The sequence below is a fragment of the Pan paniscus genome, chromosome 15, assembly GCF_029289425.2.
Source record: "Pan paniscus chromosome 15, NHGRI_mPanPan1-v2.0_pri, whole genome shotgun sequence".
Lineage (NCBI taxonomy): Eukaryota > Metazoa > Chordata > Mammalia > Primates > Hominidae > Pan > Pan paniscus.
In genome coordinates this window covers 97,660,298-97,804,476 of record NC_073264.2, presented here as the reverse complement: position 1 = coordinate 97,804,476, position 144,179 = coordinate 97,660,298, and the positions used below count along the sequence as shown (strand labels likewise).

At 43.9% G+C, this 144,179-nt stretch overlaps 1 protein-coding gene across 3 annotated transcripts; it reads right to left on the bottom strand.

Annotated features, from left to right (window-relative positions):
• Nucleotides 1–74,878: 74,878 nt before the first annotated feature.
• On the bottom strand, nucleotides 74,879–143,898 carry PAPOLA (poly(A) polymerase alpha). 3 transcript variants are annotated; one of them, XM_014347685.4, is made up of 22 exons: nucleotides 142,006–143,898; nucleotides 124,686–124,859; nucleotides 123,838–123,904; nucleotides 119,501–119,582; nucleotides 117,352–117,461; nucleotides 116,885–116,938; nucleotides 113,307–113,418; nucleotides 112,445–112,534; nucleotides 112,216–112,354; nucleotides 110,305–110,377; nucleotides 108,873–108,993; nucleotides 107,813–107,897; nucleotides 102,575–102,628; nucleotides 101,978–102,097; nucleotides 100,610–100,719; nucleotides 96,950–97,071; nucleotides 92,233–92,375; nucleotides 86,011–86,111; nucleotides 85,545–85,783; nucleotides 81,276–81,338; nucleotides 79,103–79,177; nucleotides 74,879–77,037 (listed from the first exon to the last, which is right to left on the bottom strand). In XM_014347685.4, the coding sequence occupies exons 1-22, from the start codon at nucleotides 142,011–142,013 to the stop codon at nucleotides 76,942–76,944; spliced, it is 2,238 nt and encodes a 745-aa protein (XP_014203171.1). In that variant the 5' UTR covers nucleotides 142,014–143,898; the 3' UTR covers nucleotides 74,879–76,941. The 3 variants fall into 3 exon arrangements, with proteins under 3 accessions (XP_014203171.1, XP_034793983.1, XP_014203172.1); XM_034938092.3 differs by lacking the exon at nucleotides 81,276–81,338; XM_014347686.4 differs by lacking the exons at nucleotides 79,103–79,177; nucleotides 81,276–81,338.
• Between the last annotated feature and the right edge of the window lie 281 nt (nucleotides 143,899–144,179).

Genomic DNA, 144,179 nt, shown 5'->3' with positions numbered 1-144,179 from the left:
ATAAAAATGTACAAATATTATGTATCAATAAAAAATGTTTTTAAACCACTGTGAGATACCATTATATAGCCACTAGAATTAGCTGTAATTAAAAAGACAATAACATATATGGTAAGGATGTGGAAACTAGAACCCTCACACATTGCTGGGGAGAATGTAAAATGATACAGTCATTTTGAAAAACAGTGTGGCAGTTTCTTGAAAAGTTAAACATAAACTTACTCTACAATTCAGCAGCTCCATGGCTAGGTATCCATTCAAGAGAAATGAAAACATTTCTCCACACAAAGACATGTACATGAATGCTCATAGCAACATACTCATAGTAACCAAAAAACTTGAAACAAGTCAAATGCCCATCAGTTAATGAATGGTTGAACAAAATGGGCTGTATCCTTACAATAAAATTACATTGAGCAGTAGAAAGGCATGAACTAGTCAAACATGCTACAACTTAGATGAACCTCGAAAACATCATACGAAGAGAAAGAAGCCAGCCACAAAAAAACCACATATTGTCTGATTCCATTTATATGATATGTCTAGAAAAGGCAAATTCATAGAAACAGCAGATCAGCGGTTGTCAGGTGCTGGGGGGAGCAGGAACTGACTGCATATTGGCAGGAGGAAACATATGAGGATGGAAGGTTCTAAAACTGGACTGTGGTGATGATCGTACAACTCTATAAATTTAGTAAACATTGAATTGTAGACTTAAAATAAGTACATTTTAGTATTTATAGTTTACTTGGAAAACGCTGTTTAAAAATAAAAAACAACTCAGGCCGGGTGTGGTGGCTCATGCCTGTAATCCCAGCACTTTGGGAGGCCGAGGCGGGTGGATCACTTGAGGTCAGGAGTTCGAGACCAGCTTGGCCAACATGGTAAAACCCCATCTCTACTAAAAGTACAAAAATTAGCTGGGCGTGGTGGCATGTGCCTGTAATCCCAGCTACTCCGAAAGGCTGAGGCAAGAGAATCACTTGAACCTGGGAGGTGGAGGTTGCAGTGAGCCAAGATCATACCACTGACTGCACTCCAGCCCGGGCGACAAGCACGACTCCACCTCAATAAACAAACAAATAAATAAACAGTAAAATTTAAAAGAGAAAAATCATTGCCCTAGGAGAGGACTGAATGTATTAATAATAGGACCCACCTCCACCCTTGTCAATCTGACCTTCAACTTCCACAAGATCTGCACACCAGAAAAACGCATGGTTTCTTTACCGAAAGGTTAGAGTCAGGGCAGTTTCAGAATGGGAACTGTAAGGCTGAAGAGGGAAAGGTTAAGATGGCAAGATTTGGGCACTGCCTTGAATCTCACAAGACATTGACACCCACATCCTCTGAGCAACCCCTACTCCCAAACACTGTTTATTCCTTGGTGCTTTTGCATTCTTCAGCAGTCACCAGGACTCATCCAGTGACTTATTACAACTCTGGGGTAGAGCCATGACTCTGGGCCCATGGGTAGGGCCCATGCACCTTCCATTTCGGGGCCTCTGATCTCTCCTGAGAGCTGGGCCATGGCTTACTTTACCAATTGCCCATTTCAGTAGGCCCACCTCCCAAAGCAGGATTTCTCTTGAAGACAGGCAGAGAGTCCATAAGTAGAAAATTCCATTGTTCCTGTTCAAGATGCAAGCTGGCCCTCAGAGCCTTTGAGACCCCATTCCAAACCTGAGAAGAGTTTAGGTTCTTTCCTGCTCCTCCTGGAGCCCAAGGGTCTCTCAAAAGAGCCGCTGCCTTGATTATATTCAGATTCTAGAATGTCAATCCCCTCTGAAAGGCAGGTGGGTGGGTAGCTTGATTCCTCCCCATGTGCTTGAATGAAGGTTTTCTATACCAGGACCTAGAGAAGAGGGCATGATGGGTCCCAGAGCAGCCAGTCTGGATTTGGACTTGGCCAGGACCAAGGTCACCAGCGCAGGACCACAGGGGTGGGGCAGACAGGCAGTCACAGCAGAAGTGGAACCAGCTGAGCAGAGCCTGAGCAAACAGAAGAGCAGCTGTTGGTGTCAGCGTGCCATGTCCTAGACGGGGACAGTGCATCCCTAGGTGGGGCCCTCCTAGGACTGGTGAGGGTGGGCAGCCGATCACGCACAGCTGGCTGGATCAGGAGAGCAAGGCAAAAGGGCAGGAGACAGATCCTAGATATCTACCTGAGCCCAGAGACCACCTGGGCCGGGGTGGCAGACACTCATTTGGTTTATACGATAGCCTGGCTTCTACTTTTGCCCCATTCTTGGCACCCAGCCACAGTGATTCTGATAAAGCCCAGTTCAGATGGCGGAACTTCTGTGCTGCGCATCCTCAGCCACAGCGGCCGAGCTCCAAAGAGGGTGACACGGCCAAGCGAGGCCAGCCTGCCACACCAAGGCCAGGGCCCTGATACACGATGACAGTGTTTACGTTCATACCCCCAAATTCTTGAATCATCAGACTCCCTGCCCCCTTGGTGGCCCACCCTTCCCTATTGAAAACTGGCTCTCCCCCAGGAGAATCACTTGAACCTAGGAGGCGGAGCTTGCAGTGAGCCGAGATCGCGCCACTGCACTCCAGCCTGGCGACAGAGCGAGACTCCATCTCAAAAACAAAAACAACAACAACAACAACAAAAAAACTAGCTCTCCCCGTTGCTTGGAGACAATGCAGAGACCCTCCCCTACAAGTCAGCATGTGCCCCTCAGAGTCGATTCCCATTTCCCCTTTAGACTGCTAGGCCTGGAATTAGGATTAAATCTCAACATAACCCAGTTGGGAATGTGTACACCAGAGAACCTCCAGGATGCAGTAAGCATGACCAGCAGGAGCCTGCCAAAGTGTGTTCATGGCACTGGAGTCTGAGGGTGCCTGACCAAGGGGGTCTAAGTTAAGACTGGAAAAGGGAATGCCAGGCGCGGTGGCTCACTCCTGTAATCCCAGCACTTTGGGAAGCCAAGGTGGGCGGATCACTAGGTCAGGAGTTCAAGACCAGCCTGGTTAACACGGTGAAACCCCGTCTCTACTAAAAATACAAAAAATTAGCCGGGCGTGGTGGCGGGCACCTGTAGTGCCAGCTACTCCAGAGGCTGAGGCAGGAGAATCGCTTGAACCAGCAGGCAGAGGTTGCAGTGAGCCGAGATGCACCACTGCACTCCAGCCTGGCGACAGAGTGAGACTCCCCCTCAAAAAAAAAAAAAAAAAAAGACTGGAAAAGGGAGACTCCATCAATGTGAGTACACTCCCGGGATTTCACCTCCTGATGAGGATGCCCAGTGATGGTGCAAACTCTACAAGGATGTCTGCGGGAAGTATGGATCAAATCAGGCCCACATTCGATAAGGCTGGCATGCCAGGATTGCCACGGCAGACAGCTCCACAGGAGACTGAAAGGCTCAGAGATGTGGGTATGTTGGGGTGGATATGCTGTGTAAGGTCAGAAGACACACCAGATGAATATGTTCCATGGAAAATGTGTCGTTTACTAACGCCATAATAAATAGGCTGGTGAGGGGGCGCCAGCATCATTACAAAGTTCACTGGGGGATGTGAAGGCGATCTGGCTGTGACATCTGTCACCCCAGCGATCACCCGGGTTGATTTGGCTGATCTTGCTGACAAGTCGGGTGTCCCCTTCCCCATCACCACTCCATGTGTGACCTCCTGAAGCTGTGCCAAAGCTTCCCCGATAGAGGAGGACCGGTCTTCGGTCACAGATATATGAATAGCTGCACTCCCCTGCTAGAACCTCCAAAAAAGCTCTCAGACTTCACCGGGACTCCTCTCTGCAGGGGTCTTTCCTGTCTGCAAGGCCTCAGCCACCACCACTATCCTCTCTGCAGGCCAAGGCCGATGGCAGAGAAGACACCATTGCAGGACAAAGTTCACTGATCACAAGGGAGATGATGCCATCAGAAACCAGATGGCCACAGGTGCTGTACTGAAAACAGGGTCACAGTGGCAGCACGGGACTTAGAATGTGGGGGCAAGCTGAAGTCCACTTTTGTGACCTAAGGTTGGAATATAGGTAGCCTCACAATCAAAGGCAATTATCTTGGCAAGCTGGTCAGCAGCTTGTAGGGAGGAAAAGCCGATGATCTGGGACAAGGAGGTCCGGGAGGGAGACATGGATGGACGCCTGGAAGTGGGCATCAAGGGTGAAGACCCTCTTCTCACGCAGCTCACCAGAACACATCCAGCACAGAAGCACTAAACAACAAAACGACTTGGCCAGCTGGCACCAGCCAGCCCTGCCATCGGCCACCCGACTGCTGGCATGAGGGCACCTGAGCAAAGTGGAGGCCCCAACAGCATGAGCTCCCACTCACCAAGGCTGGTCCAGCTACTGCCACCTTCAGACATCCAACCTGACAGAAGCAGGGACTAATGTTGAGCCCCCAATATGGCACCATGTGGCGCTTCGTAGCAAATGGACTATGTTGGACCCCTTCCACCCTGAAAAAGCCAGACAAATATTCCAGATATGCTTTTGCCTTTCCTGCCTGCGGGGCCTCAGCCAACACCACTATCCAAGGGCATGTAGAGCATTTAATCCCCTGGCACAAGATCTCCCATGACCTTCATGAGACGAGAGAACCTGCTTTATGGCAAAGAAGGTGCAGGGAGTAGTCCATGATCAGGTAACCCAGGGGTCATACCTATATCCAGAAGTGTGGGCATGATAGTGTTGGAATTGCCATTAAAGGTACAACTGAGGCCACATTTTGCAAAGATGAGGTGTCATCCTCCAGGATGCAATATGCAGTTTAAATCAAAGACCTATATATGCTGCTATGTCCCCAACAGAAAGAATACATGGGCAAGCTCAGAACTAAGAGAATGGAAGCAAGAGTCTCTTATGGGCTCAGTTGTGTCCCCCACAAAATTCATATGTTGAAGTCCTAACTCCAATTACTTCAAAATGCGACTGTAATTGGAGACAGAGCTTTTAAAGACAAAATGAAAATCAAATGAGGTCACGGGGTGGGCCTTAGCCCAATATGACTGGTATCCTCAAAAGAAGATGTCAGGACACAGACACACACAGAGGAGACATGGGGAAAAAAGTGGCCATCTACAAGCCAAGGAGAGAAGTCTTAGAAGAAATCAACCCTGCCAACACCTTCATCTTGGACTTCTAGCCTCCAGAACTGTGAGGAAATAAAGTTCCATAAATTCCATTGTCACCCAGACTATGGTTCTTTGTAATGGTGGCCCTAGTAGACTAATACAGAGACCCTTCACTTTCAGCGACTCACTTGGCGAATTTGTGCTTTCTGCACCCACAATTTGAGCTCTGTGTGTTAAGAGGTCCTGGTTCCCTAGAAGAACAATTCCACCAAGGGCTCAGCCAGAATCCCATTAAATGATAAGCTACAAGTGCTACCTGATGCTTCAGAATCCCAAGACCGAGGAATTGGCAAGTAAGAGTGGAGTCAGCATCCTGGTGGAGCTGACTGACCACAATCAACAAGAAAAGCAGGTCGGCTGTACACAGTGAAGGCAGGGAGGAAAACGTTTGGCATCTCTTGATATTTCCCTGCCCAACTGTGATGGGCTGAGGAAGGGCATGGTGGCTAGGAGTCAGACCCTCCAAGGATGAGGATCTGGGCCATGCAACCTGATAAGAGCAGCAAAGGCACTAGCTGAGGGTGAGGAGAACCCAAAGTGGCTACTGGAGGAGGGAGATGAGATGAGGGCTATCAACTCATGGCCCTGAGGCCAGCTGCAGCCTCAGAAGCAATAGTCTCCTCAACCTTCCCCTTCTAAGTTTCTCCCAGGAAAAGAGGTCCACCCAGGATGTGGAGGAGTGATGCTCAGAACATATAGGAAGAAGTAGGTCCTGGAGGTCCAAAGGGAGGATTACGGTGGACACTGTGATGCTCCGCCCAGATCCCCTTCGATGGGACTTTCGCCCCAACTTCTGGGAGTGCTGTAAGCAGACAGATTTCAGCTCTCAGCTCCTGCAGGGACCACATCCGCTGCAGTTAAGTCCCCTAACCCAAGGGCACATTCCTTCCGGTGCGGCCTACATGCAATGACTAATCCGTATGGGAGCACCAAAGCCTGGCCACGTCACCCAGCTCGGGACAACAGTGATGGCCATGCTAGTTCCAAAGCTCGCCATGGGCTCCACTGAGGCTGTCCTTGGGCCTGCCCATAGCTCAGCTTCTCCCTGTGCCCAGTCTTCTTCCTCGCCCTTCCATTGCTTGTGGTTTCTATATAAATAAATGTATTTAAGCACACTGTTCATATACCCAAGCATTGTTTTTTTGTTTTGTTTTGTTTTGAGATGGAGTTTCACTCTTGTTGCCTAGGCTGGAGTGCAACGGTGCGATCTCAGCTCACTGCAACCTCTGCCTCCTGGGTTCAAGCGATTCTCCGCCTCAGCCTCCCAAGTAGCTGGGATTGCAGGCACCTGCCACCTCGCCTGTCTAATTTTTGTATTTTAAGTAGAGATGGGGTTTTGCCATGTTGGTCAGGCTGGTCTTGAACTCCTGATGTCAGGTGATCCACCCGCCTTGGCCTCCCAAAGTGCTGGGATTACAGGCATGAGCCACCATGCCTGGCATCAAGCATTGTTTTATAATTACACTTAATATAATTCCCCTTCCATTTCAGAACCCACACTTTTGTCCAAGGTTCTGAGCTTTATCAATCTCCATGCTCACATCCACTCATTCCCCTGGCATAGTTTTCTAGGTCGCGTTGCCTGGTAACTTACAACAATATGGCTATGGTTGTTTTTAGTGCCTTCGTAACAGGCATTTCTCCTGCCTTCTCTCATTTGATCCTTTTAACACCACTCTGAGTCAGACACTACATTATTTCCATTTCCAGTGAAGAACCTGGGTCTCAGAAGGCTCAGTTACTCACACAAGGTCATATCGTGGGTCCACAGGGAGACCAGGAGGTGCTCAGGCAGCCCGACTCTGAGTCCACTGATTCTCAATCTGCTGCTGCAGCTCTGATGCAAAACGAGGACACCTGCTTGGTGGGCCCAGCTGCTGGGAGTTTAAGCAACGGCAGATACCACCTGAAGGGAATTCTAGGTCAACCAAAGGAGGAGCTCTAGCAGTGGGATGGGCTTCTTTGAGAGGTCATGAGACCCCTATCCCTGGGAATATCCAAACTTCCACCAGGCCTACAAGAAATGTTATGCTAGGCAAGCAGAAAGGTCCCAAACAACTCAAGGAAGAAAGGATTCTCTGATTCCATCCATGACATTCAAATCTCCCCGCACTGAGCTGACTCAAAGGTTCCAGCTGACAGTGATTTGAGGAGAGGCAGACTTGTGACCAGCACAGAAGCCCTGGGGCCGGGTGAAGCCTGACCTACCTCTGGAGCACTGCCAACCGCTGGTGGTGACTCTGACCGGCCTGAGAGCAGGAGGTCAGACTGCAATACCTCTGGGGTCCTTCCATGGTCTCAGTGCCCTTGACTGCAGCCCGCCAGGTGCCTAATGGATGCGGCAGCTGTGCATGGGAGTGAATGCCAATCAGCCCTGGAGGGCAAAGCCCGTGGAGATGCAGACGGAGGTTCACCAACCACAGCCCCTCTTCCCACGTTTCCTTTCCCTTACTGAAAATGTGGGTGGGTTCAACACCCTGGCAGGCATGTGTGTGTGTGCATGTGTGTGTGTGCATTACCTGTATACATCAGTGCCTGCTCCAAACGCCTCCTTGGCTCGTCATTAGGCATCCAGCTTCCCATAGGACCAAGGTAGCATGTGGCAGCAAGCCTGGATTTCTGAAGAGCTCAGAGTAGTTCCTCTCTGAGGCAAGCACAACTCTCAACTCAATTCACCTCTTCCTCATCTCCCCTTTCGACCAACGTGAAGCCAAGAGAATATCCGCTATCAACACAACAAATTGGATTATTCAGGGCTTCCTACTCTTACCTGAAACTCATTCACTCATTTAACTAACATATATTGAGCCAGGCCCTGTAATAGGCTCAAAGATAGAGTCAGCAAAGTTTTTCTATAAAGGGCCAGATAGTAAAATTTTGGGCTCTGTGGGCTCACCTGTCTTGGTCACAACTACTCAACCCTGCTATTGTAGCACAAAAACAGACACAGACAATATATAAACAAATGAGCATGGCTGTGTGCCAATAAAACTTTGCTTACAAAAATATGCCACAGGCCAGATTTAGCCGCATAGGCCTTAGTTTGCCAACCCCTGATCTAAGAACACAAAGAATAGATATATTCTGCCTATGGGGGATGGAGGATGGAGGTAGGGTCCTTCTTGTCTTCTGAAATTTTATAAAACTAGAAAAACAAGTCTTAGGCCAGGTGCAGTGGCTCATGCCTGTAATCCTAACACTTTGGGAGGCTGAGGCAGGAGGACCGCTTGAGCTCAGGAGTTCGAGACCAGCCTGGGCAACATAGTGAGACCTTGTCTCTACTAAAAAATAAAAAATAAAAAAATAGCCTGGCATGATGTCTAGTAGGTGGCCTGTAGTTCCAGGTACTTAGAAGGCTGAGGCAGGAAGATTGCTTGAGCCCAGGAGATCAAGGCTGCAGTGATCTATAATCATGACACTGTACTCCAGCCTGGGTGACAGAGAGAGACCCCACTGAAAGAAAAGAAGAAGGAAGGAAGGAAGGAAGAAGGACAGAAAGATTAAGAGAGAAGGAAGGAAGGAGAGAAAGAAAGATTAAGAGAGAGGGAGGGAAGGAAGGAAGACAAGGGAAGGAGAGAGAAGGAAAAAAGGAAAGAAGAAAGGAAGGAAGGAAAGAAAGAAAGAGCAAGAAAGAAGAAGGAAGGAACGAAGGTCTTTATCAAGGAGGGAAGGAAAAAAGGAAAGAAGGATGGAAAGAAAGAGAAAGAGAGAGAGAGAAAGGAAGAAAGAAAGAAAGAAAAGAAAAGAAAAAAAGAAAAAAGAAAAGAAAAGGAAGGAAGAAAGGAAGGAAGGGAAAAGGAAGGACGGTCTTAATCATAACTAACTTTAACATGCCACAGCAAAACCAAAGCATGGCCAGTGAATGACTTCTGACCCTAAACTCCTGACAGCACTGGGCAGCCCTGGGGTTTGGGTTTGAGCCCACTCTCTGCCATTTACCAGTGTATACACCACTTCCATGATGTTTGGTTTCTTCTGTAAAATGAGGCTATTTTATAGAATACAGTAGTTCACGCCTATAGGTTCACCTATTCAGAAGACCTGAGGCAGGAGGATTGCCTGAGCCCAGGAGTTCAAGGTTACAGTGAGCTATGATTTCGCCACTGAACCACAGCCTCGGTGACAGAGCAAGACCTTGTCTCAAAAATAAAATGAGAATATTAATGCATATATACATCATGGGATCACTATGAAGATAAAAATCACATAATGTGGAAGAGCTCCCTAAATTATAGAAAGCTACAGAAATGTAAGAGATCGTCATTGTCATCCTCCAACCTAATGCAAAACTTCAGATGTGGTCCCAGCCCTGCAACTGATTAACGGTGGGACTCTGGGCAGGTCACCTCTCCCCTCTTCACCTCGGTTTCCTCGACGCTGAGATGCTCGAAGGAGATAAGGGAAGTGCTTTGTACCGTGTAGAGTGTGCATTTTCTATGTTGTCTTGATGTCATCATTAGATAATAATTATTATTATCATCATTTTATATCATTATAATTGTCTGTGTTTCTAGCTAAAAGCTCCCTAGATATTTCCGTCTGCCAAAGCCACTGAGTAGTCTCCTTCCCTCTTTCGCTTTGCAGCAAGTCCTCCTCATTGCTCTTAGCCCAGGATGAGGCCTCTCCTTCTCTTCAAAACACTACAGTAACTGTCTCTCTGCCTGCCTGGTCTGTCTGTCTGTCTGTCTGTCTGTCTCTCCCACTGCCCTGTGAGCTCCTTGAATATGGGGCGGGGAACCAGGTCTGACTCATCTCTGTGTCCCCGCCCCTGCCCCAGTGCCTGGTGCATAGTGAGGTCTGCTGGGTCCGTCTGATGAGAATCCCTGGACCTCCCTGGCCTGATGTGCTACTCCATGTTACTGCTGGCCCTCCAGGAAGATTGCCCGGCACCAACCGCCTGCTTGAGGGCCACAGAGGGGAGATGTGGATCTTCCTTGCGGTTCACATAGCAGGGTCATGCTGCCAAGGTACTCCTGCCAGGCCTCCTGCTGTGGCCCTACCCAGTCTTTCAGGTCCTCAGGAGCCACCCCAACAGCACCTCACCTCTCACCTGCTGCAGGGTGCACTCAGAAGTGCCACACACCTGCATGGCTCGCCCACGGGGCCTGAGTCCATGGCATCGGGTTCACATGGTGGTTGCCGCTGCTGCTCTCTGGACACATGGCTTCCTCAGCAGACGCCAGTGGAGCCGGGTAGCACTCCATGTAAAAGCAGAAAGGTGATGGCTCACGGGGCAAGATGTCACCGTTGGGAAAGAGGCTTCAGTGGGGAGTCTTCTCTCTTCCTTTCCCAGGACAAACTGCTCAAAGTTGCAGTGGACAGGGCAGAAGACATTCTACCAGGAGAAGCAGCTGATTGTTCTTAGTTGAAGCTGAATAACATACTCCCTTCTATTTTCTGTCCTTCTTCCTTCCCTCTGCTTCCCTGGGCCTTCTCTCCCCAATAAAGTGTGAGCATCCAAGTTTTTGCCTCAGACTTGATTTTCTAGGTGACAAGGGCTGAGGCATGAGGGCCTAGGAAATGCCCACTTTGGTTTTCCCCATCTGCTCTCTGTCCTCTCAGAGCCTTCCAAAGCCTGAGCCGTCGTTCGCTGCCAGTCCTCAGCACCCCTCCCCCAGCCTCTCTTATCCTTCCCAGCCCAGCCTGGAGCCCACTATGCCCACCTGGGCTACATCCATCCTCAGACTGCAGACCCAAGGCCCTGGGCTCTGTCTCTCCTGGCCTCTCTGTTGCTCCCCGGATGCTGGCTGTGCAGATCACTGTCCGCATGAGTCTCCATTCACAGTGGACCTGTGTGGAGGCGTTAAAATATGTCCACACCTTCTCCGCTCAGACCGTGAAGCCTAATGCCCCCACCCCTTGAGTGTACACCAGACTTAGTAACCTGCTTCTAATAAATAGAATCGGCCGGGCGAGGTGGCTCATACCTGTAATCCTAGCACTTTGGGAGGCAGAGACAGGTATATCACTTGAGGTCAGGAGTTCGAAACCAGCCTGGCCAACATGGTGAAACCCTGTCTCTACTAAAAATACAAAAAAATTAGCTGGGCATGGTGGTGGGCACCTGTAATCCCAGCTACTTAGGAGGCTGAGGCAGGAGAATCACTTGAACCTGGGAGGTGGAGGTTGTAGTGAGCCGAGATTGCACCACTGCACTCCAGCCTCGGCAACAGAGCAAGACTCTGTCTCAAAATAATAATAATAATAATAATAATAATAATAATAATAAATAGAATCATGGCATACGATTTCCAAAATGAGGCCTGAAAAGGCACTGAGACCTCCTCCTCTCCTTCAGGTCACTTGCACCAGGGGAAGCCAGCTGCCATGGAGAGGAAACTCAAGCAGGGCCATGGAGAGGCCAACTCAGCAAAGAGCAGAAGCCTCCAGCCGGTCGCTGTGTGAGGAAATCAGCTCATGCCAGATCCTCCGGCCCCACTCAGGCCTTCAGATGAGTGCAGCCCCAACCAACATCTTGAATGAAATCTCATGACAGGTCTTGAGCCAGAACCACTCAGCAAAGCCACTCCCAGATTCCTGGTCCTCAGGAACTATGTGTGATGATAACTCTTTTCTGTTTTAAGCCTCTAAGTTTCAGGCTAATTTGTTCTCTATCAGTTGACACCATCCTATCCTTTTACTTGTCTCAGGGGCTCTCTTCCCATTCCCCTCAGCCAAACCTCCACATCCTCAAGCATCTACCCAACACTCAATTCTTTTGTTCTCAGTGAAGAAGCTTGTCTCCCACTTTATGGGGCAGGAAGAGGGGAGATGAGGCACTCAAATGTGACACCCCCAGCTCCCTGACCCACTCCCTCCACAAACGCCTGCACCTACCCCATCCTCACTGCCTTGCATCCAGTCCCAGGGGATGAGCTCCTCACTCCTGTTCAAGAGCAGCCCGTTCCCTGCTCCTGATCCCCATTGTTCTTCCTCACTCCTAGCCCTGCAGGTGCATTCTCTCCACAGCCTAGGGCTGAACCTCTCGTCTCTGTGAAGCCCCTTGACCAGAAGCCACTTCCTAATCCCATTCTCTCTCCTTCTCTAACAAGCACCTTGAAAGGGCTGGGCATGCCTGCCATGCGTCTGCTCATTCCTCAACCACTGAGCAGTAACTGCTGCCCCTCTTCCCCAGAGCTCCTCTTGCCCCCGCCTGGTCTCCAGTTATCCCCCAGCTGCCAAACCCAGAGGTGACTCCCCAGCCCATCTCCCAGGGGCCACTTTGCAGCATGTGACACTGTTGGCCACTCTTTCTGTCCTCCAGCCCTCCTCCTCATATCCATACCATGCTCCTTCCTGATGCCCCTCACTGGTCCTCACTGCTTTCTGTGCAGACCCTATTTCCTCCTCCTACAGCTCAGACACAGATGTTCTCTGGTTTCAGCCCGTGCTTCTCTTACTGTTCCTGTCCTCCTCAAGAGAAGTCCTGACTCCCTCTCATGACAACAACCACCACCCTGTATGGATGGCTGTCAAGTTCAAGACCTCTTCCCTGCATGTCAAGACGTCTTGACACGCCTCGCCCAGACCTCTTCCCTGAGTGTCAGATTGTATCCAGCTGCCTGCCATTTCCCAAAAGCGCTTCCAAGTCACCACGTTCAGAGGATGTAATGCTGCATGCTTCTGCAGTGTCTTTCCATCTCGGTGAATGGCACCTGCAGCCACCGGCTCATGGCCAAGACCTGGGTGTCACCCTGGAAGTCCTACTCCCACTTCCAAACACTCGGCAAGTCCAATTGAATCTTCTCCCAGGAGAGTTTTTCAATGGGGCCCCTCACACTCTCCTTAGGATGCACCGTCCTGCAGTAGACCTAGTTGTCTCTAACCTGGATCCTTGGGACAGGGTCCTGACTGGTCTCTTTCAGATCTATAGGTCTAAGGGGTAGAGATCATTGGCCCTACCCTGCAGCCACAGGGAACTTTCCAGAACTCTAATCATTTTGCCCCCTTCCTAAAACTCTTCAGTGACTCCCCTTCACCCTCTGTGACCTGTCCTCTGTTAGCCCAATCACCCTCAACTCCCACCACTCCCAGACTTACACTCGAAGACTTGCTAAAATCAGTGTCTTCTTTTTGCCCGCACATTCTCTGCACAGTCTGACCTCCAGCCTTGGCTTGTATTGGTCCTTCTGCCTTGTATGCCCTTTCCACCTTTCTTCCCCTGGCCAACTCTCTGCCATTTTCCAAAATACAGCTCCTGCATCATCTCCCACAAACCCCCATTGGCAACATCCTCCTCCATCTCTACTTCAACCTTCTGACCTTGGTGTGTGGGACGTTGGGCAGAGCGAGGGTAACAGCCACCTCACCACACTGTCACCAAGACCCACTGAAGGACAACAGGGTACTCTGCATGAGGCCTGGCCCATAGTCAACAATTCACAGCTTGTAGCAACCATGACTAGTAGTCTCTGTGCTCTCTCCAGTACCCACTGACCACCCTGTCCCCACCCTCACGGCTCTGGGCTGCGTCCTTGTCTAACTGGGAGCTTGCTGACAGAAAGAGTTGTGGCGTTGTTCCACCTCCAGAGCCTGCACAGTGCCTGGCATAGAGGAGGTGCTCAGTCAACACCTCTGAACTGGGCAAGAGCTGAGAGGTGAAAGGAAAGGTAAGAAGCACCTGTCCCCTTAAGCAAGTACAGCATAATGGTCAACTTGCTGGGCCCCTCCTGCTCTATCATCCGTGACCTGTCGGCCTTGGCCAGGTGACCCCAACTCTCTGAGCTTTGGTTCACTTACCTTTAAAACAGGGGCTCTAAGAGTGCACGCAAAGGTTGTACACAGGGACACCCATTTACCCAGGGTCAGCGTGAACCCACTGCACTTCACTAAGGCTCTGGACCGTCCTGTCCCAGCCCTGCATGGGTGCAATGGGTCCTTCACCCACTTCTTCCTGCTAGGCCTGTCAGGCAGTGTGGAGAGCCCAGGGGGCACACATATGTGCTGCAAACTTGTTCTCTTGGAAAGGAGGTATCATTTTGTCCTTGTGGTTGCCTGCAGGTGCCTGCAGACAGCCTGTCTCGCTGGGGGAGGTGTGTTGGCGGGAGTAGGGGGCTGGGGAGCTGCCCACCTGCACCCGGGGTGCCTGGCCCATGCCCACCTCACTGCCTCTCTCATCTCCTCTCCCCTCTCTCCTCTCCTTAGTCCCTCTCTCCTTTCCTCCCTTCTCTCTCTCTGCTTTCCCCTCCTCTCCCCTCTTTCTGGCTTTCTCCTTTCTGCTCTCTGCCTCTCATGTCTCCTCTCCTCTCTCCTCTCTGCCTCTGGTGTCTCCTCTCCTCCTTCCTCTCTGCCTCTCGTGTCTCCTCTCCTCCTTCCTCTCTGCTTCCTCTTGTCTCCTCTTGCTCCCCTGTCTGCCTCACCTCCTCTCTGGCACCACCTCTCTGCCTTTCATTCTCTGTCTTGTTTCTGTTTCTTTCCCTCTCTTTTCTTTATTTTTTTCTCTCCCTCTGATTGCTTTAGTCTTATTTATCACACCCTCCCTTTCTTTACTCTCCATCCTGTGCAAAGAATGTTTCCCCTGCTGCCTCCAGGCAAAGTTGGTGGAGAAGAATGAATTTTTCATTTGTTTTTCCATATTCTGCTCCTGTACCCAAGAAAGTGGAACTCAGGTCCCTCTGTATGTGTCTGGAGATATGACACACCTTGATCTCTGAGTTTTGCTTTGTCACTTCCCATAAAAGTAAAACCCGTTCAGAAAGTCAGGCGCCAGGCCCGGGGAATCAGAACGGCAAGCCCATTGGCACATCCAGCGAACCTCGCCCTGATGGCAGCCACGGGAGATGGGGAGCTTCCTTTGCCTTCTGTCCCACCGGAAGGGTAAGAACCTGTCAGAATGGCTGTGTGTTTCCAAGGATGCCAGAGCTGGAAGTTAGGCTTCTAGCCAAGGACGCCAGCTGAGTGCATATGTGCACGCGAGCACACATATCACGCGCACAACACACACACTCACGGGAGCTCCTGTGTGGCTGTCCCCCACCTCCTGACAAATATGTTTACCAGATAAGGGTCTTGAGACACTGGAGCCCATGGGACAGGGAGGATTGTGGGGAAAACAGTCTTCCCCTAATGAACTTTTCCTTCCTTTCTCTTACTTCAAAAGAGGAACGGAGTCAGGATCAGCTCAGCTGGACTCGTTTTCTGTTTACTTTGAGGATGTCCCATCCGTCCCTGCTCCTCCATTTCCCCCAATACGACTGGGTTCCATGAGACTGGATCAGTGTCAGAGGGGAGTGCCATGGGTTTGTTCAGTGCTGCCCGAAGGGACCGGGATTGTCCCCACCACTCCCCTGGCTCCACGTCACCCTCCAGGTCTCGGTGTAAATGACCTCTCCAGGGACGCATTCCTTGCCACCCTGGCCAAACACATGGGAGAACGATAGTGCTGCTCACAGTGCTCCCTCCCAGCCCCGTGCTTGCTCCCTTTTCAGTGCCTCTGTCAATCTGCAGTTGTCTGATTTGTTTGTGTGATACTTGTTGCTACACCTTCTCCACTAAAATGTAAGCCTCATGAGACAGGGACCGAGCTGCTATTGTTCACCAGAACGTCCCTGACACCTGGCACAGTGCCTGGCACACGGTAGGCCACCAGTAAATATCTGCTGAATGAGTGAGTGAATGAATGAATGAATGAATGAATGGGATCATCTTATCCAAGCCCCCAATGCTGGCGATGATGACGCTGAGAGGCCCCAGGGGAAAAAGCAATTGCCTGAGAGTGCACAGCCGGGGGTGCCTGGCCAGGATGAGGGTTCTGGTCCCTCCCAGCATCCTCACCCCACATCAGTTCCCCAGAGTCCCTTCCGAGCTGGGCTTCTCCCACTAACCAACAATCCTTCTATAAGAACTTCATACACCCGCCTGCTATCCTCTTAAGCCAGGCCCATATTTTCTTTGGAGTAATAATTAAAATAACATATTCACCAGCTGTTTTTTTTTTCTAGATTTAATCTGCTCAGGCTCTGATTTGCATATTAAAAGCACTAATTAGCCCCTCCGAGTGCTTGGGCACGGAGAGTGCAGTAACTGGTCACGTCGTCCCTGAAGACCCATCCCCAGCGCTCTGGGCGAGGATGCGGATGGCGGCGCGAGCCCTGGGCACGGAGCAGCAGCCTTTGTTTCCCAGCATTTGGGGACTGGAACGCTCCATTGCTCCATCCTTGTGGCTCTTCTTCTCTTTGAAGTGTCGTGTTTGATGTGTTAGCTTGTCTGTCAGTTTTTATTTTAACTCCTTTAGAGTGTGTGTTTTAACCCCTCTTGGTCACACCGGGGCAGAGAGTCCCCAGAGAGTGTGGGCAGCCTTCGACCAGGGGCTCCACGGTGAGCCCCAAGTCCACGGGCAGTGAGGCTGTCCTCCTTCCCAAGCTCGCTCCTACCCCTGCCTCCCAGCGAGGAGGAGAAGGGCGATTCCAGCAGGCCGGTCCCTTTAAATTATTCCCTTACTGGACCCGTACAAAGGAATAGCTAATTGCGTTGTTATATTTCCTTCAAAATAAAATTGGGGAATGTGTGTGAGGGGAGGATGAGGGGCCCCGTCCATCAAAGCTGTCGGCCGTGCAGCGGGATTCTGCTCGTGCTCCAGCACACTGGACCCCCGCGGCAGCATTCAGCGTGCCCCAAAGACAGCTCTGACTTTCTGCTCCCCCGGGGATGAGATCTCAGATGGGCACCTGCCTGCACTGTCCACGGCTATCAAAAGGAAACCGAGGCCTAAGTCTCGCAGGAGCTGGCAGAGGCCAGCCAGGGACCCGGCTAGGGAGACACTCCCAGAATTTCAGAAATTCCAGCCTGGCATCCCACAAGCTGCTTCCCCAGACCCCGGATCTTCACCGACGAACAGCCCCTCCAGGAAGGCCTGTGAGCTTGCGGGCCTGCGGGGGCTGGGCCACAGCAGAGAGCCAGATGGCGGCTGTGCCAGCACCAGGGGCAGGGCCAAAAACCGTAACTGGGAAGAAAGCGCTGGCAAGAGAGCCCCTTTATTTCTTCTGCCCAGGCTCGGGGTGGAATCCAGCTCCGACGGCTGGAGCCCGCTCAGCCTCCGGGCGACCGTGGCCCGTGTCGAGGCCTGCCCAGAGCACCTGTAAGAAGGCTGTTGGGCCCTCCACCCTCGAGGCAGCCCAGCCCCTCCCAGACGGATCCCCGGCCACTCTGTCTGTCCCCACCTGCTGCGCCCTCGCCTGTGCCTGAGCAGGAGCCAGAACACCCTACACCCCTTCTGGGCCCATCTGGAGTCATTTTGGTGGGCCTCCTTTGTCCATTTCTGCACTGGCCCCACAGGCGCTTGTTGGACATCTTGCCTGCTCCAGACCCTAGGGTTGAAGATTGAGAAGGTGTCTGGGAGGGAGAGAGTGGATCCTTGACTCTGCCTCCAGCCAGAGCCCTGTGTGGAGGAGGCAGCCTTGCTGGAGAGCCGGCTGACTTTGACAGGAACGCCAGCAGGAGGCTTAGAAGCCAAAGTGTGCGCCTCACAGTGAGCACGGAGCTGGGGTGAGAGAGGAAGGAGACGGGGTCAGGCTATGCTCCGGACAGAAGACCACCACTCAAGGCTCTCTTGACTTGGTGGGGAGAAGGGGACACCCACTAGGAACGCAAGAAAACATGGAGTCAGCTAAAAAGTTTTGCGGCCCAGACAGAAACTGTGGGAGAGAGAAGCAAGGCAAGTCTTGGGTTTAGGCGGCAGAAGAACAGCAAGAAGCAGGGGGTTCCCGAGCCAGCCATGGAGGGCGGGGACCTCAGGGAGAGGGAGCCAGGGCTGACGGCCTGAAAGAGAGTGACTGTGAGGGCCACTGGGGTGCCCTCGAGGTGCCGCAAGGGCAAGGGATGGAACGTATGCCAGGAAGGAGAAAGAGACTCCCGATGGGGGAGAAGTGCCGTGTGGTTCTCGCTGGGCCTCAGGAGAGCTCTCAGATCTTTCCAGCTTCCAAGAATGGGGTACAAGAGGGAGTGGAGGGAAGTAGCAACCCCGGCAGGCAGGAGCACAAGTGCATCCGCCACTCGCGCAGAGGGCAGAGCGCCAGGAGCGGCTTCGCCAGGCTGGGCCAGCCTGGGATCCCCGTGGGGGCTGGAGAGGAGCTGGCCCCGCAGCCACGCGGAGCTGCAGCAGTAGAGGAGGCGCATTTAGGTTTGCCCGGCGGCCTGACGTCACTGCTCCCTATTGCCAAGGAGCAACGGTAACCCTGCCTCCATCCGGGGTCCCTGGGTGGGGAAAATAGAAGACAAAGAAGAAGGGGCAGGTTGGAAAAGGCGATGGGGTGAGTGACGCCAGCAGTGGGGAAGACCTGGACCAGACCTGGAAACTCAGGGATTACAACCTACAGAATCCTACGTGCCCCAGGAGGTACAGGTATTCTGGGGCTACTTTTCAAGAATGGTGGGTTTTCCACTAGGGAACAGAATCTCTCCAAAGGGGGAGCAGGGAGCCCAGATCAATCTGTTGTTGAAACATCCCCCACAAGTGCATTCATGGCCCACAGAGAAGCAACCCCGGGGTGTCATGTAGAAGCTGGCAACACAGAGCTTGACCACACCATCTCCTCTCAACATGCTCAGCCCCTCTCAGATACACCAGCTGGAAAAATTTCTTCTCTGTGGCCAAAGATCTAGACTGCCACCCAAAAGCAGGTCACTATGGGGCTCTGAGAGAACAGCTTTGACTTGAGGAACATGAGACCAGCGGCCATCAGGGACAGTCAGCTGCCCCTGCCGTGGGCTGTCTTGGATGTAGGATCTGGGTGTCAGTCAGTGTGAGGCTGGCACGGTGCTGCAAAGAGGCCCAAAGACCCAGAAACAGTGCTGAGGTGGAACACAGGGATGATAGCGGGGGCATGGCATCGCCCTTCCGATTGGACTTGCAGTTGGAGAAAGCCAGGTTGAGAGGAAGCAGGTTCACACCTCGACTGACCCTCAGGGAGACTGCAGGTTCACCATTTCAGATAGAAACTGAAAGACCTAGATTTGGGCAGAGGCCCAGATGAGTGCATTTCAGCTAGAACTGGGTAGAAGATGAAGACAGTGTAGACAGGCGAAAGACTCTATCCATGTGTTATCATTTAATTTCTCCAAATCAGTCTCAAGAAGCAAGAGACTGATAGCCATGTCTAACTTTTCAACAGGAGAGAGTGCTAAGTGCCGTATTTGCAAGTTGGTCTGATACTTCGGTGCTTCCGGCCATGGATAATGTGCTTGGACCATCTTGTTGGCACAGTGAAGACAGAATCACCTGCTGCAGATGATGTGACTAAGGCTGATGGGTTGTTCTGGGGGACACCCCTGACAACCTTGGCAGATTAGGGGGCTGAGGTGGGGTCCTGAGCCTCATCTCCAGGAGACTTGGATAAATGCGTGGTAGACACAACTTGGCGTATTTCAGGGGCTTCTGGGGCAGCACAGACTAGATGCTCATGGCCCAGAGGGGCTGAATTTCACATTATCCTGGACCTAAGACGGTTTCCAGGAGCTGTAGAAAGGTTAGAAATTGAATTTCCAAAGTGCATCATCTCTAAGATGCCCTAATCTCTTCCCCAGGAGGTACATAGCCACATGCCTGGCTGACGCCAGGCCTGGAGGCGCAGCATCCATGGGAAGTTGGTTTCATCCTCTCCCCAGCCTTCCCAGGGAGCACCCTCAGGCATCAAGGACTCCTTTGCAGAGAGGGCTAAAGAACCCCCCAGAGAAGAAAGACCTAGAAATAGGTAGAACAGAGCCCCATTTCTTCTTCCTAAGACCTCTTCTCCTCTCCCCTCCCCTCCCTTCTCCTCCCCTGCCCTCCCCTCCCCTCCCCTCTCCTCTCCTCTCCCAGGAGACCTTTCCTTACCCAGAACATCCCAAGGAGGTGGGCAGGTGGGAAACAATCACAGGTTGTAGAAACTGTGCTCCCCTCTTTTGTCCTCTTTCTACCTTTCTCTCTGCTGGATGGTTAGTCCAGGAAGATGCTGTCGGGGCTGACAGCTGCTCTCTCTGGAAGGAAAGTCTGGTCCCAAAGAGAGCCTGGGTGAGAGCCAAGAGGGGAGGAATCAAGTTGCTGGTGGCTTGGGGTGAGCCAAGCTGGTGGCTTGCCTAAGGTCACACTAGTCGATGAGGCTCCTCTTATCTGTAGGTGGAGTCAATTTCCAAAAGGACAAAGATGGAAGCTGCAAGGTCTCTTGACACCTAGGCCCTGAAGTTGCACAGCATCACGTCTGCCACATTCTGTCGGTCAAAGAAAGTCACAAAGCCGGCTGAGATGCAAAAGGTGAGGAAACAGATGCCACCTCTTAACGAGAGAAGCTGAAAATATTGTGGCCATGTTTTACCGTCTACCACACACACAATCCACAATTCAGCAATTCTATTTCTAAATGTGTAGCCTAGACCCAGAGAGACTCTTATACAAACTGACAGGAACAAGAATGTTCATTACAGCATCCTGTGTTACGGCAAAATCGAAAACAAAAATGCCCACCACTGGGAGAATATATAGATGAAAAATGGCATGTTCATGCACTGGAAAACTATACAGCAATTGATAAAGGAACTAGATCTCTATTTGCAACTCGGATGAATCAAAGATTATGCTGATTGGGAAAAACAAGGTGTAGAATGAAATGTATGAAAAATTAGCCAGGCATGGTGGTGCACTCCTGTAATCCCAGCTACTTGGGAGGTTGAGACGGGAGAATCGTTTGAACCCAGCAGGTAGAGGTTGCAGTGAGCCAAGATTGCGCCACTGCACTGCAGCCTGGGTGACAGAGGAAGACTCTGTCTCAAAAAAAAAAAAAAAAAAGAAGAAGAAGAAGAAGAATTAAATGTATAGTATGATATAATTTTAAGGAAAAACTTTCAAATACAAAGACAATACTTTATATTATTTTCATATACATATGCATGTAAAAGGCTAGGAGGTAATTGAAGTGTTCAGCATTAATGAGATGAGATTCTGTACAATGGGGAGAAGTGGAATGGGCATGGAGTGAAGCCGGACTGGACTAATGAGGGCATGTCATCTCTAACAGAGGAGAAAGATGAGTAAATAGATTCGTCCAGTTTGTGCTCTTGAGATCCGCACATACAGAACAATTTCAAAATAAGAAGACAAACTTGAGAGGGAGCCACGAAGGAAGAAGATAAAGAGGGATAACTGGCCGAGGGAGATTTGTAGAAGGTTGAAGGAGGGTTAGCAACACATGTTGCGGTAGGAGCCACGTTCCTGTGGGAGAGCCAACACATACAGACAATTCATACTCAGTGCTTTCCTTTTAAAAAAGTGTTGCTTATGGCTGGGCACAGTGGCTCATGCCTGTAATCCCAGCACTTTGGGAGACTATGGTAGGGTGGATCACTTGAGGCCAGGAGTTCAAGACCAGCCTGGCCAACATGGTGAAACCCTGTCTCTACTAAAAATACAAAAATAAAAATAAAAATTAGCCAGACATGGTGGTACATGCCTGCAATCCCAGCTACTTGGGAGGCTGAGGCAGGAAGATCACTTGAACTGGGGAGGTGGAGGTTGCAGTGACCTGAAATCATGCCACTGCACTCCAGACTGGGCAATAGAGTGAGACTGTCTCAAAAAAAAAATTGTTGGTTATTTCTGTTTATTCTTTCAATGTATTCCCTTTGTCAGAAGGTCATGAAGTTGCCAATTCATTATCGGGATAAAGTTGGTATTGGCCATGGTTTTGACTTTGTGGGCAAAGCAGCTGCTGCTTTTACCTATAGAGGTGGCTATGGCTAAATTCATTCATTTACTCCTTCAACGAATATTTATGGAGTAACTTTCATGTGTCTGGTGCCTTAGTTTTGGGGTTACACCAGTGACCCCAACATGGAGCTTACACATGGAGCGCTCCCATCCAGCAAGATGTTTGTCTTGAAGTTTCCACTCCCTGTTGAATGATCCAATCTGCTAAGGTTTTATGGCTTCCTCTATCTTTCCTTCCTGGGCAGAGTTCATACCCACAGGCCTTAGGGTCCCCACTCATAGCAGATTGAAAGAAGTGTGGAGAGAGCAAACCGCCGCTGCCCTGCATCGGCCCCTCCTTTGTGGTCTCCTGCTGACCCTCTCTGGGTTCTTGACTATGAGCCTTACTTGCCAGGAGCCACCACAATGATCAGGCTCTGCCTCCTAATCTGAAGCCCAGAGTTTTCTATTTGTTGTTGTTGTCTTTGTTTTGTTTTGTTTTTTGTTTTATGAGACGGGGCTCCCTCGGTCACCCAGGTTGGAGTGCAATGGCACAATCTCAGCTCACTGCCGCCTCCACCCCCGCCTCCCAGGCTCAAGAGATTCTCCCACCTCAGCCCTCCAAGTAGCTGGGCCCACAGGTGCGCGCCACCACACCTGGCTGAATTTCTTGTATTTTTAGTAGAGATGGGGTTTCACCATGTTGCTCAGGCTGGTCTGGAACTCCTGAGCTCAAGTGGTCCACCGCCTCTGCCTCCCAAAGTGCTGGGATTACAAGCATGAGCCCCTGCACCCAGCCTGGAAGCCTGGGGTTCTGGATCCTCCTTTCCCCACTGTCTTTCTGCATCTCCATTGGACCAGACGGAGAGGGGAGTGGGAAGATGTTGTCAGCAATCTCTGAACAGACAGCAGTCCATAGAGGGCTTTCCAGGGGTCATGAATGTGACCCTTGCTCTGGGCTGCAGAGGTTGGGGTTTGATTGGACAAACAGGATAGAGGTCTAAAGAGGCGAGGCCTAGGGTCGACCCCTCCTGCTCTAACTGCTCTCCCCACTCTAAATACACCCCACTCACCTGCCCCTCCGTGTCCTCACTCACCTTGAGCAAATTGGGGGATGTGCCCCCACCTTGGGCATATGAGACTGAGTCCAAGTGTCACCTCCTCTGGAAAGCCTCCCATGACCTATGAGCTTTCCCAGGCTGAGCTGAGACCCTCTTCTGTGCCCCCAGCAGCTGGCACATACACCCACCTCCTGTGGCCCTCAGCATGCAACCACGTGATGGCAGGTGGGCCTGTGGGTCCCTCCCTCCCTCCAGGCCACTCTTCTAGGGTTGTCCCCCAGTGCCACCATATAGACAGGAGGAAGGAGGAAGGCAGTACTTAAGCGCTGGAAGAAGGGAAAGGGAACTGAAGGGAGACAGAAAGGTGAGGGAACACTGGCCACTCCCTGCAAAATGCCCAGTGGCTTTAGCTGGGCCCTCATATGTCTCAGAAAATGGGTAGGAGCCCCGAAGCTATGGTCACACTCAGAAGGTACCCACAGAACACAGCACACCGTGTGATTCTATTGCAGGACCAAAGGGTCCTGCCAAAGCCCAGGGGGACAAGGGTTTCTGTTTAAACTCTGTGGTTCATGCAACACTCCAGTTCTCCCTAGAGTAACATTATCTGATTATCTTCCTTCTTGCACATTTGCTGATTTAATATTCATCTATTAACAGCTGCAGGGCCAAGACCCTGTATGGGTTCTTTCACACAGTTCAGTGCTGAGCTCCGGAGTCAGGCTGCCTAGAATCAAATCCAGCTTCTTCCTGGCTGTGCGACTGTGGACCAGTTACTTAACCTCTCTGAGCCTCAGGTTTCCCATCTGGAAAGTAGAAGGAATGCTAGCACCCACCCCACTGGCTGTTCTGAGGATCAGTAAGAGACCCCGTCCATGGAGCGCTGACTGTCGCTTTGTGTACATTATCTCACTGATCGCTGTTGAATTCCCAGTTTGAAGGAAATTGAGGCTCAGAAAGGTTACATGGCACCACCAAGGACTCCAAGCAGGTAAAAGAGCCAGAATTGGGTCCCAGCTCTTCTGTCCAGCCCTGAGGGAAGCAGGGGTCCCAGGAAAAGCTACTCCCAGCCCTGCTCTCCTCTTCCCAGGTAGGTCCTGGAGCCCTCCTGCTGCAGTCACACCTCCAGACATGATTCAGATCAGTGGTTCTAAGTGGCAGCATGTTGGTAACCAAGAGGTCCCCTATGGTCTCCAGCCCACTGTCATCTGGCTGCACCACACCCTGACTCCACCCACAGGCTCATGCCCAGGCCACCAGGGACCCCCTTGTGGTCACACCCAAAGGCTCCTCTTCAGTCCCTGCATCCCCTGCTCCCTGATCCCCTACTGCACGCACCTGCCCTTCCCACAGCTCTCCAGTTTCACTTCCGGGGTTCCCTGCAGGCTCCTCCTCCCAAGCCTGAAATGCTGCCTTCCATCCTCACCCTCATCTGTTCTCAACTCTCAGCCTCTCCCTGGGCTCATCCAGGGCTCATCCACAGCTGATGACCCACAGGACTTCAACCCATGCTCCTCTTTGGGGGTCCTGACTCCTGGATCCAGTGGAAATTCTCCACCGGGATGTCCCACAGTCACCCCAGTGGTCTCAGTCCACCCAGACCTGAACTCCTCACTCCCGGATGCTCACTCCTCCCCTGGCTGTATTCCCACCATCTACCACCCAAAATGGAAATCCAGAATCTTCCTGGACACCTTCCTTCTTTTGCTTCACATTGAAAAAGTGACCAAATCCTACGAATTCAACTTCCTTAATATCTTTTTCTTTTGTCACCTCGTTTCCACGTCTTCTACTCAAAACTCAAGGCTCCTCATCTCTTACCTGGACCGTAGACATTTTATCCCAGGAGGTTTTGCTGATCCAGGTTCCCCGCCCTCAGCCCCTCCCCACCCTGGTCATATTTCTCCCATTGATGGTGACCAATTCCATGAACACGGCTGAGTGTCTAACATGCCTTCACAGTTCTGGGTATGAGGGAACTGATGACAAAACATGGTTCTTCTCTCAAGTAACTCCAAGTCACACAGTAATGGCAAATAAGGAATGAGTTGCCATGCAGATTACAAATCATAGTAGACATCAAGTGGCATACAGGAAGCCCGTGGGGCCATTTGGCAGTCTTAGGGGGCCATGAAAGGCTTTTTGGAGGGACCAATGGCAGAGATGAGTGAAGTCCCCCTCATTGTCACAGGCTAAAGTCCAAACAAAACCTCCAGTTGGCCTGAAAGACCCTTTGTGAGCTGGTCCCAGGCTACCCCATCCTCTTTCTGCTCGCGCCCCCACCCCCTTACACACACACTCATGCACAGCACTCCCCCGGCATGCCCCACTACCACATGGCCTGGGGCGGGGGTCCGTCTCGCTGCCATTCCAGCCCTGGTACAACATCTTGCATCAAGAATTGTGTCAATTTGTGAGCTTGCAAATCGGCACTTAGCTCGCATGCCAAAGTCCACAGTCCTAAGTTTCAATGGCAGAAAGATATTGCTGAAAATAATTGTGCCTGGCAGCGCTGGGGCTGATTCCAAAAGCCGTCCAGTGATCCAGCGCACGCCGAATCTTTGCTTGCTCTATGCGGCAGCCAGATGCCTCTATATCCTGCCCAATTAATCTGGAATGAGTTGGATTATGATAATGTACATTTTGCAACAACCTGCTACTGAAAGAAGGATCACAAAGCTACTTCCTGGTGCCTTCCCCTCCTCCTTGCCTCTCCCCGCTCTGTGGCTCACCCCAAGGGCCCTGCTGCTGCCAGCCCCTACAGGTAGACAGCACCAGGTTGTGGCAGAAAGCGACAGCCCCACCGGCGAGCTGGCAGCAGAGACCCCTGCACTGCCAGCCATTAGCCATTGACTACAGTCCTGCTGGCTCCAGCAGGCAACGCTTGCAAATTCCTGCTCTCCGGGAGAAGTCCGTGCACCGAGCCCTTCCCTGGAATGTGACATTGGCCCGTTTCACGTGGTGAAACTACAGAGGCATTCTTGAGGCAAGGCCTGGCCTCTGCAGGCAGGGAGCTGTTTCCCCACCTTAATGCTCCCCAAAGAACCAGGAAGATGCAAGGCAAAAATGTGTCCAGAAACCCCTTGGAGGGAAAGAGGGAGGGAAGGAATGGATGTGAGGACCTGCCAGGTGCTGTCACTGCGTCACCCTCCCAGAAGCCTTGCAAGGATTGCGCCTCTTTCTGTTCTAAAAATGAGCCAACTGGAGGCTCAGAGAGGATGAGTATGGCCCCCCACTAGTCAACGATCAGGGTCAAAGCCTCCTGACTCGCACCCCCTCTTTCCAGAGCACCGCCCCCATCGCTCCAACCCTTCACCAAGGGCGCAGTAGAGTAGAAGCCTGCAGGCCAGATGTCAGCATTCAGAGGCGGCATTCAGAGACCGCATTTAGAGGCTCAGTTACTTCTTCCTCTCCTTCCGCCTTTTCTTGCCCCTCTCCTCCAAACCCTCACATCCTCATCCCAGAGATCTCAAGGGGACTGTCCCGGTTCTCACTTCCCTCTTCTCATCCATTCCTTGGCTATTCTTGGAGCACAGAGAACGCCTGACTCCAGAAGGGTATCCAGGGCTGGCGGATGGCTAGAAATGCCCCGTGGCTGGCAGGGGAGTCGTTCTTAGGAAATAAATGACCCAAGAAACCGTTAATACTGTGTTCCTCTCGGGAACTTGGAAAGTTCAGTGAACTCTCAGACTCTTTGAGCTGGTTTGAGTTTGGGCTTTCTTCAGAAGATGTTCTCTTTCTCCGCCAGCATCCCCAGGATCTAAACACAGAGCAAACGGCCACACAGCATCCGGGCGGCTTCCTCCTCCTCCACTCCCACTGGATGCTGGAAGCCGTGAGCTTTTAGTCTGCTGCCCTTCTGCGCCCTCCATGCCACCCACCCCGCCGCTGTCACCACACTCCCACCCTCACCCCCACCTCACTTCTAAGACACTCTTAGCTCGCATGCCAAAGTCCGTCTGCTCACGTCTGCTCTGGTCTTTGGGCGCCGCCCTTGACCAAGAGGAATACCAAACGTTCCCCTCCCACCAGCACCCAGAGTTCCAGTTTGTTTCTGGACTGTGCACAAAGCTCAGAAACAGGGAAAGAGGCTGGAAGGTCGCAAAGGAGGAAGGGAAAATGATATTTAACTGCCTCCTCAAGAGAGTCACCATCAAAGTCAAGCAAGGTTCCAAGGTAGGGACGGACTATCAGCTGGGCTCCTGGCGGCCTCGCCAGCCATCCGAGAGCCCAAGGGTCTGGCCCGTTTCAGGCCGGTCTGGCACGAGTATCTCTCCAATCGTGCTGAAAGTCGCTCCAACAATTAAGCTTGGTCCTTTTGTCTCTCCTCCCCTTCCTCCCTCTCTCTCTCTGCTTCCTGCGAGTGTCCCACTGTGCGGGGCTCTGCAGCCACCCTCCCCATCAGGCCGTTTCGCAGTGGCACTGCGGCGCCGTGGAGAGGAGCTAATTGGATTTGTTGTCAGCTCCTGAAGCTGCCAGGAGCTCACGTCTGCTCTGGTTACAGATGAAGACATCACGGTGACAGGCTCAGAGACAGCTCAGCTGGCATCCCAAGGCCACTAATAGAGCCATGTTGATTTAATGTCCGAGTGGAGAGGTGCAGACAAGCTGTTCAAGTTTTCCCTTCCAAACAAAGCAGGGATATACCATCCGTCATCTGTGGATCAGTAAATAAGCATCCGCGTGCCTCTAGGAGCTCTTAACCATTGCCACAAAAGAATGACGAACTATTTTAAACAGGGAAACGGGACTTTGAAACAGAGAGTCTGTCTCTGGTGTATGCTGCCCTCAGGGAGCCCAGCTAATTCCACCAAACATAAATTTTCCTTAACTATGCAATTATGAATGAATCCCATTAGCCTTAAAATTGCTCGCTCGCTAAAGGTGTGCCCCTGTGTAAATGGGCTTCGGTGTGTGGGGGATGTGGAGAGGCGCCAGTGAAGATGAGAAGACCTGCCTACTGTCAATGAAGTCATTTAATGAGCACCTACTGTGTGCCAGGCACTGGGTGAATGAGGTTTGGCACCTGCATTCAGGAAGCTCATGGATGAGGCAGTTCCAGCCCAGGGCAATAGTGCTACAAGATAAAAATGGGACTATGGGGAGCATTGACGGGAGGCATCCCATTCCCTTTGAGGGTCTGGAATCGGTTCCCAGTGAGAAAAGCATCTAAGTCCAAGGTCTGCCCCAAGCCCCTTCAATCTGAGCAGGTGGTATCTGTAGCAGGGGGATCCCTGGGGTGACCATCCCCTCTGTTCCTAGACTGGTCCTTTGCCACCAACCCACTAACGACCCTGTGGTCCTCCCCAGGTTTGCAGAGGCCTGAAGTGTCCTCATAGGGTGGATGGTGGCGCCTGAGGTCCAAGAGCACCAGGAGGGGATGGAGCCAAGCACCCTGCAGGGGACTGGTCTTGGAACTCAGCCTGCCTGCCCAGCACATCAGGGGCCCATGGGCTGTGCTCTGTCCTCTGCTTCCCCACAGCTCCTGGACCTGTGTGAGAACTCTCCTCTCAGATCCTGCACATGCCAGGCTGCTGGCCACCCATGGCCACCTTGACTTCTCAGTGATAGGGCCCAAGCAAGAGTATATTTTTTAAAAAATTATATATATATATGATGAAGTTTTTGCTCTGTTGCCCATGCTGGAGTGCAATGGTGCCATCTCGGCTCACTGCAACCTCCACCTTCTGGGTTCAAGCAATTCTCCTGCCTCAGCCTCTCAAGTAGCTGGGATTACAGGCACCCGCCACCACACCTGGCTTATTTTTGTATTTTTAGTAGGGATGAGGTTTCACGATATTGGCCAGGCTGGTCTCGAACTCCTGAACTCAGGTGATCCACCCAACTTGGCCTCCCAAAGTGCTAGGATTACAGGCATGATCCACTGTGCCTGGCATATATTAAAAATATTTAACATCAGATCGGATGATGGTCACTGCTTCTTATCAGCTGCACATCACCCTGGGGCCCCAGCATCCAAGTGCCTGCTCCTGGGGCCCCCTCTTCCCATCCCTGCCAAGTCTCTCTTTAGACCCTCATCCGCCAAGACCACATATCACTGTCTCCTGCCCGGATCCCCGAGCCCACCTGAAACTCAGCAGGCCCACATACTGGCAGAAGGGAGATCTCAGGCCTACACCAGACTGGGGAGCCATCTGAAGCCCACCGTGAACCAAGGACACAAACTCTGGTAGAAGGCATTTAACATTCTCTCAGACGAAGCAGAGGAGCCCCTGAGCCTGACGAAGACCCCCTGCTCCCTCGCTGAACCGTCTCCCCTGAGCCATGGCCACCCACATGCCCACAGGCCTGTACCCAAGTCCATTCCAATGGGGCAACTTGAAAATAATCACGAATGCAGGCAGTCCTCAGGAATGAAAGGGGAGAGAGGGAGGGAGACACGGAGGAATAATCCTGATCTAACAGAAAGCTCAAGGGAGAGAGAGAATTCCTCTTTATTGAACAACGAATGAGAATGGTCATTCAACAAAACAGATGCACAAAGACAAGTTACTAAAACTACAGGAAAAGATGGAAAAGGACATTGCTCAGACCTAAGGGTGCAGATGGAAGCCAAAACGTGCTACGAGAGCAACAACAACCTTCTGAACCAGAAACAGGAGACATTCTTAGAAGTAAAGTTATTGGCATAGTGGAAAAGCTTGAGAAAACGTGAATGCAGATGAAATAAAGAAATTAAAGTAAGTAGAGATAAGATAACACAGAGAGGCTAGGTGCAGAGGCTCACGCCTGTAATCCCAGCACTTTGGGAGGCTGAAGTGGGCAGATCACTTGAGGTCGGGAGGTTCGAGCCTGGCCAACATGGCAAAATCCCATCTCTATTAAAAATGCAAAACTTAGCCAGGTGTGGTGGCATGACTGCAGTCCCAGCCACTTGGTAGGCTAAGGCAGGAGAATCGCTTGAACCCGGTAGGTGGAGTTTGCAGTGAGCCGAGATCGTGCCACTGAACTCCAGCCTGGGCAAAGAGTAAGACCCCGTCTCCAAAAAAAAAAAAAAAAAAAAAAAAAAGACATATAGAGAACTGGTAAGGATGGTACAATGTAAGAAACTTGGGGGCCGGGCACGGTGGCTCACGCCTGTAATCCCAAAACTTTGGGAGGCTGAGGTGGGCAGATCACAAGGTCAGGAGATCGAGACCATCCTGGCTAACACAGTGAAACCCCGTCTCTACTAAAAATACAAAAAAATTAGCCAGGCGTGGTGGCGGGCACCTATAGTCCCAGCTACTTGGGAGGCTGAGGCAGGAGAATGGCGTGAACCCAGGAGGCGGAGCTTGCAGTGAACCGAGATCGTGCCACTGCACTCCAGCCTGGGTGACAGAGCGAGACTCCATCTCAAAAAAAAAAAAAAGAAAGAAAGAAAAAAAGAAGTTTGGGTCCCTGAAGTAAAGAACCCAACGAATTGAACAGAAGATGTAAAGAAATGATACAAGACTATTTCTCTTAAATGTACAACTTTTTCAAAATATCAAAAATATACGCATACAGCGTTCCAGAAAATCTTAATGGAGAGCCATGAACACTGAAACATTGCCTGGTTAAACTATAGGACATCAAGGATAAAAATGAGTTCTTTGGAGGTCAAGACAGAAACAGCAAATCAATCACAAAGAGAAAAAGCTAACTGGCTAAAGACCTCTGCAGCCACATTCAATGCCGGGCACCTCCAGAGTAATAGCTGCAGGGTTCTAGAGTGACAAGGTGTGACCAGGAGATTATAACCCAAAAAGATGCTATTGGAATATAATGGTAACAGGAGATGTTCTCAAACATGAAAAACCCCGGGAATATAGCACCCATGAAAAAATGACTCTCATCAAATTCATCCAGTTCCCATAAAGACCCATGAAAGAAAGAAGTATGGTGAAAGCACAGGTGGCAGGGATTTGGTCCATTTAAATATAGAGGTAAAATTCAACAGCCATGGAATGATGGTTTTAGAAGAGTCTTAGTGTTATACAATACTCAGCACTGGGGAGTGGGGCTTGGAGGAAGGAGCAGCAAGTCTGGCTGATAGCGGCACAAATGGAAACACAGAAAGACTTGCAGTTAAGCTGGACAGATGAGACATATGCCTTCACCCTGGGTTTAGGAAGCCCACCCAAGGGATGGTAACAGAACGAAAGAGCTATCAAACCACAAGGACAAAGAACACATGAAAGATGAACCAGGAGATGGGAGATGTCGACAAAATTCTGGAAGATGGACAGTTGATAGATCAGTGGTAATTGACTCAGCAGACCAGAGAGCTAAAACTTAATTGATTTCAAGGGGTGGGTAGGAAGATGGGCAATAAGAAGCAAGCCTGTCTCCCACCCTCCATATCACTCCAAAAAGGCTGAGGAGCTAGAAGAATCAAAGACATCTGAAGGCTGGAGAGTGGGGTGGGGCTGAAGACAGGAGGATTAGTGGAAAGTTGACAAAAGAAGCAGCCGGATCACCAAATAGCACAACCAACTGTCTCAGTTTGCCTGGGACTTTGGGGAGATTGAGAGGATACAGGACTTTGGGTACTAAAACTAGGACAGCCCCAGGCAAACCAGATTAGTTGATAATCTTACCACCAGGTTTCCTCCCTGACCCCAACCCGGGGCACCTACAAAATTGCCCCTTCCACCCCAGTAGAAAACTAGAAAAAGCTTATTTTGTGATGAAAATGAACTAGATTGTATATTCAACAACCCCAGGCCCAGTGAAGACCCTGCTGAAAATAGAGGTGTTAAGAGAAAGCTGGAAGTGTGAACATGGGGGAAGCCTCAGGTCCCTTTCCTCACTTGATTCAGAATCTTGGCAGCCAGGTTTATATCTCACAATCTCCTACACACACTCCCACTTCTACAGATTTGGAGAGTGTCCTTTGAGGAACTAGTCCGAGAGAAAAGATCTACAGATACAGATAATTGAGGGACCCTCCCCACAAGAGAATGACCAGATTGCCACCAAACCATCCCATAATGAGAAACATTAGTCCACAAGCCCAGCCCTCAGACCCAGCGTTTCTGCTCAGCTTTTTAGTGCCTCACTCTTAAATATCTTTAGGGCAGCCAAGGATCGCCAGATGTGATCATCAGATTGGAGAAAAGCCTTTCACAGAAAAGTAGAAGACTGAAGAAAAAAACGTGGAAGGAAACAGCAACAGAAATAATAAAAGGTACTGCATTTGTTAAACAAAAATGGATGCTAATGAAACAACAACATAAGGAACAACCAGAGAGTAAGAAAGGGACTAACAAGTTAAAAGTATGACTAAAAAAATTTAAACTCAATAGATGGTTAAGAAGGCAAAGTTGAGGAAATCTCAAAAACAGAACCAGGCAAGGCAAAGAGATACATTCACAGCACAAATTCAGCCGCCAAAATTCAGCCACAAAATTTTCTTCTTTGTCATTTTGTGTGTTTTCCAAATTTTCCACCATGGACCCATATTAATTTTATAGTCAGAAGAAAAAAGTATATAAAGATGTCATTGTTAAAAGCCCATGACCACACAATGGGCAGCATGCTGGGGGCTCGGGAGTGAGGGCTGGGGTGGGCTGGGGAGGGAGGCTGCCAGCAGGGCCCCCATTTCCCATGGGGATGCAAATTCATGGGCAGCAGGGGCTTTGGGGACTCACTTGGCAGGGGGAGGGAGTTTCCAGAGTCCTCCCAGGACAGACTTTCAGAAGCTCAGGGCCTGAGGGGGACTGAGCCTATGGGAGGCTGGAGATGAGGGCAGCCAGTTGGGCAGGGGCTGCAAAGTGAGGAAGAGTCTGGATTTAGATGAGATGGGCCATTTTTCTCCAGGTCCACAGAAGACCAAACAGAAGGAGTGCCACACGAATGACTGGGAGCTGCCAACCAGGACGACTTGCTGGGGTCTTTCATGCAGCTGAGGAGCGTGGTCACAGCTCCCACCTCTCAAGAAGACTTCAGTTCAGGCTTTCATCCAGCAAGGCTCAAGCAAACGCCTTCTCTGTGCCAGGCTCTCGCTAGCACTGGACATACAGCAATGAATCAGGCCTCACCAGGCCCCAAAGCAGAGGGCTCGGCCAGACCCACTCTGAGCCTCCCAAACTCTACACCTCAGGGGTGGTGGGGGACTCAGGAAGGGAGAGGAGAGGCCCAGCTCTTCTGACAGCTCTCTTGAGGTGAGAAAGATTTTCGAAAGAGAACAAAGGCAGAGAACTGTGGTGATTATGGTCATGATAAGTCCATGAAGAAGAAGATGACAATGGTGAGGAGAGGCCCTCATGCTTGCTGAGACCGCTACAGGCCTGTCATCCTCTCCTCAGCTCTCCCAGCAGCTCCACAGGGCACACATGCCCACCTCCGTGGCCACAGTGAGGACACTGAGGCTCAGAAGTAGAGGCGTCTCCCCCAGGAGGCCAAGCTGCTGAGCGGCAAAGCCCAGCTCCAGCCCCAGCCCAGCCCCACTCCACGTTCTGGGCTCTAAGCTTCCCCCAGCCACACTGAGCTAGAGCACGGGATGATTTACTCACATGGCGATGGACACAGGGGGGCAGGAAAGGCCTGAAATGGTCTGAAAGTGTATGCCCACCATCCACCACCAAAATTCAGTGTTGAATCCTAACCCCCAAGGCGATGGTATGACTCCCACCTTTGGAGAGTGATTAGGTCATGAGGATGGGGCCCTTATCCATGGGATTAGTGCCTTTATAAAAGAGGCCCCAGAAAGGTCTCCAGCCCTCATTTCGCCATATGATGACACAGCAGGAGGTGGCCTTCTATGAATCAGCAAGTGGGCCCTCACCCAAAGCAGAACTTGCTGACTCCTTGATCTTGGGCCTCCCAGCCTCCAGAACCATGATAAATAAATGTCTGAGTTTATTATAAGCTCCCCAGTCTATGATGTTCTGTTATCGCAGCCACGCAGACTAAGACAGGGTCAGTCTAGGAACACACATCTGCTCATTCCAACTCTCCACTGCCCAGTGGCCGAGTGTCCTACCCAGACCTCACCATTCCCAGGCTCGGAGCACCACAGCCTTGGCAGGTCAGTCTGGAGCCCACCCGTCAGTCCCCAGCATCTCCAGGACAACCAAAGCAAGAATTGAAGAGACAGCACTGCCCCGATTTGGGGCTATTGACTCGATTTCTGCCAGGCCCCACTAAGGAATGTAAAACTTTCCACCTGCCTTGAGCAATCTGCCAGGTGGAAAAGAAGTCACAGGGACAAGTGCACATCTTTCTAGCAGAATCCAAATGTGCCCTTGATAAGTCCTGTATTAGTCCATTTTCATACTGCTATGAAGAAATACCCAAGACTGGGTAATTTATTAAAAAAAAGAGGTTTAATGGACTCACAGTTCCACATGGCTGGGGAGGCCTCACAATCATGGTGGAAGGCGACAGAAGAGAGAAGGCATGTCTTATATGGCCGCAGACAAGAGCGTGTGCAGGGGAACTGCCCTTTACAAAACCACCAGATCTCGTGAGACTCATTCACTATTATGAGAACAGCACAGGAAAAACCTGCCCCCATGATTTGATTACCTCCCACCAGGTCCCTCCCATGACATGTGGGGATTATGGGAGCTACAATTCAAAATGAGATTTGAGTGAGGACACCAACCATATCAGGTCCCCATTCTTTTTTGACATGGGCTGGAATGAGAGTGACCAGTGGGTCCCATCACAATTAATAGACAATCACTGCAGACCAACTGTGCCTCATCTTTCGGGTATGCAGATGTATACAAGTGACGCAGTCATCAAGTCCCTGGATGAGGCTCACCCTTGTCCAAACCCAGGTGGGCCAGATCCAGTGCCAGCCCCATCTCCTGCCCACACACCCTTGGGACCTGACCCCCCATATACCCCCCAAGCAGCTGCACTCTTTCACCTCCAGACTTTGCTCCTGCAGTTTCTCTGCCCAGAACCTCTTTCTCACCTCCTTCGATGTGGCTGCCTTCTACCCAGACTTTGAAACCAGTTCAGATGTTGCTGAGGCTCAGAGAGGTAGACTAATCTTGACTACCATGCCAAAGTCCATTGAGTCTGATTCACACAGCTGCCTCCTCCTCTGAGAAGCCTTCCTGGATGCCCACAGAGGGTTGGGGTCCCTGATCTCAGCCCCTGAGCATCCACTAATCACACTATAGGGTCTGTGTGTCTCCTGGACCAGACCAGCTCCACGTAGGCAGTGATGGTTCTTGTTTCCTGCTGGATTCCCAGAGCTGTCTGTCCTCCTCACTGGTATCACCGCTATGGAAACACTTGGACCTTAAGATCTTCCTCCACCTTACGCTACTGGCTCCAGCCGGGGAAGCAGAACGCATTCCCAAGGAGACCACATCCACATGGGAATCTGACTGCAGGGCAGAGTTGGGAGATGGCTGACCCCACCCTGACTAGGAGCCCCACACGTCCCTGCCCACCACAGTGCCCTCTTCCATGGCACCGTTCTTCTAGAATAAACACCCAAGAAGAAAGAGTCTACTAAGTCACTAGAGCAGAGGGGCTGGCCAAAACACTTCCTCACTGACAAGGCAGCTGAGAGGTTCACGGGGTCCAGGGCCTGCAGAGGAAGAGAAGGATCTAAATGGGCAGAAAGAGGGGGTGGGCCTCCTAGAGGAGCTGGACTTCACCCATAGGTGTCAACTTGCCATCAGGGTGGCCACAAATAAAAGAGCTGGCTTCTTGAAGCCTCAGTTTCTCTCATAAGAAAGGCATCCTATGTGCAGGTGGCCATGCATACAGTAAGAGCATGGGAAATGGCGCTCCTCTCCCCCAGCCCTCTCCCTCCCCTTCTCTCTCCTTCCTGAAGGCACCTTTATCTATGAGTCTCCTTCACCAACAGCTCCATGCAGTCAGCTGGGGCGGCTGGTCAGGGGCTGGAGAGGTCACTTCCCAGGCAACGCACTCTCATGCTGGCTTCGGCTGTGGTCAGAGACCTGCCTTCCTTTCCACACAGCCTGCTCGAGATTTCTCCTGGCAGGGGTCTGGGTTCCAGGAGTGCATCTCCCAAGACAGCCAGGAGGAAGTCATGTCACCTCTCATGATCTCACCTCAGGAGTGTCTTTTTCACCACAGTCACAAGCCCACCCACAATGAGGGGAGGGGACACAGAGCCCCCTCCATGGGAGGAGTGTCAGCATCACATTGTAAGAAGAGAATACAAATGTGGTCAGTTTTGGAAAATACAAGCTGCCCCACCCACTCCAGAATGAGTTTGGATTTTATTGTATACGTGTCAGTAGGATGGCAACAAGACTGGGTTTACATTTGAGAAGTGGCTGGGTGGAGGGTGGATTAGAAGGGAGCTGAGTGGAATCCTTCCAGTTAGGAGGCACTAGCCCTAGTCCAGCTAAGGGGTGATGTGGATTTGCGCCCTGGGCAGCAGTGGAGATGGGGTGGGCACCAGGACCTGCACACTTTGTGGCTCACTAGTACAATGCCCAGACTCAGACATGTCAGCAAGGCCATGCAGGCGGGACATGCTTGGGGGTCTAGACTTTATCCTGGGGCAGTGGGGACCTGCTGAGGGATTCTAAGCAAGAAAGTAATCTGATCAAACTGTGTCTTAAGGAAAACTCTCAAAGAAGGCTGAATCTAGGACAAGACTCGCAATCTGACCTTTGTAGTAATGGCCCAGAGAAACAGGTGTTGCTCTGCCTCAGCAAGCCCAGTAAGTTCACCAAAAACCAATATCCCCCAACCTCCTGCCTCTTGTTTCAAGCCTTAAGCCATGGGGTGTTTCTCTTTGAATTCACACAGCTTTTGGAGTCGGCCTCTCTGGGGCATATATATTGTTTCCACCCACCCAGCACCCAATTCCCTCTGTGTATCAGTCAGCTTCTGCTAGAGGCTGCAGTAACAAATGGTCCCCAGATCTCAGTGATTTCCAGTGGCAAACATTTGTCTCTTGCACTCAGTTCACACAGACTTCAGGTTAGCTGCAGCTCTGTTCCATGTGGCTTCTTCGCAGTTGGGTCCAGGCTGAAGGAGCAGTCTATTTCGGACAGCCCCTTCTAGAGGGAGAAGGAAAAGAGGAAGAGAGCTGGTGGAAATCTGTAATATTAAAGCTTCCGTTCAGACATGGTGCATATCACATCTGCTCACACGCCGTGAGCCACAGCAAGTCACATGCCACGTTCAAGGTTAGTGGAGAGGGGAGGTAGACTCCTCCCACAGGAGGCACTGCAAGGCATGAGGTATGGGAGGAGATGCATGGTCTTCTTACAGAAAAGGAGACTGAAGAGTTGAGAGCAAGAATACAATCTACACCCACTTCACCTGGTGACCCCTTTGCCATAGTTATTGGTTCAAGGACGGGCATGTGACCCAAGCCAGGCCAATTGAGTCAATGAGATTCATTGCTAAGCCTTTCATCTGGGCTGAAGGGAAAGAGAAGCATTCATTTCCGTTGTTGCTTCTGAGAAGGTGGCTGTGAGCCTGAAGCTTCAAGCAGTGGTCTTGGCACCACAGGCAACAGAGCCCTCCCAGAGACAGCAAGAACAAGACCAGACCCCAAGAATGTCACTTGGGGTCCTGAAGCCAGATGTGGTGGAAGCCAGCTACCCCTGGCCTATTTGATTATAAGAATCTGCTCAAGCCATTTGCATTGGGTTTCTGACACTTGCTACTCAGAGTCTGATTCAATACCACAATTGAAACAGATCCACTCTTTGGCTATCACAGCCTGACTTCCCTGAGGATGCGTTCTGCCTTCTCAATTAGACAGTCACACCTTCAGGATAGAAACCTATAGCACCAATTTTTAATGACCCTGAGTATCTTAACACACATTTTGGAAGAGAAGCACATATTTTGCATCTACTATGAGCCCGGCATTGTACTGCGTGTTTTGCCATGTACTATATCATCCCAATCTTTGAGAAACCCTGTAAGGTCAATGCTACTGTCAAGATTCAAAAAGATTAAACTCTCTGTCCAATGTAGCACCCGAATCAGTAACAGAACTGGGACTGGAGCCCACCTTGGTCATGATGTGGACAGTATTATCCCCTAGGGCTTCCACACCACCACCTAGTGTGCTATGCAAGGTTCCGAGTGTCTTCAGGGGGAAGGATGGACGCAACACAGCTCTGCTCTCAGGCTGACCTATTTGTGAGCAGGACTGATAAGAAGGCCGCCCGGGGCCAGGTCTGGAATGTGTGGTCAAAGGTGAGCCCAACTGGCTTTGGCTGAAAACCCCCATGCTCCACCCTGATGCCCAGTCTAGTTGGACCTCAAAAACAGGCACCAAAGCCTGTATTCATTCAATTCAACCCCCTCTAAAGACAACCTCATCTTTGTTCCAGGCTTTTGCACCTCTTCCCATAAGTCTTGCAGACTGAAGCCACCTCCTGCCCAGATGCTAAGCATGGGCCAAGCCTCCAGATTGCTGTGCCCAAGCTGCCCTGACCCAAGTCCTCTGCCTTCCTCTAACTCCCTGTCCCCAGCATGCAACCCTCCTACCCAGAGATTATTAAATATAACCCCCATTTGCAGGAAATATGCAAAACTGTTTATCTTTGGAAACTAAAATATATGAAACTGAGTCATCAGGCAAATTATATGCATCAGTAAGTGATAAATGTTCAGGGCCAGCAATCCTGAAATAGCACATGAAAGCCTTTTTGCTACTCCTCTTTCTGCCTACAGAGCACTTTTGAGCAAAGTTCATTGCCGGCAGTACAAAGTCAAGCCCCACAGAGCCTCTCACATTGGTCCTGCCTGCTCGAATGGGTGCCAGGAGGACTCCTGGAGCAGGGAAACCCCATGGACCCCTATCCTAGCCCACCCTCTCTCAACCTCAGGGCAAGGCTGTTGGGACATCTCTTTGCTCCAGATGCAACCTCTGGACTCCTAAGGTTCAGCAGCCTGGGATTAGAAGTCCAAAAAATGTTCCCTTCCCTGACCTACTCAGTACACCGGCCAGAGAGGCCAGACGCCGACAGCAACTCCCCATCCAATATGGCCTCTCTGTCAAGTTGGCCCAGAGAAGTGGCAAGGCAGAGCGCAGTAGCCGAAGGACCTCTTGCCCAGAGAGGGACAGCAGCTCCTGGCGGTGCCCCTCTCAGATGCAGTCCTCACTCAGTCTTCTGCATCCTTTCCCTCTCCCCTCCCCAGACACGCATACCCACCTCCTCCTTCCCCTCTCCACGTAGCTCCTGACCATGTGGTCTTTCCTACAAATAAAACATGAAGGTCCCCTGGCCTGGCCTGGACTGCATGTCAGGAGGCTCGTACTCTAGTCCTGACCCTTCCCCAACATACAGCATGATCTTAGACCTTCCCTGGGCTGTTTCTACATCTGCCATATGAAAGTCCCCTACCCAAGGGCCCATGGTGGATGTCTGGCCCACTGTGGCTGTTCACTTTCTAAACAACTGCTCTGGATAGTTCAGCCGCAAACACAGACACTTGTTCATTCATTCAACAAATACCAGGGGAGCACCGCCTGAGTCCCAGGCACTATGCTGGGTCTTGGGGTGCTGGTCCCACCCATGAGCTGTTCACTGCCCAGGGCCCAGGGTGCCACTTAAAGAAGGTGCCTGCTTAACTACATGCACTGGCTGTGCTTCAACCCAGGACGGGGCAGGAGCTCCACGCCATGCATGAGCTTTATGCGTTTGCCTCCTGGATGGAGAGGCCATAGTTTCCATTAAGCACCATGATGCAACATCTGACAGAACTGAGTCCCAGCTCAGAAGCCTCCATTTACTTTTCTCGACCGCAGTTTCCTCATCTAAGAATGTGAACTGTATAAGGACAGCCTTCTAAGAACTCTGTAGGAATTAAGTGAGAACATGCACAGGGTTTGGCCCAGAGCACACAGTTAATAAATGCTGTGGTTGTTATTATGAAAGAGAGTCATTTCTACCTCCCTGCATCAGTGCTGGGCCGTGCTGCACACACTGGTGCTGCACAAAGCCTGGTGTGTTTTTCTCCAGCTTCCGGGTGGCTTCACTTTTACTCTCAGCTATTAGGTAACAGGAAAACCTGGGGCTGTCCCCTGCAGCCCTCCAATCCCCCCTCCTGTGTTGAAGTTCTGGCCCTATCACCACGTTGCTCTCTGTCCTTAGCCTTAGTTGCCGTCATCTGAGACAGGGAGCCAATGCCACACTTCCCTCCCTTACGGGCTGCCATGGGATCAAAGGTGACAGCATCCATGGAAGCTGTTTGTAACCCATGCAGTATTCCATGCAGACAGCATGAATCTCCCACAAAACCAGAAAGTTACCCTTCATACATGGGGTCAACTGGAGTGCTTTGGGCTGCAAGTAACAGACACACCAACTCAAAGAGGTTTAAACATCTCATCAAAAAGTGGGCTAAGGACATGAATAGACAATTCTCAAAAGAAGATATACAAATGGCCAAGAAACATGAAAAAATGCTTAACATCACTAATGATCAGGGAAATGCAAATCAAAACCACAATATGATATCACCTTACTCCTGCAAGAATGGCCGTAATCATAAAATCCAAAAAACAGTAGATGTTGGCATGGATGCGGTGAGCAGGAAACACTTCTACACTGCTGGTGAGAATGTAAACTAGTACAGCCACCACGGAAAACAGTGTGGAGATTCCTTAAAGAACTAAAAGTAGAACTACCATTTCATCCAGCAATCCCACTACTGGGTATCTACCCAGAGGAAAAGAAGTCATTATGTGAAAAAGATACTTGCACACACATGTTTATAGCAGCACAATCCACAATTGCAAAATCGTGGAACCAACCCAAATGCTCATCAATCAACGAGTGGATAAAGAAACTGTGATATAGATATATATGATGGAATACTACTCAGCCACAAAAAGGAATGAAGTAACGGCATTCGCGGTGACCTGGGTGAGATTGGAGACTATTCTCCTAAGTGAAGTCACTCAGGAATGGAAAACCAAACATTGTATATTCTCACTGATATGTGGGAGCTAAGCTATAAGGATGCAAAGGCATAAGAATGATACAATGGACTTTGGGGACTTGGGGGGAAGGGTGGAAGGGGGTAAGAGACAAAAGACTGCAAATAGGGTGCAGTGTATACTGCTCGGGTGATGGGTGCACCAAAATCTCACAAATCACCACTAAAGAACTGACTTATGTAACCAAACACCACCTATACCCCAATAACCTATGGAAAAAGAAAAAAAGAGATTTAAGCACTGAGGATTTTCATGACCACACACAAAAGACCCTGAGGTGGCCAACCTCAGACCAGCTTCAATGTCGGGGGAATGGGAACCATAGACCAAACACAACTTACCTGAAGCCCAGCCAGGTGGAAGAGGGTGGAGCCTGAGAAAATCAGACTCCGCCAGCAGGGAAGTGGGGGAGTGAATTTGGAGTGAGCAACAAGAATGTCTGCCACACCTGCTTATGAAATAGCTTTGCAGGTGAATTTTCTCATGTACTTGCAAAGCATTCTTACTTGTTAGCATTTCCTAATGATGCTGAGAAAATAGGAATACCATTGGTAAAAGCTTGATCAGGAAAAATGAACAGTCTTGTCCTTGGTGCTTCACACCCAAGAGCCACTGGTTCCCAACCCCTCAGGCGGAAGCAGACTTTGGTGGCCTCATTGCCTGTGACCCCAGGCCTCCAGTCAAACGCATGGCCTGGCAAAATTCCTTTCTTGGAAAATGCCTGAGATGATCGCATGAATCCTCCTACACAGCCTAGGGATTACAACCAACTGGGAAAGGAGTGGAGGAGGGAGGTCACTGGCCCCAGGAGGGTGAGTCAGCTGTCCTACCAACCCACCCCCTCACTCCTGATCTCCTTCTGCTGTGATCCACCTCTCAACAAAGAGTTGGATCTCTCAAGATCCATCTCTTGGCCTCACGTTCCTGACTGTGGACCACACTCTGGCCCCTCTAAGACCAGCACTTGCACAGGCCCTGCTGGAAGTACAGCCTCAGCTCATGGGGCAGTTTCAGCATGGCTTGACTCTCACGCCCTGCTGCCTGGGAAGGGCCACACAGCCCAGACTCAGCCTCAGCCTCAGGAAAGCCAACCCCCATCCCTACTTGGCCACCATTAGCCGGCAGAGCGGGGGGAGGGGTAGGTGGGTCCTGATGCCACTGCCATGAGCCACAGCAACTGTCAGCTAAGACCCCAGTCCCGTAATTGGCACCTAGCAAACAATCTGGGAGGTGCTAGGGTTGGGCCCCCAGCATGCGTTAGCCATCGTGGTTACAGAAGCAGCAGCATCCTGAGGGCAAATGTGGACTGCAGTTGCAGTGTGCTTCCTAAAGCATTGGTCCCCAGCTCAAGCATGGCCCCAGGGTAAGTGGGGGCTGTGAGTGAGGCACAGATTCAGGAGTGCAGAGCCAGGCTAGGGCCTTGGTTATCCTGGCTTTGGACCCCAATGAGATAGGCACACCCATTTGTAGTTGCACGTCACGATGCTGCAGTATTCATATCGTGGCTGGCTGGCTCTCTGCAATTTCCCCCTCTTCCAGAAGTAGCACCCTGTGCAGTCCAGGTCCTGAGTATCCCCCACCCATGCACTGGAAAGACACCCAGGTGGATGGGCCAAAGAGTCTGCCCACCAGAGTTTGGGAATTGACACCTGGTGGTACCAAGACACAGGGCAGTGGGCACTGAAGTTGAGTCCTGTAAGGGCTGGGCCCCCAGAAGACGGCCACCGCCTCCTGCTGCCCCAGTCCCCACGGCTGCCTATTCTTCCTGGGCCAGTGCCTCCTCTAGTCCACAAAACACCCTCACTTCCTGCCAGGAGACTCTTTTTTTGTTTTTGTCAGATAAGACAGAGTCGGTTTCTGTTGCTTGAGTCCGAATGAACACACAGCCCTCAGCCACGCTCTCATTTTACAGGTGTGACCTGGGGCCCAGCAGGCGTGTGACTTGTAGAGGTTGCGCTGGCCGTGCATGCAGGTCTGAGAGAACCCCAGTTTCTAGGCACTCCCTCACTCCTCTTTCTGACAATCTGCTTGGTAAATGTGTGGACTCGGCCCCTTCCTGGGGCCCTCTTGGCTCTGCCTTCAGAGGTGTCCACATGCCCTGTGTTGGTGCTGCTGGAGAAGGCAAAGGCCCCAATCTGCTCAGACCAAGTGGTAAGCTTGGACCAAGCGGACCCAGACCTGTGGGGAGGCAAACCCACCCTCACCACCATCCCTCCCCAGGAGCGCATCCAAAGGCCTGGCGTCAGGGCTTTCCAAACTACCAGGAAAGGGCGCTCCACAGGTGAACACACTTCCAGCTCCAACAATTTCCCAGGGAAGAAAAAGTTGCCATGCCCCTAGATAAAGGATGTGCGGAGCAGCAGGGGAAAGTGGAGCAGCAGGGGAAACGGCTTCTGGTGTGCGCACTGCTCCCTTAGCTGCAGGAGTGTCCCTGATCTCAGTAGTAGATAAACTCTTGGCAAAGTTGGGTTTTCCATGGTTTGCTGAACTCCTGAACACAGATGTCCCATTTGTGTTTCATTAGTACATCAGCCGCTCTGCGGCTTTCGACCTCTGCACCAGGCAATAATTACCTGGCTCGGGCCCATCCCCTCACCAGCTGGCCGGGGACTTGCTCTGCCCGACCAGGGCTGTGTCTGCTGTCAGCCCTTTCCAGGCAACTGGACAGCTCCGTCATAACCAGAATGCCTCAGCTGGGCCTGTGTTAGCATGAGGGGGTGGGGGTGGCGGGTCCTGTAGACTCTAGCAGACAGCTCTAGAGAGAGAAGAGGTCTCCAGAGCCCATCTACCCCGGGGAGGCTGGAGAGAGGGAAGGGGAGGAGGTAGAGAAGGAGGTGAGGAGGAGGAGGAAGAAACCTAGAGGGGCAGGAGAAGGGGAGAGGAGGGGAGGAAGGGAGGAGGAGGAGGAAGAGGGAGGGAGGAGGAGGGAGAAGGGGGAATAGGAGGGGGAAGGAACCTAGAGGGGCAGGAGAAAGGGAGAGGAGGGGCAGAGGAGAGGAGGGGGAGGGGAGAGGAGAGGAGGGGGGAGAGGAGAGGAGAAGGAAGAGGGACAACGGGGAAAAGGAGGGGGAAGGAACCTAGAGGGGCAGGAGAAAGGGAGAGGAGGGGGAGAGGAGAGGAGGGGGAAGAGGAGAGGAGGAGGAAGAGGGAGAAGGGGGAAGAGGAGGGGGAAGGAACCTAGAGGGGCAGGAGAAGAGGGGAGGAGGGAGGAGAAGGGGGAAGATGGAGGAGGGGGAAGAGAGGAGGAAGGAGAAGAGGGGAGGAGGACCAGAAAGAGAAGGAGGCAGAGGTGGGTTGGGGCCCAGGCCTGGAGCTGGGAGCTGCATCTCTGAGCTGAACATGCTCGGGTGGGCCTGGCAGGCTCCAGGGACCCCTGCTCCATTGCCTTCTGGCTCCAGGGGAGGGGCCAGGGTGCCATCTCAGTCCCACAGCAGAGGACATGTAAGGGAGCCTTCTGATGGGATGTCGGCTGGGTTTCAAGAGCGGCCTTGGCAAAGTACAGGGCTTTCCCCACTCTCGTCCTGAACTGACGCACTTGGGCATGGGTGAGGGGGTCAGGGCATTGCCCTCCCTATGGGTCTCCCTTCCCCAGGCTCTGCTCTTGGGACTTCCAGAAAGCCCCCAAGGAGGTCTTTGTGGAGGAAAGCATTGCGTCTAGGCTGTGAGGCACACAAACAGAAAGGTCCCTAAGCCCCAGCTCACTTGTGTGGAATTTTTTAAGACACAGTCTTAAAATATGTAAATAGTTGTTATTCTGTATAGTTTTTTAAAATGTGTATTTCTTATTGTTGTATTTTTTGTTTGTTTGTTGTTGTTTTTGGAGACAAGGAGACAAGGTCTCACTCTGTCACCCAGGCTGGAGTACAGTGGCGTGATCTTGGCTTACTGCTACTTCTTCCTCCCAGGTTCAAGCCATTCTCCTGCCTCAGGCTCCTGAGTAGCTGGGATTACAGGCACCCGCCACCACGCCTGACTAATTTTTGTAATTTAGTAGAGATGGGGTTTCACTGTACTGGCCAGGTTGGTCTCAAACTCCTGACCTCAAGTGAGCTGCCCACCTCAGCCTCCCAAAGTGCTGGGATTACAGGTGTGAGCCACCGTGCCTGGCCTACTGCATGTGAAATTCTAACGTGGGTGGATCAAAGGGGATTTGCCGAGAAGCGAGTGAAACTTAAGCTCCAGGCCCCCTCACTTGCCCAGGTACCTTCCAAGACCCTGAGCTGAATTTAGAATTTATAGTTCTGTAAGAAGGCGCCCCAAATTGTATAGGTTCCAGGACCCCTAAAACCTGGATCTGACTCTGGTATAAATTTTCAGCTCCACCTTTTCATCTACATTGAGATGTGGGATATCTACATTCAAATCAAGAGTCACCATGGTGGGACTCAGAGAGGCCAAGTCTTAAATCAGAAATATATTGACTTTCGGAAGAAGGACCCCCACAGAGAAGGTAGCGAGGGAGTAAGTGTGGCAAGGGGAACAGAAAGGGTGGCCGGCATTCTTTAAGTGCGTCATGAGCATACATGCTAAGCATTCTGAATCATGATCTTGTTTAATCTTCCCAGCAACCTGAGGAAAAGTTGTTCTCCCATTTTGCAAATGAGAAGAATGGACCTCAAGGAAGTAACTGGTCCGCAGGAGTGGAGTTGGAATTGAAGCTTAGGTTGGTGGGCCCTGGGGGCCACACTCTTCCCACGGCATGTCATGCACCCAGATGTGTGCGGGAGCTGGTGGAAGGCACAGTGACTGGAAGCATTTTGGTGAAACTACAGTCCTCAGTATCTATGCTTCCCACGCGCACAGATTCAACCAACCGCAAGTCAAAAATGTTTGAAAAAAAATAAAAATACAACAATAATGGCCGGGCGTGGTGGCTCACATCTGTAATTTCAGCAGTTTGGGAGGCTGAGGCAGGAGGATTACTTGAGCCCAGGAGTTCAAGACCAGCCTGGGCAACATGGTGAAACCCTATCTCTACAAAAATACAAAAATTAGTCAGGCATGATGACAAGTGCCTGTATTCCCAGCTACTTGGGAGGTTGAAGTAGAAGGATCGCTTGGGCCCAGGATGTCAAGGCTGCAGTGAGCCGAGATGGTGCCACTGCACTCCAGCCTGGGTGACAGAGTGAGACCTTGTCTCCTTGTCTCCAAAAACAACAACAAAAAACAAACAAACAAAATACCATAAGAAATACACGTTTTTAAAAACTACACAGAATAACAACTATTTACATAGCATTTACAGTGTATTAGGTATTATAAGCAATCTACAGATGATTTAAAGTATATGGGAGATGTGTGTAGGTTACATTCAAATGCTATTATTTTATTTTTTAAGAGACAGGGACTTGCTTTGTCACTCAGGCTGGAGTGCAGTGGCAGTCACAGCTCACTGCAGCCTCAAACTCCTGGGCCCAAGTGATCTTTTCACCTCAACCTCATGAGAAGCTGGGACTACAGGTGCACACCGCTGCACTGGGCTAATTTTTTTTTTTTTTTTTTTTTTTTTTAGAGGTGGAGTCTTGCTATGTTGCACAGGCTGGTCTTGAACTGGCCTCAAGTGATTCTCGCAAAATGCTGGGATTACAGGTGTGAGCCACCGCACCTGACCCACATTTTATATTGTCTGATCATCCACGGAGTTGGTGTCCAAGAGGTTCCTGGAACTAATCCCCCACAAATACCATGGGAACACTGTGCTGACTACACTGGTCAATGACCCTAAAACATTTCTCATGTGACTAGTACATGGATATGAACTATTTGGTACCCTTTGTTACTGATGTACAGCATATGAAATGTCTGTGGTGGTCTCTTTAGTCAGACTGATGTTTTAGTTTTAGTTTTGATTCTTAATGAACGTGTATAAATCTATTGACATCAATAAATTGTTTCACTTGTGATCTTACAGGTTCTTCATCCACAAATTCTCTCACAAGAGGCTTTTAAGAACAAAACTATCACCACCAAGGAAAGGAGAGAGAGTTGATACAGCCAAGGATAACAAATTTCATCTTTCTGCACCAACTCCCATAGGTCAGCAGCAACTTCCTGAAGTCCCGCGTGCGAAGGGACCTTTGGGCCCAGCAGCTGTGATCTGTCAGCAATGCCTGCTCCAAGCACGGGAGGGAAAAGAGGCAGTTTTTCCGGCAGGTACTTGTCAGCTTCTGGAAAAGCAAAGATAGACAGAGGCCAGGCCCTCCAGCTACAAAAATGAGTATTCTTTTGGGGGCTGTGACTAGACTCAAATGTCCTCAGCTAAGAAGAAGCTGGACTTCTCCCACCCCAGAGTCCCTGGGCGCCTTGTTAGCTAGGGTGGCTCTGGCCATTGATGAGAGAAGGCCAGGAGGATTAAGACCAAGATTTGAACCTTGGACAGCCAGGAAGTTGGCATCACTGTCACCAGAAGTCAGCAGGCCACCTTGTGCTGGATAAGGTGGGCTCCACCACAGTCCCTGCTTGAGGAAGGTCATGGCCACTTCTGTCCCGACCTCACGGGCTCACTGGATGGTTTAGTTCAAGGGTGGTCTCAAATGGGCCACCTTTGCTCTTCTTGCAAATGTGGCGGATGTTGAAAGCAGCACTTTCCTTTCATTTTCACAAGAAAACACTCATGTAAGACCTGTGTGTGTGGGATTATTACTGAAGTCTGGGGTTACAGGGGATCCCACTGCAGCAATGAAGCAGCTTAAGGGTCCTGTGGTGGTCTTCCGAATGCTCACGAATCCACTGTCATCCCGGAATGGGACTAGAGTGAAGCCCACTTGCCTTGGGTGCAAAATTTAAGAGCAGCCAGAATTCAAGATAAATAATGTTAATGCAAAAAGTAATGGGGAAAAAAATCCACCATGAACAAAAAATCAAAATTTTATTTTATTTATTATTATGTTTTTTTTGAGATGGAGTCTCGCTCTGTCACCCAGGCTGGAGTGCAGTGGCGCCATCTCGGCTCACTGCAAGCTCCGCCTCCCGGGTTCACGCCATTCTCCTGCCTCAGCCTCCGGAGTAGCTGGGACTACAGGCGCCCGCCACCACGTGCGGCTAATTTTTTTGTACTTTTAGTACAGACGGGGTTTCACCGTGCTAGCCAGGATGGTCTCGATCTCCTGACCTCGTGATCCACCCGCCTCGGCCTCCCAAAGTGCTGGGATTACAGGCTGGAGCCACCGCGCCCGGCCAAAAATTTTAAATAAAGACAGAATGAACTATGCCGTTCCATGTTGGACCCTGAGGCAAAAGGAGATATCCATGAAACGGATCCTGTCTTTACTTGAAATGTTGATAGTTTGTTCATCATGGATTTCTTTTGTTAATTTTGAGTTTTAAAATACGGCATTAAAATACGATTTCCCTTGATGATTGCGATTTTTGGTGCCCCTTCAATTCTGTGCCCAGGCCAGTGCCTCATTCTCCTCACCCCTGCTCTGCTCTGCCCCTCTTGGCCTCTGCTCCCAGCCTCATAAGAGCATTAAAAATGTCTTCCTCCAGTTTTCCCAGGGCACCTCAACCCTTCCCCGCCCCTACTCCCAAATACAGCACCCCATCTCCCAAGACCTGCCACTTTGAAATTGCTCTTGGCAGAGGACGCCTCAATGCAGACAGTCAGGTGAAGGCCACATGCAGGGACAGGAATGAGTCCACGAGGGGGTTTTCCCCAGTTGGGGGCTTCCTCACATGGAGGGGCTGTCTTTCAGCTACTCGGACCCCACAGGACAGCCCCCAGAGCCAGGAGGAGGCTACAAAGGCGGATCCAGGTAAGGTGTCCTAGGAATTGGGAGGATAAAAATAGTGGTCACTAGACAGGAAACCAGATCCACACAGACACAGAGGGCACTATGAAAGGGGGTCCCTTCTCTGGCGTCCAGGCCCTCCTCTGGGTCGTGAATATTCTGCAGCTCTGGCTGGCATCCAGGGAGGTGGGGGTGCCCCCTGGGCAGGATGCTGCTGGGTCCGAGGCTGGACTGGAGGATGAAGGGGGATGATGAAGCCATTCTCGCCTTTACCTCTGGAGCTAGGCGGACTCCCCATGGCTCCCACCGGCCCCTCTGCTCTTTCTGCTCCACCCTCCGTGTCCAGGGGAGCCCGATAGAGCACGCGGGAAAAGCCGGGTGTCTACGCTTCCGCGACTTAGGCTGCAGAGATAAGAGAAGGTCAGGCTCTGGGAGGACGCGAGGCCGTCCAGGAATGGCAGGGAGGCCCGCTGGGGCCTGACTTTGGTCCTAATGGTCCTAATGGAGCAAGGCCGGGTGTCCGTGGTGGCACCTCTCATCAGTGGACGCTGGCGAATGACTATGGAAACAACATTCAACAGCAGTGTTTTATATGCCAGGTACACAGCCGCCTTGGCGTGGGTTGATAACCATGCCTATCTCACCGCATGGCACTGAGCCGACCGCACACCCAGGGCCCGGGTCTCCAGGGCTCGCTTACTCGCTTACTGCGTGAAGCATCCATCCCCGCACGAGCCGGAGCAGGAACAGGGCGGGGCCCTGGGGCGCGCGCATGCGCAGGCCGTGCTCCAGGAGGGGCGGGGCACTGAGCCGAGGGCCGGCGCGGGGAGGAGGGCAGGGGGTGGTCGCACTCTCCAGGGCACCTGTGCGGTGACTGAGAACCGACCCGGCAATCCGCGGGCCCGGGCGGGGGGAGTCTTGTCTCTGCCGCTGACCAGGTGCGTGACCTTGGGCAAGTCACTGAACCTGCAGGTGCCTCCGTTTTCGCGTCTGGAAAATGAGGGTCCTAGAGTCGCCCATCTCATAAGTCGTGGTAGCTCCGGGTATAACTTAGGCCGGTGGCAGGCACGGATGCGGGCTCTCTGTGCGGCAGCGCTGAGCATTCCGGTGGGCGCCTAGGAAGGGCTATTCTTATTCTGCTTCCTACCTAGTCTCAGCAAGATGAGACCCAAAAGTATTTCTCCACCACCCAGTACTTATGTTGCTTTCCTCCATTAAAATCACGACTTTGTGTAATTTGACAGGATACCTTGCATGTACGCCTTCTCACTTGACTGTCACATGAGCCTTTTGAGATAGATAAATTTTAGGATTCTTCCCATTTTCCAGATAAGGAAACTGAGGCTCAGAGATCTAGTGGCCAGCCTGAGGTCCCACAGCTAGAAAGTAAGGAAGCTGGCCTGGCGCGGTAGCTCACAACTGTAATCCCAGCACTTTGGGAGGCCAAGGCGGGTGGATCACAAGAGGTAGGGAGTTCGAGATCAGCCTGGCCAACATGGTGAAACCCCGTCTCTACTAAATATACAAAATTAGCGGGATGTGGTAGCGGGTGCCTGTAATCCCTGCTACTTGGGAGGCTGAGGCAGAAGAATTGCTTGAACCCGGGAAGCAGAGATAGCAGTGACCTGGGATCGCGCCACTGCGCTCCAGCCTGAGAGACAGAGTGAGACTCGGTCTCCAAAAAATTAAAATAAATAAAATAAAATAAAATAAAATAAAATAAAATAAAATAAAAATAAAATAAGGAAGCCAAGACTGAAACCCAAGTCTTCAGATTCCAAAGCTGGGGTGCTGCTGGCTCGTTCTGAAAGCAAGCATGATGGCCATCCTTTCTAGACATATCAGTGGTGTAAGTTCACACTGAAATTGCCCTGCATAATTAAGGATTTTCTATTATTGGGGAGAGTGTGACAATACAGTAATATTACAGTTATACTTTGAAAAAGAACCCTCTCCCTTTAGAGAGACACACTACAATCTTCCCAAATGAAAGGATACGATGTCTGGTGCCCATTTGTTTTTAAATAATGGGGTGCGGGTGCACAGATTAAGCAAAACTGGCCATAAAAATTGTTGGAAATGGGTGATGAGCACATGAGTTCATCACATGAGTCTGTCTACTCTTAGCACATGTTTAAAGTTTCCATAATAACAATAAAAATAAATCAAGTTTTCTCAAAACTTCTTAAGCTGAAGCACACCCGTGTTGCTGGAAGAACTCAATCCCAAGATCTGTCTTCCAGCAACTGAGAACCGACCCCACAGTCTACAAGCCTAGGGGGAGTCTTGTCTCTGCTGCTGACCAGCTGTGTGACCTTGGCAAGTCACTCAAACTGCAAGTGACTCTGTTTCCTCATCTGAAAATGAGGATTATAGAGGTGCCCACCTCAGAGGGAATGAGACCCCTGGGACTGGATGCTGGGTCCTTGAAAGCCACTGAGCTAGGAGTCCCACACCCAGGGCCTGCAGGGCCAGGCAGGCAGTGTCACTGAGAGGAGTGACAGGTAGGGACGGTGACAAGTGGAAATGTTCCCTCCAGCCTAATGGTGTGAAGGGGCCACATATTCTTCTTCAAGAAAGGTGGTGAGCTAGCTCTTGACCTGGCATTTCCTGGTTTCTAAAGGTTGGCAACCAATTCAAATGTAACTGTGAACCAATTGCCTATATGTGACCCATTTGCCTCCTGGAGCCTGGGCTAGCCCTTCTCCTTTCCCCTACACCCTTTGGAGAAGAAAGAACCAAAGCCCAGAGTGAGGAAAAACTCCCAAAGTCTCACAGCGAGTCAGATCCAGCCCTAGCACAAGACACGCGTCTCCCCTCCCCTGGCCCACTCCTGGTTTCATATTTCAGTAGTTGGAGGACCTTTCCCGAAGAAGAGACCATGCAGAGACAGAACAAAGAGCAAGCACCAGATGACAATGTCTAGGAGAATGTCAGTTCTGCTTCTGAACCCAAATTAGTGAATATGCCCCAACGAAGGCAAGTGGGGGCGAGGTTAAGCGGGGGAGGGGGAGGCCACTACTGTAGACCTTAAGATCAAACATTTGGGCCAAATGAGTTTTACTTATTACTTGGCTAGGTGGGTTTACTGAGCAAGTTATTTAACCAGGCATGACCTCTGTTTTCCCATCTGTAAAATGGGAGCATACAAACAGCTTGCCCTTTTCTGTTTTATGCAACATTATAAAAGCTCAAAGCTTCTTACAAATTGTGGCGATCTCCTCAGAGCCTGCGGCCTTGGGCAAGCAAGGGGCCACTCCAGTGTATCACTGTTATCACTACTAAGCACTATTATCAAAACAAAAATGGAAGAAGAACCGGTGCCAAGAACTCATGGATCTAAATGGCTGAGCTCTGGAATCGCTCTCTTTTCAGAAAGCAGCGTCTTAGGTGAAGGAAAGAGCATCGAAGATTGGAAAGCAACAAAGACTACGCCCTCATAGTTCTCATCACAAGGCAGAGACAAGCTCATGGGGAGAAGATGCGTATACACAACATTCCTCTTGGAGCTTTTCTGAGTTAGATAATGACATTTCTAACCCAGTGCCAACAGTGTTTGAAACATCACCCAGAACCAGCGACATGGCAAGAATATGGAGCTACAGAAATAAAATATGCTGAGCATAGAGAGGGGAGGGCAGGGAAAGCAGAGAGAAAATCTCAGATCCAGAGGAGGAAAAGCCACCTGTGACCCTGAAGAATGCTGGACTCTGCAACCGGCTCAGGCTGCTGAAGACAGATCCAGCTCTTGCTCGCCCAGACAGTAGTCTCCCCAACACCCCAGAAACAGAGCTGCAAGCTGGCCTGTGGGACCCAACAGCCCTCTTGCAGCTGCCTTCTGAGCTGGGTTTTCACTTCTGCAACATAGGAATAATGAGCTCCACCTTATGAGATTCTTGTAAGGGTTAAGAAGATGACTGTGGACAACAGGAATTTTTAGAGACTCAGTTCTTTATTTGCCCAAGATCATGCAGTGTCCAGGCTAGGACCAGATCCAGGCCTATGGGTTCTGGTACCCAGCCTTGTGTTTGTTCATTAGGCCACCCTGCTCTAAGTGGCCTAACACCCTGTCACTTTATTAATCTACCAGGACAGAAGTCACAATCTGGTGGTGTGAGAGACCATTTTGGTCTCCACGGCGTTTCAATTTTTATTTTGTTGCTGGCATTTTTTGTTAAGTGGGAAATTACACATAAAAGCACAGATTTGCAGCTTCCCTTGAGAAATTATAACCTCTGCAAATGCTGGGCCTGGTTCCCACATGGAGACAGCTGGCTGGCCTGAGAAGTAGCTGCCTCCCGGGGGCAGGTCCCGGGCCCTCAGCATCTTCCTCCAGGCCTGCTTCATCCACTTCCTTCCCCCTCAACCCGCGTATGCACTTGGATGTGGGACACACGGCTTTTTAGATGGAAAGCCCTCGGCTTGCCTAGAAGCAGCCAGGGGACCTCTCAACACCAGAGCCAGTGAAAATTGCAAAGCATCCCTCGAAATGCGTCCACGGCGATTAGCAGGCTGGAGATGTGATTTATGAAGAAGAATGAACACAGGAAATGTGCCGACCTTGGCTGAACAGTGACGTGGGCAGAGATGCGCCCCATTCATGGCCTCGGGAAGGAGCCGAGTTGTTAGAGAAAAGCCCAGGGGGGCAACTCAGGGAAACAGAACTGAGCCGGGGAAATTTTCAGCTGAATTATCAGGAAACTACCCCTGGAATTGTGAACGCCTGGGCAAAATGGAGGTGTCGATGCAGAGAGGGAGGGGAAAATACCATTCCTGTTTCTGCCTGACTTCTCAAAAGAGGTCACCAGATCCATTCATTGGGCATTCAGGAAACAGCTCTGCACAGAAGCTCTGTGGACTGCAGGAAGTGGCTCCAGGAGGAGTGGCCAGCTGTTCAGCCTTCGGCACCCAAAGAAAGCGGCAAAGTCAGGGTCATTGGGGCCTGACCTCCCTTGACATCAGAAATAGAAGGACAGCACGGGGGGTGGATCCAACCTGGCATAACGGGCACAATGGCTGGAGTATGTGGACAGCATTGGTGGTTATAGGCATGACAAAGGGATTCTGGTTTTGGAAGAGTAGCCTATTGAATAGGTATTTCAGTCAGGTCTCTTTTGAGTTGCAACAAAAACCCAACTCAAACTGGTCCATGTGCAAAGGAAAATTGTTGGCTTCCATAAATGATCATTTCAGAGGTAAATTGCTTCAGGCATGGCTGGATCCAGTGGTTCAGCTGACATCCTCAGGACCTGGGCTCTCTGTCTTCTAACTCTGCTTTCCTCTGTGTTGGCTTGGTTCTCAGGCAGACGCTTCCCTGTGGTGGTAAGATGGCGCCCACCAGCTCATCTTAAGATCCCATGAATCCCAGGAGACATCCTGAGGGCAACTCTTACTGGACTAGTTTTGGATCACATGCCCACCCCACAGCAACCAATCAGATTGGTGTAGGCATGTGGTACTGTGATTGGGCATGCAACATTCTGGGCCACCTATGGCACTAGGGGCAAGGTGGGGGCTCTATCCAAATGAGCTGCCTATAGACGAGGGGTTCTCCATGGGAAAATTAACATGCCATTTTCAGAAGTAGCAGGGGTAGAACTGAGAGGGCAGGCAACATGGCAAGGGAGCAGAGGACAGAGGTTGCTATCAGGACCCAGCCAAGCAGGGCTGTCACCAAAGCTCTGGGGACACTCAGTGGGATCTGGAAGACCACCACTGAGGCTGGCTCAAGTCTCACACTGGATCACAGCCCCAGGTCCCCCCACCAGCTGATAGGGCTGGGACAATTAACATTCTGGTCCCTAACGTGGGCTTTCTCGGGGTCTGGGTGAGCCAGCAGCTTAGAGGGGTCAATGCCCACTGCCAAGAAGAGCCTAGAGAAGGCGGGATGCTGGGGCTTCCGGATTCCAAGCTCAGAAGGGCAGGAGGGCACATCCCAGGTACCCGAAGTGTAGTGTCAGGAGGGCATGGATTTCACTCTCCTTGCCAGGGAGTGCCTGCCTTATGCATGGGCATGGCATGTGTCCCCATTCTAGTCCACGACAGGGGCGGGGAGTTGGAGGAAGGAAAGGCCTGGGCTTCTGGACAATATTTTGCTTGCTCATTAAAATTAAAATTAAAAAAATTCCCATTTGAAGAAAGAGTCCAATTTCCACCTTTGGACTGCCTTGAGTCTGGGTGGCACGCGGGACTGAGGCGGGCAGCCAGGCTGCAGCCATGTGGAGGAGCTGAAGGTGGCCAGGGAGCCAAGGAGCCAGGGCCTCTCATGGGGGTGGTATCACCTCAGGAAAGCCCATCAGGTAATGCAGTCCCCGTACTCGCTTTTGCAGCGGGTTAAGCAGCGTTTCTGTTGTCTGGAGCTGAAAGCAGCCTCCTTGACACCAGGACTCAGAGCTGGGATCAGCGTGAACTAGGAGTGACAGGGGAGCCAGACCGGCCGCTCCAGCTTCCCACTGGCCCTGAGCCCTGTGGCTTGTCTTACTGAAGACACGTTGGTCAGTTTCTGCTGCAAAAAAACTGCTCTTTCCTTCACTTCTAGGCCATGAAGGGAAAACTGTTTCCTAAATAACTTTCTTACCCTGGTTTAAATAAGTCTCCCACAAAATGGCCAGAGACTGACGTTTCCTTTTTACACAGTCAAAAAAGAAAGCTCCCCACCTGACTGTCCATCAATAGAGGGTAATTAAGTTCATTCAGCTACAGCCATTTGATAGCTGTGTGCGCAGCCGCTAAATTGATGCTGACAGATGATGCTTAAAGACACGGGAGATGCTTTGTATATTACTATTAAATGAAAGAAAAAAATACAGGTTACAAAACTCTATGTATGCAGTATGATCATATACATATATATTTTTTTAAATATGCACACACATAAAATAAGACTGGAAGGAAACACCACAGTGTTTGGGTGGTGGAATTTGGGGTAATATTTATTGTCGACTTTATACTAATGCACATTTTTCAAGTTTTCTACAATAAGCATATATTATGATTGTAACCTAAGAACTAGAGTGAAGACTCTGAGGACACACTTGGCAGCCCTGGGGGAAACACTTCGAGGGAGAGGAAAGGAAAATCTTTCACGTTTCCGTCAAGGTCCAGGGCTCCAAGCACCCACAGACGCCACATTGAGCCAGAGTGAGCGTCCGGGTGTTTCTGGCAAGTGCAGAAGGAAAAGTCAGAAGTGCAAGATTCTGGGGTCCAGGAACCTTTCAGGGTGTGCAACAGCCTCCTCCTCTCCCTCTGCCTCCATCAAGTCTACCTCCCACCAGATCTCTGCGGTTCTCTCTCTCAGACCGAGCAGCAGCAAAGCCCCCGTAAAATATCTGGTGTCAAAGCTGACCTCGCACAATCCGATTCCTTGGGAGTCCCTCATACTCAGGGAGTTTGGCACGTGGGAGGTTAATTCTCTTATCAAAACTGTACAAAATCCTAATTTTGCAGAGTGGCAATTTGGGGGAAAAAAAACCCAGCAATGGGAAAATGTTGGTTATGCAGCACTAGACATTCAGTTCTCAGGGGATCAATTATAAAAACACTCATTCAGCTATTTCTATTCAAATGAACACCTGAAGAGGAGGCCTCAATGGTTTTAAAAGTGTGTGGATATTACTGGATAAATGTTAGTCCAATAAAAGAGATCATCATCCGCTATTTGTGTACATTTAAGTTGACACTAAAAAGATCTTTGTGGAGTATCGCTGCGGCTGCTTCTTTTTCTGCATGCATCTTTTTATCTCCTATTCCCTTAACACTTTAGCAACTGAAGAAAACAGACCAAATGTGGCTGGTCATGGTTTTCTTCTCCTTCTCCTTCTTCCCCCAAGATTAAAGGGACACGGGTGTTGCGAAGGCCACACCTGAAGTGGGCAGCCTGGTTGCTCACACTGATGAATATGTAATGTCCTCCTTGGAGGCGCAGTCACGGACTCCTAATAAGAATTCACGAGTCTGTGTTTGAAAACAGACATTTGCATTTGCCCTGCGGTCACAGTACATGGACCATTCTTATTCAAAAATTTATTTTTTTCTTCTTCTTTTTAAGACCTGAAAATATTCTATGCCCTCTCTCCCCACCAACACACACATACACACACCCTTCTTTCTACGTTCTCTTTAAACAGAAATTAAGATACGGAAGCCCAGAAAGCCCAGCAGCCCCCTCTCCTGCAGCCGCTGGGCCTGGGGCGGGAACTGCAGCTCCCAGAGAGACGGAGACCCCTCCAAACCTGCTTCGAGCAGATACTAGTTTTCTCTCAAGTCCAAGGGCTTTCTTGGTCCAGAATGAAATGCAGAATTTTTAAAAAGGGGAGTAAAACAACATGGGGAGAGTACGTTGAGGGTCAACAAGCCCACTGAAGTGAAGCCAGGGTGTGTAATCCACTTGGCGGCTATAGGAACCTGCCTGGCCCAGGGCTGGGACACTGTGCCCCAAGTTCCCAGGGGCAATTTGGTGGTGGCAGGCGTTTCCCGGTCAGTGGCTGTGGTTTATGCAGTTAAATTTCCAGGAAAAACAGCACCCCACCGGTCACTTTTAAAAACACTTTAAAAAGGGGCCTTTTTTGCCTGTGACTCCTGAACCTCTAAGTCCTTAGCAATGTCTAGAGGGCAAGAGTGCCACCATTCGAGGTACAAGGAACAGAGCATGAACACCCCATGTTGATTTGGGTCTCTCCTCCTCTGCAGCTTCCTCAATAGAGCACAAAGCTCTTGGCCTCTTCTACCCAGGGGTCCCCACCCTCCCTCAGTCCTCACAGGCCCCCCAGGCTGGCCACACTGACTGCATGGACGTGGCTGCACTCAGCCTCCCTGCGCCCCTCCTTCCTGAGGGGTTGGCCGAGGTTAAATGCTGATCCCGCAAATGTCCGGGTTTTGAGCATTCCTTCTAATTACAGGTGTTCAGAGAGCCATTTGCGTGCCTTGTGAAAACGGTGCTTTCTCGGGGCCAGGCTGTGGTCAGTTAGTATCGTCCTTGCTTTAGCTAAGGGTGGGCAATGTCCACACAGCCAGGGAGGCAAAGCATAAGAGCAGGGAGTGCTGCGCCCGCTCCGGGGCTCCCTCAGCCGGCCAAGCCGCTAAGCCAGGAAGATTCCTTTGCGGCTGCCCAGGGGCCGGCCCAACCAAGCCCCCATTTCAGGGCTAACAGTGACACCTGCAGTTTAACCTGCCACATGTCACTCTGCGGGACAACTGCCCTGGGAGGAGGCTGAGGGACCTTGGGCCACCTGGCCACCAATGCCCTTGCCAGGGGTCCCCAGGGAGAGGCTGAGGAGACTGAGTTCTCTGGGCCTGGTGTAGGAGCTAGAGAGAGGGCAGACCCACCTGCTGTTCTGGGAGGAGGCCACAAGGCAACAGTTTCTAGCCCCGAGACTCCAGAACCCAGCACCTGTGCCTGTGACTCTCCCCACTCAGCCACCAACCTAAGAAAGCCAAGGCCATGGGAACTTGCTGGGTGGGGAGGCAGCAGGGACCAGAGAACACCAGTCGCCACAGTGGCAGCATCCAAACAGGTTTTACTGAGTGCCAGCTCTGTGCTGCACTAGCTCACCATCCCCCTGCTCCTCTCAGCAAGGCGCGACCACCTGGCCCAGTGCCCTCACTTTACAGCCCGGAAGACTGAGGACCACAGAAGAGAGGTGGCTTGGTCAAGGTCATCTAGGGAGATGGCACCTAAGTCTGGTCTCCAGCCTCAGCCTACCTGCAGGACAGTGCTCAGGACTGCCATGGCGACATGCTCAGGACTTGATCAGGCGACATGCCCTTCCTGGCGTGGCCACCACGGGACAATGCATGCACAGCTTTCCATAGACCCTCTCCTCAACACCACCACCCGCCCTCCCCCAACACACACTCACATGCTTGCACACACACACGCACATAGGCACACACACCGAGAAAAGACAGCAGGTCCAAGATGAATTATCTGAATCCAGCCCCAGCTCCCAAGGCATGGCCCCAACAGCCGCGGCTCCATTTCCTCCCCTGCACTCGCTCACAGAAATCTGAGAGCCAGGACACAGGGAGTTGAGAATGAAAATGAACCGATGCAAAGATTTCTTTATAACTTTTCTCAATATTCTGCTGATTGCTAGCTCAGTAGCAGATGTGGTGTGCTTAATGATGCATAGACAAGAAGCAGCCCCTGATCCCTAAATGAACTTCTTATCTCTAAATATATACAGGGAAAGCTATATAAACTCAATTTAGCCCCTCTGCTCTTCCAGCTACCCCGATCGAGGAGTGGAAGGAGAGAGTGGGTGCCTGGAAGACCTGGCAGGGGCAGATGGAGGGCAGGGAGGAGAAGGTGGGGAGGCTGCAGTGGCATCCGGCCACTGTGCTCACCGCCCCCCAGTGACTGAGCTGGCCACACAGACAGGCAGCCCACCTTCCTATTTCCCAGGGTGAGGGGGTGGTTTGAGGGGCTTCCTCCTGAGAAAGCCTTCAGTGGCAGGAGCAGCAACAGCAACAAAAACCTTCACCAGCAAAACCTCTCTCTGTTTAGCCATTTCCATTAAGGTGCCGCATCTGTATGTAGCAAGATTCAGCAAGTTCTTACAACTCAGGTTCTCGGTAAAGGGGTTAAAACGCTTTGGCCCTGAGCCTTCCTCGCTTGGTGGCATCCACTGTGTGCAGGTGTGAGGCCAGAGTCCCAGGGAGGACCCAGGGTCCAGCAGGGACAGATGTGAGTTCCAAGTGCAGGTGTGTGCCAGAGGCAGACACACTGGGCTGCAGGAACACAGAGGGGAGCCCTAGATCCTCCTCTCTGCACCCCCCACCCCCAGGAACGCCCAAAGGGCAGAAGCAGCAGCAGGTGCGAAGGCTTGGCAGGCAGGAGAACGCCAGGCCTGCTCAGGAGCTGCGGTAAGTCTGGACACGGGTTGATGGGTGTAACAGAGGGCCCAGGGGCAGGGGAAGCAGGACCTCCGACACCATGTGAGGAGCCTGACCTTCATCCTGCAGGAGGTGAAGGGGATGCTTGGCCTAGTTCTAGGTCGCTGCTGATACACAAAAGCTGCTGCTGCCATGCTGAGTGGGTGAGCAGGAGGGCGGGGCTCGGGTTCAACACTCAAGTCCCAGAGTTCCCAAGAGGCCAGCCTAGGGCCTGGCCAAGTCACTTCAAATAGCTGTTTAGCCCAGATGGCCTGTTAATCTTGAAGGAAACCCAAAGAAGCACAGAGACACAGTTGAAATGGGAGTAAGAGCACCCAATGCCCATCCACGGCCAAAGGAAAGCTTATGCATATGCAACATGGGCCCACTCCGAAGGCTTTTCCATTAGCCGCGTGGAGACACTGTGGCCAGGTTGGGGGAATCTATATTTCACCTTACGTTGCACACAGCTGGGCTCAGACTGGCACCAGTGTTAATATGCAAACGAGGCAGTATCTGTATTCACCAGGGCTCTGAGAAGCCAGGATCCTTCTCTTCCAGAGCAGCAAACAGAGAAAGGTGGGTGGGGCATGCCAGAGGGGGCGTGGCTGGTAGGCAAGGACTAGGCGGGAAAGAGGCCATTGGAATGGGAGGAGAGACCAAATTATGTCAAATCAGTTTGGGGGAGTGGAGAACATTCTCAAAGAGAAGACTTAGAACCCAAAGGGTTTTGGAGCCAGAAGTTCCTCCTCGGTCTAATGGTCTCATTTTATTGATGAAAAAACTGAGGCCTAGAGAGGAGAAATAATTTGCTGAGAGACAAACACCTAATGGTAGTTTTTTGTTCATATGCGAATACAGCTGTGTTTAAATTTAATTTTTGTTTATATAGGTAAAGAAAGATCAAGGAGATCCTTAGAAGGTCAGTCCTATCAAGACCATGTGAGTACCGTGTGGACAAAAAGAGAAGCCACGGTCCTTGCCTTTGACATGTAATAAGAACTCAAAAGAATGGGGCACCGCGCATTCAAGAAGGTCATGAAGTGAACGTGCTACCTGCCAGGTGTGGGCTAGGGAACTGGGTGCAGTTGGTATTATCTCAGAGGTCCCCGGGGCGGGTGGAAGAGCTCAGAGCCACATCCCACCCTGCGCTTTCCTTTCGGCTCTGCTCTGAGCCCTACTCCCGGCTCCTCTCTCCAAACCCCCTTCCTTCGGGTTTTCTGGGAGAAATGTGCAAAACCTCACCAGTCTGTAGCGATGGATACAGTTTCTCTAGCTGGACACAGCTCCAGTGGTTCTAAGTGTGCATCTCTTAAAACGTCCACTGAGGCCAAAAAGCTCTCCCATGCCCATCCCCCCACAGCAATTAGCAAATCGTCGGCACAGCAGTTATCTACACTAGACACACGCAACCTACAAGCTAGACACCTCTTAAGGGAACTAGTTTCCTCATCTGTGAAATACAGTTCACAAGGCCTGTTTTCTGTGAGGAGTAAAAACGATCAGGTATGTGATGACATTTAGTGTCATACCTGCTATACTTGAAGCTAGCTGAAGTTACAGGCCTCTAGGATAATCTGCTGTGAGTTGTGAAAACCGGCACATAAGTCGAGTGTTAACCACAAATGACACAGGAGACAGCCATGAAGACCTTCGCTGTGCACCTAGAGGACAGGGCGTGACCTTGGTGCATGGGCTGTGTGACATTTCTTCCCAGAGCCTAGAAGCCTTTTCTACTTACTGCTCGGTTCAGAGATTCAGGGCTGGGTTCCAGAGGGATGCAGGAACTGCAAGCCAGGCTTCCAGATAAACAAGCTTTCGCGTGTAGCACGGAGTGTCTGTCCTCCTTCCTGAGTCTTCCCTTCACCCTTTTTAATGCCAACTCCATTTGTGATGATCACAGGAATTACTCTAAAGTCAGCCTGTGCTCCTCGGAAGGACAAACTGTTAAAGCTGAATGTAAATTTGGCATTGCTCTCCCTTGAATGCTCTTGGCATCCGTTTAAAGAAACGAGAATTAGGGCAGTGATCGCATATTCATTTTTATAAAAACGACTTACAGACCAAGATTGGTTTCTTGAAATCCCATAAGTTACAGCTTAATTTCCTTCACCAGCACTGGTCCAGTCCTATGCTACACTGGCTTTGGCCACACTCACAAACTTGTTAAGCCTCAGTCACTTTATTCTGCAAAACCTGCCACAGCCAGAGAGGTGGTAGACTGGAAGACTCAGGGTAACCAGCCATGAGTCTTAATCCAGGAAAAGGGCTTTGACAGTGGCCCCTGAGATCTGAGAGGACTGTCCAGTTACTAGTGCATCCCAATTAGCTGGGCTCCCTATCATGGTTTATTCAGCAAATGACAGTCAGGACTGTCATGTCAGGCCAGATGTGGTGTCTCACGCCTATAACCCCAACACTGGGAGGCCAAGGCAGAAGGATCACTTGGTCCCAGAAGTTTGAGACCAGCTTGGGAAACAAAGAGAGACCCTGTCTCTACAAAAGAAAAAATTTAAAATTAGCTGGGCCTGTGGTGCCGTGCACCGTGGTTCCAGCTTCTCTGGAGGCTGAGGTAGGAGGATCACTTGAGCCCAGGAGGTCAAGGCTGCAGTGAGCTGTGATTGCACCACTACACTCCAGCCTGGGTGCCAGAGCAAGACCTTGTCTCAAAAATAAAACAGAATTCTCATGTCAGAGCCCCTTTCCAGTAAAGTGGGAGAGAGCACAGGCAGACACAGCTCCTGCCTCGAGGGGCCCCCTTAGCGTTCAAGCTATAATACCCGAGAGTCCTCTCTTTGGGGTCTGTCTGCCTAAGAACATAGGGTTTGAATCTTGGCTCCACTGCTTCCCAGCTGGTGGCCTTGGACAAGTCACTGACTTTCTCTGAATTCTCAGGTTCCAGGTAACAAAAGCAGTCCTGCAGGGCTGTTTTGGGTACTAGATGAGAGGTGTGCATAGTACCAAACAGTGCATAGCACACAGTCAGGTGCCCCTCTTCTCTGTCCCATCACCCTTAAACATTCCCATCATTGCAATTGGCACCATGGGTCCTTGGACAAGTATTTCTCTGTGCCTCGGTTTCAACATCTGGAAAATGGGAACTGTAATACGTGCTTCAAAGGATTGTTGGGAGGATTCAGTGAGATAGTCCAGGTAAGGCATTTAGCACAATCTTTAGACCATGAAGTCTTAATACACACGAGCTCATATTCCACTGGTACACTGGGAGCTCCTCGGGAAGAACTTGGTCAAGTCCTTCATTCACTGAATTTCCACAGACACTGACAAGCAGCTATTACACATCATGCACTGTGGCTACAGACATGCATCAAGACACGGCCTCAGCTTTGCAAGAGCTGCTCCCAACTCGGGCAATACCACAATATGGTAAGTGCTAAGAGATTTAGCTACAGAGTGCTTTGGGAGTGGAGATCTAACCCAGCCTAAGGGATCAGAAGACTTCTCAGAGATGATGATATCTAAGGTACATCCTGTGGGATGAGTGAAACCCAGCTGAGTACAACAGGAGGTGAGCAGTGAGATGCTGGGGCAAGAACTTCCACGCACACAGAAGAGCACGTCATGGCAAGTGGAAGAGGGGACAGGCTTCGGCTAACTCATTGACACACCCAGAACTCATGCCAGGCACTTGGGGCTCAGGAGGTGCTGCTGAATGAATAAACAAGCTTGCTGTACACGGTTCACATCCTCCCTTCCTACCTGCTGCTCCAGGTTCCAGGGAAGAGATGCCCGCTCCCTCTGGCGCCTAACCCAGAGCATAGCCAGGAAGAAGAGGGCAGCATGTGGAGCAGTGCGTCACTGGACATGCCAGGCCAGGCTGCCATGGGAAAGCACTCCAACTCCAGGAAGACTGCCATGCCCCCAGGTGCCCAGACTCCCAGATTCTCAGTGAGAGGGACAGGCTGGGGCCCCAAGTGCTGCTGCAAGTGGACTCAAGTGGCTTAAGTTCAGAAACCAAGGTGCTAGGCAAGTTGTCCACGGGTGAGGAAGAAGCACCCTCCCCTCCTGTGCGGTGCTTCTTGACGACGCAGGGGCCAGGTGTGTGAGCCTCACCTCGGGCCATATTCCCATTACATCTTCCTAGCAAAGTTTCCAAAGCTTTGTCCTCATTTCTCCTCTTCCCACCCAGGCCCACCCCGTCTTGAAATTCCTCTCCTGACTGAGATGTTTGTTGTTCCCTGTTGTACCCTCCCCTTCATCCTTCTTGAAGGCTGTTAATAGAACCATCAGACAGACAGGCAGCGTCAGGAGAACAGGCACCTCCCCAGATGCCTGTTGGGTTGTTCTCTCCCGTCTTCCACTTGGGCTACAAGTTGCCAAACACCTAGGGATAGGGGCCGTTTGGTCAAACTATAGCATCTACCAATGGTCAGTGCAAATGTCTCTCTTTGCCTCCACATATTGGGGGCACTGAAAGGAATCCCAGCCTTGATTTCTCTCCAGTGGGTGGTAGACACTGGAGGGCAGTCAACAGCATGCCAGGAACAGAATGAGGAGCAGCGCCTGGGCTGGAAGTTGGCTGTGGGCTGCAAGGTGGTGGTGGGGACTAATGGGGCAAGGGGTGACTGCATTTATCAATGAAGGTATGAAAGGCTTAATTAAATAATGACTCATAAATATTCAGCTCAGCCAAGCTGAGCCCCCACAATGATGGATGTCAGGGACTAAAAGGCTTTCAAGGGGAGGACTCTGCAGAGATGTGGGCCCCCACGCGTGTCAGAACGTAAAGGGCACACTGCCCACAGCCTCCGCTAGCTTGTGACATATCGTTCCCTCGCACCTGCCTTGCAAGCCAAATGCATTTTAAGGCAAGCGGTCTAGCTCCCTAATGAAGAGACTTCTCTATCAGGACCTTGGAATTTGTAGTACAGTAATCCCCTTTATCCATGGTTCTGCTTTCCGTGGTTTCAGTTACCTGCAGCCAACCAGAGTCTGAAAATATTAAATGGAAAATGCCAGAAATAAACAACTTATAAGTAGTAAATTGTGCAGCCCTCTGGGTAGTGTGAAATCTGGCACCGTCCACTCCATCCTATTTGGGATGTAAACATTTCTTTTATCCAGCATGAAGCTGGATCTGGAAGGAAGGGAGGTGCGAGAGCAAGTATGCAACGGTACAAGTCTCCAATATGGGAATATGGGACCAGGTACAAGCACAAGTGACGGAAGCCCAGGGTCTTTGTGTGTGTGTGCTCTTTGTTCTCCTTTACTTAGCTTCTACCACCACTAAGAACCTGGACCACATCTTAACCATGTTGAGCTGCTCTGAGCCTCAAGATCTTTCTCAATAGGGCAGTAACATCTAACCTACTGCTCCCCACCCGCCCCACCCAGTCACACACTAGCTTTGCTGGCTGCTTTGTTCTCTGACCTTGACATGCTCTCCTGCCCCGTGCCCTGGTGCAAGCCCTTCACTCCACTTAGCATGCTGTCTCCTCTGCTCTGTTTCCTGATCACAGCCAAACTACCCATCAAATGGCACCTGCTCTCCCACATCCTCCCCAAGGCCACCAGGAAGCTGCATGCTCCCTCAGCACTTCTGGACCTCTTATTCTATCACTGTGATACATCTGGGCATCTACATCTCTCTCAACCCAACTAAGCTCTAAAACTCCAGCACCTTCCTGTTCCTCTGCAGTTGCCAAGCTCCTTCCTGCTTAAGAAAAATGCTGCTCCCTCACTCGGCACCACCTTAGTCTTCAGGTCAAAGCTTGTCCAGTTTGAAAGGGTGCTCCTAACCTTCCAGAAGCACTCTTATTTCCGTTCAGAGCCCACTAGTAACTTACAGTTCATTTGTGTTGTCGGCATCTATATCTCCTATGAACTGTAAGCTTTCATAAGGACAGGGGCTATTATCAGTTTTGTTCCCCATGTATAACTAGGGCCTCTTTTTAACTGTTAAATGTGCCCCAAAATGGAAACAGCTTGGGCTTTAGAACCAGACAAGTTCAACTTATTACCAGGTCTCACTGCTCTGTAACTACCCCCAGGCAGCTGTCACGGCAGCTGAGTGTGACGCCCACCACTCAGAGTGCGCCAAAGTGCCTAAACCCTGTGGACTCAGTGAACCCCAGTTCCCTCTCCTTGCTTGCTTCTCACTGTAACAGCACCTGGTACATGGTAGGGGATCAACGAATATCTGTTGAATGAACATCCTCCTCACAGGAGGCAAAACCATGCCCATTGAACTACACGAGTTTGTTTTTTTTCTAACTTTCTGATAGGGGTATTCATTTAAAGCTAAAGCCGGCCATTGTTGTGAGCCTCCCTGATTCAACCCTCACCTGGCAAACCAGGGAGTCTTTCTCCACTATACAGCCTGGTTCCCTCTCCATACCCCTCCTAGGTCCAGGCTCCCCCACATTTCTCCTCAGGCTTCAATCCAAAGCGTAGGTCCCCAGCTTGTGGAGACACACACATGATATGCTTGGGCTCTTTGCTTTACCTATTCAACAGCCGTGACAATCTCCAGGGAAAATGCTTGATATAAAATTACCTAACTAGTATGACCTTAAGTATGCTTTTTTTTTTTTTTAAGGATTATGGGTGAAGTTTCTTCTTTATGCTTTTCTGTATTTTTTAAGTATTACAATGAATATGAATTTTGACTACAATGAATATGAATTATGACTATAATTAGAAAAAATCAACATTAACAAATTCAAGATAACATCAAATTTGCCTAAAACCAATTCACCTAATAATCAATTTGCCCAGTGACATATTCACCCACAATTCACATTTTAGACATTTACCACATTCACATTTTATATACAACATAATGAAGCCCTCCCCACAAAAAATTCATTTTTAGATGCCAATTTTTCTTTTTTTTAAAAACATTAAGTATTGTTTTCATCCAGTTCCTCTAAAAGTGCCTCTGCCTTTTCTGTTTTTAATAAAACTTTGTCAAGTGTAATTAATGCCTTCAGATATGATAGGTAAAGCACCTCCTCAACAACCTCTAAGGCATCTCTGCTGAGGTTTCATTCACTCTAGTCTTAAGCACTTTTAAGGATTTTTAGCTTTTCTTTTAGGAGGTCTTCTGTTTTAATTGGCTTAAAAAGAAAAACATTCTAAGATGCAAAACTTCTCAAGGAGAAACCATCCCAACCGATACGTAAAATTACTTAAACATCCAAAGTTTAGTCAAAGCTATTAAGTGACTTGAGTGTGAACAGGTCAGTTCACCCCAAACTAGTCAGAATCCAAACCTTCCAGTACTAGTAAATAGAGTACACCAGTCTCATCAGAGCCCAGCTGTTCACTGTCGCTCTTTGCAAATCTCTCCCCCTCCTCACCTCCAGCAGGCCAGCTTTTTAAGGGCATCCAAAGAGCAGCAATGTATTTTAGCTGTTCTGAAACTAGAGGCATATGCAAAATAGAGCTAATTACCCTTGCCTTCTCAACGATAATATCCAAAGAGATACTAAGGCAACGTTGTTGAGTGGGAAAACACAGGGTCATATTTCAGGATTAAGTTTTAGAGTCAAACAGAACCAGGCTCAAATCCAATTTACTGTGTGACCCTGGGCAAGATACTCTGCCAAAATAAACCTGTTTCCTCATCTGTAAATGGTGACACCAATGAATATGTCAAATCTTATAGGTTGCTGTAACAACTGGCCCTACCACTGAACACCTAGTAGATATACTCAATAAAAGGCAGCTACTGTCAGGAATTTTTCCCAGACCCACTCACTGCACTTGAACCCTTGCCAGAAGCAGGCAGGCATGCTCACTGTCTCCTCAGAAGCTGCGCACTGCATTTGTCTTGGCACTAAGGGAGAGAACGTTTTTTAATGAAAAGGTCAGTCTGCCCCAAACTCACATTAATTTTTTTTTTAAACAGGGCTTTGCCTGACTCCACTTTTTTCTCCCTACTCTGGTCCTGCCCAAATTTCACAGCAGGAAGACAGCTTTGAGAATTAGCAGGGGTGGTTTGCCAGATGTTCCTTTGCAGTCTGCCTTTGTGACTGCCCTCTGACTAATTCAAACTAGGTTTAACCTAGTACTGAAAAAAAAAAGTCTGATTGCTTAAACATGCCCTATCTGCTTGCTAATCCACATAAAGCTTCAATAAGAAAGATCTAAAGAAAAACTTAACATTTTCCTCAGAAACTGGGGGAAGGTGTTAAATAGCTTACCCAGGGTCATCAGGCCCTGGAGAAGGATCAGATTTGTCCTTCCTGAAGGCCAGGGCTTTTTCTTCCAACCACTGGACCAGGCTCCCTTCAGACATTAATCAAACATTGCACCACACTGGTGGTGGCTTCAGAAGCATAAGGCTCAAGACTTCATGCAACTTGGAGTACAATTCAACTGAAAGGCCAAGGTTTGGCAATATTCAATTTATACATCATAAAAAAGTATTTAACAATATCCAAGTCCTAGATTGGTTGTATAATTCAGCCAGGATGTAAAACAATGGAATTTCTCTCTCCAATTCAGTTGCATCCCCTAAACTGCTTTATCTTTCCCTCCTCTTTTACTGCCTTCATCTTGTCGACATCTTATTTTCTTATTTGCTCATCAATTATCTTTTCTTTTCCTTCCTCCCACTCTTACCTGGGAACCTTCAGTGGGTACTTAGGCTCACTCCAACTAGATATGCAAAATTTCAAGAAACTAGTTGGTGACAGTGTTAGGCTGAAATACGTTGTTTACAAACAAAATCCCCAACCAGGATGACGTGACACAAACTTTAATGGAATCTCAAGCATTCAACCTCTTTCCAGTGTTAGCTTTCCTCAATTCTAACCTGGACCAAAGTTCAAATAGCCACAGATCACCTTGGCTATCCCAAGTAAGGAAGAATTGTTAGTTAGAACATTTAAGCCAATGAGCGCTGAAGGGTGAATGCTCAGAGAGCATCAGGACACAGTAGTAACAGCTGCAGTATGAGGCTCTTCACTTACTTACCTTTTATCCTCACAATCACCTTAAAAGGACATTGCTCATCTCCACTGAAAAGGAATACGAGCTTCAAAAAAAATGCTGTAACTGCATGAGCTCAATAGCTAGTAAGTGCTGAAGCTAAGACCTGAATGCAGCTCTGCCTTGAAAACAGGCATTCTTTCCGCTACACACAGAAAAGTTGTGTACTAAATGTTTTAATTCAGCTGATATGATAAAATGGCAGTCAAGATGAACTGCCTGATGGGCAACTTTGCTGAATATTTCTAGCATGTGCCAAACCCAGCAAATGATGTATCCTATAGAATTTAATTCTTAACAACCAGAAATTAGGCATCCGTACCACAATGCCAATGCCATCCCCTTTCCACTCAGCAAAATGCCCAGACCTCTTATTTTCCATGCATCTTTATCACAATGCCAATGCCATTTCCCTTCCACTCAACAAAAGGCCTACACAGACCACTTATTTTCCAAGAGGCCCCAGTCTTCTAGTTGGCCCTAACATCCGGGCATGCCTCAAACTCCCTGTATTCTCCCCCCATGTTAAACCAATATGGCAGGTTTCAAGTAAAACACCACTCAAGTCAGAGCCTCTAAGGTGCTTCAACTTCTAATCCTTCCTTCATGGAAGCTCCAATGCTTTGGATATTATGATCCTGAGTGGTGATCAAAATAAGATTACAAACAAGAATTTCCAAAGAGTTCAGAATTAATGGAGTCATGCTAATTTATGTGGTTTAGCCACTTACTAGCCATATTACTAATTATTTTCTCTAGGCTTCTGGCCTCACCTTACTGTTCAATACTTGTTTCCCCACATTCCAGTTATACTACCCTTCTTTAAAAATTCTGTTCCTAACATGTGAAAATTCTACTTCAAACCTTTCTGAAAATGAAGATTTTCGTGTTTTCCTACAGCCTGTTTGGTTAATAGCCAAATTCAAAGCTGTTCATAAAGTACTGCAAGGGGCCAGGTGCAGTGGCTCACACCTGTAATTCCAACACTTTGGGAGGCCGAAGCAGGCAAACTGCCTGAGGCCAGGAGTTCAAGACCAGCCTGGCCAACATGGAGAAACCCCATCTCAACTAAAAACACAAAAATTAGCCAGGTGTGGTGGTGCATACCTGTAATCCCTGCTACTTGGGAGGCTGAAGCACGAGAATCACTTGAACTCAGGAGGCAGAGGCTGTAATGAGCCAAGATTGTGCCACTGTACTCCAGCCTGGGCGACACAGCAAGACTCTGTCTCAAAAAAAAAAAAAAAAATGGTGCTACAAGGCCAAGGGGGAGCTAAGAAAATACCAGGAGTCCTTGCAGCTCACCTTTCTTCTACCCATCCCAAGTCTATCTTCTAGGGATTATGATTTAGAGTCCATGACTAGAACTCTCCTTTCAAAAGCCAACCCTGGTAAGTCTGGCAGGGGAAACCCTTCTTTGGAGGTCTCTGAGAACAAAGCTGGCCTCAGAAAACATGCTCTCAACATGCGACAGTTCAGTTCACTACACCAGAGTCCTGTAAGACATTCCATCTTACCTCTTCCCACATCAAAAGTGAGTCAGTAGAACAAATAATACAGAATAGCAAGAACACACTTTACGAGATGGTCAGAAGTAGAGAGAAATTACATGATCTTTGATGTCACTTGATAGTTTCTTCATCTATTGCAAATTACCGCTTTTATCTTCCTATCAGTGGATTTCTAGCTTAGCAATAGCTCATGCTCACCATAAACCTCACAAAAGCCTACTGAGAAAACCTGGTATCGCCCTAATGTACAAGTTGCTCCACTACACCCACAGGTACTACTTCACTTGGGGGATTTATCCTGATTACGATATATCCGAGGACACGAGCTTAACCTTATTCCCCTCTTCAGGTGTGTGGTTCCTAGAGAATGAGTGGTGTTACACTACCACTACTCAAACAACAGGGAATGAGTGATGTGCTAACATACTCTAGCTATAAAACACATCCCTACATCTGACTTGGGATAAGAAAACCAGCTAGTGACTCCTGAGTAATGTTTTGAGGTCCCCTGTTAAATGAAGTAGAGATGGGTCATAACTGGCTTCTAAGGAGACTATGGGGATTAAGAAAATCGCCTTGAGCCAAGCTAAAACTTCAACTGCTGCCTAGAGATGGCAACATGAAATACAGACTCCTCTCTCAATGGAAATGGTTGAGCAGAGGCCGTCACAGACAAAATGAACGAGAAGGCTCATTAGGTGCCTTCTACTTTGAGACTTTAAAATTTAAACATTTTAAATGTAAATTTTTAAAGAAGATTGGTTATTTTCAAGGAAAAAAAAAAAGTTATTCAACAATTTAGGCAGATGACAAAGACCATGCTTGGAAAACTAGCTTTACGAGAATTTTCATTGTTAAGAAACCAAAGTGTTCACGTTTGGGTCATTCAACATGACAAAGGCCACAATGGTATCAGTTTCCTCAAAAGAGAAGTCTACTAAAATAGTCTCATATTTAAGAAAACCTAAGTGAAAAACATGTAACCTAACACAGCTTAAAAATTACAGGAAAAATTTGTACCTTTAAAGTCGCATTAAAGAGAGCCAAAAAAATCTTACAGGTTATCAAGGAGACCACACAAAACATGAACAGCTAAATTGGATGCCAGTAGCCTAAGTTTACTAACAGTGATAGATGAAAAATACAGTTACAATAAGTATGGCTAAAATGTCTAATATCCCATAACCAATGCTTATTGAAGCCAGTGCTTATTCTTGAGGCAGGCTTTGTATGAAAACTGTAGTAATACTTTTAAAACTTGTACTATTTTACTATAAAAGCCAAATTAGGATGAACTGAGTGCTTTAAATAATTTTCAAAAATAATTATTTTACAGTTGGAAAGTGTGTGTTGTATATGCAGAGATTTGTCCTGAGCATCTCAAGAACTTAAGGATAAAAATGGTAATGTGAAGTAAGCCAAAGCGACAGAGAGAGAGGTAGTAGCCTAATAGTGCAGTAAAGTTCCCCTAACAGTCTTGGCACAGTGTCCAGGCATGGTCGGTTCTCAGCTGGGGGCAACTTTCTTGGCTGTGAAGGCAGATCATGCCCTCTGTCACTCATGGGGAGCAGTTCTGCCCAACTGTCTCTTTTCGACAACTTTATCATCAATCTCTTTATTAACAGCTCCACTGCAGTCAGAAAACGCAAACAAGGACCAATTCTCATGCCAGATTTCTGGAAATCACATAGCACCAGGCATCACACAGTGTGAAAGTTTCTAAGGAGGGTGCTATGCCAAGAGAGAGACAGCATCCACAAGGAAGAGCACAAAGTTGGGACATTTTACGTTTTTACATATATATATATACACACACACACACACACACATACACACACACACTTAATTTCTGATGCCTAAAACTGAAAAGAACCCCAATACTCACATATGTGTGTATGTATGGGGATTGAGAGGGGCACGGTAGTGAGACAGAGATCACCTTACTCCCCAGAAATAACTTTGTTATTTTGCACTTCCAGAAGTCTTTGGGCAAAAACAGTATTATACCAAAAAAAAAAAAAGTTTTAACTATTTTAGGACTACATGACATTATTAGAAAACACACAAGACTGAGATAAATGTCTCCAATGAGCTGGAAAAAAAAAAAAAACCATAAAACTGAAATGTTTGAATTATTCAAAATATATATTTTCAGCATGAAATCTGTTGGATCAAAAAATAACATCCTACAAATTAATTAAAGGAAATACTTCTAAAAAGCTTGTGAAGTATTTTTAAGAGACTTTAAGAGACTTAAAGATAATTTTTTAAAAATCAGGTCATAATCATATCACTAATAAAAACCATCCAGGTTATGTGAAAAATGAGGATACCATCTACACCGTTTCAAATATTGTGATGTGTGGTAATTAAAAGAGGTGAGACTTTATCATTTAACTACTAGTAACATTAAAACCAGCCCAAGACTAAAACCTACCATAACAAACCCGTTGACTTGTTTGAGAAACAAACTGACAAAAAGAGTATTATTCAATGACTACTGAGGAAGACTCTACAATTTTAAGGCTGATAATACATAACTGAATTTATACTGTTGCAAAATTTTGCATTTTGCTGTAGTATGTCTTAATGCTCTGACACCTGTGCTCAGGTGAAAAGGGAACGCTGCTGCTTAGACCAAGTGGGCAGTGCCGAGTTCAAGTCCAGGGTGAATCAGCTCTCTAGCGTCCAGACTCTATTTATTCCAAAATGAAAAACAAAACCAGCACACCCTTGGGCTTTCCCTAGTCAATTCTGCAACCCAGTAAGAGGGAGTGTGGAGGGCTGAGCATAAATCCATTCTCACCATTAAAAAATTAAAACAACATATAACAAACAAAAACTCTAACCTGGTGGCACAAAGCATTATTCTGTACCTTAGAAGTATCAAAGCAAAAAATATAATCCTTTGATACACACACACACGCTCTCACTCTCTGTCTCTCTCGCTCACTCTTCTAGTTCTTTACTTGAATAGACACATTTCCCACCTTACTGGTGGAATTTAAAGATACCCAGACCAGAGGAAAAAGTGACTGCACTCTTATTTACATTAAAGTATGAATACTTTGAAAGTTAACATTTTAAACAGCAGATAAACTCTGAAAACTCAACAAAAACTACGCCCTTTGTAGGTGTGACTCTTAGCTGGATTAAAATAGAAAAAATATTAAAAGATAATTGCAGAAAAAAACACAATAACTAAAATCACAACTTTTCACACAAATGTAAAGTTTCTGAAATGTGAACTTAAGCCTAGTCTTAATTCTACCCTTTTAAGGAAGGCCTGTGAATTGGGAAGGGATGAAGAAAGAAAAAAATGTACTTAAAATTCCATCCCTTTCAAAAGAATACTTGTGTGGTTTGATCAGCTGTAATGATGTTCCCAGAATATTGAGACAAAAGCATGTCTCCAAAGAAGAAAAGAAGTTGAAATGATTTCTCAAGTATATAAAATCACATCTAGAATGAAGTACAATCACTTCTGAAACACATGGCTCAAAAACATTGAGGCCATCTTCCTTATTTGGTGCTAATAAAAGCTATGTAAAATTTAACAAGAATTTTTAAATTGATAAGAAAAAAGAAGAATGAATTGATTCTATGAGAAATAGATATTAAACAGACCACTGGTTTCTATATGACTGAAGGTCATATTTATTACAGAACATAATATTTCATTTACCAAAGTCAGGTCTGAGTGAAGACAGCATCCATTTGTGATATTGGTTTGAAGAAAAGCTAACAAGCAAAATAATGTGGAGAAATAAAAATCAAATCAAAACATACAATTCAGGCTAAAAACCAACTAATTTTCCTTGTACTAGTCATTTTTATTAGAATAAAAACAGGTAAAAGTATATCCAAAGGATTGCTCAGTGCTGCTTCAGGTAAACAGTTTTATAATTTAAGTGCACTAACAGTACTTCTGGGACTCAATCTACAAGTTTGTATATATTAATGATTTATCTGTTCATATATCCATTACGACTTGGAGCTGCTGATCATTTATTGCCACCTTGAATGAAGCCAGAATTAATACTATGCAGAGCTCTAAAACATTTTTCTGTGTGGTGGGAAAAAAACCTGTTAATTAGAAAAATAAAAACCTTATTCTAGAATATACCCACAGCCACAAAACACAACTTTCCATTATAATTTTACTAATTCAGCAAGATGCATGAAAATGCCAAGAGGCCACGTGGATGATAAAACTCAGAAACTGTGATATACAAACTGCATCTAGATGACTATCAAAGTAGAGGAAGTACAGCCAGTTCAATTCTTTTAGTGTTAACAAGGGAGATAAGGGTAATTCCTACAATATTTTCCCTTTTACTGAACAGTCTCAGAAGTTAAATTTTGCTTTTACTAAAAAGTTATCCCACAATGCAGCCACATTCCCATTTTCATATATGGGGAAGGTTATATTAGAATTTTAGAAATGATATATGAACAACTGCATGTCCCTCAGAATAATGGCTGTGACACAAAGAGTCCATCCCTCCACCCAAAACACAAGATAACCATACCCAAGAGCTGACCATCACAAAATACACAGAGCAGCTCGATCCTGCACCACGAGTTAAGTATCAATGCTGAGCATCTGGGGGGTTAAGAAAAGCAATATCTGATTTGCATTTAGTAAAATAAGAAACATAGAATCCTGGTTGGTTGTGGTCTGTAATTCTAAATTCACTGAAAAACAACAGTGCCACCTGCTGACATTAAAGTGCTAAATGCTTTGAAAAGGACAGTACACTGTCCACAGGCATAGAATAAATATACAGATAACATATGGTGTCTACAGACACAGAACACTTTAGAGGACGGAAGAGCTAAAATTGAATTAATAGTAACTATATTAATGTTTTCCTCCCTAAAGATCAATTATATGAAAAACAAACACCTAATTATTATCTGAGCTATAAATACAAGGCTGCTGCCAATGGCTGAAGTTAACCAGAAACGAATCTTTTCTAATGTAACCAAATTCGTTTGCAAATCCTCACTTAGAATCATACTATAAACTTATGATTACTGGAAAAAAGTAGTAGTCAAAAGAAATCAGGCAACTGTGAGATTGTGCTGTTTTTTTTTATTGTGTTTTCAATGGAGAAATACATCATCTGTTTACAAAATAGCTCTTGAAAAATACAAGGAGTACAGATACTATAAAACAAAGCAAACTCCAGTCATGAGACACTACATACATCATGCGAAAGCAACAGTCTGATCTCCAGGTTATGAAAACTATAATTAAAAAGTCACTACACAGAAAAGGTCCAAGTTTCCAGCTTGGCAAAACTTGGGTGCAGTTACATGAAACGTTTAATAAACTGAATTGTTTTCCCCAATGTGTAAACAAAATGACAAGACTAAATCTGTGCCTGGTAATTTCAATCTAACTCTGAAGCTACACAAAACACACAGACACCTTGTACATTTCACCTGTTAGTATGACCATCTTTTTTCTTCGGTGGTGGAAGGAAGGGCAAGGTGACTGTGTAAAGCAAAGATGTGGGAAGTAGAAATATTGTTTACTAGACATTATAAAGTCATGGTGAAAAGAAAGCTTCGATTAATGCATAGCCTAAGGGGGAAAAGACTACACTCCAACTTCAGAAAATTAATTTAGAAGGATAGGGGAAGAGATTAAGTAATTGCAGTTTAACATGAAAAATGCACGTGATAGAATGGAGCACAATGGAGGATTCATAAAACATGCTCATCAGAAAAATCTGTTAAGTTGACTTTGTCCAGATTAAGAAAGAGTAAGTTTATCAACATCTGGCATCCCTCATACTTTGTGAAGATAGATCTTCTACTGCTTAATTATGAGAAATTATTTTATTCAAAGAAAGGAGCTGTTAATCTTTTGATAAAACAAAATAAAGGAGTAGAGAGCTGACTAGATGTCAAGTGCTTGCTAGAAATGATTTTTAAAATGCTTCTACACGTAAAATGTACTGACAAATTTTGGTAAACCATTTAAAAATAAGAATTAGTTTTAAAATCTTGGAGAAAATGCCTTTTTGCCCATATTTAAAACTGAAAATCAATTTTACTATAGATAGGAGTTCTGTGAAGTGTACAAAATTCCTTTTAGAGATCAAATGGCCATCCCAGATAGATATCATGTTTCACAGGCATTACTTTTAGTCACCCTCAAGTTTCAGCCATGGGACCAAAATTTAGTGTTCTGTGCCATGTGGTCACAGGGTCATTGGTTTCACATCATGGCTTAAGAAAATACTGGCATTTTGTTTCTTACGAAGTAAGTCCTACCTTGTGCATACAAGCAAAAAGAAAAAGGAAGAAAAGAGGGGAGGGAAAGGCGCAAGAAGCTTTTTTTGTTTGTTTGTTTTGAAGACAACAGATTGAAGGCAAAAGAACACAGAGCTTTCACAAGCTCAAAGAAAAATATTTGCTGGCTGATCGCTGATTTGTATGCACTATAAAACAATTCCATAAATAAAACCAATATATCATTTCTTAATCATGACCCTATCAAAACCAAGTTATTTCCTAACTATTCTTTCAATGTCAAATGTACCCTAGAGTAGACGTTTCATTTTTAAGGGTTACAGCTACCTCATAGGAACTGAACTAGATGTACTCTTACCCTTTCTCTGAAGTATAACAGTACACCACTGCACAACAGTATCCAATTTGAAGACTAATGGTGAAGAAAATTCTTCAGGAAAAACTGAAAATCCATCAAGCTGAAAATCTAAAATTAGTTCTACTTTCTAATGAAAAATACATAAAAGTGCATCATCAGAATAAGTAATTCTTATGCCAGTTTGTATTGCAAATTTTCCAAACAATGCATCAAACATAAACCCAATCCAGATGTCAATTATGAATACAAATATAGCTTGAGGTTGTTTTTTTTAAAGGCAGTAATTTTTGAAATAGTTAATGCAACTGTTGCTAACACAATAATAATAGTACTCCTGGCTTCACATACTAACCTGGACTTCCGATCAAGTGCTGATTAGCCCAGTAAGGGAGGTCACCAAAAAACCCAAATCCATTTCAGTCATGTCTAGTCTTGTACCCTCCATTCTCCTTTTTTAGCATTTGAAGACAACAGGTTGAGTTGGCAGATATTGTTTATGGACCCCTGAGGTTGTTTTTACCGATTCAATCTCAGTTTTATTGAATTCTTGATAACAGGAATAGGATTTGCAGGGAGAGCAGGGATATCAGAAAGGTCTGTACTGGATGTTTTCTGAGAATGAAAGCAAAGAACACAACATTGTTCAAAGCACCATAATTTAACAATGAGATGTATTTTCCATTGCTTTACTTCCTAAGAAACCTTATAAGAAGAAAAGTATTACAAATTTAAAAACTCTATAATGTTGTCAAAATGGAATGTAAATATGACTATCACATTATTTGTTCAACAAATAATGTGTTCAACAAAGGAATTTTCAAATAGGTATATTTTAACAATATTTTAAAAACTCCTAAGTAATTTCAAATAGTTTTTAAAATTGTTCCTCTAAGAATCACCTATCATATAATGCTTAAGTTACTGCTAAACTGTATTCACTTATTACAACACTAATAGCTATAATATTAACTAGTATTGGAGCACCCCCAAGTGGGAGAATACTCAAAGCTCATTTTATATACAGAAGCAGCAGTAAATTTATTATTTTCTGACACTGTAAATTAAACAATTAAATCTATACAGCTAAGCAATAATTTAATCATCCTAAATTTTAGGTAGATTATTTTCATATTAATTAGATTAAATCACAAGCTTTCTTTAACACTAAAAAAATACAGAGATGGATCTTTAAAAGTTTTATTATGGAAAATTCCAAACACACACAAAGTAGAGAGCACTGTATAATGCATCCCCATGTATTCATTACCCAGCTTCATCAATTATCAAATCAAAGCCACTGTCCTCCCACTTTCAATTCACCTTGTGTTATTCTGAAGCAAATCCTAGAGATCTTATCATTTCATCTATAAATATTTCCAGATTTATCTCAAAACAATAAGAACTCTTTGTTAGGTATAGCCACAATATTATCACCTCCCCAGAAATAAGTACGCCCCTAACATTACCAAAGATAGGAATGAATTTTTTTTTAAATCAACATAATCATTCTTCTTACATAACTGGGTGATTTTTCTCTCTATGGCTCTATGAATCCTTTCATTAGAAAGAAAATTCTACTCACTCATAAAAATATCTAAAAGGCAAATACCCATGGGTACTAATTACTATAGGGATAAATTCAGTAAGACAAAACTATGAAAATAAGTCCCGAGAGTATGTGGCAAACCAAAAAACATGCAATCACAATCACAGGACAGTTTACGACTGATAAACAAGTTTGTCCACGTATCAATATTAAGCATACTTCCTGATGTTAGTTACTCCCCCTAAAGTTTTATTAGATTATGGAAAAGGTATTTCAGAAACTAAACATAATATTTATATATCTTTAGAGTCAATAAAAGTTAACATCTAGCAAAAGCACATGTTTAAATGATCACGTTAAAATAACTCGGAGCTGCACAGGAGCAGCAAAATATCATCATAGTACATAGTATCATATCAGTACAGCAGCAGTTGTTATCTCAGTTACTTTGTAGACATTAACCAGTTTTATCATCTATTAAAGAATATATCTACTTTGTGTCAGAATTTGAGCTAGACGTTAGGGTTCATTCATGTGAAAGGATTCAAGAAAAAAATTATTCAACAAAATGAAGGTTCACAAATCAATGAAAAAAGATTCCAGATGCCTACTGTATTCTGTATGTGAGGGTCTGTCACAAGTAGAATTGCTAGGACAAATGAAAACGTAATTCTGAAGAGCTATGGGCTATATTAAATAACTAACTGAAATCAGTAGTGGAAAAATAAGGCAGAAATACATTTTTAAAATAAAAATATATTAGCCTTTGCAAAAGAAATCCACGAGGAATGTTTTTTAGTTCATTCCTAGTTTGAATTTCACTTTTGACCTACAAATAAAACCTACATATGAACCCTGTGTAAATGACTAGTGAGAATTTAAATGATTTGCAGTATCAAATAATATATTAATATAAGGGGATGGGTTAACATCGAAACAGTCCCAGAGAACGGTTCCGTCAAATCCAGGGCCCTGCCTTAAAACTACAATAAATACGTTTATAGGCTAGCAAGTAATTACTTTCAGAAAGATTAATTTTAATAGTCTTCTACGAACTCTCACTTTAATTCAATATACCACACTAATCTTAAGGACATTTACAAAATTCTCCTTGCTTTTTGCACTTAGTACCTGAGAGGCCAACAGAGAAGCCGCTGTCTGAATAGTTTCTGATTGAGTTGTACTTGTCTCTGTATCAAGTTGTTCCTGTGAGACAAAGAGGATGGGGAAGGGGGAAAAGAGACTTAAAAAAGAATAAAAGAACATAACTGGGTTTGGTGGCTAATAAAGAAGACAAACTGGAAGACAGGAGGGATCAAGAGAAAGATGTGACTACATTACAAAAACATCTAGTCAGTAGATGTTGTAGGTTATTTCACCATTTCAGATATTAATAAATTTCTATTTGCCTACTTAAATCTTATAAGGCATGGGTCAAACTAGCTCATGACTTTCCAACCAGCTCCAACTTGGGACATTTTAAGCAAACAATAATTAAAAACACACATAGGCACATCATGAAATGTTGCCCAGACAATAACAGAGCATAAACCCAAGGACAGTTCTTAGCTTTGTGGGAGGAAAAAAAAAAAAAAAACTTATTCAATACTACTAAATAAAATAACCTCACACCTTTAATTAAAAGTAGAAAATATGTCTAAAAAAGATTTCTCCCTCCTTATGGTCTCTTTACCCCTCTCTAGTAATCAGTGCACTGATTCTACTCATCAGAAAACACAGGGTAAAGTATGTCATGCCATCACTCTAAACTTTTTAAAAGCAGTACACAAAAGAAAATATCTACACAAATAAATGAAAATAAAAATATAGGCCAGACGTGGTGGCTCACACCTGTAATCCTAGCACTTTGGGAGGCCGAGGTGGGGAGATCATGACATCAGGAGTTCAAGACCAGCCTGGCCAACATGGTGAAACCCCATCTCTACTAAAAATACAAAATTAGCCAGGCATGGTGGCGGGTGCCTGTAATCCCAGCTACTCGGGAGGCTGAGGCAGGAGAATTGCTTGAACCTAGGAGGCAGAGGTTGCAGTGAGCCGAGATTGTCCCACTGCACTCCAGCCTGGGCAACAGAGCAAGACTCCATCTCAAAAAAAAAACAAAAAAAGGACAAAAAAGAAAAGAAAAATATAAAAACTTCAATTTCAATGAAACGATACCAAAAAAAACGAAATATTGTTTTCTCCTATGAAATTAAAAAAGGTAAATAAGATGTAAGAAGTAGGAATGGAAGACATGCAGCCTTCCTGGAGGACAACTTGGTGATGTATACCAAACTTTAAGATAAAGCATACTATTTTCCTCAATAATTCTTCTTCCATTAATTTATGCTAAGTAAATAAACATGAATGAATGGCAGATATGGTATTTAGCTGTAACCAATATTACAGCAGGAAAGCACAACTTTCTTTTTTAAATGGAAATAATTGCTATGGATAGGAAATTGGTTGGATAAAAATAATCATAGCCTTAAGACAGCATTCTATGAAGCCATTAATAATTTTGTAGATTACATAATGATACACATATTTTTTTCTTGGTTTACAAAGTGAATCAAAATTATAAAGCAAGGGCATTATGAGGGCACACACAAAACCTAAGAGAGTTTTGTTAAAATATCCATCATAGAAATCTGGATAATTTGGGAGAAGGGGGAGAATTTCCAATTTTTCCACAAGGAAAGAAAGTTAAAAGCCTTCAATAGATTTCAATTTCTAGGGAAAAAAAATGAGTCTTTTACATTTTGGGGAAAAAAAAATTTCTTCCACCCCATCTACACCTCATTCAAGCCCCATGTACCCCAGGTTCTAGCCAAAATCTTATGCCAAAAACTGCTTCTATAATCATAACAAATTCTCAACCCAAAGAGACAGATCATGATCTCAGCCTGGACTATCAAAAATCCTATGTATCCTTTGAGGACCACTTCAAATGCTACTTCTTTCTTCAATGAAGACATGTACTGCTATTTCTGCAGTCAGAAATAACATCTTACTTTTCTTGCCCCGTGGCCCCCAGCCCTCAATTACTTTTTCTTTGATAATGTAATTAATTACATTCATGACTTATCTTGTCTACTTAATTATAAGCTCCTTTAAAGGCACAGAATGTGTTTCACTCATCACAATATTCCCTTCAGTGTTCAGCATTACATAATTAACAGTAATAAACAATACTAAAAAAATCTAAAACCTATAGCACAAAAATACAGTATTTTAGAGACATTTCTATTACATCTTCTGTACTCTTAATTGTGTATGTATTCTAAAGGCTAAATTAGTATACCTTTGCTTCTGTTTTATCATGTCCACTCAAAGCAAGACAGTTAGCATCTTCACTTGTTTCATCCTGTTTTTAAAAAAAAAAGCTTTATTCTCTAAAATGAAAAATTTAGATTATTTGCCAATCAATGCTTTACTTTATAAACTTTAAAACTATAAAATAATTAAACCTGTAAGATCAACTACAGCCTTAAAATAGATAACTGGTCCCTCTTTTAAAATGTTTTTATCAGATTAAATTTGGCTTCAGTAGCTAATAAAATTAAAAAGAGCATTAGGAAAACTGTCACTGCAGATCACCACCTAAAGTACATTTCCAAAACCACTAAGAGTTCATAGAAATATATTTTGTAAGGAAAAGAAAAAAAAAAAAAAGAGTTCCTGATCATACAACTTTAGGAACTTGGCATAGTATCACCCCCATTCTGGGCAATTCACACAGAGTGGCACATAAAAGGTTCTAATAAATTCTATCAAGAAGAACTCCACTTTAATTTTCCCAAGCTTAACCAGAGAATCCTTGCTCTTGGTACGACCTACTAACATCCTACAGAATACAAAACTTGAGAAATGCCTTGCTTGGGTCTTAAGAACTATTTTGACACTATTTTCTCAGCAGAATTAAAATTTAATTTTAAATGTGACTTTTAAAACAGGCATAGAAAAACCACAGGCTTATAGCTTAGAAGAGATTTAATACAGTATCGATCAATTCCAATAAGGACTTTATTTGTACCCTGCAAATATGCAAACTTTAAAAACAGTAATGTGTCACAATTGGCCAAATCTGAATACTGACTGATATGTAAAACTATGGATTATTAATATTTGCGTGACAAATATACAGTACTTATATTTTATAGAAGTCCTTATTTTTAGATATACAAAGAAATATTTTTGGTTGTTATGCCTGGGGTTTGCTTCAAAACAATGGGGAAGGAAGTGATGTGGGTATGTAGATAAAACAAGGCTGGCTGTGAGTTGTTAACTGTTGAAGCTAGGTGATGCAAACATGACAGTTCATTATACTTATGACATGTTTGAAATTTTCCATACAGAAAGTTTTAAATATATACATATATACACATATATATATATGTGTGTGTGTATATATATATATATATAGAGAGAGAGAGAGAGAGAGAGAGGTTAATTTAGCTATAATCCATGAAATAGAGCAAACATTTTCGATTTTTATTTTACATTACCATTTATATTTATTTGAAAAACCTTAGGATATGATGACCATTAAGCAGAACTAAACTACCTCAGAGTATCTAAAACTTTCCTATCTATATACACGTTAGTGCGTTACTGAGTGAGGCCAGTATTTCTTTCTGCTTTGCTAAAATTTCTAATACCAAGTACTCATTAGCAGAGAATAAAAGACCCAATTAAGAAGGGCTTCAAAATCAGGATTACTTCTACTACAGCAAATTTCTTTTGACTAAAGCACCATGAGATTTAGGCCTGGGTTCTAATCCTGCCTCTAACTGTAACTAGATCTGTAACTGGAAAAGCCACTAAACAGCAAGTTCTTCTGGTAGGAAATGAGATTAGCCCATGGAATAACCTAATACCCCTTATCTTCTTAAAATGCTATGGTTCTATTAATCAACTCCGTAGAAATACTGTAAGCAAAATCCAGACTGAGAAAACATATACCAAAAAAAAAAAAAAAAAAATTACAGGGAAAAGTGGGGGAGGGATGGAGGAGGGAATCTATATTTTAAAGGACACTTAGAGGTATCAAACAATTGCAACACAGGGATCTTTTTCTGCTTCCAGATTTAAACAAACAGCCTATTTTTTAAAAAATCAATGAAACAATCAGGGGCCATTTGAGCACTGACTAGATGTTTGATGATATTAATAAATTGTTAATTTTTGTGAGTAGGCTAATTTTACTGTTAATGCTTTCATTCTTAGATATGATTTTTAAGATTCTAATGAAACATGTTCGGATTTTGCTTTTAAGTAATTCAATGGCAAGAGAAAATGAAAAAGGCTGAAAGAATTAAGATTACAAAGATTGGCTGAGAGTTAATTATAACAGAAGCTGTGTGATGGGTACACAGGTACATAAAATGACTCTTTTATATGTATTTTTAATTTTCCATACTTAAGTTTAAAAATTCTGTATTCTTATTGCTTTTCTAAACCAGACAAGAAACACAAGTGTTATTCTACCAAGGTAAGTGCAAACAAAATTGCAAAATACTGCACTAGTACAAACTTATTTAGAGCTCTTAGGGTGCCATTTTTAACATAAAGAAAACCAAATGTTAAATGCATAGAATTATGCTTAAATACACTTTACTAATGTCAAAAGAAATTTGAATTCTGAAATGCCCTGACAACTTCAAACCAGTATCAGTAGTCTGAATGTGTAATTGATACAAAAATTGAGTATATTCTTTAGCTGCTGCACAACCCAATCATGTGGCAGCAGGGCTCTTAATAGGATCTCCAGGCCTAACTTCTAGAAGATCTCTGATTCGGTTTGGAGAAAGCCCTAAAATCTTTATTGAAAAACAACCACAACAAAAAAACCCCAAAAACTAATTCTGTTGTACAACCAACGATGAAAATCACTGCCCTAAGAGATAATTACACAGACACAGATGAGTTTTCAGAACACATCTTCTAAGTTATGATTATTTACAGTGGGCCCTCCATATCTGTGGAATCCGCATCTGCGAATTCAACCAACCATGGATCAAAAATACTTAGAAAAATAAAAAATAATACAACAATAAAAATGACACAAATTAAAAAATACATCATAACAATAATTTAAACAGCATTTACATTGTATTAGGCATCGTAAGTAATCTGGGGGATTTAAAGTACTATACAATACCCATTTTTCATTCTCATTTACCATCTTAAGAGTGACAAAATTCATCAGATTACTTTTAGTTAATAGCAGCTATTTCCAAAAAAAAAAAAAAAAAGTCTTCAGAGAATAAGCTAAATAATAAAATAATAAAATAATTTTTCACCATTCTTAATCAAAACATAATAGAATCCATGAGAAATCTAGAGGGGTTTTTTTTCCACTCTAAAGAAATTGTGTTGTAGTAAGTAAATTACTAAATACATTCTTAGCAAAAAAAAAAATCACAATGAAATTGGTGCTTTTAGACTGTCATCTCTGGGGCAATTGCAAATGCCTCACTGATTGGAAAACAACATGAAAGTGACTCGAGGGAGAAATAAAATTGTGTAACAAGACTACCTCTATTTTAAGACTCATACGAAATCAATGTACAGTTTTAATGGTTTTCCCAAAACTAAGACTGTAACAATTGTAAACCAGGTAGTATAAAAGGTTAATACCAGCTTGCAAAGCATAGTGGTTCCTGTGACCTCAACACTTTGGGAGACCAAGACAGGAGGATCGCTTGAGCCCAGGAGCTGGAGACAAGCCTGGATAACATAGCAAGACTCTGTCTTTACAAAAAAATCTTTTTTAAAATTAGGCAGGCATGGTGGTGTGCACCTGTAGTCCCAGCTACTTGGGAGGCTGAGGTGGGAGGATTGCTTGAGCCCGGGAGGCAGAGGTTGCAGTGAGCTGAGATTGCTCCACTGCACTCCAACCTGGGCAAAAGAGCCAGCCCCTGTCTCAAAACAAAAAACTAAGCTGGAAATGGTGGCATGCACCTGTGGGTCTAGCTACCTGGGAGGCAGAAGGATCGCCTGTGCCCAGGAGTTAAGAAACAAAAATGCAAATGATGCTAGAAAGTTTCTTTAAGGGTTAGAGAGCTAACCATTTAAGGTTCAAAAACTAATCTGGCTGCATGCACTTATCATTCAGTAAGAAGTCCCTGAGAACCTCTGGTATTTGATGGTCCTATAACACCAAGTACAGTAGAGAAACTCCAAAACTCCTTTTGGATCACAGAAGCAAAAAACTGTCCAAAGGACCATCAAAAAATCAGTACAAATAAAAGGTAGTCATTAGAGAATAATAAGTTAAGAATACATGTAATTTCGTGTTAAATTCTGTTGTAGACAATACCTGCTAACTACACACACTAAAGAAGTTTAAATGAGAGGGCATAGCTTTATAGCAGAGGTAGTTACTGAGAAGAATGGGAAAGGTGAAGAGAAACTACAGCACTAAAGCACTACAGACACACCTAAAATTTTCTAAAAGCTTTGTTCCTTGATCCTTCTCTATTTTGGTTCATAAACTTTTCTTCCACTGGATTTAAAAATAGGCAGTTGGTGTTGCCATGGCTAACTAATATGTTTTTCATATATATACCTCTTCTGTTTTGGTTTTCTTGGGACTCTCTTCTTTATGAGGTGAGGATGTCCTCTTGACTCCTACTATAGGAGTAGGTATTTTTGTTGCTGCATTTCCTGAAGTTGCTGCATTTCCTGAAGATCTAGGTGGTGGGTTTACCAGACGTGTTGAAGAAACAACTCTGGAGACCGTAGGCTTTGGTGGTGGAGAAATGGCTGGTTGTGTGGCAGTTTGAGGAATGCTTTCACTCGATGTACCTAAGCAGCAAATATATGAGTATATACAAATTAAAATAACCAAATCAGTATCAAGTTGTAAGTTTTTGTTTCTCTGAATTTGATTTCATGAATAACTTTACATGCAAAAAATAAACTGGCATTTAAAAAACTGAATTTCAACTACTAAACAAACCCACTTTTCAAAATGAAGGCTAAACCAAATATAATGTAAGAATTCTCAAACCTGACAAACCCAATCTCCTTACCCCCTGAGCTTTCACTGGAATTTACTTGTGGCACAGAAACTTCAGTAGCCTGTATGTTGGTCACAGATGCTGCTGTTACAGCTGGAGCAGGACTGTTTCTGCTAAAAAAAAAAAATTAAAAATTGTCTCAAAATTTAAGAGTAGAAAAATAAAAAAATAAAATACAATAATCTATAACATATACAGAAGTTACTTTGTAAAGTAAATGATTCTTTGGTTTTACTTCCTATACATACAATTTAGCAACTGACTTTATTGGATAAAGTATAACAACAGTAAATAGTACACAAACCTTCTAAAGCAGCACTGTCTAATGTTACTTCCTGAGATGACAGAATGTTCTATATCTGCTACTGGACATGGTAGCCACTATTAAAACATAGCTACTCTGCACTTAAAATATGACTAGTGAGAAACTATTTAATTTTAATTAAATTTAAATTGTCACATATGGCAGCTGGCTACTATATCGCCAGAGTGGTTCTAAAAGATCTATTCTTAGCTAATTTTGGCTAAGAGACTTAACTGAAGGATTTTTTCGAACAAAAATCCTTTAAAAAGTTATTAATAAGAGGCCAGGCATGGTGGCTCACGCCTGTAATCCTAGCACTCTGGGAGGCAAGGTGGAAGGATTGCTTGAGCTCAAGTCTGAAACTAGCCCGGACAACACAGTGAGCCCTCGTCTCTACAAGAAAAAAAAAACAAACCTATATTATTTTAAAAAAAAAAAAGTTATGAATGAGAAAATGTTCTGAGAAACAGAAAACAGAAATAAACTTCTGTATACAAAGTATAAGAGTTTTATAAAACCCTAAAAGCCCATCCAGTGGCCCAGTTAAAGACCTTTAAGTGACAAGGGGATTATTTCAATATCTTACTTTTAAAATAACTTATTTTAAACCCTCTTTACTCCCCCGAAGTTTCTCTCTCATTTTCTCTTTCTCATGCCAATCTCAAATGACCTTCCTACTTAACAACCAACCAAAAGCCACTAGCCAAGTCTTACCCCAAATTCTAAGTATAAATATTAAAGAGACACACCTATTTCTATAATTAACCTCTATTCTTTCCTATACAAAGAAATTATTCCTTATTATATAAAAAAGCCCAAGCTATGTTATAAATCTCACTAACTCCTGTCATCTCAAGAAACTCAAATCATCACACTCCTTTACTCTCCCATCCAACTTTCCTGTCTCAAGTAAATCCTACACATTAGCATTTAAATAAATTCACGGTTTTATTACCTCCTAAAAGAAAAACAAAAGCAGAAAAGTCCTCTGGTTTCTCTCTCTGTCTCTATCTGTGTCTGTGTGTGTGTGTGTGTGTGTGTGTGTGTCTCTCTCTCTCTCTCTCTCAGAGCTATCACCCACACTCTGAAACTGGTGAATGATGACACCATGAGGAGGTAGGCAACACTTGGAAGACTTGTTATTTTTGGTACTTACATGACATCCACAGGGAACCACGGAGCAGTCAACTTATTAAAGCTATGGATATCATTGGTACATGAATGTAAATGTAGTCAACAGAGCAGGTGTTACCACTCAGGGACAATATCAAGAGGGGATAAACAGACAAAAGAATAATGAGAGAGCCCTCAAGGGCACAAATATTAAATGACTAAAAAGAAAAGGATAGTTGGCCAGAGAACAACCACAGATGCCGAAGAAAGCCTGAAATGGCTAGCAAGGTGCCTAGTACATAATAAACACTCACTGCTTGTTGAGCAAATATACAACCGTATTCTAAAAACCCAGAAGTTTTATTTACAGAAGTTACTTAGTATTACTTCAAGAAACTAAACTTCAAAACTAAATTTGTGAAATTATTTAGTACAGTTGTACACATTTTATATTTGTGCACAAACTCAAAGGACACAGACTTTCATGGATCCCAAAATTCTTATTAAAATGTTAGTTTCTTCACTTAAAAAAAAAAACTTTTAAAATGATAACACTTACAGGACATATTCAGGCCTGAAGTCTTTGGATTATGCATGATTTGCCTAAAAACATATACACATGAAGTCCAAAAGAAAGAAAAAAACACATCCACGACACCTCAGCATTTTCTATTTCACACTCATCCAGGGAATCCTCCCCAACCCGCACTTCTGCCATTGGTTAAATTGTAATACAGGCCAGGCGTGGTGGCTCATGCCTGGAATCCTGGCACTTTGGGGAGGCCAGGGCGGGCAGATCACCTGAGGTCAGGAATTCAAGACCAGCCTGGCCAACATGGTGAAACCCCGTCTCCACAAAAATACAGTAATCAGCCGGGCATGATGGCAGGTGACGGTAATCCAAGCTACTCCGGAGGCTGAGGCAGGAGAGTCGCTTGAACCTGGGAGGCGGAAGTCGCAGTGAGCCGAGATCGCACCATTGTACTCCAGCCTGGGTGACAGAGCAAGACTCAAAATTTTTTTTTTTTTTTTTTCGCTGTGTTGGCCGGGCCGGTCTCCAGCCCCTAACCGCGAGTGATCTGCCAGCCTCGGCCTCCCGAGGTGCCGGGATTGCAGACGGAGTCTCGTTCACTCAGTGCTCAATGGTGTCCAGGCTGGAGTGCAGTGGCGTGATCCCGGCTCGCTACAACCTCCACCTCCCAGCCGCCTGCCTTGGCCTCCCAAAGTGCCAAGATTGCCACCTCTGCCCGGCCGCCACCCCGTCTGGGAAGTGAGGAGTGTCTCTGCCTGGCCGCCCATCGTCTGGGATGTGAGGAGCCCCTCTGCCTGGCTGCCCAGTCTGGAAAGTGAGGAGCGTCTCCGCCCGGCCGCCATCCCATCTAGGAAGTGAGGAGCACCTCTTCCCGGCCGCCATCACATCTAGAAAGTGAGGAGCGCCTCTGCCCGGCCGTGACCCCGTCTGGGAGGTGAGGAGCGTCTCTGCCCGGCCGCCCCGTCTGAGAAGTGAGGAGACCCTCTGCCCGGCAACCACCCCGTCTGAGAAGTGAGGAGCCCCTCCGCCCGGCAGCCGCCCCGTCTGAGAAGTGAGGAGCCTCTCCGCCCAGCAGCCACCCCATCTGGGAAGTGAGGAGCGTCTCCGCCCGGCAGCCACCCCGTCCGGGAGGGAGGTGGGGGGGTCAGCCCCCCGCCCGGCCAGCCGCCCCGTCCGGGAGGGAGGTGGGGGGGGTCAGCCCCCCGCCCGGCCAGCTGCCCCGTCCGGGAGGTGAGGGGCGCCTCTGCCCGGCCGCCCCTACTGGGTAGGGAGGAGCCCCTCTGCCCGGCCAGCCACCCCGTCCGGAAGGGAGGTGGGGGGGGTCAGCCCCCCGCCCGGCCAGCCGCCCCGTCCGGGAGGGAGGTGGGGGGGGTCAGCCCCCCGCCCAGCCAGTCACCCCGTCCGGGAGGGAGGTGGGGGGGGTCAGCCCCCCGCCCGGCCAGCCGCCCCGTCCGGGAGGTGAGGGGCGCCTCTGCCCGGCCGCCCCTACTGGGTAGTGAGGAGCCTCTCTGCCCGGCCAGCCACCCCGTCCAGGAGGGAGGTGGGGGGGTCAGCCCCCCCGCCCAGCCAGCCGCCCCGTCCAGGAGGGAGATGGGGGGGGTCAGCCCCCCGCCCGGCCAGCCGCCCTGTCCGGGAGGTGAGGGGCGCCTCTGCCCGGCCGCCCCTACTGGGTAGTGAGGAGCCCCTCTGCCCGGCCAGCCACCCCGTCCGGGAGGGAGGTGGGGGGGTCAGCCCCCCGCCCGGCCAGCCGCCCCTTCTGGGAGGTGAGGGGCGCCTCTGCCCGGCTGCCCCTACTGGGAAGTGAGGAACCCCTCTGCCCGGCCAGCCACCCCGTCCGGGAGGGAGGTGGGGGGGATCAGCCCCCCCGCCCGGCCAGCCGCCCCATCCAGGAGGGAGGTAGGGGGGTCAGCCCCCCGCCCAGCCAGCCGCCCCATCCGGGAGGGAGGTGGGGGGGGTCAGCCCCCCACCTGGCCAGCCGCCCCGTCTGGGAGGGAGGTGGGGGGGTCAGCCCCCTGCCCGGCCAGCCGCCCCGTCCGGGAGGTGAGGGGTGCCTCTGCCCGGCCGCCCCTACTGGGAAGTGAGGAGCCCCTCTGCCCGGCCAGCCACCCCGTCCGGGAGGGAGGTGGGGGGGATCAGCCCCCCCGCCCGGCCAGCCGCCCCGTCCGGGAGGGAGGTGGGGGGGGGTCAGCCCCCCGCCCGGCCAGCCGCCCCATCCGGGAGGGAGGTGGGGGGGGTCAGCCCCCCGCCTGGCCAGCCGCCCCGTCTGGGAGGGAGGTGGGGGGGGGTCAGCCCCCCGCCCGGCCAGCCGCCCCGTCCGGGAGGTGAGGGGTGCCTCTGCCCGGCCGCCCCTACCGGGAAGTGAGGAGCCCCTCTGCCCGGCCAGCCACCCCGTCCGGGAGGGAGGTGGGGGGGTCAGCCCCCCGCCTGGCCAGCCGCCCCATCCAGGAGGGAGGTGGAGGGGGTCAGCCCCCCCGCCCGGCCAGCCACCCCGTCCGGGAGTTGAGGGGCGCCTCTGCCCGGCCACCCCTAATGGGAAGTGAGGAGCCCCTCTGCCCAGCCAGCCAAACCGTCCAGGAGGGAGGTGGGGGGGGTCAGCCCCCCGCCCGGCCAGCCGCCCCGTCCGGGAGGTGAGGGGCACCTCTGCCCGGCCGCCCCTACTGGGAAGTGAAGAGCCCCTCTGCCCGGCCTGCCGCCCCGTCCGGGAGGGAGGTGGGGGGGGTCAGCCCCCTGCCCGGCCAGCCGCCCCGTCCAGGAGGTGAGGGGTGCCTCTGCCCGGACGCCCCCTACTGGGAAGTGAGGAGCCCCTCTGCCCGGCCACCACCCCGTCTGGGAGGTGTGCCCAACAGCTCATTGAGAACGGGCCAGGATGACAATGGCGGCTTTGTGGAATAGAAAGGCGGGAAAGGTGGGGAAAAGATTGAGAAATCGGATGGTTGCCGTGTCTGTGTAGAAAGAAGTAGACATAGGAGACTTTTCATTTTGTTCTGTACTAAGAAAAATTCTTCTGCCTTGGGATCCTGTTGATCTGTGACCTTACCCCCAACCCTGTGCTCTCTGAAACATGTGCTGTGTCCACTCAGGGTTAAATGGATTAAGGGCGGTGCAAGATGTGCTTTGTTAAACAGATGCTTGAAGGCAGCATGCTTGTTAAGAGTCATCACCACTCCCTAATCTCAAGTAACCAGGGACACAAACACTGCGGAAGGCCGCAGGGTCCTCTGCCTAGGAAAACCAGAGACCTTTGTTCACTTGTTTATCTGCTGACCTTCCCTCCACTATTGTCCCATGACCCTGCCAAATCCCCCTCTGTGAGAAACACCCAAGAATTATCAATAAAAAAAAAATTAAAAAAAAAAAAAAAAAAAAGAATAAGCTCAAAAAAAAAAAAAAAAAAAAAAAGACAGGGTCTCACTCTGGTTGCCCAGGCTGGGGTGCAGCAGTGGGATCACAGCTCACTGTAGTCTCAACCTTGCAGGTTCAAGCAATCCTCCCACCTCAGCCTCCTGAGTGGCCACGACTACAGGTGCATACCACCACACCTAATTCTTTTACTTTTTTCTAGAGATGGGAGTCTCACTACGTTGCCCAGGCTGGTCTTGAACTCCTGGCCTCAAGTGATCCTAACACCTCAGCCTCCCCAAGTGTTGGGATTACAGGTGTGAGTCACTGCACCTGGCTGAAAATTTTTCACTGCTTCATACCCAGGGCAGTGGCATGCGCCTGTAGTCTCAGCTACTCAGAAGGTTGAAGTAGGAGGATCGCTTAAATCCAGGAACTCAAGGCCAGCCTAAACAACACAGCCAGACCCCATTTCTCAAAATAATAATAAATTTTTTAAATTTTAACTGCTGTAAATGTTAGACAGATATCTAGCTCTTCTAAAACAGGTTTCCCTAACTATCATAGACACATTCCCTGTTACAAAGGTATAAGCAGCTCTAGGACAGAAAGGTGGTTTTGTTCCTTTTGTCTGTTCTCATCAGCACACCATACAGTGCACTGTAGCAGTAGCTATCTAAATACATGAATTTGGAGGGGTTATGTGCTAACATTCATTCACATCTGACTGAAGACGTTATCAGTCTCAAAAATAAAATGTTAAGTATGACAAGACAAAACTAAAAAGTACTATCCCCAAACCTGGGAATTAAATTGCTATTTAAAAAAAAATTAGTAGATGGAATGAATTAACATTCTAAATAGATGACTTTAATAACAAAAAGAGAATGTATCTGATTGATTTAGCAAACAGCCCCTCTACTTCTGTTTCCCTCTTTTTCCTTACCCCTGAGAGCTGCCAGAACTGTTCAATGGACTGGTCTTCGTAGCACTAGTAGGTGAAGGCACAGACATGCTGTTATCACTGTCCATAGACAAGTCGAGGCTGCTGTCATTGAGAGCTGTCAATTTGACACCTTCTGTTGAATGCTGTAAACAATAAAACATTTTATCAAATATATCTTTATTTCATCCAAATGTTGAAACATGGAAACCTTTTACTTAACATATATGATTTTTACTGAAAAGCACAGATCACTAAATCTACGAAAGTTAGATGTGCCATGCTGACTCTAAAAGGCAACGATTTGGGAGTCAAGTACTTTCTTCTAAGAAGGCATCAACATTAAATATAGTTCTTATGTGGGAGAAAAAGGGAGAAAGAAATGCCGTATTAAATGTACATACTGACTGTAAGATACAACACAAATTAAAAACACTATAATATAAAAACACAAGAATCTCAAATCAGAGAACTCTAAAAATATACACACACAAGAAAGAAATGTCTCAACAATAAACATGGGACTACAATGACTCTGGAAAGTGGGACTAGAAGTGATTTTGTTTACATATAGATTTCTAATTATCCTACAATAAATATAAAATTTTTTTAATTTCAAAAAGTGTCACTTATTGCCACTCCTTACTATTTGTCAATAAAAAGAGCCTCTCTCAAAAGCAAGAGACTTCAGTGCTCTAATTGCAATTCAGAATTTTTTAAATGGCATGCTTAATACTGTAAATTATCCTGTGAAAAGAAAAGCAGAAATAACTTTCTGAAAACTAAACATAATATACAAATCCTAATGTTGGTCCTCCTTAAAAATCAAAGCACCCCAAAACAAATAATGCAGAAAAACCAAAAACTATGGATGGTTTCATGGAATTAAAGTTGCTTTCTAGTAACAGAGTTTAAATTTTCGCTATTTGGTACTACTGTAATATTACATTCAGCTTAATTTTTTTTTCCAGAATGTTTAGCCTGTGTTCACTTACCTACAGAAACATTTTAATGAAAATAATTTATACTGTTGACAAAAATACATTCCTTATACATGTGCCTGCATTCTCTGCTTTCTAGTTCCCCAAATAACAAAATATTCTTATCTTTGATTTAGCACTAGACATATCACTTATGTACATGAATGAAAATTGATCAAATGGGGAAGATGAGATTTGGTAGAAAGGAGAGGAAGAGAGAGTAATGCCATTTGCTTATGAAGTCAGTCGTGAAATAGAAGTACCTAGTATTATAAATGAGTATCTCTTCTATTCAACAATGCTACCAATCTTACTCTCCACTAGATATGAGGATTTATTCAGTAAGTAAATTATATTCAGTTCTACAGTTACCTGCCTACCTGCCTCACTAAGTGGCCAAACAGCTGTGAGTTAACAGGCCACTGTTGGGGATAAACTGTGAAAGTTTATCTGGTTGGTCTAAACACAAAACAGCATTAAGTTACTTTGCTTTGTTTGCTTCTATATCCACATCAAGTTTGGTAGCAAGAGACCTCAAAGCCAAATAGTCATAGATATTCTATCATAATTTTTAATAAAAGATAAATAAAACAAAGAACATACTACAGAAAGAAACACACACACATACTTTGCAGTCAGACCTAGGTCCAATTCACAGCTCATACTACATAACCCAGGGCAAGGTTCTCAACCCCTCAGTTTCTGCTACTAAAGACAATACCCATGGGTTGGTGGAATATTAAATATAAAAAGGACTCGTACAGTGCTTTGCAAAAAGCAGTTAATAAAAGGAAGCTATTTATAAGAGTCCAAACAAAACATTCATAGATCTTGACTCCTAGACACTTGTTATTAAGCAAGAAAGTGCTATTTGACTAATGCAAACTTAGAAATAATCTAAATGATCTCAAATACAGGGTAGATTTAATCATACTGTAGCTATATAAAGAGATATTAAACAGCCACTAAAAATGTAATTTGGATAGATGGTCACGATATGTTAACACAAAAAAAGGCAGGTCACAAAATAGCAAGTTTAATCAAAAACCTTTTAAAAATATGTATGTGGTAACAGGCACTGAACAGTCTGTGTATAAATAAAATGTTAAAAGTAGGTTTGCTGTGAAATTATAGTTACCTCATCTGATAGAATTTTTGGACCAAAAAACAAATTTCCAATCATTAATGATTCTCTTTATATTCTAGATGACTATATTTAAAGAAATAATAAAACATCTTATATTCAAATTTACTTAAAATGTACACAAGATGGTTCCAAATATCAATATTGTCATGGAAATACTAAGAGTTTAAAAAGGTAATCTGAATATATGATTCTGAGAAATCTAATTATCTGTTACAAATAGCTGTTTATTAAATAGCTATTTGATTATGAATTAAATATTCATAAGAAATAGCCAAGTTCTAAAGAACATAATCTACTTTCACTTCTGAAAACATAAAGCGTTTATATACTTTTTTAAAAAAATTATTATTTTGTAAGAGACAGGGTCTCGTTCTGTCACTCAGACTGAAGTGCAATGGCATAATCATAAGTTCACTGCAGCCTTGAACTATTGGGCACACATGATCTTCCCACCTCAGCCTCTCAAGTAGCTAGGACTATAAGGCGCAGGCCACCATTCTCAAAAAAATTTTTTTTTAGAGACGGAGTCTTGCTGTGTTGCCCAGGATGGTCTTGAACTCCCAGCCTCAAAGGATCCTCCTACTGCAGCCTCACAAGTCACTGGGATTACAAGCATGAGCCACCATTCCCGGGTCCAAAATGTTTATATTTTCTGTATGTGATAAATTTACATTTAAGTACAATTGATTTAACCTATTAATAATACAACACTAAAGGACAATTAGAAAGCAAGTGTTTAACTTGATATTTTAGTTTTGTTTTCCTGAGGCTAAGCTCTAGCTGAGATACTTTAATTTTAAAATAAAACTGCTTGATGGAAAATTTTACAATAAATATGTGGAAACATGCACTGAACAGTCTGTGTATAAATAGTACATTGAGAATGGTACATTTGTGTCAATTTTTATTAACTAAATTTTTAGTAAACCATTAGGTTAAGAAGAAAATTTTTGGCCGGGTGCTGTGGCTCACACCTGTAATCCCAGCACTTTGGAAGGCTGAGGCAGGCGGATCACGAGGCCAGGAGATCGAGACCATCCTGGCTAACACGGTGAAACCCCGTCTCTACTAAAAATACAAAAAATTAGCTGGGTGTGGTGGCAGGCACCTGTAGTCCCAGCTACTCAGGAGGCTGAGGCAGGAGAATGGCGTGAACCCAGGAGGCGGAGCTTGCAGTGAGCCGAAATTGTGCCACGGCACTCCAGCCTGGGCAACAGAGTGAGACTCCGTCTCAAAAAAAAAAAAAAAAAAATTAGAATAACATCATGTTTAAACCTTAAAAACTGATTTTAGACCCCTCCCCATCTATCTACCTATCTCCAAGTTGTGAATAACAATGATGGTGATAACAAAAGCCAATATGAGCATTTATTATGTGCCAGGAGCTAGTCTAAACCACCATTTACATGTATTTATGTATTGGCTCATTTAATCCTCATGAAATACCTAATAAAATAGGTAAAAATATTGCCACAATTTTAGGGATGAGACAAATCAAGAATAAGATGTTTGCCATGTAACTTGCTCAAATTTCACAGGTAGGAAACAGTAGAGGCTGAATTTGAACAAGGCAGTCCACTCCAGAGTCCTTGCCTTTAATTAACTTCAATGCTTTTGTATCATAATATATTCTGTTTTAAGAAACAAAATATTATAAAATTAAAGTCTTTTGTGTATTAATTTCATTCCTTTCCTCCCAACCCCAATCGCAGACAACCAGCCATTTTCCTGAATGCAGTAGTTGTCATTCTGTAACATATACTTTTATTTCATATTCTCTCCTAAATACATTGTTTTTTAAGTTTTTAAACTTGTAAACTTTATATGGAAGTATCAAGTGATACATACATACATGTGCCTTTTTTATTCAACATATTAGTAGTATATGCAGTTGTAGTTCATTTATTTTCACTGCTGCATACTGTGAAGTATTCCATTATAAGAATAAACCATCTATTTTTGAAATCACTTAAAGAAAAAAATGTAATTTGTATCTGTCCACTAAAATTCCAATATGCTCACTAAAGTCCAAATAAGGAAAAAATGGCTCTAAGTTATTCAAAAGGAAGCACTAACACTAGAACAATGTAATGCAAAATATTAACTCAGTGACCTCTGTTCATGACCTCCTTTACACTCAGCAACTTTTAGTTTTTAATATACATGTTATATTTTTTACATTCACCAAAAAAAGCGACTTTCATTTTTTAAAAGTCTCACATAATTTACTTGACCCACATATTTCCTTACTAATTTAATTTAGTTTACTTTTTAAAGGAAAGAAAATTAAATACTGGTGTGGGATTTTTAAGTGAATAAGAATAAAAAGTCCTAAAAGAGAATACGGGTATATACAAAGTAAGGATATGAAGCATCACCACTAATCCTTCTAAAATCTAAAGCAACTGTGTGCAAGAAAACTGATTAGAGTCAGATTTCACATAATGAAACTGCTCCATGAAACAGATTTTTAAAAAGCTGTCATCTATTTAAAATATGACTTATTAACTGAGCCTAAATTCTGAAATAATGATAGTCCAGATGCATAAAACATTATGTTAGTAATGCTTTTGTAAGTACTTTCTAAATTTACCTTTTTCTTTTTCTGAAGCACATGATTAGGTAGTAGTTGATGGAGTTGCTTTCTTTTTACATGCATTGCAGCAATTTTCATATCCACCTCAAACATCTTGCTGTTTATTGCTTGCCTATAAACTATACAATTAGGAAATTGTTACAAGAAATAGAAACATTTTAATAAAGGCAGTTATACTCACTCCAGAGAAACTATTCTAAGTAGGGATCCTTTTTCCATCAATACTGCATATCTGTAGATCGGTCAAGACCTATTCCTAATCTGACATAATTCATTGCCTGAGCAAACTCCTTTTACCACAAGATGAGCTGAATAAAAGCACAAAATGTATTAATTCTTCCAGTGTAGTAACTCTTTAAACAGCTCTTAAAGTAGTAACTCTAAAGAGTAACTCTTTAAGAAATGGCAGAAATGAGGGGAAAAGGGTTTCTTACACCCATACCCTTTTATGCTACCAGTACTATTCTTTAAAACTTTACCCAAGTATGTAACACATGCTGTAAAATAAGTCAAACTTATTAAACTATACCTAAAGGTATCTTTACAAGAATCTGCAAGATAAAACTAACTAATGACATACTTTCTAATATAGTAATAATTTAAATAACAGAGGTCACAGGTACAAAAAGAAAATGCTACAATTAAATAAATTCAAATTATTTAGATCCAGAGGGCCCCAAAAAGTAAAAAGGTCGGTCATACAAAACATATTTATGAAACACCTATACTTGATTCATATTGTTCTAGACACTGGAGATAAGCAGTGAACAAAGACCAACGTAGCCTCAAAGGGTCTACATTACAGTAGGGAGAATAGAATAAACACAAAAAAATAAAACATAAACTATAGTCCGTGTCAGATGATGATAAGTATTACTGAGAAAAACCACGTAGGGAGTAGGATAGGAAGCTCAGCCTGGAAACTGAGTTGACATCTGACTGAAGATTTAAATGAACATGAGGATGTAAGCTGAGAGTACCTGGTGAAATAGCATTCCAGAGAGAGCAAACATCAAGAACAAAATGCCCTAAGCAGCAGAAAATGCCTGGAACATTTGAGAAACAAGAAAAATGCCAATGAAGAAGATGAAAAGTAGAAATCCATAATCCCTTATGTGCAACTCCAAAATCCCAAAAACTCTCAACACACAAGTTTTTCTAAGATAGGAAACAAAATTCATCTAGTAACAAACCCTGTTCTGAACTATTTGTGGCTATGGCTATTTGGTCTTTATCTTTTGCTCCATGTGAGTAACAATGGTTCCCTGCAGAAATGATACTGTCTTTCAGTACCAAATGCTGCTCCAGGCCTCACTGGGTATATTACTTACTAACTTTATTACCTTTCTGGCTCCAAAACTTACAGATAAAGGATTGTGAACTTATAATAGGAGGTAAGGTCACAGACATAATGAAAAAGGCAGATCAGGCAGAGGCTTGCAAACCACAGTAAGGACTTGGACTTTTATTTTGAGTGAGACAAATACTCAAAGGTTTTAAGGAGGCAAGATATGATCTGGCTTAAAAATATCATCTGGACACTAGGTAAGAACAGCTGAAGGGGGCAAGGGCAAAAGAGAAAGTTTTGGCAATGACAGTGATCCAACAGCACTATAGTGGCTAGGACTTAGGGTGAAAGCAGTGGGAACAGTACTAAGTAGCAGAAACCTCAATGTATTCTGAAAGAAGAGGCAAAAAGATTTTATAGTGGATTAACATCAAGTATGGAAAAAACAGGAGTCAAAGACTGATTCCAAGGTCTCTAGGTTGAACAACCAAAATAACTTGAAAAGAAACTGGTAGGGGTTGGGAGTGAACATTTGTGTGCTGAATATGTGAAACCTATTTTCTTTAAAAATCCCATAAAGTATTGGATTAAAGTGTTTCAATATACAGGACAACTAAATATTTCCTTCCCAAAATACCTAAAACATCCTTGAAAATCTTGATGGTTCATTAGTGTAATCTTTGATAAACATCTTAACTTGAATGCAATGTACAGAACAAATTTCTAATCCAGGTAAGTATCCGTGACTTATTAGTTCATAAATGAGTTAACATCAGAATTTTTACTTCAGGAAAAAATACTTCTGTGGTGTTCAGCAGGTGGAGTATCACCCTACATACGACATTCTAAAAATCTGCAGAGGTATTTCTGTTATTGTATTGATTAAAAGGTATTATGCCTAGAAAGACTATATATCTTTCAATGTGGACGGTTCTACCCAACACAGAATTATACCATGTCCTTCCTACATTCCTAAAGACAAAAAAACCTACTTAGCAATTATTTAAACAAGAATTCACTTCAATTTTACATTTAAAAAATGGAGTATTTAAAATAAAAAATGAGAAAAAACAAACAAAAAATAGAGTATTTTAATTTGAAATTTCCAGGAATACAACTACCACCAAGCATATCAAAATCAGATCACTTTTTATTTGCAACTTTCACTTTTACCAGGTCACCAATGCTAACGCTGCTGGTGATAGCTGAATCCCTACAGACAACACTTGTATCAGTCAGAATTTATAGATGTCACACTGCTCGCGATTCTACATAAAGTGCAATCACTTGACTCTTAAGTTATCTTCTAGTGTCACTGTATCTGAGCACTGACATATTGAAATACATATCCTTTTCCTTTTATTTCTCCTTTATATCACAGTTAGTGTACGATACTGACTTTTTAACAAACTGGCACTAACTTTTTTCTCTCCTGTAATTAGGTAAAACATTTCTTAATTTTAAGTCTGTATGTTCTCAAGTGAAAACTCCTCAAAGGGAATAAAAATGCCACTTACTACATTTGTTTTAAATGGGGAGAGAAGGACAGTGTTTGCGAGAGAAAAGGATTAGTCCTTAAAGAAGAAATGTGGTTGTCCCTATGCATAGTATTCACCATTCCCATTAAAAGTTGTGCAGCTACATATAGACTCATTCTCTCAACTACATCCACCATTTGGTCTTTGGTTAAAATGAACTACCTTTCATCTTAGGGTACAGGTCAATCTGAAATCTACATATAATCAGCCTATTTCCCACCTATGCATTAACATTTGAATCCCCATAGTCGGAAAATTTCTCCAGGTCATCACAAGTTCTGCTTCATCAATTTCTCAGGTTCAAGATGATGAAGGCAGTTAGACACAGATTCAGTCTAGACAACCATATATTCAAGTTGTTTCCCATTTCTTAAGAAATTATGCACAAGTCAAGTTTGGAATGGTTCTACTTAACTTTAAGGTCACCACAATAGAGAAAAATCATGTATACACAGGTTGAGTATCCCTAATCCAAAAATCTGACATTGAAAATGCTACAAAATGCCAAAATTTGTGAGTGCCAACATGATACTTGAAGGAAATGCTCACTGAAGTATTTCAAATTTCATATTTTCAGACTAGGGATGCTCAACTGGTAAGTGTAATGTAAATATTCCAAAATCTGAAAAAATCCTAAACACTTCTGGTCCCAAGCATTGTGGATAAGGAATACTCAATCTGTATTAGACTAATACAAAACCATTATTCTGATGATAGTTCAATATTCGCAAGTAATTTCAACAATTATTGTAAATATCACTATGGTATGCATCAAGACAATTTGAAATATGCAAGAACTGAAGTGTTTTGATTATCCAAGTAAAGACATACCTGTATCTGTGAAAGACTGAATATCATAGGTGAGATCAACACTGAGGTTTTCAGAGTTTTCTGTTTTTTTAAACACTAACCCAATCACCCACATCGTGCGAAATTCTTCCCTGCAAAGAAGAGCATTACCATAGTTTATCTGGATTTCATGAAAATGTAGCTATCAGTGTGGCTGACAATCAGAGACATGGAAAAACTTACAATACAAATGTATGAGCAAACTAAAAGTTCTAAGCCCAAGCTCCATGAAAATGCAAAGTCCTCACCCACACCTGTCCTCTATATTCCTACTACAACATAAACAGAGATCCAGGAGAAATATACTCTTACTAACTGTGCATTGATAGTCAATGTCCTTAATGATGATTCTAAAGAACCAAAGCCACTGAAATCAAAGAAAAATTATCTTTAAACTAATGAAGGAAAAAGAATAATCTTTTTAGAAAAATCTGGGAAAAAAGGATTTTTCTAAATACAGAAATTTAACTAGAACTTAATAGATATTTCTTAAACTTCAAAAATTCAATTTAAAAGGCCACATGAACAGAAGCATAACAGGAGTAATTAGTGATTTAGCTACTTTTGAACATTTAACAGTGTATCTACTGAATGGAACATCAAACGGTCTTGTTATAATTAAGATTAGAATTACCACAAAATGTAAAAAAACTCTTATATAATTACAAAATAAAAAAATCTATATAATCAATAAGAATACTGTATAATACAAATTTAATGATCCTTTCACTTATTTGTTTTAATGCTGCTTTATTTTTTAAAATAAGCTCATTACTAGTACTCTCCAATTCTCCAATGCAACAAAGTATAGAGTCTAGTCTCATACGAACAGCAATCAATCAAATCAACAACTAACCTATATAAATAAAAGACCCCTAAAAAGGTAAACTGACTCTGCTTTTTCTTATGTTATCTTCTCAACAGTCCAGAATCACGCATAAATCAGATTTTTATAAGTTCATAACAAAAAATTAAGATAAAAAGCAAAGACTGATGTATGGTATACCAGCTATTCTGACAACTATTGTAGAAAACAGGAGAAGAAAATATTAAGAAGGAATGGTAAAGACAGTATTAAAGCAGAAGTGTAGAATGTAAACTCTAGCTAACAGGCACCTCATCATTGGAAGAATATTATCAGAAAAAAAAAATGTGTGCTGATTTTTCTCATGAAACAGTCTTTCTCTTCAATGTTTCTGATCAGGAAAAACTAAATTATGAGTTCTAAATTGTCTATAAGCCATATGTAGTCAACAGAATAGTTATACTAGTTATAAAAAATGCCTGTAAAAGCTTCTATGAATAAAAATTGGAAATGGGAAGAAGAAATTAAATTAGAAAAGGGCTTACTTGTCGGGATTTTCTTTGGGTGCTGGAAATGACTGGGGATTCACATGAGCCAGTGTAATAAATTCATTCTTCTCCAAGCTTCCAACCAGGATTCGGATTTTTGATTCCACCAAGCCCACCCTGAACAAATGTCACTTAGTATTAACAAAAAGTTTTGGTTAACTTAAAAATAAATAAATAAAATGCACATACCAGGGCATTTCAACTAGCTGAACTCCCACCGATAAAACCAGAAGCCTTATGTTCTACCCAAAATTGCCAAACAACGGGGAAAAAAGAGCCAAGAAACACTCCATTCACACCAGCAAGGTTACAAAAGTTATCCATACAAAAATTTTAAGAAAAACAAGCTGTAAGTGCACTTTAAATATACAATTAAGAAATGATGCACGGATCTCCATAAAGCAAACAAAAAAATAAGTTGCATATGGATCTCCTGATTTCTATACTTCCACTACACACAGTAAAGCTCCATTTGTGAACAAATCAAACCAAACTAGAAGTTTTAAGGACTTCCTCCCATCACCTACTGTGTTCAGTGGCTATGTGATTCATTTTGAAGTTTGCTTTTTCTGTAAAGTCTATTCTTATACTCACCATTCCAGGCGTTGTTTTTCTGTTGGTGCACTTGCTAGAAGTACAATATAATGCCTTTGAAGATAAAGACAACATGCTATTTATTTTATTTACACGCTTTGTGCTGGATATTAAACCATAAAGTAATAAGCTTCCTTACAGTTATAGATCCACATCAATTTAGCAAGGGGGACTACAATCTCAATATGCACATAAAATCATATATGCTAAATTCCATGTTTCTAACTACTAGTGAGTTTAATTCTTCTGAAAAAGGCAGTGACTTTATGAATAATTACCAAAAAGCAGCTTAATTCAAGAAGCATAAATAAGCATTAATAATTTTGCTCAATGACACCGATTGAGTGCTCTGCCTATAAAATTAAAGAGCTGTTCACTAAAATATAATCTACTTATAACAAAAATGTTTCAATGGAATCAAAACACCATTGCTTTAGACACAAAAACTTATCACTAAATACACATACTACAACAGTAACTTCAAAAACAGTATCAAACACATCATGCTTTTAAATTCAAATGAAATAGTAGTGAAAATTAAACTGAATACTGCAGTTAGGCCCTGTGATTTTTTCCCCAATTTTAAGAGTATACATTTCTATAATCAAAAAAGAAAAAAAAATCACTAACATGACAGCAACAAAGAAATCTGATTTTTATCCAAAACTCAATCCCATTCATATTAGACAAAAGCCAAGTTTTCACTTCAGAAAATAGCATCATGATCAAATAAATAATGAAATCTTTTTAAAACAAACTATTTACAACTAAAATGTAACTACAATGATTCAGTTCCCTACGACTAAAAAAGTTCAATCCAATATACTCTTCTACAGTACCCATTTTAGAAGTGCTGGGGGCCAAATTTCACACCAGAATCTCTACCCCAAAAAGCAAACTGACATCATCTAGTACTGACACTAGTTTCAAAAGTAGCAGTATAACCACAATTTTAAAATTATTTTACTCTTTGAAAAGTCTAAAACCTTCCTAATACTTTCTAACACATTTTATAAGTGTAGTTTCTAACCAAGAGCAAAAATCTGACCTAGACCCAGAGAAAAACTACCAAACCTATTTTAAAAAAATGTATTTGAAACATGGTTTCAGCCGGGTGTGGTGGCTCACGCCTGTAATCCCAGCACTCTGTGAGGCCGAGGCGGGCGGATCACAAGGTCAGGAGATGAGACCATCCTGGCTAACACAGTGAAACTCCGTCTCTACTAAAAATACAAAAAAGTAGCCGGGCATGGTGGTGAGCACCTATAGTCCCAGCTATTCAGGAGGCTGAGGCAGGAGAATGGCGTGAACCCAGGAGGCGGAGCTTGCAGTGAGCCGAGATCATCGCGCCACTGCATTCCAGCCTGTGCAACAGAGCAAGACTCCGTCTCAAAACAAAAAAAAGAAAAATGGTTTTAATTCTTCACAGCTATGTAATCCTAGGCAATTCTAAGTCTTGTGTACATCATCTGTAAAATGGAATAACAGTACACATTTTACTGGCAGAGGTATTGTAAAGTTCAACGGAGTTAACTTGAAGTCTATAAACTTAAGGTAACAGAGATAGATATATAAAAAACAAGGTATATAGGGATATGTGAATATGCAGTCCAAACTCCTACAAACCAATACTTCCTTTACCAGTTTAATTTGCTCAGCATTATTTGGAATATGTCAAATACATGAGCAAGCACAGATGGCCCAAATAAATCAACAAAAGTCATATAAAAGCATTAAAAAATCATGTATTTTATGTGTAGAAAAACCCATACTCGGAGTTCCAAATGCTCTTAAATCAAACAAAATCCTAACAAGCTCAGTAACCTGATTTCTAGGTCCCTAAAACATTAAAAATGGCTAACTGGTTAAAAAAAAAAAAAAGGTAAAGAACATGCAGAAAGAGCTCTCTCACGAAAGCACAGTGACTTGTAACAGGAGACAATGAAGTATAGAAATCAGGCATGTACACAAAAACACAAAGCTGTCTGGGTCCATCTAAGGGCAGGGACAAAACTCCCGCAGTCTCTAAATCACTCTTACAACACATTATTAAAATGGAAATTCTTAATAACCACCTTAGTCTTCAACAAAACCTTAAATGATATACAATGTTCTTTATTTATAAAGGGAAAATATACAATCCATTTGGACACGGTTTTGCTGGCAATTCAAAGTTTTGAATCCTAGAGTTCAACATAACTTCTTACTGAAATCCAAAAGGGAAAGAGTACCTACTCTGTATATATCTTACACACAAAAATGCACACATTCACATATAGGTAGAAATATTAAGTAATTCTAACAAGTATTTATGCTGAGGTTAAATGTCCTTTACTCAGCCACATTTAAACAAATTTGAGTTGAGATATAAAATGCAATAGTTAAGTTTAATAAAAAAAAAAAACCCGCAAATATTTTGAGTCATTAGGAATTCATTTACAAAATTCCAACTGCATTCTCTAAATATCTCTATTTTTAATTTTTAAAACCAGGATTGGTACTCAATTCTTAAGGTCCCAATCAGACCACAGAAACCTAGTGTACATCTAAATTAGACATTTTGTTGATGTACGAAAAATCATGGTCCCCTATTTTACAAGTGCCATATTTAAAACTGTCATGTTTATGATGCGCAAATGCCTCCATGCGAGACTTTGAAGTCTTGATGCAATTACCATTACCTTTTCCCCAAATTTAAAAATATATAGTTTCCAATATAAAAATAGTTAAAAACATAGTTAAAAATAAATTTAACTATAAAAATGTATCCCAAAATAATTAGAATTTATGCAAAGTGCCCTAAAAACACTTAATTTAGTTACTTTATTACCTAACTGCTATTTGCAAAACAAATTCTCTAAGTGAATCTCTTGAAGACCATTTCATCTCACCTGGGAAGATCATAACTCAGATGTACAATAAAAAGCTGGCATATCTTAGTCAAAAATGTTTGCAATTCTATGTTTACATAATTCAAGACCAAGATTTAGTTTCCTGTTTTTAACTTTTTAAACAAATTTAAGGTTACTGTATACACACATGAAATTATAAAATCATCTTGCACCTTAGAGAATACATTGGTTTTCCTAATACTTTTCCTTTATTCCTAGTGAAATCTAACAACTGAAGTAAGTATTCACATTTCCTAATGTTAATGATTTACTGCTAGTTACATATTAACTTGAATTATCTCAGAAGCGGCATTTAAAAAACTGTTTTCTTAGAACTCCAAAAATTTCACAAAACAATGTTACCCCTTTTTCTTGAGGAACACTGATAAGTCTTTCTGGAAGATGATTAGTTTGCATTTTAAAACAAATGAGATTTTTCTCCATGGTTCTGGCTCCTTCCAAGAATGTCAGGTATATTTCACATGATTTAAAATCCTACACATATCAACTGACAGTATTTCATGATATGCCTCAAATAAGATTGAATCAACTTGTGACTCATGGGAAGACTAAACATTTCCATTTGGTTGTACAGTCAATCTTTGGAGTATTTTATATGAGGATGTCTTTAAAAATTCAAATCTGTGAACACCTCCAAAAGCCTAATGATAGTCATCACTTTATCTTAAAGAGGCAAATTTCTGGAGAACAATTAAAAATATAAATAGAATTTGGTATGGATAAAACTAGCCCATTGTCATATTTTAAAAGTTTTCACAAGACACTCAGCTGAAATGTAAATTTTCCTGATGTAATTTCCTCTATTTGTTGCTGCTTTTTTTATAACCTAAAAAAATTTGATTATTTCACAAAAACTTCAGTGAAGATTAGTAATATATCTTTTAACCAGTCAAAGAACTTACAGGTACTATCCAGCAAGGACTGAAGCATAGTTTAAAACTTTTAAAAGAAACATTAAGCAAGCTTTAGAAAAAGCACCAAAGTTCTAATGATGTGAATTTGTTCAAATAAAATGACATTATTAAGGTTTGTTCAGCGTAAACATTAATCATTCTTAAAGTGAAAGAAGCCCCATCACAGTCCTATACGAAAGTGAATAGAACAAAGTTTGAATCTAGTTTCATCAATGATTCCAGGAATTAAGGGTGTACTAGCACTTTCCTGTAAAACCAATTCCTTTATTATTCTCCTTACATGTAACTGTGTCTCTTTTATATCATAGTTTTAAAAGTATCTACATACATGTTTATTAGTTTAAATGTTCCAAGGTACTTCCTCTACATTGGTTAAAATAAAAACAAAGAAAAATTATCTGTCAAACAGAAATCACAATTTATGGGGGGATTCGTAGTAAAATAAGAGTATTTAATGATTATGCTATTTTAATTTTTACTGACAACATAGTGCTTCGAGAACACAATTACTGGCTCCGTTATTGCTTTCTCATGCAAAAGATACAGAAACAAAACACAGAGACATCATGAAGGTCATCATTCTTGTTTTTAATTGGGGAAGAGCATAAAGCAATCTTGCTTAGATTATTACAAAACACAATCCAACACAAGATCAAATGGTCAGAAAAGCTTCAAGCATTAAAAAAAAAATTTTAAGTGGGACTTTGGCACATTTTCAGCCCAGGGCCAATAAAAGTGCAAGTCCGTGGTTTGTCTGTTTTTTTAAATAAGATTATAACTTACATTTTTCATCAAAACTAACACAATTAATGAAGCTTTTAACCTGTACTAAGGTATTAAACCATTATATTTAAACCATTAATTAAAATGATTAACACCCACTTAGATTCATGAAAGCTAGCTGTAGAAATATTTGAAGGGGCTATAACATTGGGGGAAAATGGCAGGCCAATAATGTGCTGTAACTATTGAAAACATTTAATTGGCTATATATTGACATTTTATTAGCTTTGTCTTTGTTTTAAAGATTCCTAGCAATTAACGAGTTTCCAGAATTAGATAAAAATACTGTTTCTTAGCAGAGAATTACTAACTACAGATTTTTCAGGGTGCATCCACTTGCCACTGTATACAGATGTACTGTTTTTGTCATGACTGATGTATGCCTACAGAACTTATGTTGCTACAAATGTAGCAGGAGTTCAGTTAGATCGGGCAGAAAAATCAAAGGGGCTTCACATTCATTACCTCAACCAAAAAAAACTAAGGAGTTCAGTAAAACAGTATGTCCTTGTGACAGGAAAGAAAATTCTTCCAATAACATTAGTCCAGCAAGAAGAAATGTCATAATGTGCTACCATTAAACCATTACTTAAGAGAGCAACATGTCCGACATGCCTTAAAATACATACTTGTACTTTTGAAAGAAGTTTGGAGCTTCAAAAAGTTTGGACCACTCTGCCTTACTCAGCAAAATTTCATCTGTGATAGCAAGACCTAAATTAAAAACATATTAAAATGTTTGCATACTTCAGTCTACAATCTAGAATTTTAAATAATCTTAATCATACTACATGCACTCACTATAATCCTAAAACCAGAATTTTAACATATATAGTTTTAGCTTATGATTTTAGAGCATACTCTTATATATATACACATTTTTTTTAAAAAGCTGGAAGATTTTTTGAGAACCAGGTTTCTGGTAAAGTACAATTATTCTAAAATGCCATGCTCATAGAATGACCTTCTTTCTTAAACACTCCAGTTACCCGAGAAGGAAAACTTTCCAATATACTTTGTTTCTTGCCTTTCTAAAACCAAGTTTCCCTGTTGTTTCTAAAGGGATAGAGGCATCTTCCCTTGATGGGCCTCTTTAGACTAAAGATGAAACTAAAGTGTAAAATATTCAGGAATTTTAAACGTCTAAATTTAAAGCTAGTAGTCAGACAGCTGATTCTATTTCCTTTACTGTTTTCAGTCAAACCAATCTTGTTCCAGTTATTTCTCTCAAAGACTATTTGGTAGTAGCTATACCTTCAAATTAACAGTACAACTAGGGTTCAAAAGTTAAAAGGTTCCTCCAAAATAATGGAATGTAATTGGGTGGTTTGGCCCCATTCCTGCTCAAAGTTCTTTCCCAGGAGTATACAGCCTGCTAAACATCTCTCATTTCAACCAGTGTAGACAAACAGTTATCATTTATAATTTTACAAGGCAATAGTATGCAACTAAACCAGCCTACTGGTTTTAACTGTTGGTTAATCTTCCAACTTGTTATAAAAAACAAATTGCCTAAAAGGAATTAATTTTTTGAAGTCAGTTCTCAAATATATACTGTAATAAATAAATGAACACCAAAATCCACTTCAGTGAATCCTTCTTCAATTTAAGTTGCACAGCTGACTACTGGGCCTACAATGGTATGTAAATCCTTCCTGTATAAATCAGAGCATAAGGATAAACACTTACCTTGTTTAAACTCCTCAACCATGACCATCCGTGTTGAAACGGACACATTGTACGTGGAGTTCTGTTGTGGGTATGCTGGTGTAATTATAGGCATAAGATGGTACCTATCACTGGGGTTTACCTACATACAACAACAGCCAATCAGTTTCTTCAAGTACATATGCAACAGATACTTGGGCTTTTTACCCCTTGTTAAACTGAACCAATGATTATATTTTTTATTTCATTCATAGCTGGAGTTGAGAAAGAAAAACCATGTAGAGAGACATTGTTTTTATAGGAATTTTTTATAGAATCAAAGATTTCATCTAAACTAATGATCTGCTTCAATTTGGATTTTGGCAACCTTACTAGAAAGTGTGCCTGCTGAACAACAACAAAAAAGTTCTGCTTGGGAATCTATTGATGTTTAGTTTTTCTTTATTCAACAACAGAAATGGGGATGCACATACAATTACCTTTAGAGACATGTCATGCTACAATGTTTTGTAAGCTAATTTTCAACAAGATAGAAACTTAAGTTCTTAATATACCCTTAAACTATTAAGGAGTTCAAGCTTATTAACACGCGGTGAAACTACATTATCCATGTTGATATGTTAGGAGATAATGAAATGATATACTGTTCATTTTAAATCTGTATATCAGTAAGTGGCACATTTCCACAAAGTAAGTTGTAAATTCACATCCTCTAAAAGTAAATGCCTTGAGGTTCGGAAAACCTGAAAATGCATAGCTTGATGTAATTCAACAGAATTTAAAATTTTTGATATTGTAATAATTTAGAAAAAAAGGATTTCATAAACTTAGGAAATCTTATTCAAACCTAAATTTCTTTTATCAGTTTATAAAGTGCATGTTAACATTTAAAATGAGTAAGCGGTAAATGTTGTAACTTCCCAAGGAACAGAATGGAAGGTCTTCTTTAGCCCAACCATGTTTTTATAATCTCTAAAATATCTAAACCAATTTTTTTACAATTACATCATGGTAATTAAAGTGAAACTGCTTAGAAGTTATATGCCACATGTAAACATTAAGTAACAGCTTTCCTATAACAACCCAACTTTAGCATAATACTTAGATAAAATAAAAAATACAGGGATTTTTAGTATCCTTTTATTTTTTTTAAAGCACAAATGCCCACACAACTTTGACTTACAAGGTAGTTCTATATAGAATAAATTAAAATGTTAGTAAAATCTGTATTAAAAACTACGTACAATTAAATGTGGTTTACAGGGTACATAATTATGCTTCTCACATCAATTATAGTTGAGGACAATTATAGTTGAGGTTATCTAAAAGAAAGTGTAATACGGACATGACCATTCATAAGTAAAAGGCTGGAAGTCTCCCTGGAGTTTATGCAGATGATTTTTACTTGTTATTGCACAGTGTGAATTGGTAGGGGAAAAAATAATACACTAACCCTTGGGTCCCATACAGGCAAATTAAGATTGCATTCTTCAGGCTGTTTCAATAGCACTGGATTTGGCCATTCCCTGTTTAAAAAGATTGTAGCACTTGATAAGACTATTGGATATTACCATCTAAACGTATTTTGTTAAACATACAGCATTTGTGAATGTGATCCTTCTTCATTCTGCCTTCTTGGTACATACAACGTTTTAATCCTTTCTGACGACATTAGACTACTCAAAATCTTTTTCTCCTAACTATGAAATGAACTTAAACCATTTGGTAGCCTTCTCAGACTGAAACCAAAAACGTTCTCTGCCACTCAAAGAACTTTAAAGGACTATTTAAATAAAGAAGTACCATCCCAAGATAATGATGTGTCCACTTCAACCTTGAACAGAATAAATCTCCACTGAAAGACAAAATTCCTGCCTTTATACTAGTTCCATCCAAAGTCAATTGATAATTTTAAGTTACTTCTGATCACAGGCAAAGGGGTATGAATAATTATAGAATTCATGACTTAAAAGTGGTAAGACAAGTGTAGTAGTAAAACTTGGTGGCATAAACACATTTTCATATGTGTTCCATAAACTAGCTACTTTGGTCCCATATGAAAGAGGTAAAAACTGGAGAACACCTGCCACTCTTAACATCAAGGTTAGCTTCTTAAAAACATTATTTGCTTATATATGTGTAGCATTAAAAGAAATTCTGACGGCCGGACGCGGTGGCTCACGCCTGCAATCCCAGCACTATGGGAGGCCGAGGCGGGCGGATTATGAGGTCAGGAGATCGAGACCATCCTGGCTAACACAGTGAAACCCCGTCTCTACTAAAAATACAAAAATTAGCCAGGCGTGGTGGCAGGCGCTTGTAGTCCCAGCTACTCAGGAGACTAAGGCAGGAGAATAGCATGAATCCAGGAGGCAGAGCTTGCAGTGAGCCAAGATCGTGCCACTGCACTCCAGCCTGGGCAACAGAGTGAGACTCCATCTCAAACAAAAAAAAAAAAAAAGAAAAAAAGAAATTCTGACATTCTTTAATCTTATCACACCTGATTGTAAGTGCTACTAAATCCCAAAACAGCCAGAATGTGTACTGAAAAGTGTGGCATGGTTCTAAATTTTTTTAATTTTTCCTCCAGTTGAACACAGTTCTAAATTGTCTCAAATAACTAATTTTTATAAAATTACTAGAAAAGAACATCTCTTTTGCAGAGGGAGGAGCAGGAGTTCATAAGAACAGGAATGGACGATTTATCTTAATTTGATTAAAAACCAAGAACCCTCACCTTTTGGGCCAAGGCAATTAATATAAAAAGGCAGTAATCTTTTATTCTACTTTTTCTTAAATCATAGTTGACATATGTGGAAATGAAATGAAGAAACTTAAAAAAAAAAAATCTGGGTTAATGACTAATCTCAAATTCCTTTTTTGTCCCGAAGCACTTAATGTTAATTTATTCTTTAAAAGCTTCTTATGAAAATTCATATCTTTAATATTAGGCCAAATAAATGCTGAAAGCAAAAAGAAAAAAAAACAATCACAAGAAACTAATGGCCTATAGATAATTAAAAGAGTGAAAGAGGTAGTGTGTACAAGTTTTATCCAAAAGTATAGTAACTGATTTCCCAACCTATCAATAAATTGGATCTTAGCTGCTAAAATTCAGTTTATTCAGAGGGTAAGTTTATGCAAGGAAGTACAAATAGAATCTGCCTTACTATCCTGGCCAAACTAGGGAAAAAAAATAGTTTCAGTTTGCCATTTTATATACAATGTGATCTCCAAGGCTGCCTACATGACTACATCATGAACTAAAATTTGAATCTGAAACCAAGCTGAGAAATGTCATAGAAATAAGACTAAACTTCAGTGTCTACAATCAATTTTATTTTAATATAATCTAAACACATACCATTTAGAAAATACCAAGAAAAATTTATGTACAAGAGTTGATGCTATTGCATTTGGATAAAGCTGGCAAGTTCTTGCTACTAGCATAGCCCAGGAAACACCACCGAGGAAACCTAATATATTGGAATAGATGTTGTGGCCTGTTGATAAGGGAAAAGCAAAAAGATAAGTTAGTGTTGAACAAAAGTTTGAACATTTTTAATAAGCTAGCCAACAAATTCTGAACTCACGTTTGGCCCATAGTTTGATAGCTCTCAGAGTTAACCTGAAGTTGTCAATGTTTGGTACTAGATGTAAAATTTCATCGGTTACCCTGCAACCTAATTAATAGGGGTAAAAAAAACACACACACACACACACACACAAAACAGAACAAAACAAAAAAAAAAACAGAACATTAAATCATCAAAAGTTTAATGGTAACGCTTCCAAATTTTCTGAGATTGAAGTTAAAAGTAAACATAAATTTTTATTTGGTAGAACCAGTAAAGCTAATTCAATAAAGAGGGGGAAAAAATCTAAAGCATTTATCTCCTATTGTAAGCAAAGCATTTATCTCCTATTGTAAGCACTGACCAAAGAAAGCAAAGTAAACTGTAACCTGCCCCAATTTGAACTTCAGATTCACAATTAAAACTTCCCACATATACTGAGGAAGACTTAATCCACTAAAGTTTCCAAGAACTGCTCTTCAAGAGCACAGTAACAAGCTATGCTAATATAAAATTGTACCAAAGTAGTCCTTCTGATCTCAGCAATGCTGAAAGCATTACTAAAGAATAACAGGATCAAAATTAATTTGGGTTAGGCCATGAAACCTAAATCACTAGCAACAGAGTACAAAAGTCAGATGGTCTTTTTAAGTGTCCTGAGTATACCATTAATGACAGAAGAAATACAGTGTATAAAATACTGTAGAGTGAAATAAACTACTACATACTCTTCTGTAGTTTATTAGGCAAAGTTCATTTTATTTAACTCACTACTGTGTTAACAATATAGCTATAAAAAGCTTCAATACAAAACTTGTGTAAAAATAACTAATATCTGACAAAAACTGAAGTACACAAAAGGAAGTAGGCTTTCTCATACCGTTAAGACTTCTTATACATCTTATATCTAAATTTTTTAGCAGACTGTCATCTCGTAGATCCAAATCTTCTGGAATTGTCTGCAGTGCTAATCTTGCAAACAAAATATCAATCTGAAACACAAACAAAACAACATTCCATATCTGTCAAACTACTTTTAAGGCATTTCTATGAAAAAACAAACAAACAAAAAATCCCAGCACTCTGGGAGGCTGAGGCAGGTGGAACACTTGAGCAAGACCAGCCTGGGCAACATGGCGAAACCCTGTCTCTATAAAAAAAATACAGGCCTGGCACAGTGGCTCACACCTGTAATCCCAGCACTTTGGGAGGCCTGGGCAGGCGGATCACGAGGTCAGGAGATCGAGACCATCCTGGCTAACACGGTGAACCCCGTCTCTACTAAAAATACAAAAAAATTAGCCGGGCATGGTGGCGGGCACCTGTAGTCCCAGTTACTGGGGAGGCTGAGGCAGGAGAATGGTGTGAACCCAGGAGGCAGAACTGCAGTGAGCCGAGACCGCACCACTGCACTACAGCCTGGGTGACAGAGCAAGACTCCGTCTCAAAAACAAAAACAAAAACAAAAAATACAAAAAAATTAGCCAGGTGTAGTGGCACGCACCTGTGGTCTCAGCTATGGACCTCCCATGCACCTGTGGGAGGCTGAGGCAGAAAAATCATTTGAGCCTGGGAGGCGGAGGTTGCGGTAAGTCAAAACCGTGCCACTGCACTCCAGCCTGGGTGACAGGAGTAAAACCCTGACTCAAAACAGCAAAACAAAAACCTAATTTTCCTTAAAGCCAGGATCCTTTCATTATCTATGAACACGACAATGTCCCTCCAAAAGTCCAAACTATATTATTTCGTATCATAGGTTATTTTAATTAGATAATTTTAAAACATGGCAATATAGGCTGGGGGTAGTGGCTCCCGCCGGTACTCCCAGCACTTTGGGAGCCAAGGCAGGAAGACTGCTTGAGGCTGTCTTCGAGATCAGCCTGGACAACATAGTGAGACTCCATCTCTACAAAAAAAATTAAAAATTAGCCAGGCATGGTGACAAGCGCCTGTAGTCCCACCTACTTGGGGGGCTGAGGTAGGAGGATCCCTTGAGCCCAGGAGGTTGAGGCTACAGTGAACTGTGATTGCAACACTGCCTCTAGCCTGGGTGAAGTAAGACCCTGCCTCAGAAAAAAAAAAGAAAAAAAAAACAAAAACATGGCAATATTTTTAAAACAGAAATGGAAATGTACAAATACCTGGTTGTCAGTTTAATCACAATTATCAAGTTTGATGTATTAAGTTTGTTAAATGCATCTACTGGATATAGTAAGTCTACTAAATACATATGCTGAATTAAAGTTAACTGTTTAGCTCTTCATCTATATGAATTATAAATTGATTACATACTAAAAAGTACCCAAATTTAGGCAAATAGCCTTATATTCAGCCAAAAATACCTCTCAATAAGGGGAGATCTCATTATACATGAGAACTTAATAGTACTCAAATATAAGGCAAACATCCTTACATTTAGCCAAAAATAATTCTCAATAAAGAGATCCCATTATATCTGAGAACTTTTATGTCTATAATACTACAGTATGTTTTTCCAACTGAGTTTTAAGTAAAACAAAAACACTGGGGAAAGTACAGCCTAAAACAACCAGAGTTAAGGTTAATTTTGAAGACGTAGAATTCCGCTGACAAAATTGTTTCTTTTCTAAAGGAAAGGTGAGAGTGCAAAGAAACAGCACAGCTTTGGTAGTTATCCCTGAGGGTATGATTTCATGGTTCCAAAAATGTGGATGTTGCTGTAAACAAGCCTTTTATAAGATTACTTTTTGTTTGTTTTTTTGTTTTAGACAGAGTCTTGCTCTGTCGCCCAGGCTGGAGTGCAGTGGCAGGATCTTGGCTCACTGCAACCTCCACTTCCCGGGTTCAAGTGATTCTCCTGCCTCAGTCTCCTAAGTAGCTGGGACTACAGGCACACGCCACCATGCCTGGCTAATTTTTTCTATTTTTAGTACAGACAGGGTTTCACCGTGTTGGCCAGGACGGTCTTGATCTCCTGACCTCGTGATCCACCTACCTCGGCCTCCCAAAGTGCTGGGATTACAGGCATGAGCCACCGTGCCTGGCTACTAGATCACTTTTTAAAAAGCAGTATTTTAGGAGCACATTTTAAAATATCATTTAAACATACCTACAGAAAAAAAATTGTACTGTTACACAAATAAGTACTTGTGGTCTAGGATAAACTGTTCAATGAAAAAGAACAGATTTCAAAGTCTCCCCCAATTTGGACAGAAATAAAGATTATAGGCTCATAAAACTAGGTAACTGAAAAAGCAACTCAGTAATAATACTGACACATTTTTTAAAGGATGGAATTACTTCAAAAAATATTGAAATGTGAAAATGATTACTAAATTTCCTAAAATATTATGTTCCTAAAATATTATTTTTTAATACAGCATGTATAATAGAAAATTAACACATTAAATGCTTTAAGTAGCCATCTAACTTTCCATCTTGATCCTGTAAAGTTTACAAAGTTAGGTCAGGTCTCCTTCCAAAAAAATGTCCTCTTTGTCAGTAATATTCTTTTTAGGAAAATGAGGCATCAACTTATACTTTATATTACAGATTATTTTTACGTTTACTTAAAACACTGACAGTAAATCAAAACTACATGAACTTGATAATCCTTTACCAAATTTAACATTTTATGTCTACTTATTAAGGTCAGTCACTTGACTTTTCATAAAATACAGAGTTGAGCGTCTTATGCAGCAACCTTAGATGCAGCCATTTTTTTGCAAAATAGTACAACAGTGAATTATCTTTTTTATTTTTTAAAGAGATTAAGTCTCGCTACATTGCCAGGCTAGATTTAAGCTCCTGGGCTCAAGAGATCCTCCTGTAGCAGCTTCTGATAGGTGCACATCACTGTGCCCAGCTTCAATAAATTATTTCTCTTACAGTTTCCAAAATGTTACAATCTTCACTTTATTATCTGTGACTTTCCAGTACCATTCTGTACAGCAAAAGTAATGAATTACTAAAGTTGCTTCACTGTCAACTTTATTCTCATCACTTTAATTACACACACCGAAAGCAGCAAGGAGAAATGAACATCATCTCAAGAATTTGAGTCCATAAATCCTCCCCTATCGGAAGATATTTCAGCACTCACACTTTTCTCCCAATTTTTAAATGAAGTCAAAGCAAAGCATTACTTGCAAAAACACATTATGCTACTGCCTTAATGAGACTAAAAGCACACAAAACTGGCATATGGAAAAGCTACCAAAAAAACTTTTTTGTAATAGCATTTCAATCTTAAGGTTTCATTACTTCTGTTTTAGCTCCAAATTTCACTTGGTATTTTTAAAAAGATTTAAAATGGTATATTCTACAAGAATAGGCAGTCACTTCCATTTAAAAGCCTTAATTGTTATTAATATCACAACCAACTCACTAATTATAAACTTTAAACCAAGTTTTTAACCTATATCAATCAAAATTAGTGACAGCACATAGCAAGAACTGTCAATTTGAACTATACCTTACCTCTATCCCATCAAAACAGAGTTTAATAACTGGTACGAATGCCTCTTCAACAGCCTATAAGGAAAGTAAACAAGTTTAGGGTCTCTGAAACTACATTTTAAGCCTCTACTAGTTTTAGTACTTTAGCAAAACACCTGACACAAAAATAGCTAGCTTTAAGACTGGGCTGTTCAATCAGACAGATCAGAAATCAAAGTTCAAATATTTTACTTCACCCACTCATCAGATGTATGATTGTGGCCAGATTATTTCATATTTATTTTGTTTGCCTCAATTTCCTAATCTGTAAATGAGTTTATAATTTTAGGCTTGCTGTAAAGAATAAAACACAAACACATATGCCAAGTGCTTAGAAAGGTTTGGCAAATTGCAAGAACTCAATAAATGATGGCTATATCATAAAATTCACTCAACTGACTAAATGAATGTTCATAACTCATCCCATTTCACCCCGAACATTTACGCACTCTTAAATCTTTTACTTCTTCCTGTAATTTCAACTTATCATAGAATGAGGTGAAAAAGTCACTTCGATCAACATGTCTTGGTGCAACACACAACGCATCAATATCAGCACCTAAAAAAAATTAAGCCCATCAACCACTAATTAATATTACAAGAAAATTATTTTGCATCCTATCATGATAGTAATTTGATGTTGAGAATCTGTTTAACATACTGGTGAGCTTCTAAAAATGTTCCACCCCTTACTTAAAATTACCAGTCAATGGAGGACAAACATGATTTTAATTGATGTGGTATATTTTGATCCTGCAGCATCCTCTATTTATAGTGGCCCAAGTAAACTGGGAGCCCAAAGAAAGACGGCTCAGCAAGTACTTTCATGGTGGAGAGGGAATTATTCAAACATACACCCAACATCTTGATGTCATTAGTCATAGCCATGTTCATTGGTTAAACAAAAATAGTTTTCCTCTATGTACTACGTATTTGGTGCTTATAGGTTCTCTACCAGGCCCCTAAATGGGACCTACAAAATAAACTTCAAGCAGAAGAATCCAAAGAAGTAGACAATGGTAAAATATTTGTCATTAATTCAGTGCTTGATAAGAGGCCAGCACTGAGTACATAGGCAGAATTTTAAAAAGGAGAATTAAAATCAATTGGGGTCATAAAAGGGAGAGATTAATGTGGAATCAGGTCAACAGTCATTTTCCTAAAAGACAAGATGCTGAGGTATGACTCTGAAAGCTATTTATTAGAACAGGAAGAACGGTGTACAGCACACAGGATATATCAAAAGTAATGTACTAATGGGACAGAGTGATGGGAGATGGAGAAAGGAAAGGATACTAGAAAACAGACAACACTATCTTGGCAGATACAGTTCATGGTTAAAGAATACAGCCTCAGCTGGGCGTGGTGGCTCATGCCTGTAATCCCAGCACTCTGGGAGGCCGAGGCAAGTGGATGGCTTGAGCCCAGGAGTTCGAGACCAGCTGGACAACACGGGAAAACCCTGTCTCTACCAAAATAAAATTAAAAAATTAGCCAGGCATGGTGGCGTGTGCCTGTAGTCCCAGCTACTCAAGTGGCTGAGGCCTGAAAATCACTTGAGCCCAGGAGGTGGAAGGTGCAGTAAGCCAAGACTGTGCCACTGCATCCAGCCTGTGCAACAGAGCAAGACCCAAAGACAGTACAGCCTCGGGATGCCTGAGTTGTACCTACTCTGCCAGTAGAAGGTTGAGAAAAACTGTTCAAGCTTTATTGCCTCTTTTAGTCTCAGGCTCCTGTTTGTTATGTGAGAATAACAGTACTGGAAGAACTAAATAAGATAATGAAGATCTCAGTACTCAGTGAAAGAAAAGAAGCTCAATAAATGTTCTTTGCCGTGGTAACATTTTTATTGTGTATTTATTTGCATAGAGGAAATAACTACAAGTATAAACTATTAACTGATTATCATTGGCTATGAATACACATTTTTGGGGTTTGCTTTTGCTTAGCTATATTTTATAATTTGTCTATAAAGGTATTAGCGGGGGGCATCCATGAGTTTTCTTAAAAGCTAGAATTCATTTTTGTTCTATTTCCAGAGTGATATTCTTCTGGTGAGGGAAAATGATATATATGTAGATAGCAGCACTGTACAAAAGAGCTCTCCAACAGAAAAACTACTCTGTATCTCTACTTTCCAATGCAGTAACGACTAGCCATATGTGGCTACTGAACAGATAAAATATGGCTACCTCTACTGAAACTCTGAGTTTTTAATTTATTTATTTACTTTTTCTTGAGACGGGGTCTTGTTCTGTCACCCAGGCTGAAGTGTAGCAATGCAATCAAAGCTCACTGCAGCCTTGACCTCCCTGGGCTCAAGCAATCCACCTGCCTCGGCCTCCCAAAGTTCTAGGATTACAGATATGAGTCACCACACTAAGCTAATTTCATTTAATCTTAATAATACTTTTGGACAGTGGCGATATAGAAGTCAGCATTATTTTACATCTTTCTTACTGAAAAATTTAGACTCCTCAAAGCACTCTCTCTTCCATGCAAGCCTAAGCTATATGATACACAAGTAACTGAGACGGGTATGTCATAATTTTTAAGAACTAAAGGGTCCCTTTCTAAGAAAAATGAAATAATACTTACCTTTTGTATGCACTCCTAATCTGTAAGATCCAAATGTAAAAATTTTTCCTCCAACATTTTCAATTACAGATTGTGGAAGATTCTGTTGAAACAAAAAATGGTTATTTTGCCAGTGGAGCACAAGGGAAACTATTCAAATGATACTATACTGGGGTGAGGGAGTGGATCCAAGAAAGATTACAGTGTAAATTTATATAAAGGGTATTCAAAGTCTATAAAAGTTCTTAAAAAATACCAGCCCCAAAGATCAATCATATTTGAAATTCAAACAATTTTCAACTTTTAAAGGTTTATTCTTTATTGTTAGATTCTTGCCCTATTTCTAGAAACTACTATAAAGAAGACTGTGATAGAGAAAATCATGTAATCCCACAGGAGCACGTTAGAATCAGGGACTTTATTCATGACAAAGATGCTGTATATAAAATGAATCACCAATTTAGAGTATAATAAAAACATATTCTGATTGCTTTAAAGAAAAAGATTATATTCAACGATTTTTACCAAATATCCCACAACATATTAGAGTATTTTTTTATCATATCAAAAGTGACTTGAAAGCCAATAGTAGCCACACACAGTGGCTCACGCCTATAATCCCAACACTTTGGGAGGGTGAGACGGGCCAATTGCTTGAGCCCAGATTGAGACCAGCTTCGGCAACATGTGAAACCCCGTCTCTACAAAAAATGTTTTAAAAATTAGCTGGGCATGGTGGCATGCACATATAGTCCCAGCTAATCAGGTGGCTAAGGTGGGAGGATTGCTTGAGTCCTACAGGTCGAGGCTATGTGAGCCATGATCACGCCACTGCACTCTAGCCTGGGCGACAGTCAGACCCTGTCTCAAAAAAAGAGAAGGGCAAGGGGAACAGGGGAAGAGGGGAAGAAAGGAAGGGGAAGGGGAACGGGAAGGGGAAAGGGACAGCAGAGCAGAGAAGAGAAAGCCAATATTGGTAAATAATTGCTTAGTTTTTTAGATTTCCAAAAGGCTTTAGTGAAGTAATTTAGAAACAACTAAATTTACTTTTCTTACTCAGAAAGAGTAGCGTCATCAGGAAGAGGGAGAAAGCATTCAAAAACTGCCTTCCTGGCCCTGGCACTAGTGTAAAGTCCCAAGCTTTACAGTTTAGTATTCAATGGCCCTGCTCGTAAGAATGACAAGGTCTGTCCAAACAAAAACAATTTTATGAAGTGTTTAGTCAATATTTCCTTTTACCTAACTCCTCAGTATAATAAAATATCTATTCAGTACCAAAACATGTAAAAGACCACCCCCCTTCCTCTCAAAAAAAAGAAAAAGGACATAAAATGAAGTGTTATTTCATACTCCAAAAAACCCCTAAAGCCAAGTTCTAAACAGTCAGAGACTCCTGTTTTTTAAGAGCATATTTAACCATCACTATAGACACTAATAGACAAGTTATGTGTGTAATTTTTTTTTTTTTTTCTGAGACAGAGTCTCGCTCTGTCACCCAGGCTGGAATGCAACGGGCGCAATCTCGGCTCACTGCAACCTCTGCCTCCTCGGTTCAAGCCATTATCCTGCCTCAGCCTCCTAAGTAGCTGGGATTACAGGCGCGCACTACCACGCCCAGCTAATTTTTGTATTTTTAGTAGAGACAGGGTTTCACCATGTTAGTCAGGCTTGTCTCGAACTCCTGACCTCGTGATAAGCCCACCTTGGTCTCCCAAAGTGTTGGATTACAGGCGTGAGCCACTGCGCCCGGCTGTAATGTTGTGTTTCTTAAAAGTAAGCAAAGCCTTTGTCTTCCTATGTTTAGATATTTTAAAACCTCAATGGCAATGCTGACCTGGTTATTTAAAATTAGCCAGCAAGACGTGTGCACAAGTAGCCTACAAAGGAGGTGAAGGAGAAACTATCTTAAAACACTGGTCCACAGACTTCTCTATTAAGACATAATAATCTTTTGAAGAATACTCTCCAATGGTACTTTCTGCAAGGATGTAAATATTCTGTCACTGTTATCACTTTTGTTGAGCACCTGAAATGTTGCTAGTGTAGTCAAGAATCTGAATGTTTAATTTTAATTTTTATTTAAATACCTGGCTGGTGACTAGTGACTAGTATATTATAAACTACATTTTTAGATATTAGTATGTTTATACCTATTATCATCATTGTAACCCAGAAATTAAGATTTCTTAATTCAGGTCATGGAAAAACATTTTCACTTGCAAAATCTTTTTTTCATTTTTAAGTGAAGAGTATTAGATGTCAAACAAACCAAAAAAAAATCTTATTTTCTATCAGAAACTAAAATCAGTAAGAAACACATGGTACGTAAAGTCCACAATTTAGAATACTACATTTGCTGAAGTTTAATTTGTATTTTGAAATATACATATACATTGCATAAGTAAACAGTACTATAAATTTCATTAAAACCAAAAGACTACAACTTTTCTTTTAAGTTGACACCCTGTCTCCCTGCTCTATGAAATTTTTCCTTTACCCTTGGTTCTCTTTTCAACCTTTCAGTTATATTATAGATTAAACACGGATTTTGTACTACCCTGGAAAAATTACCACTATTTATGTTATTTTTTTAAATGGGTCAAATGAACTCCACACACAACTCTACAAATACATTTTCTCTACCAGAAGAAGCCCAGCCATGTATTTATGAGTTGTATGTATGAGTATTCATAATGAAGTGTTAGAAACTCAAAGGGGCTGGGGCAGTGGCTCACCCCTGTAATCCTGGCACTTTGGGAAGCCAAGGCAGGCAGATATCTTAAGCCCAGGAGTTCGAGACTAGCCTAGGCAACATGGTGAAAAGCCATCGCTACAAAAAATTAGCCAGGCTTGGTGGTGCCCACCTATATAGTCCCAGCTACTCAGGAGGCTGGGGTGGGAGGATTGCCTGAGCCCGGGAGGCAGAGGATACAGTTAGCTAAGATCATGCCACTGCACTCCAGTCTGGGCAAGAGGGAGACCCTGTCTCAAAAAAAAAAAGAGGACAGAACAGTACCTCACGCCTGTAATCCCAGCACTTTGAAAGGCCGAGTTGGGCAGATCACTTGAGACCAAAAGTTTGAGACCAGCTGGTCAACGTGGCAAAAGCCCATCTCTACTAAAATACAAAATTAGCTGGGTATGGTGGCACACACCTGTAATCCCAGCTACTTGAGGGGCTGAGGCAGGAGAATCAGTTGGCTGCAGGAGGCACAGGTTGCAGCGAACCAAGATGGTGCCACTGTACTTCAGCCTGGGCAACTGAGCGAGACTGTCTCAAAAAAAAAAAAAAAAGAAAGAAAGAAAGAAAGAAAGAAAGAAAGAAAGAGGCTAGATGCAGTGGCTCATGCCTATAATCCCAAGCACTTTGGGAGGCCAAGGAAGGTGGATCACTTGAGGTCAGGAGCTCAAGACCAGCGTGGCCAACATGGAGAAACCCCATCTCTACTAAAAATAAAAACAATAGTTGGGCATGGTGGCGCCCGCCTGCAATTCCAGCTACTCAGGAGGCTGAGGCATGAGAATCACTTGAACCCGGGAGGTGGCGGTTGCAGTGGCACCACTGCACTCTAGCCTGGGTGACAGAGTGAGACTCTGTCTCAATAAAGAAAGAAAAAAGGAAACCCAAAGAATGTTATTACAGAAAACTAAATAGGCCGGGCAGCGGCTCACGCCTGGAAGGCTAGCACTTTGGGAGGCCAAGATGAGAGGACTGCTTGAGGCTAGGAGTTTGAGATCAGTCTGGGCAACACAGCAAGACTCCACATATACCATTAGCCAGGTGTGAAGGGACATGCCTATAGTCCTAGCTACTTGGGAGGCTGAGGCCAGGAGGATTGCTTGAACTCAGGAATTTCAGGTTACAGTGCACTATAATGGTGTCACTACACTCTGCTTGAATGACAGAGCGAGACCCTGTCTCAAAAAAAATAAATAAATAAAAAATAAATAAACAAATATTCAGTTTGAATAATACCTGAAAATCTTTTTTAAAAATTAACTGTGGCAGAATTTCTTAAAAGGTAAGAAGAGTCTCAAATATGTTTAAAGCACCTTTTTAGAGAAACATCCATTATTTCTGTGAAGAGTGTAAGTACTTTACAATTACTGAGTTTCAGTTTTCAAATGTTCCAAACAAAGAGTACTATACTTATTTTTAAAAATCGCTTAACTCAGTTCAGTTTTTCCTGCTTCCAAATTAACTAGAAAAATAATGTAAAATCTGTTATCAATAGTCTAAAATTGACTCCACATTAAAGACTCCAAATCCACTCAAATAAGAACAGGTTATATAAGACACTTGCTGTGTTCAGTTGGCTATATACGAAATTATTTCATATACAAAAAAGTTGCCTTACCTTGCTTTCACTGATTTCTCGTATCCACTCTTTTACCAGGTTATTTAGTTTTCCCAAAATTAAAATCCTGTCGATAAAACAATTATCAATCAAGTATTCCAGATCATTACTGATTAAATTTCTTAAAGTTTTAAATAGGCGTTCTTCCTAAATTATGAGTTTTTAAGCAATCAGAAGCACAGTATATTGTAGTTAATGCGCGCTCGCTCGCTCTCTCTCTCGCTTTCTCTCTCTCTCTCTCTCTCTCTCTCTATATATACAGGCACTGTTACACTGAGTAAGGCATTCCTCTTTCTCCAGACAATTCAGTACTATAATAACCAAAAGCATTAAAAAATCAAAATTAATTCTTCAGAAAAAAAAAAAATAACATCAAAATTAAGGGAAGAGAACTCTACGTAGAAAATAAAAGTTTTCAGCCAGGTACGGTGGCTCACGCCTGTAATCCCAACACTTTGGGAGGCCAAGGCTCAGGAGTTCAAGACCAGCCTGCCCAACATGGTGAAACCCCATCTCTACTAAAAATACAAAAAATTAGCCGGGCGTGGTGGCGGGTACCTATAATCCCAGCTACTCGAGAGGCTGAGGCAGGAGAATCGCTTGAACCCAGGAGGCGGAGGCTGTGGTGAGCCAAGATCACACCATTGCACTCCAGCGTGGGTAACGAGGAAGACTCCGTCTCAAAAACAAAAAGTTTTCTCTCTTAAGTATCCCTCTTCTCCAAAACAGATACATAGATCTGGGCAAATAACCCTGGCCTTCTAAGTAAGTAGAGAATGCCTCAAAATTAGTTTATGTCAACATCAATAAAAGTTTCCAAGTTAAAAAAATATAGAATATCTATTTACCTGCGCTGCAGTTCCTCTTCCTCTTCAAAAACCCCAAAGGGTTTCAATGTCTCAATTAGTTTCTGTGTAAGTACGCAGTCAGTCTCCTTGGGGGCTGCTAAGCTGATAGGAGAAGTAATGCCATAGTGCTTCTGTGGCGGTTGTGTTTGTTGTGATCCCTGTGTTGTAACTGGACTACAAATAAAATTGGATACAATTACTGCCAAAAGAATTCTACAATTTGAAACAAATCAGTATGACCAGAAAAACTAATTTAGTAACACACATTTCTAAACATGATTGGTTCCCTGCAATACCCCCAAAATTTTTATGACAAAAAGTGACCAAAAGCAAGTGACCAAAGAGAAAATCCTGCCCCAAGGATTTTAACTGTCACTACTTAAACATCTAAGTTAGAATCCAGACCAAATACATTGCTAGAGAAAACACTAATTCAGAATATAGTAAACTTCTGAGAAATTTCACCTCTTGAAAAGAAGCCAAAATCTGTTTCTTAAACATTGATAAACACGCTACAGAAATGCTACTTTACCAATATAAGACATTCTCCAAATGAAACCTGGCATCTGGCTTACAATGAACGAAGTTCATAGATACTGAAGCAAATAGCATAAACTTAAACAAAATTTGAAGGGAAAGAACTGAATATAGTTCTTTCCCTTAGGGTGAATATACCTTAAGCTTGTTAATGATCTTTTTAAGAGATTTACACTTCGATAACGATGCTAGTCTAAAAGGTTTATTTTACACACACACAGCTATTTTATCCATTTTAAGATAAGTTCCAAATTTGTAAAAAGGCATAGCATGCTTTAAATGCTTAGGAAATAAATCTGACTAAATCTTTTTTCATAAATATTTTTTCATTAAATTAAGAAGTCAACATAATAATTTTAAACTAACAGTTGAATAACATACAAAACCAAGTACACAATAAGGAAAGACCCAAAATCTGGATCGGTTATTTCTCCCAAATTCCATTCCTTAAGAAATTAAGTGTTTATAGGCCAGGTGTGGTGGCTCACCCCTGTAATCCCAGCACTTCAGGAGGCTGAAGTGGGAGAATGGCTTGAGCCCAGGAGTTGAGGCCAGCCTGGATAACATGCTGAAACCCTGTCTCTACCAAAAAAAAAAAAAAAAAAAAAGTGTATTTTACACACACACACAGAGCTACTTTTTATTTTTTGAGATGGAGTCTCGCTCTGTCACCCAGGCAGGAGTACAGTGGTACGATCTCAGCTCACTGCAACCTCTACCTTCCAGGTTCCACCGATTCTCCTGCCTCAGCCTCCCGAGTAGCTGGGACTACAGGTGCATGCCACCACACCCGGCTAATTTTTATATTTTTAGTAGAGACAGGGTTTCACCATGTTGGCCAGGCTGCTCTCGAACTCCTGAGCTCAAGTGATCCGCTCCCTTTGGCCTCTCAAAGTGCTGGGATTACAGGCATGGGCCACCATGCCCAACCACAGCTACTTTTTTTTACCAAGTTCTAAATACAATTTCTACTTTAAGTTAAAGTGTGATAATCTACATATGCAATAAAGGCCAGGCGCGGTGGCTCACGCTTATAATCCCAGCACTTTGGGAGGCCGAGGTGGGCGGATCACGAGGTCAGGAGATCGAGACCACAGTGAAACCCCGTCTCTACTAAAAACACAAAAAATTAGCTGGGCGTAGCGGTGGGCGCCTGTAGTCCCAGCTACTCGGAGAGGCTGAGGCAGGAGAATGGTGTGAACCTGGGAGGCGGAGCTTGCAGTGAGCTGAGATCGCACCACTGCACTCCAGCCTGGGGGACAGAGCGAGACTCCGTCTCAAAAAAAAAAAAAAAGCAAAAAGCAATAAAGTGCTAAATCTAAGAATGCTATGCAAGTAAGGCTTATGATACATTTACTGAACAAATCCACTGGGTTCTGGTCTATACTCCAACTGCTAGACTGTTCTGTAATTTGTCTTGTGATATCAAGAAAGATCTAAGAATGCCAAGAAGCCCATACCGCATGTTACTAATTAGCTGCTGGACTGCGTGTCATCTATTTACTGTTGCCTGGTCTAGTTACATACTGTCTTAATTTTAATTCAGATTTTATAATAACATTTACTGAATAAATATGAATCAGATTTATCTCTTGCAGAAATTAATTCACATTAGACCGTTTCCTCCTGCCCCTTTAATCTAAGTTGCATAGCTACTCAAAAGCTATAATGTTAATCCCCATCAGCATTAAGCATTTGCTGAAGACTGGCCCAAGCATGGTGTCTCACACTTGTAATCCCAGCAAATTTTGGGAGGCCGAGGAGGGCAGATGATTTGAGGCCAGGAGTTCAAAGACCAGCCCAGCCAAGAAGGCGAAAACCCATTTCTAATAAAAATACAAAAATTAGCCAGGTGTGGTGGCATGCTATAATCTCAGCTACTCAGGAGGCTGAGGCAGGAGCATCGCTCTAACCCAGGAAGTGGAGGTTGCGGTAAGCCAAGATCGTGCCACTGCACTCCAGCCTGGGCAACAGAGCAAAACTCCATCTCAGGGGAAAAAAAAAAAAAAAAAAAAGCATTTGCTGAAGACAAAATAAAAATGTTCTGTTTTCCAATCATATGTAGCATCTCCTAAGGTTAAAATATACACATGAAATGTAACCGAATTCATAATGTCTTGTTCATCACACACAGGTTTTTTTCCCCCAGTTTTATTGAGATATCACTGACATACCAAAACTACTGAACGTAATTAATGTATATAATTTGGTGAGTTTGGACATATGCATACACTTGTAGTTCCATTAGCATAATCAAGGTAATAAACACATCCATTACCTCCAAAAGTTTCCCTGTGTACCCCTCTGGTTTTCTGCCATAAGAGCACGCAACTTGAGATCTACTCTTAAATTTTCAAGTGCACAATACAAAGTACGCTTACCACATATCCTAACGTAATTGTATTATCTTGTGTTATTCATTGCTTCATGAGTTTTTCTGAATAAACTACAGTCCTTCACAATTATCCTGGGATTATGAATGCTTTTATAAATGATTTTAACACAAGTAAAGCCAGAAAAAGTGTAAAAACTTTATTTTGTCTAGGCTAGATCTGGTTCAAGCAAGGAGAGCTTTTAGGTCAGGTATAAACTGAAATTATACTTTTGTAGCTTCAAGCAATAAACCTCTATTTTTGTTTTGTGCGAGTAATATGTTTCTCTGCATTATTTTCCATTCTCAAGGAATTAAATTCATTACCAGTTCAGTTTGGATCATTAAAAAAACAAAGAGTATCCACTGTAAGATTCCTAAATCTTTCCATTTTTTTTCTTACTCAAATCTTTAGGCTTTCATTGTCACAATAAACAATGCTTGGAAAGCTCCTGTCTAACTTTCTCACTAGAACATTAGAATACAGGCCCTGATTTCTAAACGCACACAGGACTTGTTCAGCCTAATTTGAAAAAATATTGATTACACTAACATTTTGATGGGGAAATAAATCAGACGCAAGCTGGAAATTTTTATTTACTTTATTCCAAATGTAGGCACATCATCTAGCCTCAGTATTACTTTCTGTCAAGATAAAACCACATGTGTTCCATCTAATTCAAGAAAGAATATATATGAGCCAGGCACCATGGCTCATGCATATAATCCCAATGCTTAGGGAGGCACAGCAGGGGAAAATCACTTGAGGTCAGGAATTTGAGACCAGCCTGGGCAACAGAGCAAGACACCCATCTCTATGAAAAATAAAAATTAGCTGGGCTTGGTGGCACATGCCCGTAGTCCTAGCTACTCAGGAGGCTGAGGCAGGAGGATGGCTTGAGCCCAGGAGTTTGAGATAGGAGCCCGGGAGGGAGGGAGGGAGGAAGGAAGAAAGAGAGGGAGAGAATGAGGGAGGGAGGGGAAGGAAAGGGAAGGAAAGAAAGAAAGAAAAGGAAAAACTACGTTAACATAGACCTACCAAATAAAAAGAAACAAATGCATACTCTGAAATTTACAAGATACTTGTGTCTCCAATAAAAATGGCTCAGCATGAGCTTAAGGAGCTAGACTAAGAATTCCAGGCTCCCAGATGTTTCAAACGTCCAAAGTAGAAACATTAAATATTGTAACACTTTAAATGGAAGTGAAGATTTTCCATTTAACATTAGAAATTAAGTAGAGTGATAAAACAATTTAAGGAATCTTTTTGTTGCTGTTCTCCTTCTAACAAAACTATATACTCCAATATTGGGCAATTTGGAACATAAACCTCCAAAGATTAAGGATTCTTCTGCCTTACATATGCACTGACACTCTCCTGGAACCATACACCAGACAGCTACCAATCCCAAGAATGCAAAGTTCCTCCTCCCATTCTTGAATGCACTAGACATCTGCCCATTCTAGAAACATTTTTACCAGTATTTAATTTTCTTCAGACACTATTCTACTTTGAAAAATAAACTTCTACAATTTACGTAACACAAAAAGGAAAAATACAAACCAGACATATAGCTGCAGTATTTGTGATTCCTTAAAATGTCTTCCTGGTTTTTAATATGAAGAACACTGTGCTTTGCTTGAGCAACTGGTCCATTTTTGTCTCACCAACGTAATTAATATTTACCTTCAGGGTACTGCCTGAATTCTTAGAGTGCAACTGGCAGCCATCTAGCAAGCTCTCTACTCTATAAAAATACAAAAGTTACTGTATTTCCTTAAGAACTATTTTTAGTAGCCTAATATTTTGCTCCATTGTGTATCTATCCTTATTCTTCCTTTTCATCCACATCTAATGCAAACATCTTGCCAATTTTTAATATTATGACTAAAGCATTCTTAAAAGTCTTCATCCTTTCTGGATCAGAGTTACACATAAATACATACCTACATCTAATAGTACATATATGAATTCTGCCCCCTCTCAAAACCACAAAAAGACAGCCAAACACTCCTCCCCTACAAACACACCTTTTCTTACAGGTTCAAGGTAATGTATAAAGAATTTTCAGAACTCTTCTCTCCTTAGAATACGAGGAGTTTTCTTTATAATATTTAAATTATTTTCATCAAGGCAAAGTTCACATAGAATACATGCCTTTTAATTGTTTTAATTTTAACATTCTATACAACAATTCGTTTTCAACTATTCTAGTTCTGATTCTTGGCAATCTTGGTCCCAACTCCTTTCCTTCTACTCCTTTGTCACATGGTTCCACCATGCATATTACTACTAAGTATGTCTTCCTAAAATATAACTGTATACTAAAAAACTGTGACTTCTGGTAATAGCATTCAGGACAGACTACAAAGTCTGGTCTCAACTCAAAAACAATCTGATAAAAAAGGGAGAAAGCAGGCCTGATTTCACTTCTGCTACTCGTCGTATTACTCTGGTTTCATTTCTGCCACTAGTTATATTATTCTTGGTAAGTTGCATCTCTGCGGATTTACCTTAGAATTTATTGTATCTCTTCATTACTTTGGATAACAAACTAGGAATTTTACAACTACAACACATAACACTAAAGAGCAGTTTCCAAATACGAAAGTTTTTAGACCAAAGCTGAGAAACAGGTCTTTCCTTTCCCCATGCAGGGCTGTCAAGATGACTCTAATTAGGATAAATATTTAGGAACTTAGAAAGAATAGTGACATTTTTGTTGACTGTTGGCTGTTTATTTTGGCGGGATATTTGTTTCAAAAGGTTAGACATTCGACTTAACTAATATATACAATCTCAACTATCAAGAACCACCTTGGTACAGTAGTTAGAAATCTAATGCAAATAGGCTGGGCGTGGTGGCACACGCCTGCAATCCCAGCACTTTGGGAGGCCAAGGCGGGCGGATCACGACGTCAGGAGATGGAGACCACCCTGGCTGACACAGTGAAACCCCGTCTCTACTAAACATAACAAAAAAAAAAAAAATTAGCCGGGCGTGGTGGCAGTTGCCTGTAGTCATAGCTACTTGTGAGGCTGAGGCAGGAGAATGGCGTGAACCTGGGAGGTGGAACTTGCAGTGAGCCGAGATCCCTGCACTCCAGCCTGGGCAACAGAGCGGGACTCAGTCTCAAAAAAAAAAAAAGATACCTAATGCAAATAGTGCAAGTTCCTATGATTTGTTAACTGGAGTTTAATGGTCATACATTCAAATAGGCAAAGCATGATCATCTTTGGACATATACTGATAACCATTTTAAATCAGTGAAGACAACTATGAAATACTCAAATGGCTTTGACTGTCCATAGTAAAATCTAAAACCCAGATGCTATTTCAGAAATATTTAAAAAGCATAAAGGCACTGAAAGAAAATAAAAAACACTTTCAGAGCCTTAGTCAAGCAAGACACGGAACGCAAAAGCCATAAAAACAGGTTTACTTACATCAAAATATTCCAACTTTTATATAATAACAATATAGCACATAAGGAAAGTTAAAGCAAATGATAAAAGGAGAAAATACATGCAACTTATGCCAAAACAGCAACAGTCTGAATACATAAAGAATTCTTCAATCAATTTTTTAAAAAGTTTCACTGCGTATCAGGGAAGCAAATTAAGACAACCTGATTAATGAAAAACAAAATTTAATATATGTGGTAAGAATGAAAGACAAAAAACCTCCAATGTTGGCCATGGTGTAAAAAAAACGAGCCCTTATTCATCACGATGAAAGCAAACTTGTTACATCATTTTAAAAGGCAATCTGATATTTATCAAAATTAAAAATGCACATACCAATTTTAAAAGTTTGTCTAGCAACTTTATCTCCAGCGATCTATTTATTACAAAAATACTAGGACAGAAGGTTCAAACTGAAAGCCATGAAATTGGAAGACATATTCTCTTTAATCACACATTTTTAAAATATAAAATATTACATAAAAAGCTAAATCCCCAGGCCTGGTGCAGCGGCTCAGACCTGTAATTCCGTCACTTTGGGAGGCTGAGGTAGGAAGATCCCTTGAGCCCAGGAGTTTGAGACCAGCCTGGACAACATAGAAAGGCCCCATCTGTACAAAAAGTTTAAAAATTAGCCAGCTGTAGTGGCATGCACCTGTAGTGTAGTCCCAGCTACTCAGAAGGCTGAGGCAAGAGGATCTCTTGAGCCCAGGAAGCTGAGGCTGTAGTGATCTGTGATCACACCACTGCAATCCAGCCTGAGCAACAAGCGGGACTCCATCCCCAAAAAAAGCAAAAAACAAACAATAAAAAATATATACATTTCCAGCCACTGCTAGAGTATGGGTGCAAAGACTGGAAGACAGACCAAAATAGGGACCCGAATTCCGGCACAACAGAAATAAGCTTGAAATGAGCAGCGTCTATCCCAGGGCTATCCCCTAAAAAGGGAGCTTCTTTGGTACTTAGTTCATTCATTTGTAAATTAACTCTCTTGATCTCATAGGTTCTGGAATTTGAACCTTTCTCACAGAACTAACACAGAAAGGTAATCAAGGTTGTTCACTGAGCAGAGTATGCAATGAAGTAAAACTGGAAACCACCTAAATATCCATCAATAAAGAACTTGTTAATTACAGTACATGCTTACAACTTAAAACTATGCCAAAATAAAGCAATGAGATAGTATGTTTAGCAGCATGTGTATCAGGAGAAAAAAAAGTTGCAGAATACAATTACGATCATAGCTGCCATCTACTGAAATTTCAACATAACCCACGTATTAAGTCAAGCACTTTACATTATTCCCAATTTTTTTCTAACAACTCTTACTATTAAACTAAGAAAGAAGGCTTGACTAAGTTTACTGGACCAGAATATGAACCCAGATAGCTGATATCATAGCCTATAATAATCATCTCTATACTGAGGCACCTCTGCACATCATTTACAATATGTAGTCATATAGATAAAGATATATATTTTTTTAATTTTAGAGATGGTGTCTTGCTCTGTTGCCCAGGCTGATCTAAACTCTTGAGCTCAGGCGATCCTCCCTTATAGCTCAGATTACAGGCATGGACCATGACACCCAGTTTTTTTTTTAACTATTTGTATATTACGTCCATAACACATTCATAGAAACACGATCAAGCAGAATTGAGACCGTAAAATTTTACCTTATATTTTATAAACTTGTTTCAACATGTTAAATTATTTAAAGTAAATATTAATAATCTTGCAAGAGTTGAAAGTCAACTAATTCTACCGTTCACCATTAAATTAGAATAGTGATAGCAAGGAGGCTAAAATAACCCCCTAAAATGGCAGCAAGGGGCACCAAACAAATCTTCAAATTAAAACAATAATTAGCTTTTGGTTATTAGCTAAAAACTCAGTTTATGCTAATTAAAACACTATTCTGTGAAATAAACAAAGATTTTTAAAATAGCTTTTTAGTGCAATACTCTGTGGCTAGAAATAGTAAATCCAAAGCAAATATTGCTTTATTTATTGCTCCAGGAAGCTGCTAGGGCGGCCAAGGTTATTAAACATCAACTCAATTTTCCTAAAAGCACTTTTTTCTCATCTACCTTTTGTCAGAAAGTACAGTATTTATGAGGTTGAAATGTACCAAATTCCTAAATATGCATAAAAGACAATGCTAAATAAAATCAGAAATATAAAGATGCTTAAGGTAGTCTCTGTTTTCAATGACAATCTCAAATTTAGTCTGGGATTCAGATCCTTAAACAACAAGCGCAAAGTAGAAGCTTGGGGAAAAAACCATTAAAGAAACAAAGATAAAATCATGACTGTGCCAGAAGGTGTACACAGTAAATGATCGGAAAGGAGAGGCGTAATCTAGGCAGATGACTACTAACACACAAAAGGACAGAACATCATATTTCCATTGGTGTTTTCCTTAAATAGTTAATGTTTAAGTACTTTGCATCTCAATTTAATTTTTTTTAATAGAGTCAGGATCTCACTATGTTGCCCAGGCTGGTGTCGAACGCCTGGGCTCAAGCAATCCTCCCACCTTGACCTCCCAAAGTGCTGGGATTACGGGCATGAGCCACCACAGCCCGCCTGTGTCTCAATTTATACAAAACTCATCAGGCACTACTGATTAATCCCCACCTAGTGATATTAGGCATTTGGAACAAGTTGTGGCCCATGATATTAACAGAGTCAACTGCCCCAATTTATAGCTACTACTTAACAGAAAACACTTTATTATTTGCATGATAGAGTTAAAACTGAAAGCCAAACTTGCTAAATATTCTTCTTTGAAACCAATCAGATAAACTACAGTAACTTATTTAAAGTAACAATTCACCACAGTAGAATTTGCTGTTTAAAGGTCTTAACCTTAATGTGCTCAAAGGACATGAACAGAAAAGATACAAGGGATCTCTCTAAAGTATCTCAATGTGCATTAAATATTAATTATTAGCCAAAATAATACAATCTCCTTTTTCACAAGGTATACAGCATGATAGTAGCTTAGAGGCAAGATTATCGCCAAAATAATCTATTTGCTAAGAAATTAAAACGATGGTTAACTGGCCCACCGTAAGGTGTTCTGTGTAAGTGGTACTAAAAATATTTAGATCCCACTATATTCTTAAAAACGTACTGCAGGTGGGCCATCCAGCCAATATTTAGTAAAGCAGCAGCAGAGGCTCAAAGATGATGTAATAGTTTGTTTATGCTCAAGGGGAATAAAGTATGTATGATAAAGCCCAAGGCCAAACTGAAAATTCAAGGTTGCTTATGCAGAGAAAGGGTACTTGCTGTTCAATTACTACAATGGCCAATTTATTTTTCCTCACTTCCAAAGGGTACTTCCAACTGCCCCTGAGCGCGCGCGCGCGCGCGCATGTGTCCCTCTCTCTCATATGGCTAGGAGAAACTTAAAAAAAAAAAAAAAAGCCAAATTGTACACTGCTACATCAACTTGCCAAGTACAACTTGAAAATGAAAGAAATGTAAATTTAATAAAGTATGAAACAGGACCTGAAAAAGTACGAAAGAGTGTGAAAATGTATCAGAAAATAGTCAAGATTATAGTAAGTCATAGTATTACAGACACTAATTTCAGGAAATGTAATTTAAATGTTTCTAATGATCAAAATGACAAACACTATTCTTGATCAACCTCAAAATTATAAAAACTGCCGTAAAATCCAAGAATCCAATTTCTGGACAAAATATAGAGGGAATAAAAATTTGAAAAATAATTCTGTAACAAAAGAGGAAGAAAGAAATCTAACAGAATGCCTTTATTTTTTCTTTCCCAAATCCTTAGGTTTCCACAAATGAGATTGCTATACAGTTCAGCAGGCCTACATACAATCCAAAGATTTAAAAAAAATAAAAAATAAAAAAAAAAAACGCAACTCCCACAAAAGGTACTGGCCACAACAAAGCGGTGTCTAAGTGGCAAATCTGTGCATGGCTTTAAATAAGAATATATATGCAAATAAAGCCACTGAAAGTAGTCGTGTGCCACGTTAACAGAATTCTTCAGTCAATGACAGACCACACATAGAACAGTGGTCCCATAACAGCATAATACCGTATTTTTACTATTCCTTTTGTGTTTACATACATTTAGATACACAAATGCTTCCTAATGTGTTACAAGTGCCTACAGTATTCGGTACAGTAACATGCTGCCACAGGTTTATAGCCTAGGAGCAACAGGCCATATCATTGGTGCATAGGCCTAGGTGCATAGCAGGCTATACCATTTAGGTTTGTGTTAAGTACACTGTTCCCACAATAAAATCTGAAAAATAACACATTTTTACAGAATATATCCAATCATTAAGCAATGCACAAGATCTCAGGTTCTATAGTATGTTACATTCTGTGTATACTACAAGTATACACTATATGTTACTTTTGTTTATATACTTTTGTATATATTTTTATTATGTAAATACTTTGAGATTTACATGTTATACACACAAAAAAAAATTGACCTTGAAAATTAATTCTACTTGAAACTATACAGAGATTCCAACTGGCCAGGCATGGTGGCATGAGCCACCTGTAATCTCGGCAATTTGGGAGGCCAAGGCGGGATTGCTTGAGCCCAGGAGTTTGAGAGCAGCCTGGGCAACGTGACAAAACCCTGTCACAGTAAAAAATACAAAAATTGGCCACGTATGGTGGTGCGTGCCTGTAGTCCCAGATACTTGGGAGGCTGAGGTGGGAGGATCCCTTGAGCCTGGGAGGTCAAGCCTGCAGTGACCCATGATCGCACCACTGCATTCCAGCCTGGGCAACAGTGAGTTCCTGTCTCAAAAATAAATAAAGACTCCAACTGAGCTAACCACACATGGTTCCCTACAGTGTCCACAGGAGATGGTATAGCGTACTGGAATGAGAATGGAACACAGAATCCAGAGCTGATTTAAGCCCCAATCTACAATTTAGTACCTTTATGACCTTGGTCAGGTATTCTTTTGAGCCTCAACTTTAACCAACTTTTAGGGGAACCAATTACCTCCTATAATGTTGCTGCTTTGTAAATCATAAACTGGCATTGTCCAATTATTTAAAAGCTGCTAGGTAATTAGAACCCTGAACATACAGAATAAAAGAGACACACACACCCTCCCAAAATGAGAACTAGCTAAGAAGCCAAATGGTCTCATTTTACCTGAAAGAAGCTAGCTTTATAAACTTGCCTAGATAAAACTGAAGATGAAATTTAATTGTAATGTTAACCTAAAGTTGACTTAGTTACCCAAGAATAGAATGTTCTGATGAGCCAAAACATTTTCAAAGTTGTTATCAAGCCAGAACTGGCTTCTGCCTTAAGACGGTGAGGAAAACAATCAGGGATAGGAACTGAGTAGGCTCATAAATTTACTCAACTCCAATACCTTGCCTTCCAACTTCTCTACCAAAAAATATGGACTGAAAACATGTTTAAGGTAAAACACCACATCTCAAAACCATAATCAACATTTACTGAGCAGCAATTCACTACAAAAACTCCAAATTTTAAAATCTGAGAATCAAAATCTCCCACAGTTCTGTTATCTTTCCTAAAGGTTATCTACTATATTGTTTTTCACTGACAACAACAAAAAAATTTTATTTAAATCACAGACGGTTGGGGTGGGCTGAGGTGCAGTGTTCAGAAAACGCGTGGTGGGCCTGTAATCCCAGCACTTTGGGAGGCCAAGGCAGGCAGATCACCTGAGATCAGGAGTTCGAGACCAACCTGGCCAATACAGGGAAACTCTGTCTCTACTAAAAATACAAAAATTAGCTGGACGTGGTGGCACGGGCCTATAATCCCAGCTACTCGGTAGGCTGAGGCAGGAGAATCACTTGAACCTGGGATGCAGGGGTTGCAGTGAGCCGAGCTAGCACCACTACACTCCAGCCTGGGCAACAGAGCAAGACTCCATCTCAAGAAAAACGAAAAACAAAAAAACACCAGAGGTGCTGCATGGACAGCTCATACCACCACTGAAAAGTCTACTTCATCTTGGGGCAGCTGTTCTCAAGCAGGATTTCTCAAGTTTTCAAACATTTTGGTCTCAGGACCCCTTTACGAGTTGTAAAACTCTTAAAATGTATTGAGCACTCCAAAGAGCTCTTTCTTACATGCATTATGCTTACCAATATCCACTACATTGGAAATTATAACTGAAGAACTTTTAAAGTATTTATTCATTTAAATAACAAGAAACTCATTACATGTTAACATAGCTTTAAAAAACTATTTTCCAAAACAAAAAATTTAGTAAGAATGGCATGCTTTTGCATTTCTGTAAATCTCTTTAATTCTGGCTAAACCAAAGATGGCTGGATTCTCATAGCTGCTTCTGCATTCAATCTGTTGCAATAAATTGTTGTAGTTGAAGCATATGAAGAAAACCTGGCATCAAACCAACATTATAACTGTTTCTTTTTGTTTTGTGGAGATGGCTATGTCACCCAGGCTGGTCTTGAACTTGTAAGCTCAAATAATCCTCCCACCTCGGCCTCCCATAGTGCTGGGAGCAACATTGTAATTGGAAAAGAGGAGACTTTAGTATTTTCAATTAATATGAGTAGTCTTCTTTGATACTACACCAGAACTCCACAAGTGGCAGTTTTGCATAGTTACAATACGAAAGTTAAAACCCTATTAATAAGCCCTTGGTACTCTGTTGCATTAAAATCTGGTTTACCTTGCACTCTGAATGTACCCTTGAATGCACATATGATTTTACATCACAAATGGTCATTTGGAAAATATGGGTTCACTGAATTATACAGGTCTACCAAATATTAAAAAACATTCTTTTTTTAAGCACACATTATACAGCATTAAAACTATATGCATTAATATTACCACCAATGTCAGCAGAAACATCTTTTAAGTATTGGGAAAAACCGTCAAGCTCATGATGGAAAAGCAAGCTTTCTAAAATTCTATATTTTGCTTGAAAGCTCCAATTTTTCACTGGCCAGGAATAGTCAGTTGTTTACCTTGGAGTGACAGACTTGCTTTATTCTCATTTAAGTCTCCTAAATACTTAAATATGAATATCCACAGTTCATCACTTGTTCTTTCAGATAAAAATGGAGCTCCATGAGAACACCAGTTTAGCTCACAAATCAACATACAAGTGCTCCTCAAAACCACCATTCTACTCCCCAGTATACAGCTTCACAAGTACTTTCCGTGGTCACAGTACATTAAATAAACAAAGTGTCAAGATTTAATAAAATTAACCTCCTCTTACTGTTTCATCAAAAGCTTTTTAAACTATGAGTGTGCAGTCTTCAAGAAATAAAATGACAGCCGGGCGCCGTGGCTCATGCCTGTAATCCCAGCACTTTGGGAGGCCGAGGTGGGGAGGGATCACGAGGTCAGGAAATCGAGACCATCCTGGCCAACACGGTGAAACCTCGTCTCTACTAAAAATACAAAAATTAGCTGAGCGTGGTGGCGTACACCTGTAGTCCCAGATACTTGGAAGGCTGAGGCAGGAGAATCGCTTGAACCCGGGAGGTGGAGGTTGCAGTGAGCCGAGATCGCTCCACTGCATTCCAGCCTGGCGACAGAGCAAGACTCCGTCAAGAACGGAAGGAAGCAAGGAAGGAAGGAAGGAAGCAAGGAAGGAAGGAATCAAGCAAGGAAGGAAGGAAGGAAATGACTATATACAATACCGGTTCTCTGCCTTGATTGTTCCTATGATGGATACAGCATTTCCCACCACTGCTTTTGCACCGTTAAGTACAAATGTTGAAAGACAAAACATCTCAATAACATGAAAATAGTTTGAACAGTATGTACCCTCTGAAAGATCTCAGTGGTCCCCCTCCCCAAGCATCCACAGATCACGCTCTGGGAAGCACAGACCATCCACCAGCAGGTACCAGTTCTGCTTGTTATGGCGATGTAAAACTACTACAATTCCCTCTTTTTTGTGCAGCCCCCGAAAACATTTTTGCTATTGTCTCGCCTAAGCCTTGCAGTAACTCTTTTTGGTAACTTTGACGACATTCTATGCATGTGGCATAAATGCTACTGATACTGGTTACTCTCCTTCACACCTTTTTATCATACGTGTGATATTCAGAACTGAGCTGATGCCAAAAATATCTGACCAACACAGAGTAAGGCAGAAATACATCTAGTTTCCATAAGGGCATCACACTTTTCGTTAATGCCGTGGTTCTCAACCAGATTTTGCACCCCAGGGCACATCTGGCAATATCTGGAGACATTTTTGATTGTCATTACTGGGGAAATGGAGGGGTGGAGCTCCTGGAATCCAGTAGGTGGAAGCTAAGGATGCTGTTAAACTACAATACACAGGACAGGCACCTGCAAGGAATGAATCTGGCATAAATGTCAATAATGACTAGGTGAGAAACTTTAATGGATCCAAAGACTATCAAAACTTTCAGAAGCTTCACCACCATGACTCTTAAATCAGACTATAATCTTTCCAAAAGTATGTTTGTAGCTACATATGAAATTTAGACAAAATATGGACACTTGATCAAAATGTTCTGTAATATCCTAAATTTCGATAATTTTGATTTAAATTCATTCCGACAACTCACCTAGGGTCCATGCCCCAATGCCACTCACCCATCCAAATTTAACATTAGGACAGGTATACCAAAAATGAAAGTCAAACACAATATAGCTGGGAAATCACAATCCAACACATCAAAAAAACAACATTTATGACAGTGTGACAGCAGTACATGAAAAACAAAGCAACTTAATGAGGAAGAAGCCCTATTTTTCTTTAACTAGGCATTCTTTGGTCTCTCTATTGTTTACTACAGTAATTATCGTATACTTACTTTTTGAGTCTCGCTCTGTCACCCAGGCTGGAACGCAGTGGCATGATCAAGGCTCACTGCAGCCTCAGCCTCCTGGGCTCAAGCAGTCCTCCCACCTCAACCTCCCAAGTAGCTGGGATTACAGGCATGAGCCACCACGCCCAGCTAACTTGTGTTTTTTGTTGAGATGAAGTTTCGCCATGTTGCCCAGGCTGATCTCAAACTCCTGGCCTCAGGCGATTTACCTGTCTGGGCCTCCCAAAGTGCTGGGATTACAGGCGTGAACCACCGCGCCTGGCCCCTTCTTCCATTTTACACACTTGAACTAACTCGCGAAGAATTTGAAATACCTAAGGTCTTTCATAGAAATGTATACCTTCCCTCTTCAAAGAATGTTGGGGGAAAGTAGGTATAAAAGTACTTTTAATTCCTAGAAATAAGACACAAATTACTTAATGTTATTTCTTCATTGAAACCTTTTAAGGTTTACATCTATCATTTTTAATGCTGGTATGATTATCAGAAAAAGAAGTCCCTTTTCAAAGACAGCAAAATGTTAACTTAATAACGCAGTCATCACATGACATCACTGCAAACATTTATCTCCTATTGAACTGAGAAACACCACAAAAACCTTGCTTAGACTCAGTTCTCCTAGGGTCTCTTATCATTCTATGAAAGGGAAAAATCAATAAACAGAAACCATGCAGATTCCAAGATTTTAGACACGTATAGTTAGTTAAGTCTAACAAACGTTTTCATCACAGAAGTAATGTGATAGACTTCTTAATAACCTAAGGGGGTGGGTGGGAGCCATGGAAAATCCTTTTAAAATACATAAATTGCGATAGAAGTCATTAAGGTCTGTGCCAAAGTTAGAGTCTCACCTGTAAAGAAACACATTCACACACATATATAATTGTAAAACTACAATCGGTGGTTATGTGCTAAAGAAATTATCCTTACTTACAAAAAAAAATAGACCTGAGTTACTACATTCGATGTCTAGAAACCACAAAAATCTTTATCCTGAATTTAACCAAAACTTTGAGTGTCAATTACATGTTGCGTTTTGAGGCTACTGAGATGAAGAAAACTCGGTCCCTGGTCTCAAAGAGGCACTCTTACGCTTCAATATTCAAAAATGGAAGAAATGCAGTCTCACTATTTAGGCCTCTACAATGCTGTATATTTGCAGGAAAAAAAATCCGTAATCTACTGGCAATGAGCTGCCAAATTATATCTCATTATCAGAAAGGGGGAGGGGAGAAAAAAACTTTTTAAAAACCCTCCAAGAAAAGAAAAAGGCGCAGTGGCATTAGAAAGCATAAAGAGACTAGCTTTAAGCCTTACAACCAGGAAAAAAAAAAAAAGGTATCACCAGAGATAGAGAAAGAAGGAAACAGAATGAAACCTGGTTACCCCATCAAAACAAAACAGGGAAAGCAATACATAAGTCGTTTTGGAGGAGGGCACCCTGTGAAGTGCCCCCTTCTCCGACCGACTGTGAATGCTAGGGAGGCGGAGGTGGAGGCAGGCGGACTCAACGCTCAAAGCTGGGCTTTTAACTCGTGCTCCTACATTCAGACAAGGTCAGTGGAAAGGGGCTAACTCGGGCGCACAAGACAGGCATCTGGAAATGGGAGGAAGAGAGTGAGCAAACTGACACAGACCAGGAACAGAAAAGCAACATCGAATGGGCCCGAGGGGCGCCGAGAGCGAGCCCGAACCCCAAGTGCTGATCCCGCGTGCAGCAGGGTCGTGGTTCCCCACCGCCAGGCAATGTTTTGTTTTCGGGTTGTTTTGATTTTCTTTGTGGACGGGGCGGAGAAGCTGGAGTGGCCGGGCGAGTTAGAGGTTCCGCCAGCAATTCCGGAAGGGGAAGGCCCCCGGCCCGACGGCAGCTGACCCAGCCAGGAAGGGTCGGGGGACGCGGGAACCCAGCACACGGGGGAAGTGCGGCGGCGAGCGAGCGAGGAAACAGGAAGGTCCCCAGTCCTGCCTGCCTCCTACCAGCGGGGAGGGTCGGGCTCGCGTGCCACCCTCTCCGCCTACCTCTTCCCCTTCCCGGACGCCCCCCAAGGCCCAGCCGGCGAGCGAAAAAAAACAGAATACAAATTACTTACAACGGCATCGTCTCCGGCGCCGGCACCGCCCAGTCACTTCCCCCCCGCAACCGCCGCCGCTGCCGCCCTGGGCATGATCCACTGAGGCGGGAGGGAGGGGGGGGCCTGCCTCAGCCCTGGGTCCAACCCCTCTCCCGCACCGCTCCCGCCGCTTTAAGCGCTTCTCCTCCTTCCCCTTCGTCCTAACATGGCGCCCGAGCGCTACCACAGCAACGTTCTAGAACTGCTGACGCCACCACGCACGCCGTGCGTGCGCCTGCGCACCAGCGCCGTCCGCCGCGAAGCCTCACGGGAAGCGGAGTTCCTAAGGCCGCCTGCGGCCCGGCAATTACCACCCGGGTCCTCTCACACTTAGCAGTGGGTGTCAGATGGTGGAAGGGAACGCTCAGGGAGGCTCCGGGCGGTGAGTTGTCCCTCGGGCGGGGACGCCCTCGTGGGCAGTGCGGCGTGGACGGCGCAAGGAAGAACCCGGAGAGATCCCAAGCCACGAGGCACCGCTTCCGGCGCATTGTGAGGTCCCACCTTTCCCGCCGCCTGAGGTCGCGGCGGCTGCTCTTTCCCGGAGCAGCGTCCCTGGAGGCGCTGCCAGGGGGCTGAGGCACCCACGCGTGCACCGTATGTACCCCCCAGCGCGGCGCTTAGAACGACTCGCATGAGTCGCTGCCTTGGGTTGGAACCGGTTACTCCGCCGCTTCGTACTGGACTGCAAAGTAACAAGTACTTCGCCGGGCAGCGGTGCCGACCCCGTGTGCTACGGCGAGAGGTGCTTAGCCTAGAGCCGACGAAAACATGTCCCCAGGACTCCCTTTCCCTCCCAGACTGCGTCGCACCAGATGGAGCTTTCCGTCTGTTTTAACCACCAGTGTATTCCTGATGCCTGACCCAGGCGCTGAAATATTTGTTGAACGAATAAATGTGTAGGTTAGGACTGTGACGACCGTCCGCGAATTCTGGAACACGGGCTGATTTTACTTTTGAACAAATGATGCACTGGAACTTCCTGACAGAGCTGACCTTTTATAGGAACATCAATGGCAGTCACCGCTGGCATTTTAGCAAAGGTTGTCTTGGTCATAATTTCCCCTTGACTGTGTTGCCAGCCCTTAATCTATATCGGGTGGGACCTGGACGTCTACCTTCTCGCCACCCCTCGGCAAAAGTTTGAGAAAGTGTTTGAGGCAGAGTCTCCTCTCTCATATTCCCTCCATCTGCGAATTAGAACGAATTATAAGTTCTACGGTGTCACATAGGGGGTTAGTGGAGAGGAAGAGGGAAAGAATCAAATACAGGACGCTGCCTTAACCAAAGTTCTAAACTCTAAATGTAATAATGTGCATTTGTGAGTCCTCGGGAAGTTTCACAAAGGCTTTCCCTTTTTTCACAGAATGTCTAGTAGGACTGGTGACTCCGAATGGGAAAAACACAGGACCTAGACCTGCCCTGTCCATTAGTGTAGCCCCTTGGCCACTTACTTAGGGCCACTGAGCACTTGAAATGAGGCTAGTTCGTTTAGGAGGCACTGGAAGTGCAAAATACGCACGGGTGTCAGTTCGACGAATGTGAAATACCTCACTGATCACTTTTTATATTGATTGCACGTTGAAATATTTTGGATATATTGCAGTAAAGAAAATGTAAGCCGGGCACGGTGCCTCACACCTGTGATCCAGCACTTTAGGAGGCTGAGGTGGGAGGATCGCTTGGGCAGGAGTTAGAGACCAGCCTGGGCAATATAGGGAAACCCCCGTCTCTACAAAAAGTAAAAAAAAAAAAAAAAATTAGCTGGGCATGGTAGTTCCTGCCTGTGGTCCCAGTTACTCCGGAGACTGAGGTAGGAGGATCCCTGGAGTGGGAGGTGGAGGCTGCCGTGAGTCGTCATCTCACTACTGCACTCCAGCCTGCGTTGACAGAACGAGATCCTGTCTCAAAAAAAAAAAGAAAGAAAGAAAATATACTATTAAAATTAATTTTACCTGTTTTTTTAAATGTGACCACTAGAAAATTTTAAGTTGTATATGTGGCCTTCATTTCCATTAAATAGTGCTGATCTGCAAACAGACTTATATTTGATTGTCATTTCTTCCACTTAGTCTCTTTTCCTCTTGTCATCAAGGTGGCTTTGGCTGGAGACCCAGTAGCATAGTTGTCCCTAAAAGACTGAAAATCTGAGATCC

What these genes read in the sequence shown, in the direction of transcription:
- PAPOLA (XM_014347685.4), bottom strand. An exon ending in AACTTCTTTCAAAAGTACAA is followed by an intron (nt 102,629 to 107,812) that starts GTATGTATTTTA and finishes TTATCTTCAAAG; the next exon opens with GCATTATATTGTACTTCTAG. An exon ending in AGAAAACCAAAACAGAAGAG is followed by an intron (nt 81,339 to 85,544) that starts GTATATATATGA and finishes TTTTAAAAACAG; the next exon opens with GATGAAACAAGTGAAGATGC.